Below are 144,179 nucleotides of genomic sequence, written 5' to 3' on the forward strand. Positions count from 1 at the left end.
CATTTTATTTATTTTTTGTGCGGCGCCCCATGCCGTCCCGGCAAGATACGATTAGCGTACCCGGATAACCATGAGATCATTCCTAGCACGACCGGGTCATGTTAGCAAAGGTAATCTCATCTAAACACAGCACATACGTGCAGAGTGGTGTGTTTGTGTGTGCACACTCTCTCTCACTGGCTGCTCACACATAAATGACTGCAAAAGGAGATTGGAGTGAAAGAAGAGTAGACAGCCTAGGTATGTTTATGGAAAGCTTTTCCTCTGCGAGGCAAGGGAATAGGGTATATGCTCTAACATATGTTTTAGAGAGAGGAAAAATGCCTAGACTCGAAGTGTGCCAACACTAGGCTCTGGGTTCGCTTAATAGAAGAATAGTACAATAGACTTGTGTTGGCACTCTCTCAGAGACCAAGGTTGAAGGGGAATTCATAATAAAAAGAGACAGAAAGGGAGATAAATTAAATGGATGACAACCCAACAGTAACAGGGCATGTATCTTTTCCAATTAATAATTTCCATTAATAGAGCTCAAATATGAAGTATTTTAGGTTACAGTTTTATCCATAAAACAACTACATAGCGTGCCTGAATCCAGTCCAGGAGAGTTCATAGGGTTCATTGGATCACCACAGGTTATACATGTAATGACAATACAGGACTACAACTGTGGCATCACATTGCAGTACTTATTAAACCACATCACCATTTAGATTTGGATAAATCTGCATGCAATCCCTTACTGAAATTCACCTGATTTCACATGTAAAGTCATGTGAAATTTTGTATTTGGAACACTTCATGTGTCACATTTTGAATGTGAAAACATACTTTTGGAACACTTCACATGCGACATTTCACATGTGAATTCATGTGTTTTTGGAACACTTCACGTGACAACAAAAATGTGTCGTTATGATACACACAGTGCTTTTCACATAGTGTTTTCAACTTACATTTAGTCAGTGATGTAAAGTACTTAAGTAAAAATACTTTAAAGTACTACTTAAGTCGTTTTATGGGGTATTTGTACTTTACTATTAATATTTTTGATGACTTTTACTTTTACTTAATTCCTAAAGAAAATAATCTACTTTTTACACCATACATTTTCCCTGACACCCAAAAGTACTCGTTACATTTTGAATGCTTAGCAGGAGAGGAAAATGGTATAATTCACTTTTCAAGAGAACATCCCTGGTTATCCCTACTGCCTCTGATCTGGCAGACTTACTAAACACATGCTTAGTTTGTAAATTATGTTTGAGAGTTGGAGCGTGCCCCTGGCTATCCGTAAATAAATAAAAAACTAGAAAATGTGTCCGTCTGGTTTGCTTAATATCAAGAATTTGAAATTATTTACAGTTGTACTTTTACTTTTGATACTTAAGTATATATTTAGCAATTACGTTTACTTGTGATACTTAAGTATATTTACAACCAAATACTTTTAGACTTTTACTCAAGTAGTGTTTTACTGGGTGACTTTCACTTTTACTTGAGTCATTTTCTTTGAAGGTATCTTTACTTTTACTCAAATATGACAATTGGGTACTTTTTCTACCACTGCTTATAAAACAAACAACTACATTGTGTATGTTTATTTGTGCAAGAATTATTATTATTCAATATGTCCTCACCGGGGTTTTGAACTCGCCATTACGAACTTCCTGCTATGCCACCATGTCTCTGTCAATGACTGATTTCACCTGTATTCCTATACTTTGGCCTTCAAAATAAATCTCAGCTTTGTTAAAAATACGCTCAAGAAAAATTATTATATTTATCCTAGTGATTCAGGAGTAACATTTGAAATAGATGAAAATGCCCTACCAACATTTGACAGTAATCCCAGAAAAAACTAAAATGGCTAAAATAGGTACATTAAATCAATGATGAGAGAATAGTCAGATTAACTGATGACTAAAATAGGAGTGCAGATGGCACTATTTTGCAAAGTGCAGAGTGGTATTATAGGTAATGTGTAGGGAACGGGGCACCTGTCTCTCCCCCGGGAGGCATCCCGGTTCTAAAACTAATACAATTACTTGGTACAAACTCCTTCCACCGGGGCAACCCGTGCCAGATAATCAAATCCCCTCAATATCTCACGTGAAGTGTTCCAAAAACCCCTGCTTGCACATGATTTCACATGTGAAATTTCCTAGCGGTTAGATCGTTGGGCTGATAACTGAAAGGTCGCTGGTTTGAACACCCAAATGGAAAAGGTGAAACATCGGTTGATGTGTCCTTGAGCAAGGCACTCCATCCTAATTTGCTCCAGGGTTGCTATACAACTATGACTGACCCTAAAACAACACATTTCACTGCACCCATCTGGTGTGAAAATATAACACTTAAAAATACAAATAAATACATTTTAAATTTCACAAATGTAAATTATTCCAAAAACCCCAATTCACCTGATTTCACATGTAAAATGGCACATGTGAAATGTTTCAAAAATAATATGTGAAATATCACGTGAAGTTTTCCAAAAACATATGATTTCAGTTCAATGGTATCACATGTTGAAGTGTTGCATCCCCAAGTTGTCACATTTCTTTAACATGAGATCATGTTGTCTTGTGTAGTTTCATGTTATCACATGTTGCTTCACACGAGATCACGTGTTCACATGTGTTTTTTCCATAAGTGATTACATGCATAATTGTTGTATAGGCCTACATCTGTAGGCAGCCTTCAGGGTTCCATTCAAACTGTAAAGGGTTTTAGTATAGGGTATGCTACACCGCTGCTGCTGAATGTGAAAGTCAATGATGTACAGTGCCTTGCGAATTTATTCGGCCCCCTTGAACTTTGCGACCTTTTGCCACATTTCAGGCTTCAAACATAAAGATATAAAACTGTATTTTTTTGTGAAGAATCAACAACAAGTGGGACACAATCATGAAGTGGAACGACATTTATTGGATATTTCAAACTTTTTTAACAAATCAAAAACAGAAAAATTGGGCGTGCAAAATTATTCAGCCCCTTTACTTTCAGTGCAGCAAACTCTCTCCAGAAGTTCAGTGAGGATCTCTGAATGATCCAATGTTGACCTAAATGACTAATGATGATAAATACAATCCACCTGTGTGTAATCAAGTCTCCGTATAAATGCACCTGCACTGTGATAGTCTCAGAGGTCCGTTAAAAGCGCAGAGAGCATCATGAAGAACAAGGAACACACCAGGAAGGTCCGGGATACTGTTGTGAAGAAGTTTAAAGCCGGATTTGGATACAAAAAGATTTCCCAAGCTTTAAACATCCCAAGGAGCACTGTGCAAGCGATAATATTTAAATGGAAGGAGTATCAGACCACTGCAAATCTACCAAGACCTGGACGTCCCTCTAAACTTTCAGCTCATACAAGGAGAAGGCTGATTAGAGATGCAGCCAAGAGGCCCATGATCACTCTGGATGAACTGCAGAGATCTACAGCTGAGGTGGGAGACTCTGTCCATAGGACAACAATCAGTCGTATATTGCACAAATCTGGCCTTTATGGAAGAGTGGCAAGAAGAAAGCCATTTCTTAAAGATATCCATAAAAAGTGTCGTTTAAAGTTTGCCACAAGCCACCTGGGAGACACACCAAACATGTGGAAGAAGGTGCTCTGGTCAGATGAAACCAAAATTGAACTTTTTGGCAACAATGCAAAACGTTATGTTTGGTGTAAAAGCAACACAGCTGAACACACCATCCCCACTGTCAAACATGGTGGTGGCAGCATCATGGTTTGGGCCTGCTTTTCTTCAGCAGGGACAGGGAAGATGGTTAAAATTGATGGGAAGATGGATGGAGCCAAATACAGGACCATTCTGAAAGAAAACCTGATGGAGTCTGCAAAAGACCTGAGACTGGGACGGAGATTTGTCTTCCAACAAGACAATGATCCAAAACATAAAGCAAAATCTACAATGGAATGGTTCAAAAATAAACATATCCAGGTGTTAGAATGGCCAAGTCAAAGTCCAGACCTGAAACCAATCGAGAATCTGTGGAAAGAACTGAAAACTGCTGTTCACAAATGCTCTCCATCCAACCTCACTGAGCTCGAGCTGTTTTGCAAGGAGGAATGGGAAAAAAATTCAGTCTCTCGATGTGCAAAACTGATAGAGACATACCCCAAGCGACTTACAGCTGTAATCGCAGCAAAAGGTGGCGCTACAAAGTATTAACTTAAGGGGGCTGAATAATTTTGCACGCCCAATTTTTCAGTTTTTGATTTGTTAAAAAAGTTTGAAATATCCAATAAATGTCGTTCCACTTCATGATTGTGTCCCACTTGTTGTTGATTCTTCACAAAAAAATACAGTTTTATATCTTTATGTTTGAAGCCTGAAATGTGGCAAAAGGTCGCAAAGTTCAAGGGGGCCGAATACTTTCGCAAGGCACTGTATCCCTATGGAGAGTGCAGCTGTTTAAAATTCCAGTCATGGTGGTTTTATGGTGCCACCTAGTGTACAAATAGCCATTAGACAGACAGACCATGATTACTGCACCACTAGTTTCATGAGAGCTCAAGGGCCTTCTCTATCTCGCCTCTCACTTTCTCTTTCTCCCCCGTTTTCTGTTCTCTCTATGTCTCAGCTCTCTCCCTCTCTTTCTTGTTCTCTTTCCCTTCTTTTGTTTCTTTCACTCTCTCCATCTCTCTTTCTCTCATCAATCAATCAAATGTATTTATATAGCCAGTATATATACATAAGCTGATATCTCAAAGTGCTGTACAGAAACCCAGCCTAAAACACCAAACAGCAAGCAATGCAGGTGTAGAAGCATGGTGGCTAGTCTTCTTCTGGCTGTGCCGGGTGGAGATTATAACAGAACATGGCCAAGATGTTCAAATTTTCATAAATGACCAGCATGGTCAAATAATAATAATCACAGTAGTTGTCGAGGGTGCAACAGGTCAGCATCTCAGGAGTAAATGTCAGTTGGCTTTTCATAGCCGATCATTGAGAGTATCTCTACCGCTCCTGCTGTCTCTAGAGAGTTGAAAACAGCAGGTCTGGGACAGGTAGCACGTATGGTGAACAGGTCAGGGTTCCATAGCCGAAGGCAGAACAGTTGAAACTGGAGCAGCAGTACAGCCAGGTGGACTGGGGACAGCAAGGAGTCATCATGCCAGGTAGTCCTGAGGCATGGTCCTAGAGCTCAGGTCCTTAGAGAGAGAGAGAAAGAAAGAAAGAAAGAAATAAAGAGAGAAAGAGAATTAGAGAGACCATATTTAAATTCACACAGGACACCGGATAAGACAGGAGAAATACTCCAGATAAAACAGACTGACCCTAGCCCCCCGACACTTAAACTACTGCAGCATAAATACTGGAGGCTGAGACAGGAGGGGCCAGGAGACACTGTGGCACCATCCGATGATACCCCCGGACAGGGCCAAACAGACAGGATATAACCCCACCAACTTTGCCAAAGCACAGCCCCCACACCACTAGAGGGATGTCTTCAACCACCAACTTACCATCCTGAGACAAGGCTGAGTATAGCCCACAAAGATCTCCGCCACGGCACAACCCAAGGGGGGCGCCAACCCAGACAGGAAGACCACGTCAGTGACTCAACCCACTCAAGTGACGCACCCCTCCTAGGGACGGCATGGAAGAGCACCAGTAAGCCAGTGACTCAGCCCCTGTAATAGGGTTAGAGGCAGAGAATCCCAGTGGAGAGAGGGGAACCGGCCAGGCAGAGACAGCAAGGGCTGTTCATTGCTCCAGAGCCTTTCCGTTCACATTCACATTCCATGGCCAGACTACACTCAATCATAGGACCTACTGAAGAGATGAGTCTTCAGTAAAGACTTAAAAGTTGAGTCTCTCACATGGGTAGGCAGACCATTCCATAAAAATGGAGCTCTATAGGAGAAAACACTGCTTCAGCTGTTTGCTTAGAAATTCTAGGAACAATTAGGAGGCCTGCGTCTTGTGACCGTAGCGTACGTGTAGGTATGTACGGCAGGACCAAATCGGAAAGATAGGTAGGAGCAAGCCCATGTAATGCTTTGTAGGTTAGCAGTAGAACCTTGAAATCAGCCCTGGCCTTTACAGGAAGCAAGTGTAGGGAGGCTAGCACTGGAGTAATATGATCACATTTTTGGGTTCTAGTCAGGATTCTAGCAGCCGTATTTAGCACTAACTGAAGTTTATCTAGTGCTTTATCCGGGTAGCCGGAAAGTAGAGCATTGCAGTAGTCTAGCCTAAAAGTGACAAAAGCATGGATTAATTTTTCTGCATCATTCTCTCTCTCCCCCTTTCCCACCAACATCTTTCTTTCTGTCCTCCCCCTTATCTAGCCCCCCCACACCCAATTGGGCATTTTTATATGACCCTAAGCATGATGGGATGTTAATTGCTTCATTAACTCAGGAACCACACCTGTGTGGAAGCACCTTCTTTCAATATACTTTGTATCCCTCATTTAGTCAAGTGTTTCTGGCAGTTACCTATATATTAAAAACAAAAAAACTATGATTTAAGTGAGAATAGGCATTGGTCTGAAGCCAAAAAATAAAGGAAGTTTACATGAGCACCATAATACCTATTCCACCCATGCTCTACCAAGGTTTTCCAGGACACAGCTATGACCTACTACAGTAGCTATATTGGTATTGTACTTAAAACTACTGTATATGTAGGCAGGTTGCGATGGATTCAAACCTTCTCAAACAGACTATTTCATACTCTTCAGAGGGATAATGGACTTTACATTAAACTAACAGATTTTGATGGGGATTTTTTTATCATGTTACTTAGATTTTAAGACAATCGATCAACCTCAGTACCCATGAACTATTTACATGAAAATGTACATAATAGTTTACTGAAGAAAGGCCTAGTAGTAAACTGCCTGTAAACAAAAGTGAGTTATAACTAAATATCAAATTTACCACCAAATGTAGATGCTTCAGATATAGTCAACTTTGTAAATACATTTCAGGGATGGCCACAATGTCTCTTGACAAGCTACAGGTTTATGTAGGCTTTTTTGGTCAAGCCCAGTTCTACCACACCTGATTCTACTATTCACGGTCTCGATGAACAGCTGAGGTCTTGATGAACAGATGAGTAGTAGAATCAGATGTGGTAGCACTGAGCTTGATCAGAAAAGCCTGCATAATGCTGTGGATCATCAAGAGCAATATTGATAACTCCTGTCATCATCAGAATGTCTAGTTAAATAGGCCAGACTGTCCATATAAAAATAGAGTGTCAAGCTGATGTGTTTATAACAAGGTTCCTGGTGTAATGGTTAGCGTCACCATCTTTGGAACTGAAGATTCTGGGTCCTCCTCTCGGAGGACACAGTTTGACCATTCTCTTTAGTGTATAAGTTTGACACACAGTGTTTATTTGCATTTATTAGGTGGCTCTTAAAAGAGTCTTTGGGTTCGTGGAGTGGCAGGCAAGTGGCAGTGAGTGGGGTGATATGTACTACTGCGTCCGTCTTGCTAGAACGGAGAAGAGACTAGCTCTCAGACTCTCAAGGAAGAAAGAGGTCGTTTCCCTCATCCGGCCTGGAAGCTTTCCTGCACAATGTTTTTGTTGTTCATTCACTCAGTACTGATTGAACATGTATTTATCTTGCTTGCTTAGAAATAAATAGTTTAAAACAGTTGATGTGTTGAAAACTGTATAATTTCAGTTAGGTAATATACCAAGTTAGCAAGCATGGCATTTTCTTTTAACTGCGTTCAGATTCGGTTACACTAGCCAGTTTTAACACACTGAAAAGTATTGATCAGTCAGTGTAAATTTGGATTACAATGACAGGAATACAATTGCATTGAGAAGAGGGAGCGTACTGAATCAGTGCAAAGGTCTAACGTTAGCTAACGTTAAATGAGCAAGCTAGCTAGCAGCTGTTATGTAATAAGTTGAAATCTGGTGGACATGTAATATTATATATATTATTGAAGCAATATATATATTGAAGCAACATCTCAAGACATCAGTCAGGAAGTTCAAGTTTGGTCACAAATGGGTCTTCCAAATGGACAATGACTCCAAACATGCTTCCAAAGTTGTGGCAAAATGGCTTAAGGACAACAAAGTCAAGGTATTGGAGTGGCCATCAATCCTATAGACAATTTGTGGGCAGAACTGAAAAAGCGTGTGCGAGCAAGGAGGCCTACAAACCTGACTCAATTACACCAGCTCTGTCAGGAGGAATGGGACAAAATTCACCCAACTTATTGTGGGAAGCTTGAGGAATGCTACCCAAAAAGTTTGACCCAAGTTAAACAATTTAAAGGCAATGCTACCAAATACTAATTGAGTGTATGTAAACTTCTGACCCACGTGATGAAAGAAATAAAAGCTGAAATAAATCACTCTCTACTATTATTCTGACATTTCACATTCTTAAAATAAAGTGCTGATCCTAACTGATCTAAGACAGGGAATTTGCACTATGATTAAATGTCGGATATTGTGAAAAACTGAGTTTAAATGTATTTGGCTATGGTGTATGTAAACTTCCGACATCAACTGTATGTAAAAAAAAAACTTCCCTGTCAAAATATATCTAGGTAGCTTTCCTCTCTTGTTGGTTAGCTAGCTAGCCAACATTAGTTCTCATCTGACTGGTAACTTATTCTGTGGTATAAAGTTACATTAGCTAGTTAGCTAAAGTTACAGCTGCTGGCTAGCTACCTACCTAACATTAGCTAATCAAAACAAAACCACATTCAGCTCACTAATAACAACCAACCCATTTTTCATGTTGGACAATTATCTGCATGCATTTATTGATTAACCTCAAATTGAATACCAACATAGTAGCCTAGGTTTGTCCTCAGCCACTTCTTATCATGACTGGCTGCCTGGCTGATAAAGGCGACGACCTGTTTGTCTCGTTTAATCCGACTTCTAGATTGAGGTAGGTAGCCACAAGAAAATACTCTTAAAACTCAATTGCTAATGACACTTAAAAAAAAAAATCTGCCATGTGGTTCTAGGTAATGGATGGACGGACCAGAACGAGTTGATTTGAGATTGGTGTCATATTGGCTTAGATATGATGATTGGGAGGTTTGAATTTAACAGTGAGCTTCAACCAATACCTATATAGACGAGACTATCATCACGTTTACAATACATTTTGGCAGTTACCTGTATATAAATAGGAACTACAATGATTCTTCAAACATATTGTAATCATGAATCCTATTCATAGTTGGAAATTGGGAACTATAGTTCTAGCTACTATCCTGCGCCTTGGTATGAATCTATTGTACGTGAACAGAAAGGTTATTAATAGTAGTCTGTGGGGAGATGGGAAGGTTATTTATTATTGACTAGTTCACTGCTTCAGCTCACATACCTGAGAGTTGTATGTGTTTGAGGTCACAGGAACATCTGCTAAATTGTTCTCTTTTGGTCTCTCTCTTTGATTGGGTCAAGGCCCCTATAGTTCCCCCAGTAATACATCTGAACCCTCATGCTGGGATAGCTCACACACGTGCGCACACACACACACCGATGCGCACACACACTATACTGGGTGTGAACATGAGCTCATGCTCATCAGATTATGAATGTTATAAAAATCACTAATTGAATCATTCCGGTTAACTTTGGCATTTGATTACAGTTTTTTACAATCACTTTGGCACTAATTTCGGAACCTTGATGTAATTTTTCAAAATTCTAGACACAAAACTCACAACCAATGATCAAAATGCAAATTTTTCAAAACTCTAACACTTTTTTCCAATTGCTTGGATACAATACACATAAAGCTAAGATAATTTGTTCACTGAACTAAAATCACCTGTTCAAAATGACGCAACATAACATCAAAGTATTACCATTTCAAAATGCAATTCACAGATTACATCTAAAATGACTGTCTACTCAATTCATTACAATGATCTAACTATCAATTGATACAACTGCTCAAAATGATAAGTAACTGTTGCATTACTCTTAATGCATAGTTTTGTGGAAACTGATGAACAATATTAAATTTTCAGATCATGAAAGTTTCAGGATAACGAGATCCATTGACACCAATTACAGTGGAACATGAACCAATTGGACTACATTATCTATGGATGTAGTATTTCATCATCATTCTTTATCACTGTCTCTATGGTCCCATGTACTACTTTTCCAGACCATGTTTTCAGATTTGACATTACTGTACACTCTGTACACACTTTATTAGGTACACCTATCTAGTACTGGGTAGGACCCCCTTTTGTCTCCACAACAGCCTGAATTATTCACGGTGTTGTACGTTAAGAAATGCCCTTCTGCACACCACTGTTTTAAACAGCTGTTATTTGAGCATTTGTGGCCTTTCTTTTAGCTTGAATGAGTCTGGACATTCTCCTCTGACCTCTTTCATTAACAAGGTGTTTTTGCCCACAGAACTGCTGCTCACTGAATGTGTTTTGTTTATCGCACCATTCTCTGTAAACTCTAGAGACTGTAGTGCGTAAAAATCCCAGGAGGGCAGCAGTTTCTGAGATGCTGGAATCACCATGTGTGGCATCAACAATCATATCACGGTCAAAGTTGCTTAGATTACCCATCTTGCCCATTCTAATGTTTGGTCAAACAACATCTAAAGCTCTCTACTCTATATACACTGTATATTGAGTTGCAGGCACCCACATGATTCGCTGTTCGAATGTAACCTTCCTTGATGAGCTAAATCAGGTCTGTAGAGCTGATGGCATGACCTATGTCATTGTGTGGGATAATGTCAGGTTCCACCATGCTCAAATGGTGCAAGCATGGTTTCAGGCCCATCCACAATTTAACACCCTGTACTTACCCCCAAACTCTCCTTTCCTTAACCCGATTGAGGGATTTTTCTCCACATGGAGGTGGAAGGTATATGATAGGCGCCCTCACGAACAAGCCACCCTTCTCCATGCCATGGATGACACATGCAATGACATCACGGCAGACCAGTGTCAGGCCTGGGTTCGCCCGAAAATTCTTCCCAGGATGTTTGGCTAATGAAAACATCCATTGTGATGTGATGAGAACCTGCGGCCAAATCCACAAGACAGGGTTGAGGGAAATCTAGAAGTACAGTAATCTCTTTTGTTTTGCTTTTTACAGTAAGCCAGGTGAGGAACACTGCAGTGATGTTTTACAGTAAGCCAGGTGAGGAACACTGCAGTGATGTTTTACAGTAAGCCAGGTGAGGAACACTGCAGTTAACCTTTAACTGTTTTTTCTTTTTTTGTTGCTAATTATTTTCGCTCTGATTCAAAGAAACCTATGTTGTGATTTTATTATCATTATTATTTTTTTTAAACCTAATATTCATTAGTGACCATACTTGTGTGACTAGCATCATACCAGTGTCTACATATTTGAAAATGGCGTGTTTCTATAATCTGTGGTTAAAAAGGTAAAGAAATGCTTCTCTGTGACATCACAGGGTAGGATTAAAAGTAGGAAAAACATATTTTCTAAACCTGCAACTAGTATCTAGCCAGAGGGACGGGTATTTTCTTGCTCCCCACATCACCCGAAACCCATAGTGTTTGACAATCACTATCTTTAAACTGTTTAACTTTTGATGATGTCATCGGGTAGAACTTTATATATTTTTCTACAAAATGTAGAAATGCACCATTTTCATGTAGACACTGGTATTGTGCTGGAGACAATGAAAATGGCCTTTTAAGGTCCTTACTTACACTACTAACCTATCTTTGTAAAGCTTAATTAGATGTATTTTTCCCGCCAGGTCACTAGTCGCTGCGCGTTCTATGTTGTTGAGTTGTTTATAGCTTTGACTTGATTAATAATTTACAATAGTCCTCTGAGCTCCAGTGTCAATTCCTCACACGATCTGTTGTGCTCCTCGCCCAGTTTCCTGTGAATTAGAACATCCACGCTGATACAGATAGGGGACTTTCGGGACTGTCGCCTTATGTTTCATAACGTATAAATAAATAGATTAAACATTTCAGCAAGTGGGAATACTTTGAGCGTCCGAATGTCTGGACAAAACATTGACCAGTTGCATCGCTCTACTTTGGGCATATATGTGGTGAGTGAGATTGGTTTGAACTCTTGGCAATTTTAGCATGGCCCTAGATATAAACTTAAACTGAAGGCCTAACTTGCAATGCACATTTGTTGTTTGTATGTATATACTGTTCAATTTGGTGCACTATACTTGTGAGCAGTACTGTATTCTATGAATAAATACAATATGACTTATGAACAGGGTGTATCTATACAGCTAACTGTCCAAGATAAGCACCACGCCTTTCAATGTCTCACTGTGTGTGTGTGTGTGTGTGTCTCTCTCCGTGTGTGTGCGTGTGCGTGTGTGTTAACAGAGCCTGATGGATCAGTTCAACCCAAGTCTACAGAAGCTAGTGTCTTTGGGAAACAGCTACATGCAGGCTTTCCAAGGTGAGCATGAGAAAGAAAGGAAGTGAAACGGATGACCTTTGTGGCATGCATTTGAATACGATGAAGTGTTCCAATAAAATAGAGTAAATGTGACAAAAGAGTCATTCTCAGCAGAGTCATACATACAGTATATGACTCTGATTTCTACTAGAGGTCCTTCTCAGATCTATACGATGCTTCCACATCGTTTCTATTAAATCCCATCAATGAGAGATCCTTGGCCGTGCCCCTCCTGGAAGCAAATTTATTTTCATTTTGTCAGAGTTCATAAGGTTTCCCTCGTAAAGTGCTGCCATATCACCTGGGAATATTTATTACCATGGACCTGTAGGCCATAATATAACCTACACATGTTTCTATTGGTTGAGCTGCTGAATGTAAATATGTTCTGTCTGCACCAGTCCTTTTCCACTCCAAAGCAATGAGATATGGAACATGTATATGTGATGGACCCAGCTATTTGAATGAATTCTAGATTAATCTGTTGATGCATATTAAACAACCTTTCTGCAAATTGTCTGCTTTCAGATGAATGTGTTCGTTGTGCTTTTACTGGCATGAGTCTAACTCTGGGATTGTCAGCTAAGTGAATCATATCAGCTGGATATGCAATTCAATTGCCTGCTTGTTTCTGTGTGTGTGTGTGTGTGTTTAGCCCTCTCTGTAACCAGTGAGGCTTACTTCAGCACCCTTGCTAAGATAGGGGAGCAGGCCTTCCACACCATGTCGTCTCGCTTGATTGGTAAGAACCTCTTCATTCCCTGTGTGTGTGTGTGCGCGTGCACATGACATGTGTGCGTGTGTCTGCCGTATGGTGTGCATCAGGTCAGTTAAAGAGTATGAGAAAGGTAGAGATGCAGGAACAAAGCTAGAGAAACATGTACTGTGTTGGTCCTTTGTGTTGTTTATGGTTGTGGTTATTACCCCAATCACTGCAGTGTCCTTCACCGAACCACACAGAGCAAAGTTTCTGACAGGCAGCACATTGGTATACTTCCTTTTACCGTCACAATAACTCTGGAGCTTTCTTAGACATTTGCGTGTGTGCATGTGTGTGTATGGGACAGAGGGTGGACACTGGGTTGAGTGGGGTTGAATAGCAGATGTGGTGTATGCGTGTGAGTTATTTTCTTTTTTTTGTTGCCATACACAGTCTGTTCCAGTTTGTATAGAGCAGAGGTACAGAGGGTGTAGGTGCGTAATATCTATGTTATTTTTTTTACCCCATAGTGGAATATGAATTAAAATGAACTTTGCCCACATCAATGTTGATGCATTTTGAGATAGCAAGACAACCTATGCGTGAGTCTAACCATAACACCTGGTCCAGAGTCAGTCTTCCCATTTCACTCATAATGCTAATAAGAGATATAATGCAACCGGAGCCCTTGTTGTCTGTACAATAGCAGTGGAATCCAGGGACAGACTGTGGGTCCTATTAAATTAATTTAATCCAGCCTGAACCTAGCCACTTACAGACACTGAGGCTAAAAGGCGTTGTAGGATTTTAATTTGATCACCCTGTTGCAGAAGAACTTTCCTGTAATGCCAGTTTGCTACATGTACATGTAAAACATGTACTGTATTTGAGGTTTAAAAAGGCTTCTGAAGTTTGCAATTTCCACTTAGAAATTTCAGACTTGATTTTACCTTATGGAAAATGTATCAACCCCAACAAAAAAGTTAACTAACTATACATAATAATTCACATTTCCTGTTGCTCCAGGATTATTTTCCTGCTGTAGCAAACTGGCTCAAATTAAGATCCTACATCTGTGTAAGGTTGGCTATGGAAGCCCACATAAACTGTTTCAGTCTAGTTGAGCATTCACTGATTGGACTTCTCCCACATTGTAAAAAATTTCCTGTAAAATATATAGTAAGGTATAGCCAAATCAGCCCCTGCTCATGGTTCTCACAGGGGAAGTGAGAAAAAATAAGAAACCAGCACACTGCTCTTGATAGTATCACTGACCTTTAATAAACTTTACTACGTATCGGCCTCACGGCTTTCTTCAGTGTTTTAAATGAGCACCGTTATGTAGGCATAGTCCCACCCACATCCATTCCACGCATCGAATGGGGTTGGAGTCGAAGAAAAACAAATAAATGTTACCAAATATAACAATATGCATTTCATAAATATTCGAATAAAGTGTGTACATAAACATATTAAACAGGTCTGTAAAACCACAATGGGGGACGTCGACCTACCAAGCAATTTTTCATTCATCATTGGGTACACCGCAAGAAAAATGTCAGAGTAATCTGAAACAGGGGCATAATTTAAATTCACATTTACAACATAATACACATAGGCATTTCATCATTAAGACCTTCAAGAAATAATGTCTGGAGGATGAAAATCCATAAACATTCTCTTTTGCTCAGAGTTATTTACATCACCTCCACTGTCTGATATATTAACTTTCTCTATGCCACAAAATCTAAAAAAGTAGAAATGTAATGTTGTAGGTCATTAAAATGTACTGCGACTGGATAATCCCTGTCGTTTCTCCTAGTTGAACTTTTGTGTTCACTGATTCTGTTTGAGAGAACAAGAGATTTTAGCACAGCCCACATGGGCATTTAATAATATAGATAACATGGGTGGTGGAGCACGTAATAATGTCATTAATTTGGAGCCGTTTTCCTATATGTGGGTGGAAGAAATATTCACACTTCATATTGTTGCACTGTGCGTAAACTCTGCATTTACAGCTACCATTCGGAAGAGGGCGTAAAATAGCCTGGTGGATTTTATTTTGTGGCTGGCATTTGGCATGGATCAATTTATCGCGTAAATTGCGACCTCTCCTATATACACAATACATAAGTGGTGGATTCTTAAATTCAGCTAGCAAAGCTGGGTCCGATGATAAAACATGCCAGTGTTTCTTGACAGCATCTCACACTTTTCACGAGTTCAAAGTATACCGTATGTGGTGGTGAACGTTACAGAGTGTTCTTTCGCTCTGAGTGAGTCTTTTTTTTGTTGTAGTTCATCTCGTGTTTTCCCCAATGCCAAATTAAGAGTGCCATCCGCGCATTGTGGAGATTAGCCTCTTTTTTAGAAACCTATTGTCCATCTCAGCTGCTTTTTACAGATAGCCCTCTGTGGAGGAGCATATACGGCGCAGTCTGAAAAACTGGCTTCTTAGAAATCCTCTTTTTAACTTAACGGCACAGGGTGGAAGCTGGCCCCCTGTAGTATAATGTTTCTGCCCGTTTCTTTTCTATACAGAGTTGAAAACAGGGTTCCATTTGATTTCTCAATCCACATAGAGATAATGAACACGTTTAGCGTCACATTTAATAGTGCATTTGAGATTAGGGTTAAATGTCATTGAGTAATGCCATTAAATCTGTCAGCTCTTTTCACGTTTCTCCCGATATGCAAAAAATAAAACCGTCATATCGATACCACTTCAGAACTTTATTCGAAAATTGATTTTCGTTTTCATTATTAACAAAACGTACTTCAAAAAGACCCACCTAAAGGTTAGCATAGCTCGGAGCGAACGTGGAGCCCATCGATGTTCCATGTTAGTAGTATTCATCATCAAACGTCCAAACATATTCAGCCGACTCTAGGATAAAGTTTTTTGGTGGGTATTAGTTAGTATTAGGACTTTTGGCACATTTGCAGCAAAGGTATTCATATTCAGATTTTGAGATATATATAGTTTCCGTTTCCCTATATCTCTTTGGAACACATGTGTGGGATCAACACTCAGTTTTCTATAGAAATGTTCATTTCTGAGTTGTCTCTAAGTCTCCTCTTTGTAATTTTCATAGTCTAAACTCAACCACAGCACCCCCCTTGTCTGCAGGTTTGACAACCAAAGATGAATCTTTCATTAGTTCATTAAGTGCCTTTTGTTCTGTCCTAGTGAGGTTCTTCTGAATGTGATTTGTTTTTCTTGTATATACTGGCATGGCTTCTTGTTCGACTAACCTACAATAGGTATTAATCGAGGAGATGTTAACTATAGGACATAATTTGCTTTTGGACTTAAAATGGGTACCAGTTCTTTGTTGGGTTTCTAGGCCCCAAACAGTGTTTGAGAAAACACGTGCTCATATTTAATCTTGCAATAGTATCAAATAGTTTGTCTGTACATGTTGGTACAAAGGAGAGGCCCTTAGATAAGACTGAGACTTGCACGTCAGTGAGCTCTTTTTTGGAGAGGTTCATGAAATACCACTTCCTACTGTAGCTCCGTGTCCACGGCCTGTGTTCCTGGTCCCCTCTTTGACCGCTTGTCTCTTTTATTTTCTTTCGTAGAGCCTTGTTGTGCTGCTTTCGGACAAAAAAAACTGTCTGTCTGCGATGGTAGCTGGCGTTGCTGTCTGTTGGGAAATCGCTCTCAGTGGATGTCTCTGTGTGTAGGTTTCCATGTCCTCCAGCTGCTGTATCTGCGTCCCCCGGACTCTCGGTGCTCCAGTCCTTGGGCCTTCCCATGCGTACACCTGGTTGAGCTGGTCGTCCTCTGTGTCTCGTTGATATTTCTTGATCTTTGTTGCTTGTAGGAAGTCTCTGTATTTGACTGATTGATTGAGTCATCTATGGCTGTGAAATTTGGGCCTAGAATCTCCATTATAACCTCATGTTCACTGATCTTAACTTCAACTTCTTTTACTTCCTTCGACACATGTTCAACAATTAATAGTATTACAGCTAAATAACATTTGTTTTGGATTTAACCCCATTTCTGAACAAAAGTTTTGTAGTTTTTCCCTATTGTAGGCTCCTTCTGTATTCTCAGTACTCTTGGAATGCGCTTGATGCGCCAATACTCACTAAGCGTGGAGACATGCAGGAACAAAGTAGTATCTTTCTCTGGAGCTGGATTTTAAGTTCTGCAGTAGAGTGCGGAGCTGGGTTGTCCATGTTGGAGGTAGGGAAATTGATCATTTCACTTCCCCATTTCACTTCTGAGAGACTAGATCATTGACCGAGAGACTAGATAATCATTGTCTTGTTTTAAATTATGTGTGCCTATGAGGAATGCTATCACGCCCATATATGGTCTGGATTGGTCTCCACAGAGGTTGCTGCTGGAAAGCATGAGTTTCATTTCGTGCATGCACACATGAACGCATGTTCACGCGCGACGCGGTCATCTTTTCCGAGCTGCAGTTTATAAACACAGTTTGCCCTTTGGCGTTTATCAAACGTAATAAATAGTTGTATTTCACTCTCACTTTTGTCAGGCACAAAGTCACAGAACACAGCCATGGAAGTGGCTGGCAAGCAAGCAAGACACAGACAGACCAAGAGATGCACTGCCCAGCTAGGTTAGCAAGACAAGACAGACAAGAGAGAGAGCACTGCAAGCTAGCACATCAACTTAACGTTACTGTTATTTGCTGACATAAAACTTGGAGAGGAGAGAACACAAGTTTACCTGATTGCTGTTCCCACAATTCACTCTCATTGTGTTTTTTCCTTCTCTTTTCGTGAAACATACCAGACGAACTGGCACAGAGAGACAGGAAACACAGGGATAAATACACTGGGGGAAATAAGCGACACCTTGCCTGACTAAAATATTCCCAGTCATGTGAAATCCATGGATTAGGTCCTAATTCATTCATTTCAATTGACTGATTTCCTTATAAGAACTGTAACTCAGTAAAATCTTTGAAAATGTTGCATTTTTGTACAGTTTGGATTTCTACGTGCTGTTTTTTTCTGTAGCCGACGCCGGCACACATAATAATGCTAGTTGTAACATTCATCTCACCATTGCTGTTTTTATAATGAGAAAGTGACTTAAAACCAGCTTCCTTTTTTAATCAAAGGATTTGTATGGAAAGCCAAGAAGCTAACATTAGATGTTGTCCTTCTCATAATAACCACAAAAGAGTTAATTTTGCACGCCCAATTTTTCAGTTTTTGATTTGTTAAAAAAGTTAATATCCAATAAATGTCGTTCAACTTCATGATTGTGTCCCACTTGTTGTTGATTCTTCACAAAAAAATACAGTTTTATATCTTTATGTTTGAAGCCTGAAATGTGGCAAAAGGTCGCAAAGTTCAAGAGGGCCGAATACTTTCGCAAGGCACTGTATATAAGAATCTATCAACTCTACAAGCAACACTAGACTCTATTATTATGGTGGGAGATTTTAATACGGTCTTAAATACCTCTATGGACCGGAAAGGAAATCACACTACAAACTATCACCCTCAGGCATTTAAGGAAATCATGAATGTCATGGATATAGTGGAATTAGTGGATATATGGAGACTTCAATACCCTGACCTAGTGAGATATACATGGCGGAGGCTTAATCAAGCTAGTCACCTTGACTACTTTCTTATACCATTCTCTCTGTCACCAAAAGTTTAAAAGTGTTGATAGGGGACAGAATGCGGTCGGATCATCACATAATTGGCATATATATTACTCTTACGGAATTTCCACGTGGGAGAGGATATTGGAAATTTAATCAAAGCCTACTAGATTATAAATTGTTTAGAACTAGGATAGAATAATTTATAACTGACTTTTCAGACATAACATAGGTACAGCAGATCCCCTTACTGTATGGGACACTTTTAAATGTGCCTTTAGAGGCAATGCAATTCAGTACTCATCTATAAAACAAAAGCAATTTAGATCAAAAGAGTCCATATTAACAAAGGAAATTGAAGGACTAACAGTACAGTTAGATAGCAATAAAAACGGTACTATAGAGGCACAGAATAAGTTAGAGGAGAAACAAAAAGAAATGGAGGAACTTATTCAAGAAAGATCTAGTGTAATATATTATAAAAATAAAGCGAACTGGATGGAATATGAGGAAAAATGCACCAAATTCGTTTTCAATCTTCAATATAGAAATGCTACCAAAACAAATGTATTAAAACTTGTTACAAATGATGGAGTCACGCATGATTCACCAAATGATATTTTGAAAGAGGAAGTAAAGTACTTTAAGAATATGTTCTCATTTCAGTCTCCTCCATCTCCACTAACTGAAACTAATTGTATGGATTTTTTTCCTAATAATAATGTAAAATTAATATCTGTACAGAAAGACTAATGTGAAGGCCAAATTACAGAGGAGGAACTGCTTGAGGCAATTGGGGCCTTTAAGGATGGGAAAACTCCAGGGCTGGATGGCATACCAGTGGAAGTATACAAAACTTATTTTGGTATACTCAAAGGACCATTGTTGGCTTTTTTTAACCACTCCTATATAAATGGTAGATTATCAGACACGCAACAAGAAGGTCTGATATCATTATTACTGAAACAGGACCCAAGTGGTATATATAAAGATCCAGTCCATTTAAAAAATTGGAGACCTCTTCAGTGTTGTGATGCAAAAATCCTAGCAAAATGCTTGGCACATAGAATCAAAAAAGTATTGTCAGATATTATTCATCCTAATCAGACAGGGTTTTTACATGGACGATACATTGGAGATAATATAAGACAAGTACTGGAAACAATAGAACACTATGAAATATCGGGGACACCAGGCCTGGTTTTCATAGCTGATTTTCAAAAGGCTTTTGATAAAGTACGACTGGAGTTTATATATAAATGCCTAGAATATTTCAATTTTGGGGAATCTCTTATAAAATGGGTTAAAGTTATGTATAGTAACCCTAGGTGTAAAATAGTAAATAATGGCTACATCTCAGAAAGTTTTAAAATATCTAGAGGAGTAAAACAAGGTTGTCCACTATCGGCATATCTATTTATTATTGCCATCGAAATGTTAGCTGCAAAGATTAGATCAAACGATAATATTAAGGGATTAGAAATTCGTGGCCTTAAAACGAAGGTCTCTTCTTCTTCGCTTTCTTTTCTTTTAAAACCACAATTGGAGTCTCTCCACGGCCTCTTAGAAGATCTAGATACTTTTGCTATCCTCTCTGGATTAAAACCAAATTATGATAAATGTACCATATTACGTATTGGATCACTAAAAAAATTCACATTTTACATTACCATGTAGTTTACCAATTAAATGGTCTGACGGAGATGTAGACATACTCGGTATACAAATCCCAAAGGAAAGAAATGATCTCACTCCAATACATTTTTATAGAAAGTTAGCAAAAATAGATAAGATCTTGCTACCATGGAAAGGAAAATACCTGTCTATTTGTGGAAAAAATCACCCTGATTAACTCTTTAGTCATATCACAGTTTACCTATTTGCGTATGGTTTTGCTTACACCTAGTGACCTGCTTTTTAAATTATATGAACAAAAAATATTCAATTTTATTTGGAATGGAAAACCAGATAAAATTAAAAGGGCATATTTATATAATGAATATGAATTCGGTGGGCAGAAATTATTAAATATTAAAGCATTAGACCTCTCACTAAAGGCATCAGTCATACAAAAGTTATACTTAAATCCAAACTGGTTCTCTAGTCAATTGATACGAATGTCTCATCCTATATTCAGGAAGGGCCTTTTCCCCTTTATTCAGATTACACCTGCTCACTTTCTTTTGTTTGAAAAGGAAATAATCTCCAAAATATCTGTATTTTTTAAACAAGCCTTAGAAGGTTGGTTGCAAGTTCAGTTTAATCCACCTGAAAGGACGGAACAAATAGTACGACAAATATTGCGGTTAAATTCAAATATACTAATTGATTAAAAAAAAACGGTATTTATCAAAGAAATTATTAAAAAAGGTATACATTTAGTGAATGATATCATAAATAGGACTGGTGGAGTTATGTCACACATGCAGCTAACACAGACATATGGAAATGTCTGCTCTACCCAAAATTACAACCAATTAATTGCAGCATTACCACAAAAATGGAAGAGGCAAGTAGAAGGGGGAAAAAGTAAGGAACTTGTATGTCGGCCCTTTATTAAAGAACATAAATGGTTAAAGAAAAGTGTGATAAATAAAAACATATACCAATTTCATTTAAGGACCAAAAAACTGACAGCTGTGCCATATAAATTGCAAAATAGTTGGGAAGAGATTTTCGATGTACCCATTCAATGGCACATGGTTTATAAATTGATACGCAAAACAACACCGGATTCAAAACTTCGAATTTTTCAATATAAATTACTATACAAAATTCTTGCAACTAATAGAATGTCATATATATGAGGGATACAATCTTCCCAGCTCTGCAGATTCTGCTGTGAGGAGGCAGTCATTAGATCATTTATTTTGGTATTGTCCATATGTAGCTCATTTTTGGTCACAGGTCCAGGAATGGCTGAAGAATTGCAACATTTGCCTAGAACTAACACTACAGATAGCAATACTGGGTAATTTGAAAAGCCATAGTCAATCAATCAATAATATAATAATTATTTTAGCAAAAATGTTTATTTTTTATTTACAATCTGTAGAAGCTATGAGAATAGGAAGGTTCAATTATTTTGTGAAGCATCACAGCACAGTTGAAAAATATATGGCAAGTAGAAATCCGAAATGGATGATGTTGAGAGAAGGATGGGAGGGGGTGAGTGGAGCTGAAGGGTGGGACTAATAACAAGATAAACAATGTAGGGCATACGGGATCTGTAGAATGTATATAGGTTCGGAGCTTTGTGAAATAGCATAGTTACAAATAGAAATCAAACTGGATGGACATCAGAAATAGAGGAAGGACTAAGAACAAACAAGAAAGAACTATTGTAAAGTAGACTGTGTCTGTAGAGTGTGTATAAGATGTATGAGTTGAGTTTGAGTTTATTTTTATTTTTACAGGGACAGTGCACATTAATCAACGTTTCAGTAAAAGTGCCGGTTTTAGCCAGCCGGCTAATTTTCAACCGCAGTCCCTGGGCAGGTTATTAAAAACAATTACAATATAGACAATAGCAACATAGAACAAGCAAGACATAGCAACATAGGACAAGCAAGACATAGCATACAGACAGAGCAACATAAAACAAAAAGCAGCAAGACAAAATTCATAAAAGTAACAAAGTGTTTCCACACCTCACAAGCTACAGACAACAGACAACATGGAAAGCGGCAACACACAGCTAGGGACCATGTTCACAAATCTGATTTACCTTTAGCCATGTCTTCAAGCATTTTATGAAATTGTGATATGTGGTGCAGTTTTGTGTCTGATGGCAGTGTATTCCAGACATGGGAAGCTCTCACAGAGAATGCAGATTTACTAAAGGTGCTTTTCCTTAGGGGAACTATACAGTCACCTCTCATGGCAGACCTTGTGGATCTGCTGCCATATGTCTGGGTTTTCTGTTTAACAAAAATATTGAGTGGAGGGGGAGCCAGGCCATTAAGGATCTTGAATACAAGACATGTGTCGGTGTATTGCACAAGATTTTCCCAACTCAAGAGCTCATGCTTTCTAAGGATGTGACAATGATGATGGCTATTGGGCTTCCTATCAAGCACTTTGAGAGCCTGTTTGTAGACAGACTGAATAGGTTTTAATGTTGTACAGCAAGCTTGGGTCCAACTAGTCAAGCAGTATGTTAAGTGGGGGAGTATCATAGATTTGAAGTACAGTTTTGCTACCTCTGTAGTCAAACAATTTCGTATAAATCGGAAATTAGCTAGGTTGAATTTGGTTATTTGAATGACCTTTTTCACATGCTTTTTAAAAGAGAGGTTGGAATCAAGTATGATGCCAAGGTACTTAAAATCGGATACCACCTGGAACTTCTCCCCTGACACATAGACATCTGGCTCAGTAGCATCTGTTGCCCTCTTTGTGAAGAACATGCAAACAGTTTTTTTCACATTGAGATGCAAACACGAGTCACTGAGCCACTTTGTAACCTGGACCATTACAGTAGTGAGTTCTTGTGCAGCTTGTTGTTTGCTCTTTGCATGCACATATATCACTGTATCATCTGCATACATTTGAACTTCAGACCCAGTACAGACAGAAGGCAGATCATTAATGTACAGGCTGAACAGGAGGGGCCCCAGTATTGACCCTTGGGGCACGCCCACATCATAGCTACGAGTGGGCGACAGCTCATTGCTCACTCTGACACACGGAGTTCTGCCTTCAAGGTATGATTTCATCCATCTCAAGGCATCAGGGGAAAAGCTGAACTTGGACAATTTTGTGATGAGAATCTCATGGTTAACAGTATCAAAAGCCTTCCTTAGGTCCAGAAACACAGCCCCAACAGCACCCCCTTTGTCCATCTTGGACTTCACATTTTCCAGAAAAAAGCAGTTGGCCGTTTCTGTGGAGTGTTTCGCTCTGAAGCCAAACTGCATGGAGTGTAATGTGAAGGGGCTGTTGTTGAGGTGGGCAATCAGTTGTTCTGCTACACACTTTTCAACAACCTTTGACACCACAGGTAGTATACTAATGGGCCTGTAGTTACTCACGTCAGCAGGGTCGCCTGATTTAAAGATGGCCGTTATTATGGCCGACTTCCATACCCTTGGAAACACACCGAGACCAATAGATGTGTTGGTGACCTTAGTAATGGGGCCAATGAGTGACTCTTTGTAGTTTTTAAGAAAGGTAGAGTCCATCCCAAACACATCTTTGGCTTTAGAGTTCTTTAGTGAGCTAATCACCTTGTTCACCTTTGACTCAGAAACCTCCCTTATGATGAAGACAGGTTGAGTGTCATTCACTAGCACTGAGCCCAAGAAACAAGTGGAGGGGTTCTGTGTCAGTACCCTGACAGAGTCAAAGTAGGAATTGAAGGATATTGCTATTTCGACTGCTTCCTGTGTTAGATTGTTATTCACCATGATTTCTAGTCTTTTTGCAGTGTTACTATGGTCTTTCCCTGTTAACTTTTTTAGATTCTCCCATATCAATTTAGAATTTCCCTTTGCTTCACCAATTATGTTAATAAAAAAGTTTGCCTTGGCCTGTCTGATTTCTTTCATCACCTTATTTCTCAACATGGTAAACCTACCTCTGTCATGCTCTAATTTAGATTTTAGGGCTATTTTTAGAGCGTAATCTCGTTCTTTCATCAATTTCCAGATTTCTCCATTTAGCCAAGGAAGAGTGCTCTTTTGGCCAGGTTTGGATTTGATTTTCTTTAGGAAGCCATTTATTGTAGTCTGGATTGTGGATAGAAAAACCTGACTATCAGCTTCCACGTCTGTATAGGACAAGAGATCATTCCAGTTTATTCCCTTAATTGCTTTTTCAAAATAATTTAATTCACTCTTAGGTATTCTGAGTTGATCCGGCTTTCTAACAGTAGAGAGGTTAAACCTGCTCTTAGACAGCTTTCTGGCTATAAGTGTCAGATTATGATCAGACAGCCCAGTAACCATATTGAATGATTTAGTCACTCTCTCTGGTTTATTACTGAACACCAAATCAATCTGTGTTTTAGAGCAACAAGTCACCCTGGTTGGCCCTTTAACTAGCTGTGTAAGGTCAAAGGTATTAGTGATCCGTTTGAGGGTTTTCCTACAACACTTGTCTTCATAATTAATGTTAAAATCTCCTATTAAGATGACCTCTTTCCCAAAATCACATTCCCTAAGCATGGTATTAAACTGATCAAAAAACACACTTTTGGTGGAAGGTGGCCTATACATTCCAATGAGGGTAAAATACATTTGGGGAGACAGTGTAACGTTCAGGCCGATACATTCTAGTTCATTATCACATGACCACTCAATTTGTTTACATCGGATATGTTCTTTAATGTACATCATCACACCCCCTCCTCTTCCTTCCATCCTGTCTCTCCTGAAAACATTGTAGCCAGGCACAATCAAAGCAGCATATGGAGAGTGTTTATGGAGCCATGTCTCTGAGAGGCAGAGAAAGTCAAGGCTGGAGTCTGTGAGTATATGTTGAATTTGATCACTTTTTGGAATTATTTTTATTTTATTTTACCTTTATTTAACCAGGCAAGTCAGTTAAGAACAAATTCTTATTTTCAATGACGGCCTGGGAACAGTGGGTTAACTGCCTGTTCAGGGGCAGAATGACAGATTTGGACCTTGTCAGCTCGGGGGTTTGAACTCGCAACCTTCCGGTTACTAGTCCAACGCTCTAACCACTAGGCTACCCTGCCGGAATGACACTACGAATGTTCAAGTGCCCCCCTATACTAGTCCCCTGGGCTTAGCTCGTGGGTCCCAGATGACTCGAGAGTGATTGACACATTGAAAAAAGTTAAATTTTCTGTGTTTTCTGACGGCTGGGTTTAGGCCGTTTTGATTAGGGGCAGTTCGGTAGCGCAAGTAACAATCCCTCCCGCCTGCACTGGATGCGGGGAACTAATTAAAATAGCTTGCGTACCAGACGCAGAGTCAGGGATCGCATATAGCGACTCTGGTATGTTTGAAGAGTCAAAATCTATCCTGGAGCCGGGTGAGTCGAGAGAAACCATAGGACCATAGCACTCACCCACCTCCACAGCGGCGACGACCAGTGGACGAGGCCATCCACCGCTCTCCACTCCGGTGCGTATCACTGGCTCGGTGATATTGGGCCCAGGATTGAGTTGTACATCCCCAGAGAGCAGGAGGGTAGTGAACAGGTAGTTTAACAGTTTCCGATAAATGTTAGACTTGTGTTTGTTACGCCTAAGCGGTTCAGTAGAATAAGGAGCGAGGTAGACTTGGCCATTATTCAGAACATTATGGTATGCTGTGTACTGTCCGCTCCCGTGGAACCGTGAACCAATGTGTTTGGTGTTGATATTCTCCGGTAGTAGACTGATTGTGTCATCCCAGCAAGGACGCACTGAGATTATCAGTAGAGCAGCTACATAACTGACAATCATGGCAGAGTACTGGAGATAAAACACATAATTACGCTTTAACTCTTTGCATGAGTTACTTAGCTGGGATCGGTGTACACCTGATGGTTTAGATAAAATTACAGCATTCGAATGAAAAGCGGCACCTGCCGCACCACCCTGTCTTCCGTCCGCCATTTTTTCCAAGAAGCCGATTTCCATTGTATGGATTGAAGGTAGAAGCAGAAGTGTTTATTAGTTTACTCCAATTGGGGGATCGGCGGAAGGGTTTCCGGGGTATAATAATAAAGGTATATTCTTTAAAAAAGTATGTATGTCTATATAGGCATGTGTATGTATATATGTGTATATATATGCATGCGTGTATGGATATATATATTTACCCCAAAAATATGGGGGATTGGAAATGATGCAGACAATTACATTGGAAGCAACATTCTTTCCGCAATATTAAGCTGATCCACCCTCTAGAAAAAAATAGAAAAAAAATGGCTGATTATTATCAATGACTTTAACTGTAACTTTAGTAGTAACACGTTTTACAGTGTGGGAAATCCTCACTGGTACCCTAGTTTGTAGAAAGACCCATATATACAGTGCATTCAGAAACTATTCAGAACCAGGAACATCACTAGACATTCAGAACATCCGGGGCTTAGCCCTGAAGACCTGGTGCTGACTCCGGGGGGAATTTGATCCCTGCCTGACCGAAATGAAGCGCCCCACATTCTTGCAGTGAACATTTTGCAAAAAACATAACGCTATGTTGCATATCTCACTGCGTTCTTCCTTGCTGTGCTTGCCTGACACCAAATAATCAACACTTCTTAATATGAATTCAAATAACTTTTGCAGATATGTAGAAATGCAGGTATCAAACAAGCTTGAAAATCATTATTTTATAATATTTGTTATAATAAATCACAGATTCCAAGGTCAATTAGCTACAGGACAATAATTCTACCTATTTAATGACACAAAAACAAATACACCCCCTCCAACCCCCCTCTAGTTACAACTCTTCACAATTTTACACATACCAGTGTTGTGTCTTTACTATCATTAAATTGAAGACTTATAGTTTTTATCAAAGATTCTCTGTAATTAGTATAACGCGATCAACTGATTAATCATGTAACTGTAATTAACTAGGAAGTCGGGGCACCAAGGAAAAATATTCAGATTACAAGGTTATAATTTCCTAATAAAACCTTTCAGATATTTTCATATCTGATCCATAGTCTTATGAATTATTTACTTTACCTCACGTTAGTCTCATTTAAAACGTCGTAAATTGTTGGTTATCTGCACGGACCCAGTCTTCACTATGAGTCATCCATACATCAAGTGTCTTAAATCATTTATTTATTACTAACTAAGTAATTCACAGAAATGCATAAACAAACAAACAAGGTAAATGTGGTTACAAGAAATGATAGGGGAATTTGCCCTAGTGGGCTAAACCGGCATGGCGGCTTGTTAGACAAAAGGGGAAGTGGGGGTCGACTAAGAAGTCACCACAGAGTGATAATTCTAACAATTGAAATGCTAATCCTTTGCACATGAACTAGTAATCAATGTCAAATTAGTGAATTACTGGCAGAAATGGACCAGTAAGTTACTGTAGATTTTAGGAACAAGGTTTGTAAAATTCCTGAAACATTGTACAGTATATTACTGTATTCTCAGGGTAGAGCATTCTCACTCACGGGTGCAAAAACGATAGCTTTTTACAAGGTATGCCTTAAAATATGTTAGTGGGCCAGAGACTCATTCCCCGCCCACAGCATTTTCTCACAATGCACCATCATTTATTCTGTAAAACACATTTAAGGTATTTTTCTGTGCCTTCTACAGTGTTTTACTGCCTTGTGCCATCAAACCCCTGCAACGTTACTAGAACGCTGTAGCCCGCCTGGTATTCAAAGTTCTCCCATGTCATCCCGCTCCTCCGCACACTCCACTGGCTTCCAGTCGAAGCGCGCATCCATTACAAGACCATGGTGCTTGCCTACGGAGAAGCAAGAGGAACTGCTCCTCACTATCTTCAGGCTATGCCTAAACCCTACAGCCCAAACCGAGCACTTTGTTCTGCCACCTCTGGTCTTCTGGCTTTCCCACCCATACGGGAGGGCAGCTCCCACTCAGCCCAGTCCAAGCTCTTCTCTGTCCTGGCACCGCAATTGGGGAACCAGCTTCCCCCTGAATCTAGTACAACAGAGTCCTTGCTCATCTTTCGAAAGCACCTGAAACCCTACCTCTTCAAACAGGTAGGGTTGCCCCACCTAGCTGGTTGCCCCACTTAGCTGTTTTAGGATGAATACACTACCTGTAAGTCTCTCTGGATAAGAGCATCTGCTAAATGACAAAAAAATATATGTAAAATTACAGATGTGCATGAAAACACATTTTCGATATTTTACAGTGAATTCTACAGTGTTTTACTGTTGAAATTACAGAAACGTCTTACAGTGTAGTGAGAGAGAGGAGCCTTGGTATGTTGTTGAAGATCATTCCGTATGTGTGTATGGGGGGGGGGGGGAGTATGTGTGTGTTTTGACTGTGTGTCTCTCTTTTTGGGATGTGTGTGTGCGCGCACATGTGTGTGTCTTAATGCCTACCTATGATAATAATTCCGCATTATGTCTCACAGGAGATGTCCTGATTCAGATTTCAGAGAACCAGAGGCGACTCACCGCTGAACTGGAAGCAATAGTAGGTTACTTTACTCTCCTCATCGAACAGTAGAACAGTAGCACTGCACGAGTCAATTTCCTATATTAGAATACAACATGAAGAATTAAGAGTGCATTGCAATTGGACCTTGGTTGTAGTTATTCACCTGTCATAAAAACTCACAACTAAGCAACCCACTTATTAAGATATTGTACTGTATATTTTACTAGATGGTGTCACAACACGGTTTGCTGTCAGTTTGAGATGTGATTGTTTGGCTTACCAGTGGTGTTTCAACTACTGCGATCATAATAACCGTTCTCTGTGTTTCTCTAGTTCCGCTGGTTCCACTCTGAGGTGCTGCAGGAGATGGACAACAATGTCAAACTGGATAAAGACTACATAGCAGTGAGTAGCCACTCTCCTGTACATACCCCTTTTCCACATACGGTACCCCCTTGTGTTGACAGTACAGAAGTAATGTAGTAAAGAGCATGGACTGGCGCACAGACAGAATCAGAAGGGAGTAGAGAAGTAGTGGGCAGTGCTCAAGAATGGTGGACCATACGGGATACTGTTGAGCGTGAAAAACCAAGCAGCGTTGCACCCTCAAACTGGTGCATCTAGCAAGGGCACTTACATCTTTTGTCTTGCCCATTCACCCTCTGAATGGCACACATACGCAATCCATCTCTCAACTGTCTTAACCTCTCTAGGGTACGTGGGACGGTAGCGTCCCACCTGACCAACATCTGGTGAAATTGCAGAGCGCGAAATTCAAAAATACTCAATTAGAATATAAACATTCTTGAAAATATATGTGTTGTACATCAAAAAAAGCTTAACTTCTTGTTAATCCAGTCGCTGTGTCAGATTTCAAAAAGGCTTTATGGCGAAAGCAAACCATGTGATTATCTGAGGACAGCACCCCGCATACAAAACCATGAAAAATATATTTCAACCAGGCAGGTCTGCCACAAAAGTCAGAAATAGCGATATACAGTGCCTTGCGAAAGTATTCGGCCCTCTTGAACTTTGCGACCTTTTGCCACATTTCAGGCTTCAAACATAAAGATATAAAACTGTATAAAACAACAAGTGGGACACAATCATGAAGTGGAACGACATTTATTGGATATTTCAAACTTTTTTAACAAATCAAAAACTGAAAAATTGGGCGTGCAAAATTATTCCGCCCCTTTACTTTCAGTGGAATCCATGGGAGCTGCAACCAGGTTCCTTATAAAAAGGGCTTCCCACAGAAAACTATTGGAAAATCCTATGACCTCAATTTATTTTTCCCTGGATGGCTTGTCGGGTTTCACCTGCCAAATCAGTTCTGTTATACTCACAGACATTATTTTAACAGTTTTAGAAACTTTAGAGTGTTGTATGCATATCCTAGCTTCTGGGCCTGAGTAACAAGCAGTTTACTTTGGGCACGCTTTTCATCCGGATGTCAAAATACTGCCCCCTACCCCAGAGAGGATTTAAGGCTTAAAAATCCTTCTTTAACCTGTCTCCTCCCCTTCATCTACACTGATTGAAGTGGATTGAACAGGTGAGATCCACAAGAGATCATAGCTTTCACCTGGATTCACCTGGTCAGTCTTTGTCATGGAAAGAGCAGGTGTTCCTATTGTTTTGTACACTCAGTGTAACCGTATCTGGCATTGGTGTAATGTGTCCTCCAGGGCAGCAGGAGGCGATATGAGATGGAGGTACGGACCCAGGCCACATCTTTAGAGAGGCAGCTGAGGGGAGGGGCTTACCAGGTCAGTCCTCTCTCTCTCTCTGTGTGTGTGTGTCAGAGGTTGGTGGCACCTTAATTGGGGAGTATGGCTCATGGTGATGGCTGGAGCGGAACAGGTGGAATGGTGTCGTGTTTGATGCCATTCCATTTTCGCCGTTATTATAACACTGGTGTGTGTGTGTGTCAGATAAAGAGTATGAGCAAAATAAAATAAAAAATAAAGATTAAGAGTGCACCATTGAGAACTCCATTGTCTTGCATTCCTGTAAAGTATTTCCACAGTGTGTGTGTCTGAGAAAGTTTTATATTTACATATTGCATGTGTGTGTGCGCCCACAGGATGAGTACATTCACTTCCTGAGGGATAGTCAGCGTGAGGCTCTGATGGAGGAGGAAAGGAGATACCGTTTCCTGGCTGAGAAACACTGTGGTCTCACTCAGTCCATCGTCTATCTCATGAACAAGGTAGTGTAGCTTACTACATTCTCATTTAATCATACACACACAATAATCTATGCCATTTAGCAGACGCTTTTATCCAAACCGACTTACAGTCAGGCATGCGTACATTTTACGGATGGTCCCGTGAAGCAAACCCGCTATCCTGGCATTTCAAGTGCCCTGCTCTACCAACTGAGCTACAGAGGACCGCCCTCTCCAATAGTGTCATAAACCACATTCATCACAGAAAGAACCTTGGCTGGTTTCCAATATGACAACCTGCTGCTGGCCTTTTTCTTGTTTTCTCCAAATTTGTGGATTTAAAGGGAATGAATAAGTAGGCTCCACCATTTCTAGTTTGATGCTTTCTGGGTTGTTGTTTTTTTTTGAGAGAGAGAGAGTCACCCAAGTAAGAGAGAAGAGAGTGAGTTTCCTGACTAGATTAAAGTCAATGAATAAACAAGGTCAATGAAAGTAATGAAATGTGTGTGTGTGTGTTTTCGATGGGCCAGACAGGGGCAGGGGGAGGCCTACAGCAGATAGCTGATGGATTGAGAGACCAGGTCAATGCCACCAGAGGACCTGGATCCCAGAACCCCTGTCGCCTGGACAACACGTCCAGAATGAGGGAGGAGGATAGGTGGAGCCAATGGTCAGGCAAAGAGGAGCAGCCTCTGGGAAGAGTGCCCTCCAGAGGTGGGGGCATGATATACTGTATATCTACACTACAGTATAAACCTATATAGTTAGATAAAGTACTCATCTTCGTGCCCAGTTGACTACTTTGGTGGAAGCCATCAATGGCAATGTCCATGATAAAACAAGTGACAGTATGTCCATCAGGAGTCCTCTGTCTGGCTCAAAAACCATACCATAAATAAATACTATGTATATACCATACCCAAAGTGTTCAGGTGTCTTTCCTCTCCTATGACCTGCCCTCCTGGCCCTCTGATGTTCACACATCCTCTCCTCTCTCCTCCCTCCTCTCTCACCCTTCACCCCCATCACCCCCCCTCCAGGCCCATCACCCCAAAACACCCTTTCCCGCTCCAGCTCAGTTGGTGAGTCCCTAGGTCTGGGTGGAGGTGGAGGAGGGAGACCTATGAGAGCTCTGGTGTCCCACCCCGCTAACTCCAACAGCCCCACCCTGCTGCCCTTCTCCAGAGGGGAGGTGGTGAGCGTGCTGGTGCAGGATCCCCGTAACGGCTGACTCTACGGCCTGGCAGAGAACAGCTCACGGTGAGGGAGAGGGAGGGAGGGAGAGAGAGAGAGAGAGAGATGCCCCTGCCTTCGTGGCAGAGCTGAACTCACAGAACAACATTGTATAAGGAAAACTTCAATCCGTTTGAGAGATACTCCACTAGAGACTGTAGTATTTGGGATATGTATCAGAAAATGTTAAATACCATTTTAATATATATATTTTTAGCTTACTTGCTTATGACTTGCTGAATGCTAGCCTGCCATAGCTCTCTGTCCTTCATAGAAACTCATAGAAATGTATTTCTTCTCTGTTTCCCCCCACAGTCAGGGCTGGTTTCCAGCTGCCTATGTGGGGCCACTGGAGGAGGCCCCTAAATCAACTGGCTCCAGGTGATCCACTAGCTCCACTCTTAAAGGGACAGTTCACCCAAATTTCCCCTCAAGGGAAATTATATGTGAATTATGAAACATTGCTAGTGAGTTGTGTTGATCGTGTTTTATATTCTAAAAATAGTTGTTAATGCTAATGCTGTTTTGACTTTTGGTGACCTTTGACCCTTCAGTAGCGCCACCCTTAGGAGCGGCCACAGTATGGACAACCTGCTGGACCAATCAGGAAGCAGCAGCCACGGCAGACCCCCGCCCCCGCCTCCGCCCAATAGACAGACAGAGCTGCATCCAATCACACCCATCGTGGAGAGAAGGGCAGAGTCTCACTCTGACAACAGGGTAGTGCTGCCTGGGTGAATGATCACTGAGGTTTGTTGGCCATGAAGGTCTTGTTAAAGTCTAGTGTTGAGAGTGTTTACACTATGGTGAGCCTGCTGTACTACACTAACGTAGTGGTTCTGGTAAATCAATGTTGGTTTGTTATTTTTAACATGATAGTCTGAGGAAAGTGTCTATTCAGGTTTTTGTGAGGCATAACAAGTAATGAAAAGCTAGTTATAGTTAAAGCTAGTTAGAATTTAGTTAAAGCGGTAAAGGTTTAATGAAAGCTTCAAATACAGAAATTAGTATTTAAAATCTGCTGCATGTTTGCCCTCCGGCCAGCAGGGGCACTGTGGCAATGTGTTGTTCTCTATGATGCCACAGCCCTCTTTCTGGGGTGAGGAGTGTGTGTGTGTGTGTGTGTGTGTGTGTGTGTGTGTGTGTGTGTGTGTGTGTGTGTTTGCATGGTGTTGGATCTTTGCATGGTGTGGATTACACACCCATAGATGCTCTGCCCCCCTCTCTGTGTTTCAGGTCAATATGTAAAAATGTTTGCATGGGTTGGAATAGATACCTTTAAAGTTGTGTTCTTTGCCCTCCATGCAGAGTTGAGAGCGCCATGGTGGACCTGGGCCAAACCTCTTCCCAAAGTAAGGAACAACCATTGCAGTTCTCATCAGTCCTATATGTGTTTATTCATTACTAAGAAGTGATATCTAGAGAGATTGTTCGAGATTGACGTTGAAATTGGATGTTTATCCATGTTCCGAGAACATTGGGAAATGCCATCAAAACCAGCAACAGTGAACACTATTACCATCGAGTAGGCTTGGGTTTTGCTAGGGCGTTATGGACAGGTAATCATGGGTGTAATCCCATGATTCTGGATCAGAAGACTGTGTGTTGGATCCCAGTTATGGACAGAAACAAATAGTTTAGAGTTCCTCTGTCCAGTGTCTGTGTTCTTTTGCCCATATTAATCTTTTATTTTTATTGGCCAGTCTGAGATATGGCTTTTTCTTTGCAACTCTGCATAGAAGGCAGCATCCCGGAGTCGCCTCTTCACAATTGACGTTGAGACTGTTGTTTTGCGTGTACTATTTAATGAAGCTGCCAGTTGAGGACTTGTGAGGTGTCTGTTTCTCAAACTAGTCACTCTAATGTACTTATCCTCTTGCTCAGTTGTGTACCGGCCTTCCACTCCTCTTTCTATCCTGGTTAGAGCCAGTTTGCGCTGTTCTGTGAAGGGAGTAGTACACAGCGTTGTACGAGATCTTCAGTTTCTTGGCAATTTCTCTCATGGAATAGCCTTAATTTCTCAGAACAAGAATAGACTGACGAGTTTCAGTTATTTGTTTCAAGTCATTTTGAGCCTGTAATCACACCCACAAATGCTTATGCTCCAGATACTCAACTAGTCTAAAGAATGCCAGTTTTATTGCTTCTTTAATCAGAACAACAGTTTTCAGCTGTGCAAACATAATTGCAAAAGGGTTTTCTAATGATCAATTAGCCTTTTAAAATGATAAACTTGGATTAGCTAACACAACGTGCCATTGGAACACAGGAGTGATGGTTGCTGATAATGGGACTATGTAGATATTCCATTAAAAAATCACCCGTTTCCAGCTACAATAGTAATTTACAATATTAACAATGTCTACACTGTTTCTGATCAATTTGGTGTTATTTTAATGGACCAAAAATGTGCTTTTATTTAAAAAACAAGGACATTTCTAAGCAATCCCAAACTTTTGAATGGTAGTATATACATACTGTATATATAACCTATCCAAAACCTTAAACCTTACCTTAAAGTGGAAATCAGCAGTAAAAACAATAACAAAGCAGACTACCCACCCCTGGTTCGATAAAAAGCAAAGTGATGGGGCTGGATAAATGAATTCACTCTCAAATTCATAGACAGAGCTATGAATACAGACTGGCCATCCATTCTATCAAAATTATAGTTTTAACATTTGTTAACATTTTCTTTGTTTACAAATGTTGAGGCAAAATAAGCTTACATTTTAAGTTCTATTGGGGTACGACAGTTAAACTAAGCTCATGAGGCATTTCTAAATTATATTCTTCAAGAATCAATGGGTACATATCATGAATTTATAAGTCCAAAAGGTTATTGATTGCCCCTTTAACCATTGGAATGAGTGCCTGAACTTCGTGTTTTAAACATATCACAAACAATAACCCTTACCTTAACTATTGATATGAGTGCCTAAACTTAACCCTTAACTTCAAAATTTGATGTTTGGAGAAACGGAACGATACAGAGGAGCAGGAGTCAACCCAGGCTGTCAAAAGTATTTGGAGCGACTTCGAAATTAGACAGGGGCTCCTGAGTGGTGCAGCTGTCTAAGGCACTGCATCTCAGTGCTTGAGGTGTCACTACAGACACCCTGGTTCGATTCCAGGTCACATCACAACCGGCTGTGATTGGGAGTTCCATAGGCCGGCGCTCAATTGGCCCAGCGTTGTCTGGGTTTGGCTGGTGTAGGCTGTCATTGTAGATAATAATTTTTTTCTTAACTGACTTGCCTAGTTAAATAAAGGTCTTAATAAATGTTTTAAAATAATATTGTTACAATATCATGTGTGAACTGAAATATCTCTGATCTCTCAATCTGTCTTTATTGTATAGGGGCACTAACCCTTTCGCCACTGTCAAGCTGAAGCCCACATCCACAGATGACCGATCTGCTCCACGGCTCCGTCGGTGAAGAGGCCACGCCCTGGAGAGGTACTGGGCGCATTCCAGGTTGACTACATTTCAGTCGTTGGATTGCATCAAAAAATTGTTTCATGCCACTTTATTGACTGTGCAGCCGACCGCTATATCATATGATTCACTGATCTGTTAAATAAATATTTATCCAGGCGGGTATGAAATGTAGTCAGCCTGAAACGCGTCCACTACCATGCAGCAGGGGTTTTAGGATTGATGCCCTAAAACTGCCCCAAACCTTCCCAAATGGTTGAAAACTGTCTTAAAACTTCCCCAAATTTTCCCTAAGCAGCCCCTAATACCAATCTTGTACAGTAGGTTATTTATATCCATATTATGGAGTTTATCGGATGACTACAGTGATAAAGGAAGTTCAGGGGGCAATGTAAGATGCCAGAATCCCTAATATATGCTTGGTGCACTGATTGACCTGAAAGGTGCATTAATAATTTTTATTTCATTAGTGAGACAAATCTTTGAGAGCTCTCATTTATGCACTTTTCTTCAGAATCAGGGATATACATGTCAGGTACAGGAAATATCATGGTAGAAGAAGTTGTTTTTATCAAAGCTTTTTGCATTGTTGTCTTCAAGTAGCTCTTTTATTTAGCTTTGCTTGTACAGTAACAATATGGCAGTTTAAACCAATACATAACTTTGATACTAAACTACAGTGAACCACAGTGAGCTAATCTTTCTCTTCGGAATGCCATGTAGATAGATTGTTATGACAGACAGAGCTGCATCCAATCACACCCATCGTGGAGAGAAGGGCAGAGTCTCACTCTGACAACAGGGTAGTGCTGCCTGGGTGAATGATCACTGAGGTTTGTTGGCCATGAAGGTCTTGTTAAAGTCTAGTGTTGAGAGTGTTTACACTATGGTGAGCCTGCTGTACTACACTAACGTAGTGGTTCTGGTAAATCAATGTTGGTTTGTTATTTTTAACATGATAGTCTGAGGAAAGTGTCTATTCAGGTTTTTGTGAGGCATAACAAGTAATGAAAAGCTAGTTATAGTTAAAGCTAGTTAGAATTTAGTTAAAGCGGTAAAGGTTTAATGAAAGCTTCAAATACAGAAATTAGTATTTAAAATCTGCTGCATGTTTGCCCTCCGGCCAGCAGGGGCACTGTGGCAATGTGTTGTTCTCTATGATGCCACAGCCCTCTTTCTGGGGTGAGGAGTGTGTGTGTGTGTGTGTGTGTGTGTGTGTGTGTGTGTGTGTGTGTGTTTGCATGGTGTTGGATCTTTGCATGGTGTGGATTACACACCCATAGATGCTCTGCCCCCCTCTCTGTGTTTCAGGTCAATATGTAAAAATGTTTGCATGGGTTGGAATAGATACCTTTAAAGTTGTGTTCTTTGCCCTCCATGCAGAGTTGAGAGCGCCATGGTGGACCTGGGCCAAACCTCTTCCCAAAGTAAGGAACAACCATTGCAGTTCTCATCAGTCCTATATGTGTTTATTCATTACTAAGAAGTGATATCTAGAGAGATTGTTCGAGATTGACGTTGAAATTGGATGTTTATCCATGTTCCGAGAACATTGGGAAATGCCATCAAAACCAGCAACAGTGAACACTATTACCATCGAGTAGGCTTGGGTTTTGCTAGGGCGTTATGGACAGGTAATCATGGGTGTAATCCCATGATTCTGGATCAGAAGACTGTGTGTTGGATCCCAGTTATGGACAGAAACAAATAGTTTAGAGTTCCTCTGTCCAGTGTCTGTGTTCTTTTGCCCATATTAATCTTTTATTTTTATTGGCCAGTCTGAGATATGGCTTTTTCTTTGCAACTCTGCATAGAAGGCAGCATCCCGGAGTCGCCTCTTCACAATTGACGTTGAGACTGTTGTTTTGCGTGTACTATTTAATGAAGCTGCCAGTTGAGGACTTGTGAGGTGTCTGTTTCTCAAACTAGTCACTCTAATGTACTTATCCTCTTGCTCAGTTGTGTACCGGCCTTCCACTCCTCTTTCTATCCTGGTTAGAGCCAGTTTGCGCTGTTCTGTGAAGGGAGTAGTACACAGCGTTGTACGAGATCTTCAGTTTCTTGGCAATTTCTCTCATGGAATAGCCTTAATTTCTCAGAACAAGAATAGACTGACGAGTTTCAGTTATTTGTTTCAAGTCATTTTGAGCCTGTAATCACACCCACAAATGCTTATGCTCCAGATACTCAACTAGTCTAAAGAATGCCAGTTTTATTGCTTCTTTAATCAGAACAACAGTTTTCAGCTGTGCAAACATAATTGCAAAAGGGTTTTCTAATGATCAATTAGCCTTTTAAAATGATAAACTTGGATTAGCTAACACAACGTGCCATTGGAACACAGGAGTGATGGTTGCTGATAATGGGACTATGTAGATATTCCATTAAAAAATCACCCGTTTCCAGCTACAATAGTAATTTACAATATTAACAATGTCTACACTGTTTCTGATCAATTTGGTGTTATTTTAATGGACCAAAAATGTGCTTTTATTTAAAAAACAAGGTCATTTCTAAGCAATCCCAAACTTTTGAATGGTAGTATATACATACTGTATATATAACCTATCCAAAACCTTAAACCTTACCTTAAAGTGGAAATCAGCAGTAAAAACAATAACAAAGCAGACTACCCACCCCTGGTTCGATAAAAAGCAAAGTGATGGGGCTGGATAAATGAATTCACTCTCAAATTCATAGACAGAGCTATGAATACAGACTGGCCATGTTACGGTGCGTGAATGAGGACCCAAAAGCGAATCAACTTAAACAGAGCTTCTTTAATTACCAAACATAGGTAGGCTCAGATGGACCGGCAGATTCCGACAGGACAGGACAAGGTTACAGCAAACATGACGGCAGTCTGGTTCAGGCATGAATGACACAAACAAACAAGAATCCGACAAGGACAGGAGCAGAAACAGAGAGAGATATAGGGACCTAATCAGAGGGAAAAAGGGAACAGGTGGGGAACGGGGTGAATGGGTAGTTAGAGGAGACAAGGGACAGCTGGGGGAAAGCGGGGGAGAAAAGGTAACCTAACACGACCAGCAGAGGGAGACAGGGTGAAGGGAAAGGACAGAGACAAGACAACATGACAGTACATGACAGTACCCCCCCACTCACCGAGCGCCTCCTGGCGCACTCGAGGAGGAAACCTGGCGGCAACGGAGGAAATCATCAATCAGCGCACGGTCCAGCACGTCCCGAGAGGGAACCCAACTCCTCTCCTCAGGACCGTACCCCTCCCAGTCAACTAGGTACTGATGACCACGGCCCCGAGGACGCATGTCCAAGATTTTACGGACCCTGTAGATAGGTGCGCCCTCGACAAGGATGGGGGGGGGGGGGGGGGAAGACGAGCGGGGGCGCGAAGAACGGGCTTAACACAGGAGACATGGAAGACCGGGTGGACGCGACGAAGATATCGCGGAAGAAGAAGTCGCACTGCGACAGGATTAATGACCTGAGAGATACGGAATGGACCAATGAACCGCGGGGTCAACTTGCGAGAAGCCGTCTTAAGGGGAAGGTTCTGAGTGGAGAGCCAAACTCTCTGACCGCGACAATATCTAGGGCTCTTCGTTCTACGCTTATTAGCAGCTCTCACAGTCTGCGCCCTATAACGGCAAAGTGCAGACCTGACCCTCTTCCAGGTGCGCTCGCAACGTTGGACAAAAGCCTGAGCGGAGGGGACGCTGGACTCGGCGAACTGAGATGAGAACAACGGAGGCTGGTACCCGAGGCTACTCTGAAAAGGAGATAGCCCGGTCGCAGACGAAGGAAGCGAGTTGTGGGCGTATTCTGCCCAGGGGAGCTGTTCTGACCAAGACGCAGGGTTGCGAAAAGAAAGACTGCGTAAGATGCGACCAATAGTCTGATTGGCCCGTTCTGCTTGACCGTTAGACTGGGGGTGAAAGCCGGAAGAGAGACTGACGGAAGCCCCAATCAAACGGCAAAACTCCCTCCAAAATTGAGACGTGAATTGCGGACCTCTGTCCGAAACGACGTCTGACGGAAGGCCATGAATTCTGAAAACATTCTCGATGATGATTTGTGCCGTCTCTTTAGCAGAAGGAAGCTTAGCAAGGGGAATGAAATGAGCCGCCTTAGAGAACCTATCGACAACCGTAAGAATAACAGTCTTCCCCGCTGACGAAGGCAGTCCGGTGACAAAATCTAAGGCGATGTGAGACCACGGTCGAGAGGGAATAGGAAGCGGCCTGAGACGGCCGGCAGGAGGAGAGTTACCGGACTTAGTCTGCGCGCAGACCGAACAAGCAGCCACGAAACGACGCGTGTCATGCTCCCGGGTGGGCCACCAGAAACGCTGGCGAATGGAAGCAAGCGTACCCCGAACGCCAGGGTGGCCGGCTAACTTGGCAGAGTGAGCCCACTGAAGAACGGCCAGACGAGTAGGAACGGGAACGAAAAGAAGGTTCCTAGGACAAGCGCGCGGCGACGGAGTTTGAGTGAGTGCTTGCTTTACCTGCCTCTCAATTCCCCAGACAGTCAACCCGACAACACGCCCCTCAGGGAGAATCCCCTCGGGGTCAGTGGAGGCTACTGAAGAACTGAAGAGACGAGACAAAGCATCAGGCTTGGTGTTCTTAGAGCCCGGACGATAAGAAATCACGAACTCGAAACGAGCGAAAAACAGCGCCCAACGCGCCTGACGCGCATTAAGTCGTTTGGCAGAACGGATGTACTCAAGGTTCCTATGGTCAGTCCAAACGACAAAAGGAACGGTCGCCCCCTCCAACCACTGTCGCCATTCGCCTAGGGCTAACCGGATGGCGAGCAGTTCGCGGTTACCCACATCATAGTTACGTTCCGACGGCGACAGGCGATGAGAAAAATACGCGCATGGGTGGACCTTGTCGTCAGAGAGGGAGCGCTGAGAAAGGATGGCTCCCACTCCCACCTCTGACGCGTCAACCTCGACAACGAACTGTCTAGAGACGTCAGGTGTAACAAGGATAGGAGCGGATGTAAAACGATTCTTGAGGAGATCAAAAGCTCCCTGGGCGGAAACGGACCACTTAAAGCACGTCTTGACAGAAGTAAGGGCTGTGAGAGGAGCTGCCACCTGACCGAAATTACGGATGAAACGACGATAGAAGTTCGCGAAGCCGAGAAAGCGCTGCAGCTCGACGCGTGACTTAGGGGCGGGCCAATCAATGACAGCTTGGACCTTAGCGGGATCCATCTTAATGCCTTCAGCGGAAATAACAGAACCGAGAAATGTGACGGAGGAGGCATGAAAAGTGCACTTCTCAGCCTTCACAAAAAGACAATTCTCTAAAAGGCGCTGGAGGACACGTCGAACGTGCTGAACATGAATCTGGAGTGACGGTGAAAAAATCAGGATATCGTCAAGGTAAACGAAAACAAAGATGTTCAGCATGTCTCTCAGGACATCATTGACTAATGCCTGAAAGACAGCTGGAGCGTTAGCGAGGCCGAAAGGAAGAACCCGGTATTCAAAGTGCCCTAACGGAGTGTTAAACGCCGTCTTCCACTCGTCCCCCTCCCTGATGCGCACGAGATGGTAAGCGTTACGAAGGTCCAACTTAGTGAAAAACCTGGCTCCCTGCAGGATCTCGAAGGCTGAAGACATAAGAGGAAGCGGATAACGATTCTTCACTGTTATGTCATTCAGCCCTCGATAATCTATGCAGGGGCGCAGAGACCCGTCCTTCTTCTTGACAAAAAAAAACCCCGCTCCGGCGGGAGAGGAGGAGGGGACTATGGTACCGGCGTCAAGAGCTACAGACAAATAATCTTCGAGAGCCTTACGTTCGGGAGCCGACAGAGAGTATAGTCTACCCCGGGGGGGGGTGGTTCCCGGAAGGAGATCAATACTACAATCATACGACCGGTGTGGAGGAAGAGAGGTGGCCCTGGACCGACTGAACACCGTGCGCAGATCGTGATATTCCTCCGGCACCCCTGTCAAATCACCAGGCTCCTCCTGTGAAGAAGAGACAGAGGAAACAGGAGGGATAGCAGACATTAAACATTTCACATGACAAGAGACGTTCCAGGAGAGGATAGAATTACTAGACCAATTAATGGAAGGATTATGACAAACTAGCCAGGGATGGCCCAAAACAACAGGTGTAAAAGGTGAACGAAAAATTAAAAAAGAAATGGTTTCACTATGATTACCAGAAACAGTGAGGGTTAAAGGTAGCGTCTCACGCTGAATCCTGGGGAGAGGACTACCATCCAGGGCGAACAAGGCCGTGGGCTCCTTTAACTGTCTGAGAGGAATGTCATGTTCCCGAGCCCAGGTCTCGTCCATAAAACAGCCCTCCGCCCCAGAGTCTATTAAGGCACTGCAGGAAGCTGACGAACCGGTCCAGCGTAGATGGACCGACAAGGTAGTGCAGGATCTTGAAGGAGAGACAGGAGTAGTAGCGCTCACCAGTAGCCCTCCGCTTACTGACGAGCTCTGGCCTTTTACTGGACATGAAGTGACAAAATGACCAGCGGAACCGCAATAGAGACAGAGGCGGTTGGTGATTCTCCGTTCCCTCTCCTTAGTCGAGATGCGGATACCTCCCAGCTGCATGGGCTCAGCACCCGAGCCGGCAGAGGAAGATGGTAGTGATGCGGAGAGGGAGGCGACGGAGAGCGCGAGCTCCTTTCCACGAGCTCGGTGACGAAGATCAACCCGTCGCTCAATGCGAATAGCGAGTTCAATCAAGGAATCCACGCTGGAAGGAACCTCCCGGGAGAGAATCTCATCCTTTACCTCTGCGCGGAAACCCTCCAGAAGACGAGCGAGCAAGGCCGGCTCGTTCCAGCCACTGGAGACAGCAAGAGTGCGAAACTCAATAGAGTAGTCTGTTATGGATCGATTGCCTTGACATAGGGAAGACAGGGCCCTGGAAGCCTCCTCCCCAAAAACAGATCGATCAAAAACCCGTATCATCTCCTCCTTAAAGTCTTGATACTGGTTAGTACACTCAGCCCTTGCCTCCCAGATTGCCGTGCCCCACTCACGAGCCCGTCCAATAAGGAGAGATATGACGTAGGCGACACGAGCAGTGCTCCTGGAGTAAGTGTTGGGCTGGAGAGAAAACACAATATCACACTGGGTGAGGAACGAGCGGCATTCAGTGGGCTCCCCAGAGTAACACGGCGGGTTATTGATTCTGGGCTCCGGAGATTCGAAAGCCCTGGAAGTGGCCGGTGGATCGAGGCGGAGATGGTGAACCTGTTCTGTGAGGTTGGAGACTTGGGTGGCCAGGGTCTCAACGGCATGTCGAGCAGCAGACAATTCCTGCTTGTGTCTGCCTAGCATCGCTCCCTGGATCTCGACGGCTGAGTGGAGAGGATCCGAAGTCGCTGGGTCCATTCTTGGTCGGATTCTTCTGTTACGGTGCGTGAATGAGGACCCAAAAGCGAATCAACTTAAACAGAGCTTCTTTAATTACCAAACATAGGTAGGCTCAGATGGACCGGCAGATTCCGACAGGACAGGACAAGGTTACAGCAAACATGACGGCAGTCTGGTTCAGGCATGAATGACACAAACAAACAAGAATCCGACAAGGACAGGAGCAGAAACAGAGAGAGATATAGGGACCTAATCAGAGGGAAAAAGGGAACAGGTGGGGAACGGGGTGAATGGGTAGTTAGAGGAGACAAGGGACAGCTGGGGGAAAGCGGGGGAGAAAAGGTAACCTAACACGACCAGCAGAGGGAGACAGGGTGAAGGGAAAGGACAGAGACAAGACAACATGACAGTACATGACAGGCCATCCATTCTATCAAAATTATAGTTTTAACATTTGTTAACATTTTCTTTGTTTACAAATGTTGAGGCAAAATAAGCTTACATTTTAAGTTCTATTGGGGTACGACAGTTAAACTAAGCTCATGAGGCATTTCTAAATTATATTCTTCAAGAATCAATGGGTACATATCATGAATTTATAAGTCCAAAAAGTTATTGATTGCCCCTTTAACCATTGGAATGAGTGCCTGAACTTCGTGTTTTAAACATATCACAAACAATAACCCTTACCTTAACTATTGATATGAGTGCCTAAACTTAACCCTTAACTTCAAAATTTGATGTTTGGAGAAACGGAACGATACAGAGGAGCAGGAGTCAACCCAGGCTGTCAAAAGTATTTGGAGCGACTTCGAAATTAGACAGGGGCTCCTGAGTGGTGCAGCTGTCTAAGGCACTGCATCTCAGTGCTTGAGGTGTCACTACAGACACCCTGGTTCGATTCCAGGTCACATCACAACCGGCTGTGATTGGGAGTTCCATAGGCCGGCGCTCAATTGGCCCAGCGTTGTCTGGGTTTGGCTGGTGTAGGCTGTCATTGTAGATAATAATTTTTTTCTTAACTGACTTGCCTAGTTAAATAAAGGTCTTAATAAATGTTTTAAAATAATATTGTTACAATATCATGTGTGAACTGAAATATCTCTGATCTCTCAATCTGTCTTTATTGTATAGGGGCACTAACCCTTTCGCCACTGTCAAGCTGAAGCCCACATCCACAGATGACCGATCTGCTCCACGGCTCCGTCGGTGAAGAGGCCACGCCCTGGAGAGGTACTGGGCGCATTCCAGGTTGACTACATTTCAGTCGTTGGATTGCATCAAAAAATTGTTTCATGCCACTTTATTGACTGTGCAGCCGACCGCTATATCATATGATTCACTGATCTGTTAAATAAATATTTATCCAGGCGGGTATGAAATGTAGTCAGCCTGAAACGCGTCCACTACCATGCAGCAGGGGTTTTAGGATTGATGCCCTAAAACTGCCCCAAACCTTCCCAAATGGTTGAAAACTGTCTTAAAACTTCCCCAAATTTTCCCTAAGCAGCCCCTAATACCAATCTTGTACAGTAGGTTATTTATATCCATATTATGGAGTTTATCGGATGACTACAGTGATAAAGGAAGTTCAGGGGGCAATGTAAGATGCCAGAATCCCTAATATATGCTTGGTGCACTGATTGACCTGAAAGGTGCATTAATAATTTTTATTTCATTAGTGAGACAAATCTTTGAGAGCTCTCATTTATGCACTTTTCTTCAGAATCAGGGATATACATGTCAGGTACAGGAAATATCATGGTAGAAGAAGTTGTTTTTATCAAAGCTTTTTGCATTGTTGTCTTCAAGTAGCTCTTTTATTTAGCTTTGCTTGTACAGTAACAATATGGCAGTTTAAACCAATACATAACTTTGATACTAAACTACAGTGAACCACAGTGAGCTAATCTTTCTCTTCGGAATGCCATGTAGATAGATTGTTATGACAAGTGAGTTTGAGCTACTAACTTAACAGTGCTATTTTGTCCAGTGCCTTTAGTAAATGTACTATACGATTTGTATGTGTTTGTTTGTTCATGCAGGCAGTAGGGTGGCCTACTACTCTAGTGAAGAACCCGGGGTTGTCAATTCTAATCCACTAATGGGATACTTAACCTAAATTACCCTTAGTGTGTACCCAGTATGTAAATGGCTGACGTGAGAGTGTTGAGCTAATGTTATAGCTGTAACTAAACAAATTATTTTTACTTTACTGCTAGAATAAAAATGGCAGCTGCTTTTCACATGGTTTCAAATTCCTTTAATCAGACAGAAATACATCCCCTGATTCTTACGTTTTTTTAGTTGCTGGCGATATTTTACACATTTATTTTCTAGTTATTGAGGGCCACTCGGTAGTGCTGAGCGATTAACCAGGGGGGGGGGGGGGGGGGGGGTTATTGAACAACCAATTGACCAACATTAGTTAATTTATCTGAATTCCATATAGTTATTTTGTGAGCCCAACGTGCCGTTTCTGTAAAGAGAAATCAAATAATTCACAAGAGAAAGTAAGTCAAGAACTATGTGGTTACTCTTGGCTGTAGCATTAAGCCAATAATTAAACCTAATTCAGCACAGAAATTTGGTAATTAACTACATTGTTAGATACCCCCAACCAAACAGACCGCATGAGCGGAATGTACACAACACAACGACGAGAGAGGTAGAGACAATACGTGAAAGTGTTCCTTATCTCCTTTGAAGAACTAGTCAAATTATTTCAGCAGACTGCCCTGCAGCATTATTACACAGGCTAGCCTAGCTAAACAGGACGACAAAAGACAGTACAGTATGGGGAGCACAGAGATAATGTAACGTTAGATGGTCAGGCTGACTGGCTGCTACTACTTGAGCAGAGATGAGATGATGACTTTAAGAACTGAATAATGATAAAGTCATCAGATAAAACAAAGTAATACCCAATGTGGACCTGACAGAGACATTGTAATATTTGTAATGTTTTGGCAATTGAATGTTCACTATTTTTGTTTTGTAATTTCCATTAAAAAGTTTTAAAATCATTTAAATGGTTTTATTTTGTAATGTGTACCCCTTTCCTGCATTCAAATGACCAAATTGCTCTCTAGTGGCCTCATTGGTGGAATGTTATGAATAGTTTACATAATTTATAAACATACGTTTTAAAAAGCCGCCAGAAATCTATCAAACTATTTTGATATATTTCCGTCTTCTATGATGTAATATTGGGATGCAAACTCAAAACGTAATACATTTCATAAACATGTGAATGAGAGGTATACTTTTGTTTCAAAATAGATTTGTTTAAGGCTACCAACACTCTGTGTGACTCTGATTTAGTCCACTGCAGTAAAAGGCAAAATATATTATCGAAACCAAAATCGAAAAAAACGTGATTGCTTTTTTGTAATCAAACTGAAACCGAACCGACCTCAAAAAAGCACTAATCGCTCAGCACTACCAATTGGAGAAGAGAAGGAGACAAACAGAGGAGACATTAAAGGAAGCGTCGGAGTGAGTCAGTTGTTCTTGAGGCATTTTTATATTTTATTTTATTTTGTTCTTTCACAGTTTCATCTTTTGGTGCGTTTTTACAACAGCTCATTACCAAAGGAGAGAGGGACGGAGGGATGGGGAGGAAAGGAAAGGAGGAGAGCAGTGCCAGAAAGTTGAAAGAGAGATAGAAAGAGACAGAAACAAGGGACAGAGAAAGAGAAAGAGTGGGAGGAGAGAGAACAAGGGGGATGAAGTAAAATCAACTCAAAGGAGATGTGACTTTCTCTCATTTTGAAATATCTACATTATTATTTTAACTTGAGGTTATTGGCCTTCCAGGCGGTCTGATAACTATACACAAACAGAAACACATACGTTTGTATAAAAAGGAAAAAATAAATAGGATGGGGTTGTGGGTGGGAGTGGGGGAGAGGGGTAAGTTAGCGGGGTGGGGGCGGAAGCCACGACACCCTTCCTCCAGTGCAGTAGTAGCCGTGCGCTTGAGTGGGAGAGAGCTGGGTGTCAGTGAGGGCAGGTGGAGGGATGAGGTGGGGGAGGAAGGGGCACGTGTGAGGGTCGGCTGCAGACTGGAAGAGGGGGAGTATCGGGGCTGGGTGGTGGAGCGCTAGTCGGTTTAGGAAGGTGTCTATTACTCGTGCACCAGGGCAACGAACTCTGAAAGAGAGCAAGAAGAGACAAGAGGTTAGAGCACTCTGTAGACTCTGTGGAAAATCTGATCACACTATGATGATACAGGTGAGTACATGTGTCCGTCGGTCAGAGAAATAGTTTATTTACCATCGATGCCGATCATGCCGTCTCCATCCTTGTCAGCTTCGTTTAAGAATGCTTTGGTTTCTTTGTCGGTCAGGTCCCTGCCGTCTGAGGCAAATCCCTTCAGTACGAACCTATGGGCAACAGGGAGAGGGCAGAGAGACTTGAGACCAGACAGTACAACTACTAGGAATGCTCTGGTGCCTAAACAGTTAACCATGAGTGTTTGTGTGTGTATATAGGATGGGAATGCATGTCCATGTGGTCACTGGTCGGTCACCATGCACTGTATATTGTTTAATAAATCACGGAGTGTGTAGTCAGTCAAAGTGTTGATGTGTTTCTCTCTCTGTCTGTGTCTTTCTCTGTGTGTGTCTCCCTGTGTGTGTCTCCCTGTGTGTGTGTGCGTCTCTTACTTGAGCTCCTCCTCCTCTATGAATCCGCTGGCGTCAGCGTCCAGCACCAGGAAGGCTTTCTTCACATCCTCAGCTGACTTGGCCTTCAGACCCACCATCTCAAAGAATTTCTTATGGTCAAAAGAGTCAGCCGCTGCATGGCATAACACACACACAGTTTAAGTGAACACACACACACAGAGTACAAACACAAATGGAGGCAGACACACACACACAGACTTACATACAAACACACACAGACAGGCACGCATGCACGCAGACAGACAGGCACGCACGGATGCTTTCACTCACACACAAAGGACAAAAAACAGCATGGGTGACTGCCTGGATGCAACACTCCAGAGGCTAAACGTTAATGCCAAACAATCATTAAGAAATGACTATTTTTACACTATGATACAGAGTTTGTCTGAGTGTATGTGCGTGTGTGGATTCAGAGCATGTGTTGTGCCAGTGGACATATCAATTCTATAGGTTAGAGGACTGTGCGAACCCCAGGACTAGCTGGCATCCTCTGGCATATATCTTACACAATATCAGTTCTTACACTTTCTGAATTATGTCAGATATGATGTGCTATTACAGTGTCATAATTATGTAAAAATGTGTTGATCCCAAATGGCAACCTATTTGCTACATAGTGTACTACTTTTGACCAGGACACATGAGGTTCTGGTCAAAAAGGAGGGCACTATAGGGAAGAGGGTGCCTTTTGGGACGTATCAGATGTGTATTTTTGGAACCAAGGGGCTCCTCCTGTTAACACAATAGTAGAGAGAACACATATTCGCCACTAACGTTCAATACAAAAAGTGAATTATACCTTTACTAAGTATTATTAGCCATTTATTTGGCCTCTATTCAGTGTTTTCTTGTTTACACATTATGGGACCGTTTCCCATACACAGATTAAGCCTAGTCCTGCACAACAACATGAAAACTTTCAATGGAGAATCTTTGTTGGGAGTGCTTCTTAGTCCTGGACTAGGTTTAATGGATGTCTGGGAAACTGTTCCTAAATGTGATGTCAGAAAATGAAATGGAGTAAAGGGTGTTTGGTCACCTGCGAATGCCTCTAGGGCTTTCTTGATGTCGGCAGCGTTGAGAATGCTGTTCATCGCCATCTCAGCAGCTGGAATGTCAGGAAAGAGGGGGGAGGGGGGAATGGAAGGATGAGAAGAAAAGGGGGGAACAAAGTTAAACATGAGAGCAAAGGGAACAGAGAGAGATATTCTCATATTACACTGCTGAGACTTGTGTACTGGAGCAAGAAATCAGCGAGATATTGAGAGAACGAATTAGAAAGGAGGGAGAGGAGGGAGGAGGAGAAAATGGAGGAGGGGGTGGGGGGTGCTCAGTTCTCCATTTAGTTTATGTGTGTTTTTTTGGGAGCGGGTTGAGGTTGGGGGTATTATAAGAGAAACGTGGCTGGTCTCCAGGCGTCTACTCAGCAGGGTTAGCGCCATAGGATCTGTGCCTTGTGCTGTGTCTGACATACCATAGAACAAGAACGAGAGCTGTGGAGCTAGGAGGCCATTGGACACACCACAGAGTTAGAGCTGTGTAGAGTAATAGTGTGGACAGGGGGCTCCTTATGTCTCACACTTTGAAAGGCGAGCTGTCCAAACCTCTTGGCCCTGTGTGTCCAACCCTGTGTGCCATTGAAGCCAATTGCTTCTCACTTACACCCCCCCCTCCCAGCTCCCATCTGTCTCCCAAAAGAGGAGAGGAGGAGGAGAGGAAAGGAGGAGGAGAGTTATGGTGAGTGGTGTTGACTAAGGGGTTATTGAGTAATGGATTAGTAGGTTGAGGTGTGGTTGCCATGTGGTGGCCATCCTATGATATCGTGCGAGGGCAATTTTTAAGTCTATTTTTGGATTAGTTTATGTCTGTAATGGCCCCCGAGGGGTGGCCCTGCTCCAGGGCGACAGGACCGCAGGGCCAAGTAGGGTGCTCTAAGATATTTCCCTAAGACACCGCTGCAGCAAAGGCTCATGGGATAAGTGAGCGAAAAGGCCCAGCTCGACAGCCTCTGGCTCGTTCGGACGTTCCTATGGGGGAAATTAATAGGGAAAGAATGGGGTTTTGGGGTAAACGCCTAAAATAACGTCTGAGTTTATCACAGACTTAGGAGATCTTATACGTTTTGTTCTATAAAATAATATCAGCTAGTTAAGATGACCTTTATGAATTATGAAGCCTTTCCCTTACAGAAAAACACCATTTCACATGAGAAATCATGTGAAAACGTGTTTTTGGAATACTTCACATTTGGAACACTTCACGTGAAATCATGTGTTTTTTTTCCTTATAATGGGGATGCCAGCAATCTGAATTTCCTGCTACACAACCAAATCTGTGGCCACAGATTATTAGGCAAGAATACAAGGTGTAAGGTAAGGTACTTTCAGGGCCGGCTTAATGCAGGGGCTTACCCAAAAAATACACAGTATATATTATATATATAATATTCTGCAACCACCAACCCCAGGAGGATTCAGGAGCCAACTGTCAATGAGTATAGCCTGCTGCTGCCTGGTGCTACTCTGCTAATCGTTAGATCGGGGGAGGAGATACATGTGACTGGTCAATTGTGTGAGTCAGGGGCATGGCCCAAGCCCATAACGGACCCAAGAGGCAAAAACAATTATTGTTTATAGCTCTTTTTTTATCCATCCACAGGAGCCCGTCCTCAATGTTCAAAATACACCAGAGAGCATCATTTTGACAGATTTCTTAATCTGGCCCTGGGTACTGGCCAATATCTTTTAGGGTACATGTGCAGATAATCTAGTATAACGTACATTTTTTTCTGGGTACAATTACTACTGCACTTAAAAAAAAACTGCTGGGTTAAAAGCAACCCATAGTGGACACGTGTTGTGTTATTTTTGACCCAGCCAGTTGGGTCACTTAGGGACATTGAACTATGAACCATCAGGTCAGATCAGAATACTGGAGGCGTGGCGTTCAGTTCTTTTTGGCCACCTGTGAAAGTAAATGTCGTTCCGGTTCATCTAGTTAGTGCCTACAAAAATATGCCATTACTATTGCTCTCTATAGGAGCCTACAAGATCCTATTTAGTAGTTAGCCTCTTTCCACAGTTTGTCCTATGCGAATGCCTCAACAGTCAGCCTCATCTTAGTGAGATCTAGCACTTCCTTTCACCCACCATTTTTCTAACACTCCTAAGTTTGACTTACCCTTTGGCTCCAATGAAAAGTATAAATATGAAACCTTTATACTTTTTTCCTGCGCGAGAGCCGGCTGTGCCCTTCTTCTCACCCAGAGGTGAGGGAAACCCAACCGTGCCTCAGGAGACCGACTCCTAGCCATCATTACAACAGCTGCATGGTGTGTGTGTATGTTTGTGTGTGCGTGTGTGTGTGTGTGTGTGTGTGTGTGAGTGTGTGTGAGTGTGCGTGTGTGTTTGGAAGAGGGGGTCTGGGGGTTCTGGGTCTGGGCAGGCCGGATGTGGGTAAGGAGATCGAGGTATCAAGGGAGAATGTACTAGGCTCTCAAGAAACTCGAGCCCCTTAAGTTAAGCCCCCTCGATCTCAGTTTACTATAGCATGTGTATGTTCGTATGCGGTCCTTTGTAGTGTCAGTGTGTGAGTGAGGTTGTGTGTTTGTATGTACGAATGAGTGGCTTGCTGATATGTCTGTGACATGTGTGAACTTAGATTTGATCTGTGGTCATGTTTAGTTTTTGTGTGTGTGTGTATGTGTGTGTGTGTGTGTGTGTGTGTGTGTGTGTGTGTGTGTGTGTGTGTGTGCTCGCGCTCATGGGGCGGGGATGAGTTTGTGTGTGTGTTTATGTACATGCATATACATGTATGTACTGTACGTCTGTGTGCTGTTGAGATAATGTTTTGCAACTTTGTGTGTCTGGATTCATATACCTTGTAGGGCTCTTACTTACAATTGATTTTACATTTAAATACCCACTATGTAAGTGAATCAGAATGATTGAAACACAACAGATTGGGGACTGTGCTTGTTTTAGCATTCTGTACAGCAGAAACATTTCATTGGAGGATTTTGATTCAGAATGATAGCCAACTTATAACTGAATAGTTGAAATTGTGTACAGAACAGCTCAACTGGGTGGCTACAACAAATGGTATTGATTCTGCAAGTCATTGATTTCATCATAAAAAGTGGAGTCAGCCTCTCTTGTCATGGTAACAATACCAATACCCAAAGAGCAGTGGTCCGTGCGGCACGACCATAAAAACAACACCCAGATGGATTATGGGGGATTATCTTTGGACATAACACCAAAGTCCATTATGTTATCTGACAGCGTGGTGCGGAAAATAACTGCTGAGCTGCCTACCTACTGTACCGCCACAGTACAACTGAACAATCAGACCTAGGTTCAAATACTTTCAAAACTATTTTATCTAAATTTGACTAGATAAATTTGACTGTAGCAATGGAACCAATAGAGCGGTCCCAGTGCAACCTTGCCCACCTGGCTATCCAGGTAGGGTAATGCAAAAAAATATTTAATATAGTATCTGAACCCAGGTCTAGCTTCCAAATGACCAAGTTACCCAATTCAATGATTGAGCAGCCACAACAATAGGCCTTGCGTAGTAGTAGGGACTCTCCTGGATGGCACACAAAGGTACCTCTATGACTCGCAGAATAATAATGACATCTTATCTAATCAACGAATCACATCGTCTTGTAAATCTATCTGGAACAATTGGACAATCAATCATCTACATGCAAATGCCAAACATGTCAATAACTAAACCACGTCACGAGACATTTACATGAAACACAAACAGAGTAATATAGTATTATTAAATAAATAAAAATGTGTCAATCGCTTAAGCTATCCGTTAGCATTTAAAGCAACATCTGAAGTCTTGAGGTCATATTTCATCATGACACACAAACAACACATTGTATTCATAGCAAATGGCACCCTATCCCTTATATAGTGCGCTACTTTTGACCAGAGCTCTATTGGGCCTAGGCCAAAAGTAGTGCACTATAGGGAATAGGGTGCCATTTGGGATGCATTCAATTATTTGTCTCTGTTTAATTAACAGAGGCTATAGCCACTAAAACAGTTCACTGACTCCATGAATATGCATTAACATGGAGATATCAGCACATGAGTATCATGCAAATGCACTAATCATACTCAACATAATCACATACAGAATGTTAATGAGGGAAGGTTATGGTCCCGAGAGGCATCTTTGCTGAAAAATGTAATAACTAAATACTATTTCACAGTGTCAGCAATTTGCACCATACTTAGTTAATGTCCTCTATATAATTGTTGAAAGGTTTGGTCGTTTGGTTCATATTCTCTATACAGTAGCCATTCCCATTACACAACTAACTAACACCACAAATTGCACCTGCTCATGCTATTTTCCAACACGTAACTACCTACATACTTAAACAAGATCTTACCCTTACAACTTTGCATATCATTTTTGTATTTGTTTCCCCCCAAAGTAGCTGTTAGTAAGTGTACTGCAAAATTATTCTCTACTGTGGTGACCAATTTATGAAGCCTTTTCCATGTCATTACTAGGTCAATTCCATTTCAATTCAATCATTTCAGGAAGTAAACTGAAATCCCAATGTTCACTTCCTGAATTGGCTGAATTAAAATGGAATTGACCCCAATCCTGGTTGTTGACCAAAGCACGCAGCCTTACCTGAGTTAAGGTGAGGAGTAGTATGGACGAGATGGAGAAAGGGGCCAGAGAGATAGGGTGGAGGTTTGATAAAGAGACAAGGGTCCACTCCTTTCTTTTTTATACCCCTCCCCTCCGCCTATTTTAGGAGGGAAAGATGGAAACCCTATCGCTTCCCTTAACCACACTTAACTAATCAAAACCCTGCTATTAATAATCACCTGCTCAGTCTCCAGCACCCATTCCACCTGACACCTTTTTCTTTACTCTCTCTCTTTCTCGCCTTCCCTCCACGCATCTGGTTTTCTTACCTCTTTTTCTCACACCTCCCACTCAGTGGGCTCTGTCCTTAGATCCTCTTTTGATATTTATCTTTCTCACGAACTCTCTCTTTCTGTGTTTATATATATATATATATATCTTTCCTCCTCTCTGTCAATTTCTTCATCTCCTAAGCTCTCCTTTTACTCCAATTTCCCCTGTCTCTCACACTTAACCATTCTCAAAGCAGAGATGGGTAGTAGTTCTGTTACATGTATTTGAAATACGTACAGTATTTGAATTACTTCTGAGTATTTCGTATGTTGTATTACACTGGTCTGAACTACAGTCAAATGTATTTTGTAACAAGATATTTTCAAAAGCTGTAATTTTCAAAATACAAAATTATTTTCTTTACCATTTCCTTATAGAAGTTAAACATTTTGTGGCCCCCTTGCACCCTACATTGTTTTTAAAAAGTATGATGGCACTATGGTGTGATAAGACTATCTGCTAAATAAACGTATACTGTAAATGTACAGTATATGTAAAAATGAACAATTGCAAGACATGCTGAGTATTATTCTAATGAGCGCCGCCCCGAAACAAGGCCAATGACAATACCCAGTGTGCTTTGCAGTTGTTCATTTTCACATATACATTTACAGTACATTTTGGTCATTTAGCAGACGCTCTTATCCAGAGTGTCAATGCATTCAACTAAGGTAGATAAACAACAGCATATGACAGTCATAGCAAGTAAGATGTTTCTGTAACCATTACTGAGAATGTTGTTTCTATTCGACCGTTTAGTAGCAATGTAATTTTATACTTTATAATACAAAATACATACATTTCAATGAACTACAATACTTTACAAAAGTATCTTATATTTTATTTTGATACATTGGTCTTTAGGGTATTTTAAAGTTGTATTTTCTAATTGTAATTTCTTATTTATGCCCATCCCTATCTCAAAGTCTCTCTCATTTACCTTTCCTGCTCATGGGGGATTAAAACCATCAGCCAATTTCCTTAATCCATCCCTTTATATCCACCTCCATTATCCATTATCTTATTCCTTTCTTTGTCTGACCCTAATGAATCTATATATAGCAGACACAAGTCAAAGCAAATCTGAAAGTAGATCCTGAACGTCCATGATCAGAACTGTGACATCTGATATCCGTGGGCTGCCTTATGCTCTGTGTTCATATGAGTTTGTCCCAAATGACACCCTATTTCCTATATGCAGGTGTAGCATCTTCATTTGACCACTGCTGTCGTAGCAAAATAATTATGCAGCAACAGGATTTGAACGTTGCTTGATCGTCGGTTAGGCTATTAGCTGGTCAAAATTAGGCTATAAGTGCAATACTGTTAATATAACCGTGTTTTAATCTGAATTCTCAGCAACAAAAGGGGGATCAAATTAAGATCCTATAGATGTACAGTGTAGTGTGGTCAAAAGTAGTGCACTGTATAGGGGACAGGGTGTCATTTGGGACACAAGCTACATTATTTTGTGGGGAAAGAATCCAAACAGGCTCTCGGCATCAATTAACCATAAAACATGGAGGCTTGGTGGGTTAGGTCACTCTGGCGCAGGCAGCACCCCCCCAGGAATCGCCAAAGCCTGTCATGTATGATGTAGATGTCTTACTGAATATGGCTGTACCAGTGGACTGCACACATCAGCTGTTTCCATGTCTGAGGTATTATTGAAGTGTGTGTGTTTGGGGGTTGTTGTGTCTGTACTGTGTGTGTGTGTGTGTGTGTGTGTGTGTGTGTGTGTGTGTGTGTGTGTGTGTGTGTGTGTGTGTGTGTGTGTGCATGCGTGTGTGTACTCGTTGACCTTTGTAAAGGTGGGTTTGAAGGCAGAGATGGGGCCTGCGATGTGGGCTGTGGTGCTACTGTATTGTACTTAAAGAGAGCAATAAACAGGTTTACTATAGGATAGGATGGGGAGGCAATGGTGGTGGTTGTGGTGGTGGTGTGGGTCACTGAGTTCCCATGTATAAATGTACTGGGATGTACAGGGATGAGGAGGGATTTGCTGCTCTGTAGGGGACCTCAGTGACTGCTGCTATTTAACCTTATTACCATATCTCATTGGGACTGTTTTCTGGAGCAGATGCGGTACTTTTCTAAAAACCTGATAAAGTTTTGTTTCTGGAATGACATGCATTTCTCAAATTAGGTTAATCATGCAGTTTGATTCGCCGTTGAGTCATCGTGACATATTTCCAATCAATGAATTTGATATGGAACACCTCCCCATCTGTACATCTCTGCAATTTGCCACTCTATAATTTATCCCTCTTTTTCTCCTACCCCTTATTCCCTCTGGTACCACTCATGGGAATGTTATTTCCCTGTCCAATTCTAATACGCTCAAGCACTTTATCTTTTTAACTCTTTCTCTCCTCTCTTTCCTTTCAACATATCATCCCATCTGCCTTCTGTTCACTGCACGAAGAGGTATATGAAGCACCCTCCTTTTAAGGGGCCTCTTTCTTCCACTAAACTTGTGTGTTCTCCAGCCTTCCTTAGACTAAATGTATCATCCTCCTCTCTCTGCCTTTCAGGGCCATGCAACCAAAAGCCACCAAGAGGCTTGACTTAACCCCACAGAGTGCTTGGTTGTTGTCTGGGGCTCTCCCAAGGAGGGATGACAGTGGTGCTCAGTGGTGGAGCCTGAGTGGTGGCAGAAACGGACTGGCCACAAGGCAATTCGGGAAAATACCAGATGGGCTGGTCCATCTTTAGCTCAGTGAGTCGGTGACACATTTTTTAGGGGTTAATATTGAGGGTCTGCAAAGAGAAAATGGACTGGTGTGGGGTCTCAAAGAAATGCCAGGCCGGTTTGTGGTCACTGGGGGGTTTTTCACCCCAAGGGCCTGGAGGGTGGAGGGTGAAATGACATCTGTTCTCTTCCAAATCTCAACCTCCATCCCAATGCCCTAGCTGTCATTAAACAGGCATGGCACCTGACTCCATCAAACATCTTTTGAGTAGTTTTGTAAGGGAATTGATGGAAGTTCATGGAATTCTCTGCTCCTTTGATTCAAAAGGGCTTTTTGTTTAGATTTCTGTTGGTTCGTTTGAAAGGTTTTTGCTGAGGTTGACTATTTGAACATGGATGCATCAATAAATTGTGTTCTGATTAGCATGTTAATAGGGAAATCAAAAGTTCCTTGTCGGTTTCTTGACAGGTTGTGTGTTTGTGTTGTTTATCCCCAACAAATCACACAAAGTACATCGACGGGGCTGTTGTGGAACAGGTCAAGAGCTGGTATCTCTGTTTTATATTTGTAGTAAATGTCCAAAAATGTTTTTAAAAAACTGTTTTTAGCTTTCTCATTATGGAGTATTGTGTGTAGATTGACGAGGATTTTTATTTATTTAATCCATTTTAGAATGAGGCTTTAACGTAACAAAAAGTGGAAAAAGAGAAAGGGCTGAATACTTGCCAGATGCACTGTATATGTACATATCTACCTCAATTACCTCGTACCCCTACACATCGACTCGGTACTGGTACCCTGTGTATATAGCTAGGTTATCGTTACTCATTGTGTACTTATTCCTTGTGTTATTATTTTTTATATTTATTTATTTCCTGTGTTGTTATTTTTCAGAAATGTGCTACTATTTCTCTTTTTTTTTATCTCTGTATTGTTGGGCAGGGCCCGTAAGGAAGCATTTCACTGTTAGTCTACACCTGTTGTTTACGAAGCATGTGACAAATAACATTTGATTTGATTTGAAACTGTAATGAGTTCAGTTGTAAGTCATTTCCAGTAAAGGTCTTTGAGTGTTTGATTTCAGTTCGTTTCGGTCTGTTTGTTGAACACACTGACATTTTCACACTAGGCCTACTCTGAAACAAAGTTATAATATGAAACAAAATGTCAAATATGGCAATAAAACTTTCCAAACCACATATTTAATTTGTACGTTTCTGGTGGGCGACTGTCGTTCGAAGGCCTCCTCTTTATAACATACTTCCTAGCGAGATCCAATTCCTGTGGCTGAAGAAAGCACAAATATGTTTACATATTTCCATGTTTCCCTGCCTGGAATAACAAAGACAGAGTTATTCTAAGGAAGACAAAGTGAGAGGATAAAACTGAATACGTTTTAGAGGAAGCCGAATTCCAGGGAGAGAAAGAGAGCGGGGGGGAAGGGGGGAACAGGGGGTGGGGGATGGAGGGAAGCTTTGAAAAAGTCCTAAAAAAGCTCAGCTAAAACAGACAAAATCTCAGTCCCTTTGAAACTGACAGCTTTTGAAGAGGCAGAAGTCGGGGCTGTGCGGCTGGTCCAGGGTGAGATGAGAGGTAGTGTGATCTCCAAATGTCATCTTTGCAGAACAGTGTGGGTCTGGATGAAAAGTTGGACGATATGAAGGCTTGAAACAACCGCGGTTTACATAAATGCGTCAGCATTTTACTTTCAAACGAGCTTTGAAAAAAAAACTATATTTTTTTCTTCTTCTTTTATGTACATTTTGTCGCCTGGTTTATTTACTGCATCATCAGTGTCCAGTGAAACAGTGGGGAAGTCTGTTTCAGCAAACCACTGAAAGCAATGCATTGTTTACTTGTTTAGCTGTGCTGCGCCTCCCCTTGCCACCTGGCAGTAGGTGTGGGTATGTAGGGGCATTACTGTTGCCGTCTGTCTGGCCTGCTGTGGGACATCACATGATAGACCCATTACTGAGAATCATCGTCCTCCCTTCAACTATTACATTACTCTGTTTCAGCATTTTCTCCAAAGGAGACACAGAGCGAAAAATGACACTTAGAGTGATGAAGGGAACAAGGGATGAAGGGAACATGAAAGCTGTAAAGAAAGAGAGAAAGACCAAGGGTAGGAAATGGAGAGGCAATAGATTGAGATACTGTCCAAGGGGAGGTAGAGAGAGACAGAGAGAGGGAGAGAGGCAGAAAGAGAGAGACAACGAGAGATAGAGAGAGAGAGAAAGGACAAGATGGACAAGGACATCCATGGGTCCTGACAGAGGGAATGATAGGAGAATGAGAGCTGGACGGCCATGGGACAGAAATGAATGAGTTGTTTAATAAAGGAGCTACTGGGTCGTCCATCTGCAGGGATCCTCCCTTAGCCTTAACAAATGGGAGTCTGCATTTGAAACATTAAGACGGATGGGCCTCTTCTCTCTCGCCGTGTGATCAGCCATTCCGTTGCAATGACGTAACGATTTTTCGTGCCGCGAGCATCTTCTGATGCAAGAAAAGACAGGGCTGAGGAAGACACACCCAAAAGAGAATACTAAGAGATGCACAGATATAGTAAGAATGATGGGCCAGTCAGGAGGCTAGGAGAGAAATAGTGTGCAGAAGATATAGAGGAAAGAGACAGTAAGAAAGAGAAAGGAGAGGCAGGGAGAGAAAGAGGTCAAATAGAGTTTTGGTCAGATGTGGTGAAGGAAGGTTGCTCAATCTATAGGGAAAAACATAAGATGGACGACAGTGTCTTGTCGTCAACATCAAAGGACAACCATACAGTCAGGCTGAAAGTTAACTATCCCAATCATCAACGATGGACAGTGTAATGGAGGTGATTTGGTGAACTGTGCTCGCATGATTAGTAGCCTAACCTTTTCTTAGACCTGAAGACTTGTGTTAGCTCCTCAAGTTAATGCCTAGGCTTTAGCTTAGCATGCTAACAGACCCAGTTGGTCACACCAGTATAGACAACCAATGTGAATTTTGCCAACAAATCTGAACTAAATCATTTCAATAAATCTTGAAAGCCCCTTGTGATGACGGTGGCCGCAATAGAAAAGCTGAACCTAAACAGAGACGATGGGGTGGGTTATTCACACCGTGTACCCTAGTCCTATATGCAATGTACTCCTTTTGACCAGGTTCCTATGGGCTCTGGTCAAAAGTAGTGAACCATAGAGGGAATAAGGTGCCACTTGGGACGCAGGCAGAGTATCCGAGCTGGTCTGTACTGGACTTGGCACAGGAAGGTGTGTAATCCCTTCAACAGGTGCCTTGGGACCAGGGAGACAGGCTTTGGGAGAATAGGAGGTTGTGAAGGGGAGATATGAGGAAAGAAGGAGAACACGGGGAAAGCGATACGAGGAGAGGGAAGAGAGGGAGAGTAGAAAGGTGTGGGGATTTGAGGAGGGAGGTCTAAGCGAAAGGAAGGTAAAGAAACATGAGTTTGAGGAAGGAGAGCGGGGGGGAGAGGGAGTAAAGGGGTGAGGAGACTCCTCAGGAGCGTCTGTCGGCTTACAACTCAAGAGATAGGTTTTGAGTTGCACCCGGCGATGCTACAAATGTAATATGGGGAGACGCTGTATCCCTGGCAATGTCATCATAACTAATGTTGGAAGCTGGCAAGTTTGCATTTGCGGAACGATGTGTGTGAATATGTCATCACAGTATGGGTAATGGATGGAAACAAAACAATTTTTCTAAAAGATTCATCCTTTCTCTTTTTGAGTTATTATTAGTGTGTTGACCGTTTTTTTGTCATACATTTTCTAGCTCTCCTTGGGTTCTGATGTCAGTGTGTTCCTGTTTGTTTTAGGAAGCATGTCAGCGGGTCAGTGATACCATCTCTTCCTCTGTAGGCTAACCAACAAAATGACATTTAGAACTGTGTCACTTGAGAATCACACCACCAAGCAAGCGCAAAAATGCAAGCATGCATGTCAACACACACGCACAGACACACACACAGGCACAGACACACACACACACACACACCAAGATCGGTTTGACCTTGACGTTGTAGGCTACATGTGTCAGATGTGTGTAGTGTGAATGAACTGTGATAAGATTCTAAATAGTAGCTCTTATATATATAGCGAGCACTACACCAGATCAAGGCCTGAAGCAGAGAGAGCACTAATGTTCATTCGACTAAAGAAGCAGTCAGGCTTAAACTGCAGCTCCAAATGGCCGCATCACAGCATTAAAATAACTACTACAATGATCATTATTCCCCTAAATGTATACTGAACAAAAATATAAACGCAACATGCAACAATTTAAACTAATTTACTGTTGATGTTCATATAAGGAAATCAGTTTATTAGGCCCTAATCTATGGATTTCACTTGACTGGCCAGGGGCGCAGCCATTGGTGGGCATGGGAGGGCATAGCCCCACCCTCTTGGGAGCCAGGCTTCAATCAGAATAAGTTCTTCCTCACAAAAGGGCTTTATTACAGGCGGAAATACTCCTCAGTTTCATCAGCTGTCCGGGTGGCTGGTCTCAGACAAACCCGCAGGTGAAGAAGCCGGATGTGTAGTTCTGGCGTGGTTACACGGGGTATGCGCTTGTGAGGCCAGTTGGATGTACTGCCAAAATCTCTAAAATGATGTTGAAGGTGGCTTATGGTAGAGAAATTAACATTCAATTCTCTGGCAACAGCTCTGGTGGACATTCCTGCAGTCTGCATGCCAATTCCACGCTATTTCAAAACTTGAGACATCTGTGTTATTGTGTGGTGTGACAAAACTGCACATTTTAGAATGGACTTTTATTGTTCCCAGCACAAGGTGCAGCTGTGTAATGATCATGCTGTTTAATCAGCTTCTTGATATGCCACACCTGTCAGGTGGATGGATTATCTTGGCAAAGGAGAAATGCTCACTAACAGGGATGTAAACAAATTTGTGCACAATATTTGTGAGAAATATGTTTTATGTGCATACGGAAATGTCTTTACATGTTGTGTTTATATTTCTGTTCAGTACTAGTTACTGTTGAACAGATTTAAAAGACGGCCGCTGGTTTATGGCTCGTGTCCATTTAGAGCAGGGGTGGGCAATTCCAGTCCTCGGGGGCCTGATTGGTGTCACACTCTTTCTCCATCCCTAGCAAACACAGCTGATTAATCAAATTTGCATTCTAAACTGAAGATCATGATTAGGTGATTATTGGAGTCAAGTGTGTTAGCTGGGGCAGGGGCAAAACTGTGACAACAATCAGGCCCCCAAGGACTGTAATTGCACACCCCTGATTTAGGGGGATATGCTATCTCTGTCTGTGTTGCCAAATGTACTACATTATAAAAACATTCAAGAGACAGCAGTGCTTACAAAGACGGAACACACACCCCTGAAATTAAAACATCAACACCGACCGGCTGGCCTGGACATCCATTCAGTCAGGGGTGCATCCATTTAGGAGGGAGTGGAGTGTATTCACATATTAACAAATACAATAGGTTCTTGAAGGGCCCATTAACAAACCACTGCCATTAACTCTACGCTCCCTGTTCTGCTCCGAGACCCAGCCGCATTGCAGTTAAAATGGAAGTCTGTTCACAGGTGAAGGATGCCTTAAGTTGCTTGGTTGGAAAGGCCTGTATTATTACATCACACAATCAATTAGCTGTTACATGGGCTGCGAGGGTGGTGTGTGTGTCTTTGTGTGCGCGCGTCTCTCTCTCTGTGTGTGTGTCTTTGTGTGTCTTTGTGTGTGCGTGTCTCTCTCTCTCTCTCTCTGTGTGTGTGTGTGTGTGTGTGTGTGTGTGTGTGTGTAGGCAGCGTGTGGGAGTCAGGGGGTGGCCACCATAGAGCAATTAAGACAAGCTAATGCACCGTCGCCCGTGCACATCGATCCACTATACTCTAATATCCCTCAGCAGTCCCAGTCATTAGAATGTGTCCAAAATGGCACTATATAGGGTGTACCCATTAGATTTATTAAAGGTGATCCAATAGCCAACCGCACCATAGTGTAATTACCTAAAGAAGCATCAATCGTTTATGGATATTTATTTAGTAGTGTATAGGTGGTGTTAGGTTTAAAAGTGTGTAGCAGATTTTTAAGTGGGGGGGGGGGGGGGGGGGTCTTATTCAGATGCGCTCAATATAGAGAATGAGCTTAATGACAGTAATTGTTGCCATCTCTCTCAGAAGAGATAGCAACATTCACAAAATATCAAATATCAACATTTTAAACTAACTAAAATGATGGTTCATTTTATTCAGACTTATTTGGGGGATTCCAGTCGACACAATTCCAACTTAATAGGCGACACACACACACACACACACACACACACACACACACACACACACACAAGCCATTGTCTTCTAATTGGGGTGTCAGGGGATTTGTCTCATAGTCTTTGAACAACTCTCTTCAGAATCATTCATGATTTGTGTGAACAAACAGAAACAATGAATCTTTTACCAAAAAGATAGAATAACCAACCCTTGATGTTACAACTAAGAAAAGCCATATAGAGGGATCGCTGGTTAAAAAAGATAAAATCATTTTGAAACTCACATAAAAGTTAATACTCCCAGTTTCAATTTAATTTAAAAAAAAATAGAAAAGTAGCTGACATCGCTCCAGTGACCTAATGTATCAGTCATGCATAGGCACAAATCTGTGCGTAAAACAGGCGTGAGATAATTTCCACGCAAAGTGTGAGATGTATCAATATAAACGTTTACTTGAGAGTGTGCGTAAATTGACATTCCGCGCCCCCGAGGAAACGAATTAGCAGAATAAAAAATTCCCCTAAAGATCTGTACCGCACTTCCGCATCCGAAGTGAAAGGTGACAGAACTAGAGCTGTTTGTCAGACCATCAAACATCCCGGAAACCGTTATTCGAACAAAAGCCTCTGTGGCTTCCGAACGGTTTGGCCTACGTGGAAAGATGACACTCTTACGAGCACGATGATGTTCTCCGCTATTCCTCTATGACTGTCACAAGTGTCAGGAGACTGAAGTCGGTTCAGCGGTATCTGTCAGCTTCTGTCTGTATCGTCCGAAACGTTTGGGCTACCCCCTCCCCCTTGACATTTTCACACGTACCAAAAAACATAAAAAAATTGTATTAAATAAAAAATTACAAAAAAAATAAGTGTGATCATTCTACAGTGGTCCCTGCAGCATACGCTCAAACCTGTGTGATTAGAACGCTTATTTAGAACGTCCAGTGTCGATTGACGCAAGTCAGCATTTGAGCTAGCCACATTGGTTTTTCAAATAAACATTTTTCAAAATCACAGTTCTTACAAAGTTATGAGTCCAGTTTATTTTTGGATGCAATGTTCAGACATTCACAGAAGTAGCTACCACACACAATCACCCAAACCGGAAAATGTAGACTACATTAGTTCTAGCGCTAACTGAGGGAAGATTAAAGTAACACAAGCTGTCATATTTAAGAATTCAAGCGGTTATATTTAGAGAATTCTGGGCTGACAGAAACCACAACATGAATTAGCTAATAGCAATTACTACTTATAATTAATCACATCACAGGTGTGCTCAACATTGATCGTAATGACTAAGTAAAACACTTTCTAGAAATCAAAAGTATGCCGACGATGGGTAGTTTGTGCGCTCCGCCATGTTTGTTTTTTCACGTCAACCAAAGATAATAAGAGAAGATGAGTTTGATCTGTTTGCAGTATGCATGTTGAAGGGTGTGTGTCGTCTACGATCATTCACTTCCCTTCATTCACTTCCGGAAGTTTATGCGGAAGTTTATGCGAAAGATGAGTGAACCATTCCTTCCCCCCATTTTAACATCTTTGGTCTGATAGAATTCAGTATACAGTATAATGTCAACCAGACCAGAAATCTTGCTTGTTTGTAGGTGACCAAATACTTATTTTTCACCATCATTTGAAAATAAATTAATTAAAAATCCTACAATGTGATTTTCTGGATTTTTTTTTCTCATTTTGTCTGTCATAGTTGAAGTGTACCTATGATGAAATTTACTACAGGCCTCTCTCATCTTTTTAAGTGGGAGAACTTGCACAATTGGTGGCTGACTAAATACTTTTTTGCCCCACTGTATTTGCCATAGCTAAAGCAACTTGAATTGTCCCAATGGTCCTTCTCTTAGAACTTAAATGTTTTACTGGTCAGCCACAACTGAGCGACCCAAATAAAACCTTTTGGTCATACTCAACTTCAACCTATATTTCAGTTTGTTTTTCATAGCTTTTTTAGGTTGTGCCATTGAATTTAATGGTATGGTGTTGTATATTCCTTGCAGGCTTTAATGGGGTGATTTTGACCATATACAGTGCATTCGGAAACTATTCTGAACTTTTAACTTTTTCCACATTAAATTGTTCTGTTTTTTAACTTCATCAATCTACACACAGTACCCCAAAATGACAAAGAGAAGAAAATGGTTTTTAGAACATTTTAGAAATGTATAAATTTACACATTTACTTAAGTATTCGAACCCTTTACTCAGTACTTTGGCAGCAATTTGTGGGAATGAAGATACAAGCTTGACACACCTTTATTTGAGGAGTTTCTTCCATTCTTCTCTGCAGATCCTCTCAAGCTCTGTCAGGCTGGTTGGGGATCAGCGCTGCACAGCTATTTTCAAGTCTCCGGAGATGTTCGATTGGGTTCAAGTCCGGGCACTGGCTGGGCCACTCAAAGACATTCAAGGACTTGCCCCGAAGCCACTCCTGTGTTGTCTTGGCTGTGTGCTTAGGGTCACTTCCTGTTGGAAGGTGAACCTTCGCCCCAGTCTGAGGGAACTGAGTGCTCTGGAGCAGGTTTTCATCAAGAATCTCTCTGTACTTTTCTCCGTTCATCTTTCCCTCGATCCTGACTAGTCTCCCAGTCCCTGCCGCTGAAAAACATCCCCATAGCATGATGCTGCCACCACCATGCTTCAACGTAGGGATGGTGCCAGGTTACCTCCAGACGTGACGCTTGGCATTCAGGCCAAAGAGCTCAATCTTGGTTTCATCAGACCAGATAATCTTGTTTCTCATGGTCTGAGAGTCTTTAGGTGCCTTTTGGCAAACTCCAAGCGGGCTGTCATGTGCCTTTTACTGAGGAGTGGCTTCCGCCTGGCCACTCTACCATAAAGGCCTGATTGGTGGAGTGCTGCAGAGATGGTTGTCTTTCTGGAAGTTTCTCCCATCTCCATAAAGGAACTCTGGAGCTCTGTCAGAGTGACCATCATGTTCTTGGTCACCTCCCTGACCAAGGCCTTCCCCCCGATTGCTCAGTTTGGCCAGGCGGTCAACTCTAGGAAGAGTCTTGGTGGTTCCAAACTTCTTCCATTTAATAATGATGGAGGCCACTGTGTTCTTGGGGACCTTCAATGCGGAAGACATTTTTTGGTACCTTTCCCCAGATCTGTGCCTTGACACAATCCTGTCTCGGAGCTCTACGGACAATTCCTTCGACCACATGGCTTGGTTTTTGCTCTGACATACAATGTCAACTGTTGGACCTTAAATAGACAGGTGTGTACCTTTCCAAATCATGTCCAATCACTTGAATTTACCACATGTGGACTCCAATCAAGTTGTAGAAACATCTCAAAGATGATCAATGGAAACAGGATGCACCTGAGCTCAATGTCAAGTCTCATAGCATAGGGTCTGAATACTTATGTAATTAAGTTATGTTTATTTTTTATTAATTTGCAAGAATTTCAAAAAACCTGTTTTCACTTTGTCATTATGAGGTATTGTGTATAGATTGATGAGGACAGTTTTTATTTAATCAATTTTAGAACAAGGCTGTGAAGTACATTTTGGGGGGAAAAAGTCTGAATAATTCCCAAACGTGCTGTATATGGTTAAAATATTTGGTATCTCTCCAACTTTCTCTTTCACACACTCTCCCTTTCTCACAACCTCCATCTCACTCTCTTTTGTTCTTTCTCTCTGCCATCTTCTTATGTTCTTAAACTATGCGTACTATTACTCATTCTTTGTTCTCGGAAATAACAGATTAAACATTGCACAACATACGTGCACACGCGCGTGCGTGCGCGCGCGCGCACACACACACACACACACACACACACACACACACACACACACACACACACACACACACTCTCTCTCTCTCTCTTTTTGGAAGTCGAGAACATTGACATTGTCCCAGGAGAGTAACAGATACTATTCAGCCAAATCGACCCAAAGGTCGAGCTATTGATCAAGCTTTAAACACACTCACACCCTCTCGTGCTTTTCAGAGCCTGACGGTCAGAGGAAGGACTAGGGTTTGATATTACGCCTATACTGTCAGCAGCTAGCGAGTAAGGACCCGATAGTGCTCGCTCTTAGATTATCGTGCCACTGTAGGCTATTTATTGTGCCTGCCGTGTATATCTCTCTCTGTGCCTGTCCATTGTGTTTTCTTCTGCTATCTCTCTGCCTACACAGAGAGATGGAGGCATAGAGAAGACACATTTCTGTTCACATTATAGGCCTGCCTGTATAATGAGGAGGGTTCATGACCCTGTTGGTTCCCCTCGCGTCAGTAGTCCCTGAGTCGATGTAGGATGAGGATCACTGTTGTGTTAAGATGTAGGGTGGGTCCACGTAGCCTAGGGATGAAAAGAGAGGAGCTGAGAGAAGAGGAAAAGTGTAGTGTAGGGTCGGGAGGTTAATTCCAGGGTTGGGGTCAATTCCATATCAATTACAGTCAATTCCAAAAAGTGAACCAAATTCAGATGTTTCCTAACTGAAAAGCATTGAAGATAATTTAAATGTCATTGTACTTCCTGAATTGACTGGAAATTAAATGGAATTCACCCCATCCCTGGTTAATATTGACGCATAATAAATAACTGAGTCGTAAACTCTATCGTGACTCTTTCCACACAATTACAGGTTGGTGAAAGGAAAAGAGTTGTCTAGGAGGTCATACTAACTGGCCAAAAGGCAAGCCAGTGGAGCGACAACAATGCATTTGAAGGAGCCTACTTTTTAAAGACATCACGCTAGAGCAGAGAGCCACGAGAGCTCAGTTCAGTTACTCACATACTATGTTGCCTGTTTCTCCAGAGGCATTTAGATGCCCACACTTTCACACGAGCTGTCTCTCTCTCATATCCTTCCACTGGCTCGCTCTCCCTCTCTTTTTTTTCATGTCTTCCACTATTTCTCTCTATATATCTTAGTCTCACACATATGGGCAGAGGGGTTTGAATGTGAACATAAAGAGGGGACTAGTTCATCTGTAGCCAGGCTTCGCTAGAAGCTCTTCTACTAGTGAAAGACACACATGATAAAGACTATCCGACTGAGGGAAAAATAAGCATAATTGTGTTGGGTTGTAAGGACATTTGATGCAGCTAAACTTTTTAACCAGTACTTTCTCTTTGTCTCGTTCCTCTTATAGAGCATAGGCAGTGGGTAAGTGGACAGAACATAGACAAGGAACACCTGGCATTGAAAAATGGCATTTGTTCTCAGCCTCATTGCTCGTGCACGACCTTGGCTATTTGCATTTCGAAACGCCCCTACTTAAACAAGGTAATCCCAAGGAACTGACCAGGGATCAGAACAATGACAATATTTTGAAGTTGGCCACTGTTGTTACCATTCTGCTACCAACCTCTATTTACTGTTGCTGTGACCATAATGGAATCTGCTCAGAATGCCAGCATTGGTTTTGAACCTGAAGTGGCCCTGCCAATAAACCACCTGAACTAAAATTGTATTTGACAAGATGAGAGGGGGTAGAGAGGGGAGGAAGGGGGGTGGAGGCTTGGAGACAGACAGGGGGCATAATTAGGAGAGGCGTGTGAGGCTTGTAAGGTGGCAGCGCCCCGGAGGGAGGAATGGAAGTGAGGGAGGCCTCGGAGGAGAGGAGCTGATAAGCTAAACTGCTTCAGTAACGGACGGCCCAGTTAATGCTGCTCTGAGCAGAGATAGATACAGTGTGATTGAGGTGCCATGCTGCTGGCACGGCTGAGTTCATTGCTCTGCTCCTCCACATACAACCAGAGCCAAATAAAATGCAAGAGTGCCACCTCCTCTTCTTTCCTCTCTTCTCCTCTCCTCCTCTGCCCCCTGTATTTCTGTCAATTGTACAACTGGAGTGGAAATCTGAGGAGCTGAGTAGTATTCTACAATACATTACAGACAGGAGGCACCTCCTTTCCCCTCTGCTCCTTCTCCAAATAGTTATTGGTTTGTTGTACGCAACTCTCCTGTCCTTGGTTCCCTCTCTCTGATTTATGTGACACATTTCCTCTCTCTCTTTAGCATTGTATATTTATTGCTCTTTATCTAATTGTCAAATGTCTTCTCAGGAGTTTCTCTTGAGCCTCTTGAAACAGCAGAGATTAAGATATTAAAAAATGATGTGACTGTCTGCCAGCCATGTTGGCAATCAATTCTCTCTCTCACTCTACTCTTTCTCTCGCTCTCTCTGTATCTCTCACTCAATCCATTATCATGACTGTATCATTTGGCTCCTGCCCCCTCTGTTCCAGGTGGGTTAGATATAGGACCAGATGCACCTTGGCAGGGAGCCGCTGGCTTTACATTAAATAACATCTGGGTCGTATTCATTATTGCACTTCGTTTTGCAACTAAAAAACGAGCGTTCCTTATAAACTCAGGCAGTCCCTCCCCATTTCCAACTGTTTTCTTCAGTTTGGTATCTAGTGAATATGACCCTGGTTTTTATGTTACATTGTCTCTGCTTTAGCTGTGTTTTTCTTTACTGGCCTCGTCATCCCCCTCTTGGTGTCCTGTCTTGGTGGTAGCCAGTCAGTCGGGTGACAAATGTGAATTCCTCGTGAACAGTTCCAGGTTTCCTGACAAGTCATGACTAGATACATTATTTCCGAATGCTCCCTCTCTCCGGTATCTCGTCTCTTTCCTTTGAAATGGAGAAATTCGTATTTTCTATTAATAACCCCTGTTTTAAGATGGTCATACCATGGCTCAATTAGCTAATTGATTTGGAATTGTAGGACCCTATCAGTATATACAGTACCAGTCAAAAGTTTGGACACACCTACTCATTCAAGGGTTTTTCTTTACTTTTACTATTTTCTACATTGTACAATTATAGTGAAGACATCAACACTATGAAAAAACACACATGGAATGATGTAGTAACAAACACAAAAAGATATGTTATATTTTAGATTCTTCAAAGTAGCCACCCTTTGCCTTGATGGCAGCTTTGCACACTGTTGGAATTATCTTAACCAGCTTCACCTGGAATGCTTTTCCAACAGTCTTGGAGTTCCCACACATGCTGAGCACTTGTTGGCTACCTTTCCTTCCCTCTGCAGTCCAACTCATCCCAAACCATCTCAATTGGGTTGAGGTGAGGTGATTGTGGAGGCCAGGTCATCCGATGCAGCACTCCATCACCCTCATTCTTGGTCAAATAGCCCTTAGACAGCCTGGAGGTGTGTTGGGTCATTGTCCTGTTGAAAAACAAATGATAGTCCCACTAAGCGCAAAACAAATGGGATGATGTATTGCTGCAGAATGCTGTGGTAGCCATGCTGGTTAACTGTTCCTTGAATTCTAAATAAATCACAGACAGTGTCACTAGCAAAGAACCCCCACACCATCACACCTCCTCCTCAATGCTTCACAGTGGGAACCACACGTGCGGAGATCATTCGTTCATCCGTGAAGCATTGAGGAGGAGGTGTGACGGTGCTCTGCTAGTGACACTCTCCCAAAGACACGTCGGTTGGAACCAAAAATCTCAAATTTGGACTCATCAGTACAAAGGACAGATTTCCACCGGTCTAATGTCCATTGCTCGTGTTCCTTGGCCCAAGCAAGTCTCTTCTTATTGGTGTCCTTTAGTAGTGGTTTCTTTGCAGCAATTCGACCATGAAGGCCTGATTCACGCAGTGTCCTCTGAACAGTTGATGTTGATATGTGTCTGTTACTTGAACTCTGTGAAGCATTTATTTGGGCTGCAATTTCTGAGGTTGGTAACTCTAATGAACGTATCCTCTGCAGCAGAAGTAACTCTGGGTCTGCCTTTCCTGTGGCGGTCCACGAGAGCCAGTTTCATCATAGCGCTTGATGGATTTTGCGACTGCACTTCAAGAAACTTTGAAAGTTCTTGAAATGTTCCGCATTGACTGACCTTCATGTCTTAAAGTAATGATGGACTGTCTTTTCTCTTTGCTTATTTGAGCTGTTCTTGCCATAATATGGACTTGGTCTTTTAATAGGGCTATCTTCTGTATACCACCCCTACCTGATTGACTCAAATGCATTAAGAAGGAAATCAATTCCACAAATTAACTTTTAACAAGGCACACCTGTTAATTGAAATGCATTCCAGGTGACTGGAGCTGGTTGAGAGAATGCCAACAGTGTGCAAAGCTGCCATCAAGGCAAAGGTTGGCTACTTTGAAGAATCTTAAAAAAAAAAAAAACTTTTTGGGTTACTACATGATTTCATGTTTTATGTCATAGTTTTGATGTCTACACTATTATTCTACAATGCAAAAAATAGTAAAAATGAAGAAAAACCTTGGACTGAGTAGGTGTGTCCAAACCTTTGACTGGTAGTGTAAATAAATTGGCCTTTACTGCTATAGCCCATAGAAATGCATTGAATAACATTGGATAAATGGCAAAACAGACAGTCGAAAAATAAATCATACGGTTCTGAAGTGCCTTAGAAGTTGGCACATTGGCGGCACTGACTTCAGACGAGTCCTATGGGGCTTGTGGGTGTCATTGAACAAAACGTAGAACACCACGTGTATTAGTTCTGACGCTACAGACATTTTCGTGAGAGGATCGATTTTTGGGACGTCTCCTGGTCTGACAAACAGAGCCGTAGTTCTGCCACTTTCCACCGTAGATGTGGAAGGCAGACATCGGTGGATGTGGTGGATTGAGACGCAGCCCATACAAAAAAAAACAGATATCTCTCGCTTAAACAGAAGGGTGTTGGTGGGGATGTTTTTTATTATGTTAATTACTCCATTTTATTTTAAGAGCCAGTATTTCCTATAACACTCAGACCATTCCATCACTGTCATGCAGTGCTTGACTTGGATTTAAATAGGTTTCGGTATTAATTCTGGGTGCCAGTATTGTTTATATTTTGGTGCTCCTGTTATGTTATTCCACTGCTATTTGATTTGATTTGGTGGGTCTTGAGATGGGACGTTTGATTTGCCTTCATTGGTAATGACATCATGACATGTGATCCCTATAAACATACATAATCTGGGATTATGGGTAAAAAGTTTAAACGATAAGGTCTTTCCAGTTTATCGTAATCCCCTGGCAGTGAAGGATTTATGACAGTCAGTAGTGCTCTTCCTCTCTCCATCCTCCCTTCACCCCACTATCTTTCTTCCTCTCTCATCCCTTCATCTCTCGTACATCCTCCCTCCATCTCTCTTCCTTCATTGCATCCCTCCATCCACCCTCCATCTCTCTTGCTTCCTCCCTCCGTCTCCCTCCATCCCTCCCTTCATCCTTCCATCTCTCTTTGCTGCTTGGGCATGTTTTTCCTCCTCCTGGATGACTGACTGAGAGCTTGGGGGCATGCCAATGCAGAGTAGTAGTATTAGTGGGTGAAGGAGTAGGTAGGCAACGCAGCACACTGCTGACTGACCTGTTGCAGCCTTGTACTCTCAGGGCCTAACACCCAATATATGAGACAAACCTCATATCAGCAGCGGGGCAGGAGTACTCTGAACAACTCTGAACTCAGCATCCATTCACCGCATGGGAACAACTCCCAACAATTGTTTTTGATTCCATTCCATTTTTTTCCCATTCCAACCATTACAATGAGCCTATCCTCCCATTTATTTGTCCACCAGCCTCCTATGGTTCAAATTGCCCCCCCCCTCCCCCCACACACACACAAATATTCTAAGATTGTTTGATTGAGTCTCGAGTTAACTCTTGTACCTTTATGTACAGTTTGAATATGACTGCATTCCACTAGTCAATGCGTGTTTGTCTATGTGTATGAAGAGGATTCCTGTTTCCTTTAGTATAATGTGAGTGGCAGCCAGGCCTGTCCAGGATGAGTCTGATGGGTTTTGATGGCCGCTGAGGCTTGAGTCCACACAGCCCTGTGTGCGGAGTAGAGGAGGATAGAGGATCCTGGGGGGAGGGGTGAGAGAGAAAGAGAGAGAATGAGACTATGGGGAGGGGCTGGATATCAGGGTCCTCTGTATCACTTAGCCAACTAGCATGGTGCTGAGGCTGAGGCTTCATACATCCGCAGAACACTGCCTGTCCATCCATCACACACGCCTTTATCTTCCTTTATTTTCTTGTCTTTTATCCCTCGCTACTCTGGCTCCTCTCCTTTGTGTCTGGTTTGCGTTTTCCTTTTCTTCTCTGTTTCTTTCTTCCTCTCTTTCTTACTTTCTTTCTTCCCCGCGTACCCTCCAGCACCTCCCTTTTGACGGTCCTCCTTCTTCCCATTTTCTCCCGCTCTTTTATTCTCTGTTTCTCTCGCCTTTCTCCTCCTCCTCTCAGCTTGTTGTCTGCATCAGGACGGTCTACCCCGCTCTATTGTGCTGGATCCTTTCTTTTTCTTCCTGGGACAGATTCACTTCTATTCCCCATTCTCCTCATGCCTTCGGTTTACGGTACCAAAAAACTAAAGCGCAACACAATTTATATTCTGCACTAGTCTTTGATGGGGGGGGGGGGGGGGACAAGGGTGTAGAAGAGTGATGAAGGAGGGGGGAGACAAGGTTTAAAATCCCAGTCATAGGTAGGCGGCTTAAAATCCTTGAACATACAGTTTGGGCTTTACATTGTCAGCACATTCTCTGTTTGTCTGCGATTTAACCCATGGTCCTGCAGGCTGCAAACACAAAAGCCCCAAGCCCTATAATTATGCTGTTATCGCAATAACTCGTAATTCATTCTTTCGCTTGTACGACTCTCAAAATCGGGATGACGGGATTATCGATAAAGAAGCAATACATTACATAAGTGGCCTATCCGTCAGAACTTTGACATGACATCACGTTACTTAACTATGCTTTGTTGTGTGTGGTTGTTTGCATCAGACTAAATATAAACCAGATATTGAGTGTGTGTTCATGTATTTGCATTAGCTCTTGATGTGTTTCCTGGTGCAGTGTGGGTGACTGGGTGGGTGACCACCATCCACGCATAACTGCACATTCCTCTGCTCATGTTTTTACTGAGTGTGTGAGTGAGTCAGGGTGTGTGTGCGTGTGTATGTATTTCAATGTAGATTGTCGGAGCGTGTGTATTCAGAGAGAGAGAGGCTAAAGCCCCTGTCCCATTGGCAGTGGCTTGCCTTGTCAGCAGTATTGGCAGCAGAAACTCTGCCGCCTGACAACTCCTCTTGTCTTGCAGAAGTGTATGCGTGTGTGCTCTCGGCTACATAAACCCTCCATTGACCTTGCATTATAATAGCCAGTCCAGCACTGGGCTTCCACTCCTCCTCTACTGCTCTCCTCTTCTCTTACTCTGACACAATCTTCACACTCTGCTGGTGGGAGCCGGGGCGGAGCCCCGTGGCAAGCTGAGTTGACTGTGTCCAGCCAGCGCCCACAGCTCCACATAAAAAAGAGGGAGGGAGGAGGAGGAGGAGGAGGAGAGAGATGGAGAGGAAAGAGGGGGGGGGGGGGGTGGAGAAGGAGAGGAAAGAGGGAGAAGGGGGATGCACACATTCATAGTCCTACAAAGGAACGATATGTGCAGTTATTCATAAAGATAGAAAAGATGGTGCACTACTTCCCTGGTCAGAAGTAGTGCACTATCTAGAGAATAGGGTGCCATTTTGAATGCAATCATAATGTCAGTGTGAGTAAGGGGCTTGCAGTATAGCCAACGCTAAACGTCTCTGTTTGTCGCGTATTACACTGATGACCTTCATTCACTTGAATGTCATTCTCTATTTGGGAGTGTTAGGTTGAAGCCCCATCAGTGAATGGGCTTTGGACATTATACTATAGTACTGTAGATTCTCACTCACTCTCTCTCTCTCACACACACACACACACACACACACACACACACACACACACACACACACACACACACACACACACACACACACACACACACACACACACACACACACACACACACACGTGTGAGAGTCTACAGTACTACAGTATAATGTCCAAAGCCCATTCACTGATAAGGCTTCAACCTAACACTCCCAAATAGAGAATGACATTCAAGTGAATGAAGGTCATCAGTGTAATACGCGACAAACAGAGACGTTTAGCGTTGGCTATACTGCAAGCCCCTTACTCACACTGATATAACGATTGCATCCAAAATGGCACCATATTCTCTAGATAGTGCACTATTTCCCTGGTCAGAAGTACAGATGAGGTTGCATGTTTCCTGCATTCAGATGATCTCTATGATCAGGGGCCAGTCCAAAATGCTCCCAGCTCCCATCTAAAATAGGGTGACCAGACCCCGTTTTTGGTGACCTGTCCCCGGCTGGAGCTGTCCCCGGAAATGTCCCAGTTTTTAACTGTGCGTTAAAAACAGACTGCAAAGTGAAATAATATTTTACATGGCAAGAAAGACCGGGCAGCAGAGCCTACCGGTTGACATCTCAATCGCATTGTACTTGTTTTGTCCAGCAGAGGGGGCTGCTCACTATATCAGCTTCACTCACTCTTCTTCTTCTACTAACTACTTGCTCGTGCTAGTTTTAGTGAAAACCGCCATGGAAAACTCGGCCAGAAGCTAGCAAGTGTCAAGTGAATCCACAACATCACCACAAACGTCTTTTCAGGCCAGGTAAGTTACAATTGTTTGAGATACTAGCTAATGATGTTATAATGTCACAATTTATTATATACATAGAGGATCTGCTTTATAAGGGTTTAAATAGGTTATGCTAGCTAACATTAGCTATGTCGACTAAGTTATCTAGCTAGGTTAGCTAGCTACTTTCATGGTAGCTAGGTTAAAAAACGTTCACATGTAAACATGCAGTGGACGGGCTATTTTGAAAAAATTATTACATTAAATTAATGCACAATTAATTCTAAGAATATTTATTTGTAGGTTACCATTTTAATGATTTGGCATTATAATAAGTAGTGTGAAAATATATTTTGACATTTTCATGGATAACGTTAGCATAATGTTTTCTGTTAGAGTGGAGAGGACGAAGACTGAATAGGAGGAAGAGTGAAAGAGATAGAGGAGGAAAGGTAAATATATGACTACAGAGACTGCATATGTATTATTCCAAACAATGTTTTTGAGATAAAATACAAAAATGAGGCAAGCAATGGGAATCTGTTAACCAAAGTATTTTATCTAATAGTGTACTATTTATTATTAAAGATTGGAGAGGAAGGAGAAGGGAAAATGAAGGGAGTAAAAATAGTGATGTGAGGAGAGTGTGGAAGAGTGAGGTGGAAAGGTAAAGAGAAGGAAAGGAAGAAAGAGCAGGAAGACGAGTGAAGAAAAGAGGAGAAGAAGAAAAAGAAGAAAAAGAGTAAGAAGAGTGACACAAGGAGAGTGAAGAAGAGCAGACAGAGGAGGTACAATGACTCTTTCCAAGACACGGAAATGCCATTTTAAGGACAACATGATGAGAGAATTGCCATGTATACGCTCAGGTCAAGACGATAGAACGGACCCTTTGTAATTCCTCTTTTTCAATTGGCAGCCGGAGAAGAACGGCAGTGGTAGAACATCAACAGACAAAAAAGCATAAAGCCTCTCTGATTGCCCGGTGTTAGAATGCCCTCTGTCACCACATTCTTCAAGAAGGTAGTGCCTTCCCAAGAAGAATATGATTTAGCTGTGCAGGAGGGTGTCTTTGCATGCGACACAATCATAGTTACACATCTATGGACTGCACAGCACAGCCCAACTCACACGAAAGCTTTATGAGCCGAAGTTTACATGTGCTAGGACAAAATGTGAAGCCATAGTGAGTAACGTGTTAGCAACATGGGCAACTACTTTGTAACACAGGACCTAGACCAGGTTGAATTTGTGTCCCTGTCCATTGATGTGTCCGTTCATGGACATGTAAAGCTGCTGCCAATAGTAGTCAGATATTGTAAGATATATGATGGCAACACATCTGTGGAAGCAAAACTGCTTGAGTTTGTTGAATTGAAAGGAGAAACAGCAGAGGAAATTGCAGCTGAGGTCCTGGTGGTCATCCAAAAATGTAACCTGGAAAACAAAGTCGTGGCATTCTCTGCCGACAACACAAATACCAACTTTGGAGGAATGAATAGGCTGGGGAGGGTCAATGTCCATACCAAAGTTAAAAATGCTCTGCAGCGGGACGAGATTGGTTTAGGTTGTCCTGCCCACATTATTCATAACACGGTCAGAACAGCTTTGGATATGATGCCCCTTGATGTTGAGTACCTGCTCACAAAGATATTTGGATATTTTCACCGTCAGAGTAGAAAGGCTGAAGAGCTTTTGTGAGACCAGGAGTACCATAACATTTTCGGACACAGCAATGTTCGCTGACTGTCCATGCTCCCTGCTCCAGAAAGAGTGATGAAAATGTATGTGCCATTGAAATCCTGTTTTCTTTCTGAAGACAAATGCCCTGTTGTCCTGCGAACAATGTTCGAAGCTCCACTGACTGAACTTTGGCTGGCCCTTGTCCATGGAAACCTGACCGTATTCAGTGACACTATCAAGATTCTTGAAGGCCAGGACCACTGGGCTGTGGAGTCAGCTGCAATTCTGAGAAACGTTGAGGCAAAATTGACTGCAAGACGTGATGACAACTTCATTCCAGTTTTGGTCAGAGGACTTCTGAGAGAGCTAGAGGGAAATGGAGCCATGTCTAAAGAGGGCTTCCTCAAAACATCACAATCAGTCTTCACTACGGCTGTGAACTACTTGCAAGCATGGGGAAAGCACACAGATAATCTAAAAGATTTACATGGTCTCCTTTTAAAAAGGCAACCTCAGCGTGAAGAGATCTAGAAGGCAGCAGCCACACTGCAGAAGAAATGCCCCAATGTGACCATCAATGAGGATGCATTGTTTGACGAGGTTACTGGCCTGCAAGAGTTCCTAAAGGGGGGATCGCTTGAAGAATGGAAAACATCTGAGACACCGCTCAGTCAGAGATGGAGCACGGTGGTTACCCACTTCAAAGAGAACGACATCCCACACACTAGCCTGGCTAGATTAGCGTCTGTTGTCATGTGCTTACCTGGAGGTAATACACCAGTCGAGAGAGTGTTCTCCCAAATGAATGATATACTGTATGGACAGCAGAAAGAAATAGGTACACTGTTCCTACCATCAAGGCCACGCTTATTGTGAAGACAAACTTCAACCTCCCCTTGCCAGGAGTTCACGGAGAAGCTGGCCAAAGACAGAGCAATCCAGAAGAAAATACATTCTTCTGAGAAATATACAGATTAGGTTGGTATAAGTATATTATGTAGTTACCAATCACATCATCGTCTTATTTCCTTATTATGTTGTTAAGTATTTCACATATACTATTGTGTGTTTTTTCAATATTGCTCATGTTCTCTTCTACTCTTATTCTACCCAGACTACCAGGACCACTGAATGACTGTTCAGATCTGACAGTTCTGTCTTGTCTATAGTGTTTCTGTAGTATAGTTGTTTTCTCTATCACAGTGGGCCCGTTAGACTAAATACATGAAACCGGAATTGGCCCCCTTCTTTATTTCATAGACAACATTGGATATTTTAATGATATATTAACCACCGAACTGGAAATGTCCCCGGTTTTCATTTCAGAAATCTGGTCACCTTCATCTAAAATATAGTAACAGGCCGGCAAAGCAATGGGAGAGGAGTGGAGGAAACTTCTATTTTCAGCAGTATATAGGACAGCTGATATTCCACAGCAGATGTGGAATATGATGTGTATTGGTCACAACGACCGCTATTCCAAGTCATGCTTATCTCTTGTATCACGCGGATAATGCAATGATATCTGGTCATTGTAGTCATTGCTAGCAACATACTAGAATACGTTGGAACGGAATAGAATTGAGATGGTAAATCCAGCACTTTGCCCACTAAATTGGCCATTCTGGGCATATATTCTCTATGCAGGGAGTAGAGAACAGTAGTTCTAAGATTGAACTGTTCAGCCAGGGACCAGGCAGCAGTCTTCTGTAAGGGGCTAATTATGTAGCCGGTAAGTGGCAGGTTCATGAGAAACCTCAGGAGGAGATGGAGCAGAAGTTTGAGCCCCCATATAGGGAATGCAGCAGTATCTCCATCTACTCATCCACTTGCCTGTGAAACAGTGCCCCCTGTCTCACTTAGATGAACTGTGGTGCAGAGGGATGCTGTTTTAAGGTCACAGAGTAGGAGTACACCTTTACAAACGATGTTGGGTAAGAAGCGTAGTGTGTGTGTGTGTGTGTGTGTGTGTGTGTGTGTGTGTGTGTGTGTGTGTGTGTGTGTGTGTGTGTGTGTGTGTGTGTGTGTGCGTGCGCGTGTGTGTCCATCTGTGTCTATATATCATCCACATCCACTGACTCTCCCAAAAGAGTAAGGACTTTAAGTCACACCGCATCAAAATAGGTCACAATGTTACATTATCATCCCATTCATTTAACCAAAAACTCCCTCTCTCAGTGACCCATAAAAATACATCTCAATCCTCTTTCGTCTCCCTTGCCTCTTCCCAGATGACTTCCATCCATCCCAGCACACTAATGATCTCATTTAGGAGTTTGTGGATGTTTTAATTGCTAGGCCTGACTCCTGCAGCGCTGCGGTGACCTCTGTGTCACTACTAAAGTTAGATTCGCTCTCAGCGACCTCTGTTGCTCGGGCGGTTTAAAAATACGTTGGCCTTAAAAAAATACATGGCCAAATCTCTAAAATAGATCGACTGAACTTTGGCACAAAGTGGGAAGTGTTCCCTTTTCACACCTTCATTTGGATAGGGAGAGCGCTGGTGATAGAGAGAAAGAAACAAAACGTGAGCAAGTAAAATAGTGAGGAAGAGAGAGAGAGAGTAAAATAAGATGCAAGAAAGTGAGTGTATTGCAGGTGTGGTGGCAATTAAATCAGCACCTGGATATTCAACAACAGAAAAATGCCTCATCCATCAAAACAATACAACAATTTTCCCCTCCACACGTTAATATGCTTACTGCACGATAACACAGGTAGTTTGTAAAACTAGAATGTCTGAAATCATATAATCTAGAGGCAAATGTAGATGGTACAACAGCTGAAGTTCCAGCACCATGCACCATTAGCACTAGCATGGGTGCCAGTCTGTTTCTGCTCTCTTGCCAACTCCTTATGGAATGCCAATGGAGTAGGGAAAAGCACAAACAGATCTGGGACCAGGCTACATTACACCACAGCCATAATTCTCTATTAGCAGGTGGTTCAAAGTTATGGCTCCCTTCCAGCTTCTGGCTTCCAACTTCCAGTCCTGTAATGCCACTTGTTCAAACGTGCTTTCATCTGATCAGTAACACACACGTACACACACACACATACGCACACACACATACGCGCGCACACACACACACACACACACACACACACACACATACGCACACACACATACGCGCGCACACATACGCGCGCACACACACACACACACACACACACACACACACACACACACACACACACACACACACACACACACACACACACACACACACACACACACACACACACACACACACACAGTCTTGTATTACTAACCTTGTGGGACACACACAATTCAGTCCCAGTCAACATCCTTTCTCTAACCCCTAACCATGAACATAACCCTAACGACAGGGGCAACAGGAAGCCTAGTGGTTAAAAAGTTGGGCCAGTAATCGAAAAGTTGCTGGATCGACTCCCCGAGCTGACAAGGTCAAAATCTGTCATTCTTCCCCTGAGCAACTCAGTTAATCCACTGTTCCCCGGGCTGTGGATGTTGATTAAGGCAGAACCTCTCTGTTTCAGATGGGTTGGGTTAAATGTGGAAGACACAGTTCAGTTGAAGGCGTTCAGTTGTACAATTGACTAGGTATCCCCCTTAACCCCGAAGCATTATGAGTTGGAGGATGATGGGAGGTCCAAGTGGATTTTGTTGGCCAAAGTTCAAGAGATGAATGCAGGTAACCTGACCGTGGGGCTTTATGTAGTTGGAGATGGTCTTCTGCTGTTCTGCTGGGCAATGGAAAAACTAAATGTCCTCCTCTGGAACGGTGTGTAACATCTCACTATGTGTGCATCTAGGTGAAGGGGTTTATAAGTGAGTGTTTGTGCGTGCGCATGTGCGCGCATGCGCGAACGAATGGTGGTTGATGCAAGAGTGTGTCTCATAATTAATGTGTGTCTCACAATAATGAGTTGATATGAGTGTCAAACTACAATGGGATCAATCCCCATGATACTGACAGGCAGGCAGCAGCCTCTGAGTTTCCCACTCCTCACAGCAGTGGACCATCCTCTTCAGTGAATTTCATTTTTTTTGTTTTAAATAAAACATTTTAAAAGTTTTCCTTTTCAGATCAAACTCTACTAAATATATTCACATGTCACCAAATAATTTATTAAAACACACTGTTTTGCAATGAAGGTCTACAGTAGCCTCAACAGTACTCTGCAGGGTAGCATCATGATGTAGCCGGAGGACAGCTAGCTTCAGTCCTCCTCTGGGTACATTGAATTCAATACAAAACTTAGGAGGCTCGTGGTTCTCATGCCCTTCCATAGACTTACACAGTAATTATGACAACTTCCGGAGGACGTTCTCCAGCCTATCAGAGCTCCTGCAGCATGAACTGACGTTGTCCACCCAATCAAATGATCAGAGAATGAATCTAGTACTGAAAGCATAAGCTACAGCTAGCTAGCACTGCAGTGCATAAAATGTGGTGAGTAGTTGACTAAAAGAAAGCGAAAGACAATAGTTGAACAATTTTGAACAAATTAATTTCTTCCAAAATGTAGGACAAGCAAGAGAGAGATTGAGAGATTTCATATATTTTTTAAACATTTAGTTTCACTTACTGAGCTAATAAATGCAGCTAGCTAGTTTAGACGACTCAAACACCCTGCTCAAACAGAGGGATGCTATGTTAGCTAGCTGGCTATGAATTTCCAACACAACACGGGAACTCTTCCAAGTCAAGGTGAGCTTTTTGTTTTACTAATTTATTGTTCTAAACTGCTTACTGAGTGTACACTGTAACTTTACTGCATGATTGTAGCGGGTTTACTGACACATTAGTTCTATTAGCTATGTTGACAATGACGTTACTTTAGCTAATATGGTGACAGCGTTGTAGGCTGTGTGTAGCGGTTATGATATGGTTTGGCTTGGAGTTTTTTTTTGGTCTGGCCACATACAGCAGAAGTCCACAAACTAAGGGGAAAGGTGAGAAGAGGAGAGTGTAAAGAGGTGAGAAGGAATACAATGTGGCTGCTATGAAAGTGAACTGTGTTTACGATTGATCAGGGGTGTATTCATTCAGCTGATTCTGTTAGCAAACGTTTGCAAATGTTGGACTAATGATTACACCCTAGATCAGCTAGATGCAGGCAAGAGTGTGCAAGGCAGTATTGAATGTGTCACTTTCTGTTGGCTAATGATTGCTAATTGCAGGTAACCTTTTAAGTGGGGGAAGATACATATTTTCATCACATCTCTGTTACACTCTTAGAAAAAAGGTTCTATCTAGAACTTAAAAGGGTTCTTCACCTGCCCCCATAGGAGAACCCTTTGAAGAACCCATTTGGGTTCCATGTAGAACCCTTTCCGCAGAGGATTCTACATGGATCTTAAAAGGGTTCTACCTGGAACCAAAAAGGGTTCTCATATGGGGACAGCCAAAGAACCCTTTTGGAATCCTTTTTTCTAAGCGTGTGTGTGTGTACACGTGTGTGTGTGTGTGTGTGTGTGTGTGTGTGTGTGTGTGTGTGTGTGTGTGCGTGTGTGTGTGTGCGTGTGCGTGTGCGTGTGCGCGTGCGCGTGTGTGTGTGTGTGTGTGAGGTAGTTTTTGAATTGCGAGTGATGCCTTTCGGACTGTAGAATGCAGCTGTGCTTTAGTTTCCTACAGCTCAGTTTAAAAGACTGCCCACGTAAAAATTCAAACATGCACTCTGGATCCGTCCGCACACAATTAGCTGGTCCCATCTAACATCTAACAACCTCTCACCTACACAATCCCACACAAACAAATACTCTTCTTCCAAGTAATCATGACATTTTCCTATTCTTCCACCCACTGGCACACAGCTAGCTACCCACTCACTCAAACTCACTCAAACATACGTGCACTGCACACACAGAAATTTCACCCACACACATCTATGTGGAATTGTAGAAAATATATACAGTAGATAATAAGTATAACTGTAGTTTGATGTATGTGGGGCTGCTACACTGGTACTGGTACACTGGTATTAGCTGGCTAGATTGATCATCTCTGTTGGATTGGTACTCTAATCCCATCCATGTTCCATGGTCATTAATCTGCCCGTGCCCGAGTCAGGGATTGGGGATGAAATATGCTTCATTAACTGCGGTGCTACATCGCTCTGTAGAGGCCTGCTCTGGTGTGATCTGGTTTGGTTGCAGGCAAACACACACAATAACATGCTTGTACTACTCCACCATTATAGACAGGGTTTGTGGAGAGACACCTCAAGAAGAAGGAGGACGAAAGTTACTCTATCACACACTGCAGCAGCAAACCAAACCAGAGGCAGAACCCTTGAACACATAGCTACCGCCAAGTGGAAGGTGTACCACACAAGAACTCAGTTACCTGCACTGACACATCCCTTAAATCTCCCCACAGCCCACCCTTCCACCACGCTCCTGTGCACATCCCCATCACTCCTGTGCTGTACTGGGTATCCCAGTCGATCCCAGCTGCAAAAAATACGACGGTATATTTCACAAGGCTGTATTTCACACTCCAAAATCAGTGAATTCCTAGAAAATCCTGATGTGATACAGTCTAGAGTCATGCATCACACCCCTCACATTCACTTCTAATGAAAGAGGAGTGATGGGGTGTGAGATACTCTATGTAGTGAAAAGGAGATGGGCACCGATGTCAATTCAACATCTATTCCAGGTCTTTTTTGTGAATGGGATTTTACGGTTTTCTGCAGCCGCACAGTTGATACTCATGACGCTCTCTCTGTCCCCTCATCCCTCTCTCTTTCAATCCCTATCTCTCTCTCTCTCTCTACATTTCTGCAATTCTGCCTGCTGCATGCATCAACCTGTTCTCTCTTTCAATGTTCTCAGACAGTTTCCTCAAGACACACCATTTCAATCTACACATCTCTTTCTATATTCCTCTGCTCACAAGTAACAGTGCACTGCATTACCGCCTCTCCTTCTCTTTCTCGTTCCGTCTCGCTCTCTTTCTCTCTCCCTCCTCTCTCTCTACTTCTGTCCCTCACTTCATCGCTACCCCCCCCCTCTCTCTACTCCTTTTATTCTGGATGCCCAACCCTCCTCTTTTTCTCCTGCCAACTCATTATTCCCCTCATTCCCTCCATATGTCAGTTTATGCTTTCTCTCTTCACTCTCGCGTGCTCTCTTTCTCCCTCTCCTCTCTGTCCCATTAACTCCCTTGTGGTTGCTGAAGTTCTCCCCATCCCTCTATCCCTCTCTCTCCATCCCTCTCTCTCCCCCATATATACTTCAGGCTGCCCGTACTTTGCAGCACCAACGACAGTTTCCCAGAAATATAACGTCACTCTTACAGGCTGCTGTTTGCATGCCAGGAGTGCAGCTCTGTTTCTACAGATGTTATCAAAGGGGAGCAATCTGGAGTGAGAGATGAGGCAATCAGGGAGTAGTGGAGAAGGGGAAAGGAAGGGTAGGGAGGCAGGTTGGAGGGAAGTGTCCCAAAGTCTGTCGTAAAGTCACACTGATCGTCTCTGTATCTAAAGCCTGCATTATGACAAGTATACCCACCCGCACAGCCAACATCACTGATTATTTCCATTTGGACCCCCCTCCACACATTGCATCTCGTATTAAAGCGTACACTCAAACTCAATTCAGCTTTCTCTCTCTCTCTCTGTTAGCCTGCATGGTGTGTGCTGCTGGAGCAGCCGCTCAAGCACAGCATTAGCACCAGACCCACAGAAGAGCTATCTAATAGACGTTCTATACCCCTCCTCGCACCCCCCCTCCCTTCCCATTTCCCTCCTTCCCTCTCACCCTCTCTCAATCTCTTTCTCTAAATACAGTGCACACACACATTGAATCAAACATACACCATTTCGGGGACCAATCAGAGTTCAGGTCTTATTTGTGAATGGGATTTTACGGAGAGGCAGAGCTGCCGCTGCTTTATGCTTTCTGTAGCCGCACAGCTGATACACCAACATTTTCCTGATATTTTCTCTATCCATCTCCATCCCTCTCTCCCTTTTTGCAATTCTGCCCACTGCATGCATCAATCTCTTTCTCTATTCTCAGACAGTTTCTTCAAGACACACCATTTCAAACTAAATCTCTTTCTATATTCCTCTCTTCTCACAAGTCACAGTGCACTGCATTACCGTCTCTCCTCTCCACTCCTCTCTCCCTCTTCTTTTTCCACTTCATCTCTTCTCATTTCGGATTCTCCCCACTCCCTCTCTCTTCCTTTCCCTCGTCCTGTCTGCCTCCAGAATCAGTGATAGTTGAGGGAAGCAGAGCCCCTCTCTCCTCTCCTCTTCCCCTATTTCTTACCTTTGTGAGAGTCTGTGTCCCGGTTGGTGCTAGGGCTTCAGGGGGATTGTCGGACGGGCAGAGGGACAGACGGACGGACCAGGAGCCTGGGAACCTTCTGTGAGCCAAAGAAAGGAGGAGAGAAAAAAAAGAGAGACAGAGAGAGAAATAAAGAAAGGTAGAAAGAGAAAGAGAGCGGGCAGTGCTGCTGAAGAGGGAGAGAGAGCACTGAGTGGCTAGAGGTGAGATGAAGGGGAGAGAGAGAGGGAGGGAAAGATAAATGGAGAGGGAGGGAGAGAGGGAGAGAGGGCTGGATTGGGATAGGAGGGGATTTTGTGATGTTTAAGAGGAGGGAGGGATTGCAGCAGAGTGGAGGGAGAGAGTGGAAGAAGGGATGGGGAGAGGAAGGGTGGCTAGGGAGATGGAGAAGAGTTGAGGGAGGAGGGAGGGGAATAGAGGATAAGAACTTGAGGCAGGAAAGAAATGAAAAAGTGATGGAAGAGGGAAGAGTGTGGAGAAGGAGCACAAAGTGGAGCGAGGGATGAACCTCCTACAGATGAAGTTCTGATGAGAGATGGAGAGATGGTGATGATAGACAAGAGAACATGTCAGTTTGGCCTGGGGCTGGGGGTGAGTGCACTTAGGAGTGAAAGGTTACGTGAAGGAGATCAGAGGAAAAAAAGAACACAAATAAATAGAGAGAAAGATTACATTGAAATTCCCCTTCTTTCTCTGTCATCTGTCGTATGGTTATTTAGAAGGATATTTTGAGGCTATTTTATACAAGATGCCTCTAGACAGTAGAAACTGATCTTGGGTCAGGTGTGTGTTTTCACCCTCATGGTTTAAGTTAGGCTTTGGGGGAGGCTGAGTTGGTTCTAGATCAGTGCCCGAGGATAACTTATATCCTTACCATATGCATTACAGAATGAGAAATATCCCCATATCAACCTGCTGTTCCAACCTGGACTCAGGGGTAGACATAACATAGTAAATGTAAATCTGGGACACCCCATTTCGTATGATATGTTCCATATTACAATTCTAATGATATGTTATAAATTGCAACTCATACAATATGTTACGAATTGCAATACGTAGAATTTGTTTCCGATACATATGTTATGAATTCCAATTTATTGTGGCTAACGTTAGCTAGGTGGCGAGGTGGCTAATACTAACATTAGCTAGGTGGCTAACGTTAGCTAGGCTAGGGCTTAGGGGTTAAGGTTACGGCTAAGGTTAGGAGTTGGGTTAAAGAGTTAAGGTTTAGGGTTAGGGGAAAGGTTAGCTAACATGCTAAGTAGTTGAAAGTAGCTAAAAAGTAGTAAGTAGTTGCTAATTAGCTAAAATGCTAAAGTTTTCTGTGATGAGATTCAAACACGTTCGCATTATATGCCTTCCCATCCAGTTTGACCATCTGTTTTTTGCAACCATAACAAATGTAACATATCATACTAATTTGAGTGTCCCAGATTTACATGTATTATGTTATGTCTAGTCTATTAGACTTGGCTGGCTGTTCTAGACCTTGGCTCAGTGTTAGTTCTGGAATTCACAAAGTGTCTCTGACAGGAGTGCTGATCTAGGATGAACTTAGAGTTTTAGATCAAAATTATTTTGATCAGGAGGACCTGATCCTTGATTAGCATCCCTACTATAAGTTGCTTTGTGAATAGGTGAAGGGGTCCCAGTTGATTTGCAGTGTTTGAGATGTTGAGAAGTCAGAGTGGACTTCTGCCTTAGTGATTGGAAAGGCTTTAGGTCCAGGGGTCCAGCATAGGGATTTTGACTTGACTTGAAAGCTGGGATACAGTGCTGCTCGCTACAACAGTATAGGACATAAAAGAGACAGAATTGTCTATGAAAAGCTAGTTTATGAAAGCTACATTCAGCCACTGCCCGAGCATTGGAAAGTGTGATTGCATCATCATCCTTCCTCAACTACATGTCATTAGCTGTGTGTGTGTATGTGTGTGTGTGTGTGGGGGATAGAGATGGGGCTGCTTTAAGACTAAGCCAACACAATGTGCTGTGGATGCGCACCCCCCCCCCCCCCCCCTCTATATATCTCATTCAAAGGCAGTTTTAGAGAGTTCTCCTCTGCTCTGCCAGCCCACTGCCATATCTCCCCAATCTCCCCAAAGCAATTCACTTAGATTAAAACCACAGGTGCCTTATAATTACAATAATGTATCTATAAAGGGGAGGCCGAACTTAACAGCTCCCTCCCATCCATCCCTCTCTATCTATTGGTCTAAATGGTCCTATACAGTTACATTATGATCTCATTATCCGTACAGAAAGACATCATTTAAAATGTTTCCACTTCTGAATAATAACCTGCTATAAAACATATCGGAATAGAATAGGGTGAATCAATCAGACGCTACTTTGTGTGTCATGCTGTGGGATCAGAGGAGGCTGGTGGGTTGAGCTATAGGTGGACGGGCTCATTGTAATGGCTGGAATAGAAACCACATGCTTGACTCCGTTCCATTAACTCCATTCCAGCCGTTACAAGGAGCCCTTCTTCATATAGCTCCTCCCACCAGCTTCCTCTGTGTGGGATGCTATTGGCTCTAATATTTCATAATGATGACACACTAAGGTAATCACACATTAGTGCAAGTCCTTAATGTGACCTAGTAGCTGGAAAGGATGCATGATGAAATGTCTATCAGTAACAAAAAGAAGAAGCCCTTGAGAAAAGCCATTTTATGAGATGTGTATAATTATCTCCTGAAAATAAAGGATTCTTCTGAAAATCTGTTTCTGAGAAGAATGCCTATTAGGAAAACAGTCCATATGATTGTGAACTCACTATGGAATGGTTTTCTAAAAAGAAACATTGCATTGAAAATCAACTGAAAATTAGGATTCCTTTTCTGATCAAGTGAATGAGAGTAACATGTTGTTGTCACTAGATGGGAGTGGTGAGGTTAATATGAATTGCGTTTTCCTAGGGGCATTTAGAGGTTTATTAAATAAAGGTTAAATAAAAAATACATATTTGTTTTCTTTCCTGGATCAGCTGATGATGGTCGACAATATCACTAGACAACTAGCCTACAGCTAGACACCAATGCGCATCCAACATACGATAATAACAGTAGTTCTATAGTTGACTCTTTCGGTTAGAAGCATTACATTTTGCAACGGCATAGCTCTACACTATTTTAGATTTGTGTTACCATGAAAACTGTTTTCACAGTGAAACGTAAGGAAACGTCACGTAGGCATAGTTACACTTAGACCTGCAGTGCATTTTTGCTGATCTCCAAGATCTTTGATTCGTACAGGGTTTAAGTTCAGTGTTCTAATTCAATTGTTGAATGCTTAATGACAAATAGCACTGTCATAAATGTCATTAGTGTAAGGAAAGAAAGGTGTGTTTCACGATTTGTGAAGACTCCAAGCATTAACACATGAACTATGGGCAACTCATGAACTAGGGTGTAAAACGTGTTTTGATTCAACTCGTATTACTATATATTGAATGTAGGATACCTATTCTGGGTGTGTTCATGTGGCAGTAGTGTAGACCTAGTGCAAGGTAAACACACGCAAACACTGTTAACCGCCTTTTTTATGCGTTTAAGGTATAAGCAGTATTACTTTTTTTCACCGCAACCGGCAGTCAGAGTTTACGCACATATCACTGGCTACTGGTAAACGTTTTTGAAGTTCATGGTAATATACATTGTAGCCTAGTCTAGTAAGTTGACCATCCTGTATTTCCCGGGACAGTTTCAGCCCCATTTCAGGTGTCCCGACTTTTCAGGCTACAAAAAAATGTAAATTTGTCAGTAAGAGCATCAATTAATGTAGGCCTAATCAATATAGAACTAATTAATGTAGGCCTAACCAATATAGAACTAATTAATGTAGGCCTAATCAATTGCAATCTGCAGATGTCCCTAGGCATACTTTTTGGTGTTTTGTAACAGATGTCTATTTCCATTCATCAAATGGCACTGGTAAACAGGCAGTTTGGATGCTGGAATTATTTTGGAGTGGACGAACATGCCTACTTTTTGAAGTGATTTGTTTGACAATCAGATGAAAATATCATGACTGCTTATGTTCATGCCACATTAAAAGGTAATGCATTTTTTATTATTAGGCTCATAAAAAGGTTTCAATACAGAGACCCCGAATGTCATGGTGTATTTTCGCACTGCATAATGGTGATATAGAAGTAGGCTTACTTATGCAGAGTGCGGATTACAATCATACACATATCACTAATATAATCAAGGATGGGAAGGGCATTTGTGAACTTGTGTTGAGAACAGTAAGGACTTGCTCATTAGTTACTGTATGTATACATTTCTCTCAACACTATAACGTGTGAAAGTGCAAACCAACAACTAATATTAGATGATAGAATAAAATCTCCATCAAATACCCACAAAACAATTCTAAGAGCACATTTTTCAGAGAAAGAAAAGAGGAACTACTTGGTTTGACACTTGCTTACAGGAAGTTAAAGAAAGTGAGACAACAACACATTCAAACACTTCAGAGGGGTATACTACAAAGCAGAATCTAGCCAGCTAACTTTTATAAATAACCAGAAATAACTATTGATGTTCTAGTTAATTAAGAAAGATAAACTTAGATGTGTGTTTTTGGTTGTTGAGCCAATAAGACCATGCCCATGTCAAGATTATCTTGAATTTAAAAACATGTTTTTTAATGAAAACTTGCTTAAACAATCTGGCTAACTCCTTGATCCTCCTTAGTCCTGCCAGTCCTGTCAGTTGTCACAATGCTTTACAGTAACCCGGCCTAGTCCTCAAAGACCAAGAAAAGCAGAAGCGAGAGCACAGTGGCCAGAAAAAAACTCAGTCGAGGGAAGAAACATAGAAAGGAGACCCGGGTCAGATGTGTAGCCCGACCTCTTCTCACTGGACTGAGTAGAGATTAAGAGTATGTCAGATTGTTTTAACCTAAACAACAAGGTCCAACATAGTATACTTGATAAGCCACAGAAAGGGATGCTTTTGTGAAAAGTCAGGTGTTCTCTCAACTGGTGTTTTCTCAAATGCAGAACAGCAAACACACCTGACTGACTAGAGGAGTGTTTCTGGGTACGTGACCAGGTGGACTCTGGTGCGAGTGAAGTGAACAGCGTTGCTGAGAGAATCTGATTTGAGCTCAGGGACTCAGGGGTTAATTGTATGTGTGACTTTGACACAGACATGCCAGGTTTGTCATTAGAAGGGCACTGTATGACTGCTGCTCATGAGGGATAGGGGTGAGAGGCCCTAAGGAAATATAATAGAATCAAATTGAATAGAAATGAATAGAATCAAATATAATAACTTTATTTGAATACAACAGTAGATGTTCAGAGAGCTTACAGCCAGGAACAGATGGCAAAGGGATGGTTTATTTGTGGTAGTTATGGAAGTGAAGTAAAAACAACATAATAAGGCCTTGTTGCATCCCAAATGGAAACCTATTACATAGAGTGCACTCATTTTCTGGGTGAAAGTAGTGCATAATGTAGGGAATAAGGTCCCATTTGTGACGCAGACCCTGACTTGATCACAGGCCAGACACTAGAATATGGAATATGACACCCAGTGCCATAATTGAAATTGCGAAATTATGGCACTGCGTTTCGTTTTATTTCAATGTCAATTTCCTACCGTCACTAGTGGCAACGCGAGCGCCTATTACCATCTAGTACGATCGATCTTCAAGGCATTCCTAGACGATCACCAAGTATTTTATTGTGGAAAAACCAACGAACGATAAAGGCTTGCGCTCCTTTTTTAAAACCGTGTTGATCTGTTGCAAGTAGATGCACTTGATTAAAAAGTCCTGCGCACCGGTTAGCAAAGTGTTCCCATGAAACAAACTCCGCCAACCCGGCGGACCGGCAAATCTGTGACTAAATCGAGTGCAACTACTGTGCTGCCCAATCGGATAGCTCAAATCACCGTGCCTACAGAGTCAAGGTTAATAGGCTACTAGCCTACGTAAGATTGAATAACTTTTCAATTCATGTCCACAGAGAGACTGTTTACGAATACAGCAAATAACTGTTGTTTTTATGAGTGAGTTCATGTTTAAGTTTATATTCAGCACTGTTTCGCTCGAGTTTCGCCATCAGGTGGAAGACGGTGTCCCCTCGCTCTGGTCAGTCTCACCGGAGGAAAGGAAGGAGAGAGCGGGGACCGTGAGAGGCGGTTGGGAAAAATCGTTTTAAACCGTCATCCAACTCGGAATTCCAAGTCGGAGCTCGGGCATCTTTCTAGAGCTCCGACTTTTCGACCTGAAGATCACTGATGTCGTAATTTGATCTCGTTGACGATCAGATGCAGGTACCATCAGTCCAGTAAAATAAAAAAGCAAATTATTTAAATTCATGCTCAGTGCCTCACAAGTGCTAAACCAACTGATCTATTTTGTTATCAAAGCTCGAGTTTTGAAATATAATATGGTCTGATTAATAATATTGGCAGGCCAATCATATAGCCAATATGCTCTGATAATGTATTAGGCCTACAGCGCAAACCTCATTCCTACAAAACTGCATGTGTGAGGTTAATGTACAAATAAATCATCTGAGCAGTAGATCTCAGCTTGCTTTTTGACTGCGAAAGTGATCTTGACTTAGAAAAGTTTGGTGACCACTGATCTACAGCACGCATTTAGCAAAATAGTTCTCAGTTTAATCGGACTATTCTCTCAACATTGATTTAATTTACTTATCTCGGCAATCTGTCGGTTTTCTGTATAGTTGTCTAATGTTGGTGGGTCATATTATTATGTTTTAATGTTTGCCCTGAATCACTATGATAAACACAGTAGTATAGTTTTTCTTGAGTATATAAGTCCAAAGTGTAGCAGTACAGGTGTGGTGGCATAGCAGAAATATCATAATGCCGTGAACCAAGCAGTTGTGATTTCAAATCCCAGATGATGACATATTGAATAATAATTATTGTATAAATAACATACACAATGTAGTCAAGTGTGTCAAATATGTAAGATGAAAACACCGTTAAAAGCACTGTGTGTGTATCATAGACACTGTTTTTGTTGTCCAAAAACACGTTTTCACATGTGAAGTGTTCTAAAAACACGTAAATTCACATGTGAAATGTCACGTGAAGTTTTCCAAAACCACATATTTTTTCCATGTTTGTGTGTGTGTGTGTGAGTGAATGTTGGACATGTTCTCTCAGAGTCACAGTTGTGACAGTGGTATGGTAGTCCTGGGATACAGGCTTGGTGGGCCCATCATTTGCATCCCCAGCACCCAGACCTCCTGAGGTTTGTTCCAACTAACCGTGACCCTTGCAGCTATTAGCTATCTTCAATTTTAGCTACGTTCAAACTTTAGCACTGCTAACCTACATCAAATATATCTACACACACTGGTTATAAACCTGATATATATTTTGTGAATCGAACGACAAGGCAGATGATGCCAATGTAAATTTGGTCCAAAAAAATGTATTTCTTACCGCAAAATCATATTTTTTCTGTGTTGTGTCACAGTAATGATGTTCGATTGTTGGTTTTGGCCTTTTGAGTCCGCTTATAAACCTCATCAGTGGTCTATGTGAGTATCATACACCTAACAGAGTCAAATCATCACCCTGCTAGGGACTAGACATGAGTTCTTCTACAGATATTGTGCCTTTCCCTTCACGCCACAGGGAGCAGGATAAGCTACTCTAGCAGCCCAGCACCGTTTCCAGTCACCATCCCAAATGGCACCCCATAGGCCTCTGTTCATAAGTTGTGCAATACAGTATGTAGGGAATAGGGTGCCATTTTTTACACAGCATTCAGACTCAGGCATTTCCCTGTCTGTCTGTGCGTTAGCTAAGGATCGGTGTATTATACGGTGGATTTGCTCTGCTACTGAAGTGCAGTCCTGGCATGCCAAAGGGACCTAAATGACATCAATTGTTTGCATCCCAAATGGCACCATATTCCCTATTTAGTGCACTACTTTTGACCAGGAATCATAGGGTTCTGGTCAAAAGTAGTGTACTATATAGGGAATAGAGTGCCATTTGTGATGCAGGCAATTGCTGTAGTGACATGCCACTGCCTCAACCAACTAAGATACTTCATTGATCAATTTTCACACTGTTTAGTAGCACCTCGTTGGAAATCCCCATCACTCATAAAATACCTGGGCTAGAGTCTCACCCTTGTGTAACAACAAGACAATTATAAGATGACAGAAAAGGAAGAATAAGTTAGTTTGAAATAAATTGTGTGAAAGTGATATTCATAATTCATGCATACTATACCTACTATGCTACTTATACTACCCTCAGGGCAGCATTTCCTTTCCATACTATAGCACAAGATGTGAAAAGATGTTGCAACTTTTGAAAAGACACCTTTTTGGTTGAAAAGATGTTGAAAAGAAGCCTTTTTGGTTGAAAAGATGTTGAAAAGATGTATTTCTGGTTGAAAAGATGTTGAAAAGATGTATTTCTGGTTGAAAAGTGTTTTTTTTTCAATGTGTTCTGCTCACCAGGAGCACACTGATCACACTGTGATGGAGCTGAATGCTGATTAAGTGTCATTTATGACCACATGGTAAACAGCCGCATGAAAAGAGGAAGCAGATAAAGTTGAGGCTACAGACAGAACAGATCTGGCTTGAGTCTTGACATTTCCTCACACACCATAACTTCTTGGAAATAGGACTACCGAATTCACTGAAAACTTAAGAGGAGACTAGGTGAGAATAACTTAAGTTGTAGAAATAAACTTACATATAAGTGATCATTTTTTGGGATTCTTACCATCTCTTTTGTATTTTAACCTCTATCCCACAATGTATTCTTAGAATGCTTATCATTAAATGCATGCACAGACACAGAGACACAGACACACACACACACTGTATCTGAGGGGGATTTCTCAACACCACTACAGTCACAACTGTCTGTCACTTCGTTTTAATTCTTCTCTTCCAAAGTGTCTGTGCCTGATAAAATGACATTACAATGAAGACAATACTACTGTCATAAGAGACAGAGGCGACGTCCAAAATACCACCATAATCCCTATAAAGTGCATTACTTTTGACCAGGTCCCTTAGGGTAGTGTGCACTATATATAGGGAATAGAGGGGCATTTGGAACACATACAGACAGAGAAAGCTAACAAGGGTGAGAAGAACGGATGTGTGGTCACAGTGGATGGTGTGAGGAACATCAGAGTCACTTAGTGAAGAATATACTGTAAGGGAAGTGAGTGGTAATGGTGTAATTTTGAGAATTATGATATTAGTGTGCGCATGAGAGAGAGAGACTTTTTGTATCTGAGCCATTTTTCTCTGAACCCTGACAGATATAGCAGTCAGTCCACATAATGCGGGCCCAGGATGGTCTAGATCTGGAAGGTTAATTACTGAGACCCACCTGCTGACCCTTGCCCATGTTCTTCTGCTCCAGGGGACCTGTCCTCCTGCGCTCCCCAGGAAACATGCTTATCTTCTGGATGTCTTGTGGATCACTTCTCCCTCTCCTGGTCCTCTGCTATAATGGAAAAGACCACTGCACAATCCAGGAGAACAAACAATATCATGGTAGGGTTTAAGTCTAAAAGTCTCTTTTTTTTTTAGCAGATATCGATGACAACAAAATGTGTAATGTGGACATATGGTTAAATGTTTAATTGTGGACATTATGGAAAGTGTTATTAATACTGAGACAATATCACAACACTGCCACCCACTTGGAAATGTATTTTTATGCCCTATAGAGAGAACTGTACACTACATCATACAGCACAATGCGGTCCAATTCTATGTATATATCCTTCTTCCCACTCCCTCTCTCCTTAGTGTCCCCTGTGCTTGAGTCCCTGCGCTGCTACAATGACTATAGCTCCTACGTCCGCTGCAGCTGGGAAGAGAGTCCACACGCTTCCTCACAAGCCCTGTTAGCCCTATACTACTGGGACGACACTGAGAACCGGTAAGGATAGAAGTGATGAGAGGACAGAAAGAGGGAGGGAGGGAGGGGATAAGGAAAATGTGGACACCGAGAAACAATGTACTCAATTAACTCATGCCTCTCTCTATCTCTTTCTCTCGCTTTCTCTCCCCTCTCTTTCTCTGTCCCTCCAGTGAGTCCCTGTGTAAACCCTATGGTCAGCCAGCATTGAATGCCAACAACGGCAAGCTCACCGCCCAGTGTCAGTACAACACTCGTGACTTTGGCATCAATACCAACCATGTCTTCTTCTTCAACACCTCCTGTCCCCCTGCCCTGCTTCTGTCTAAGAATTGTGAGTTTAAACATTACAGGACCCCTGTCATAAATCATTGCTTCTCAATCATTTTACATCTACATGTTTAATTTTAGTTACAAGTTAGCTAGCAGATGACCAAATATATAGGATCCTGTATCTATATTTGACTATTAATTTATGTGTTGATTTGTTTTTGACAGTGTGTGCCTCTGTGTATTACAGTGAGGGTGCGTCCACCAGTCCATTTATCACAGCAGCCTGTAGAGAGAGGGGGCCGTTTGCTCAGCTGGGAAAGCCCCTATCCCCCAACGTCCCTCCTGACCCCCACTCTCAACTATCAGGTCAACTACAGGAGGTCTAACCAGGATGACTGGACAGTATGTACTTGAGTAACAAACAATTAGCTTGAGTGCCATATCTTGTTTGTGCTATATATTGCCAATTCCCTATCACTCATTGTCACGGATAGCAGGCAAGAGCACAAACAAATCTGGGACCAGGTTAACATACAATGTGCTCTCAAAGACTCCTGTTCATCTAAGACATGTGCTTCTGAATATTCATAAATACAATACAAACTCTTAGAAACATGGGTTCCAAAAGGGTTCTTTGGCTGTCCCCACAGGAGAACCCTTTTTGGTTCCAGTTAGAACTCTTTTGGGTTCCAGTTAGATTTATTTGGGGTTTCATGTAGAAGGTTCTTCCAGGTTCTACCTGGAACCCAAAATGGTTCTCCTATGGGGACAGCTGAAGGACCCTTTTAGGTTCTGGATATCACCTTTTTTTCTAAGAGTGTAGGAGGACTGTTAGTTAACATATTGCTTATGTTTTCCGACCCTCTTGTAAAAAGACATGCTAACTCTCATGGTTATTCATCATGGCATGAGATATCCCACGCAAAACAATCACAAGCATAGGGTAGTTTTGCTCATTAATCACTTCTTTAGAATCCTTCATTTACAACCCCTCTGCTTCCTGCCCGGTGGTGTCACCAGAGTTTCATAACATTTGGGGGCTCAGTCCTGAACACCAGGGGCTGAGGGGTTTGTGTGAGAAAATAAGGAATTTTCTGAAATCATTTCCTGTAATTCTAATGATAATTCTATAATTTTACATGACTGGAGACATTCCAATAATATATTTTTTTTATACCACACAAATGATCAAAATGTCAAGCTACTCTGTTTTTGTGATCTCAATATGTAAATGTCAAACAACCCATATCTTAAATGCAACACATAGCATAGGCCAATGAAAAGAGTGGATACACAGATCTTAGGCCTACAATATGAGTAGGAAACTATAGCACACCCACTTTTCAGTGGCACTCACGTATTTAAACAGAATTTCCCCGCAATTGTTATTGTATAGGAAGGCCTACTGTTAGAGTAATATTTAAAGTAATATATCAGCTAGTAGCCTAGCCTAAAATGACATTAGCATAAATTCAGTAAGTCAATGAAGCCAATAGTGGTTTCAGCTATATTGTTATTAAAACAATGTAGTCCTTACTGCATGGCCTTTTTTAAACAAGATCAAAAAATATGTCAAATGACTTGAATAGTGTACAATGTGTATTCACATCAGTAGGCTAAGTGACTGAAATGCATCAGAAAAGTCTTGGAAAGTTGAGGAAAATATCAGCGTAGCTCAACAAGTAGGCTATAGGTCTAGTGTATGTGTGTAGAGAACATCTGCAATGCTTTTAAATGCTAGACTAATGACCATGAGCACTCACCGCAACTTAGCTAACATTACCCAGCATAATTGTAACCTAACATCCAAACGGAGATTCGGTGAAAACAAAAAATCTGACATTGATTGATTTATCAAGATGAGTTCCCATGCTTGTCCCAAAACAGCACAAGGAACCTGTCCCAATCAAAACGGTGTTGGGGGGGGATCAGTTGACCACACATGGCAATTGCTTCACGTTTATAATAACCAGTGCTATTTTTTTTAGGTAGCCTCCTGGAGCACCATTTTATAAATGATTATTAAGCCATTTCTGAATGAAAGTTGGTACCAACATGAAACCTTTCATTCAGAAAATCCTAAAACACCAAATTAGACTTACCTTATTATAAATTAGGCCATCATCACTGTCAATCGTAAACTTATAATTCTTCTGTTACGGTGCGTGAATGAGGACCCAAAAGCGAATTAACTTAAACAGAGCTTCTTTAATTACCAAACATAGGTAGGCTCAGACGGACCGGCAGATTCCGACAGGACAGGACAAGGTTGCAGCAAACATGACGATAGTCTGGTTCAGGCATGACTAACACAAACAAACAAGAATCCGACAAGGACAGGAACAAAAACAGAGAGAGATATAGGGACCTAATCAGAGGGAAAAAGGGAACAGGTGGGAAACGGGGTGACGAGGTGGTTAGGAGGAGACAAGGCACAGCTGGTGGAAATTGGGGGAGAAAAGGTAACCTAACAACGACCAGCAGAGGGAGACAGGGTGAAGGGAAAGGACAGAGACAAGACACAACATGACAGTACATGACAGTACCCCCCCACTCACCGAGCGCCTCCTGGCGCACTCGAGGAGGAAACCTGGCGGCAACGGAGGAAATCCTCGATCAGCGCACGGTCCAGCACGTCCCGAGAGGGAACCCAACTCCTCTCCTCAGGACCGTACCCCTCCCAATCTACGAGGTACTGGTGACCACGGCCCCGAGGACGCATGTCCAAAATTCTACGGACCCTGTAGATGGGTGCGCCCTCGACAAGGATGGGGGGGGGGGGGGGGGAAGACGAGCGGGGGCGCGAAGGACGGGCTTGATGCAGGAGACATGGAAGACCGGGTGGACGCGACGAAGGTATCGCGGAAGAAGAAGTCGAACTGCGACAGGATTAATGACCCGAGAAATACGGAACGGACCAATGAACCGCGGGGTCAACTTGCGAGAAGCCGTCTTAAGGGGAAGGTTCTGAGTGGAGAGCCAAACTCTCTGACCGCGACAATATCTAGGACTCTTAGTTCTACGCTTATTAGCAGCCCTCACAGTCTGCGTCCTATAACGGCAAAGTGCAGACCTGACCCTCTTCCAGGTGCGCTCGCAACGTTGGACAAAAGCCTGAGCGGAGGGGACGCTGGACTCGGCGAACTGAGATGAGAACAGCGGAGGCTGGTACCCGAGGCTACTCTGAAAAGGAGATAGCCCGGTCGCAGACGAAGGAAGCGAGTTGTGGGCGTATTCTGCCCAGGGGAGCTGTTCTGACCAAGACGCAGGGTTGCGAAAAGAAAGACTGCGTAAGATGCGACCAATAGTCTGATTGGCCCGTTCTGCTTGACCGTTAGACTGGGGGTGAAAGCCGGAAGAGAGACTGACGGAAGCCCCAATCAAACGGCAAAACTCCCTCCAAAATTGAGACGTGAATTGCGGACCTCTGTCCGAAACGACGTCTGACGGAAGGCCATGAATTCTGAAAACATTCTCGATGATGATTTGTGCCGTCTCTTTAGCAGAAGGAAGCTTAGCAAGGGGAATGAAATGAGCCGCCTTAGAGAACCTATCGACAACCGTAAGAATAACAGTCTTCCCCGCTGACGAAGGCAGTCCGGTGACAAAATCTAAGGCGATGTGAGACCACGGTCGAGAGGGAATGGGAAGCGGCCTGAGACGGCCGGCAGGAGGAGAGTTACCGGACTTAGTCTGCGCGCAGACCGAACAAGCAGCCACGAAACGACGCGTGTCATGCTCCCGGGTGGGCCACCAAAAACGCTGGCGAATGGAAGCAAGCGTACCCCGAACGCCAGGGTGGCCGGCTAACTTGGCAGAGTGAGCCCACTGAAGAACGGCCAGACGAGTAGGAACGGGAACGAAAAGAAGGTTCCTAGGACAAGCGCGCGGCGACGGAGTGTGAGTGAGCGCTTGTTTTACCTGCCTCTCAATTCCCCAGACAGTCAACCCGACAACACGCCCCTCAGGGAGAATCCCCTCGGGGTCAGTGGAGGCTACTGAAGAACTGAAGAGACGAGACAAAGCATCAGGCTTGGTGTTCTTAGAGCCCGGACGATAAGAAATCACGAACTCGAAACGAGCGAAAAACAGCGCCCAACGCGCCTGACGCGCATTAAGTCGTTTGGCAGAACGGATGTACTCAAGGTTCCTATGGTCAGTCCAAACGACAAAAGGAACGGTCGCCCCCTCCAACCACTGTCGCCATTCGCCTAGGGCTAACCGGATGGCGAGCAGTTCGCGGTTACCCACATCATAGTTACGTTCCGACGGCGACAGGCGATGAGAAAAATACGCGCATGGGTGGACCTTGTCGTCAGAGAGGGAGCGCTGAGAAAGAATGGCTCCCACGCCCACCTCTGACGCGTCAACCTCGACAACAAACTGTCTAGAGACGTCAGGTGTAACAAGGATAGGAGCGGATGTAAAACGATTCTTGAGGAGATCAAAAGCTCCCTGGGCGGAAACGGACCACTCAAAGCACGTCTTGACAGAAGTAAGGGCTGTGAGAGGAGCTGCCACCTGACCGAAATTACGGATGAAACGACGATAGAAGTTCGCGAAGCCGAGAAAGCGCTGCAGCTCGACGCGTGACTTAGGGACGGGCCAATCAATGACAGCTTGGACTTTAGCGGGATCCATCTTAATGCCTTCAGCGGAAATAACAGAACCGAGAAATGTGACGGAGGAGGCATGAAAAGTGCACTTCTCAGCCTTCACAAAAAGACAATTCTCTAAAAGGCGCTGGAGGACACGTCGAACGTGCTGAACATGAATCTGGAGTGACGGTGAAAAAATCAGGATATCGTCAAGGTAAACGAAAACAAAGATGTTCAGCATGTCTCTCAGGACATCATTGACTAATGCCTGAAAGACAGCTGGAGCGTTAGCGAGGCCGAAAGGAAGAACCCGGTATTCAAAGTGCCCTAACGGAGTGTTAAACGCCGTCTTCCACTCGTCCCCCTCCCTGATGCGCACGAGATGGTAAGCGTTACGAAGGTCCAACTTAGTGAAAAACCTGGCTCCCTGCAGGATCTCGAAGGCTGAAGACATAAGAGGAAGCGGATAACGATTCTTCACTGTTATGTCATTCAGCCCTCGATAATCTATGCAGGGACGCAGAGACCCGTCCTTCTTCTTGACAAAAAAAAAACCCCGCTCCGGCGGGAGAGGAGGAGGGGACTATGGTACCGGCGTCAAGAGCTACAGACAAATAATCTTCGAGAGCCTTACGTTCGGGAGCCGACAGAGAGTATAGTCTACCCCGGGGGGGAGTGGTTCCCGGAAGGAGATCAATACTACAATCATACGACCGGTGTGGAGGAAGAGAGGTGGCCCTGGACCGACTGAACACCGTGCGCAGATCGTGATATTCCTCCGGCACCCCTGTCAAATCACCAGGCTCCTCCTGTGAAGAAGAGACAGAGGAAACAGGAGGGATAGCAGACATTAAACATTTCACATGACAAGAGACGTTCCAGGAGAGGATAGAATTACTAGACCAATTAATGGAAGGATTATGACAAACTAGCCAGGGATGGCCCAAAACAACAGGTGTAAAAGGTGAACGAAAAATTAAAAAAGAAATGGTTTCACTATGATTACCAGAAACAGTGAGGGTTAAAGGTAGCGTCTCACGCTGAATCCTGGGGAGAGGACTACCATCCAGGGCGAACAAGGCCGTGGGCTCCTTTAACTGTCTGAGAGGAATGTCATGTTCCCGAGCCCAGGTCTCGTCCATAAAACAGCCCTCCGCCCCAGAGTCTATTAAGGCACTGCAGGAAGCTGACGAACCGGTCCAGCGTAGATGGACCGACAAGGTAGTGCAGGATCTTGAAGGAGAGACAGGAGTAGTAGCGCTCACCAGTAGCCCTCCGCTTACTGACGAGCTCTGGCCTTTTACTGGACATGAAGTGACAAAATGACCAGCGGAACCGCAATAGAGACAGAGGCGGTTGGTGATTCTCCGTTCCCTCTCCTTAGTCGAGATGCGGATACCTCCCAGCTGCATGGGCTCAGCACCCGAGCCGGCAGAGGAAGATGGTAGTGATGCGGAGAGGGGGGCGACGGAGAGCGCGAGCTCCTTTCCACGAGCTCGGTGACGAAGATCAACCCGTCGCTCAATGCGAATAGCGAGTTCAATCAAGGAATCCACGCTGGAAGGAACCTCCCGGGAGAGAATCTCATCCTTTACCTCTGCGCGGAGACCCTCCAGAAGACGAGCGAGCAAGGCCGGCTCGTTCCAGCCACTGGAGACAGCATGAGTGCGAAACTCAATAGAGTAGTCTGTTATGGATCGATTGCCTTGACATAGGGAAGACAGGGCCCTGGAAGCCTCCTCCCCAAAAACAGATCGATCAAAAACCCGTATCATCTCCTCCTTAAAGTCCTGATACTGGTTAGTACACTCAGCCCTTGCCTCCCAGATTGCCGTGCCCCACTCACGAGCCCGTCCAATAAGGAGAGATATGACGTAGGCGACACGAGCAGTGCTCCTGGAGTAAGTGTTGGGCTGGAGAGAAAACACAATATCACACTGGGTGAGGAACGAGCGGCATTCAGTGGGCTCCCCAGAGTAACACGGCGGGTTATTGATTCTGGGCTCCGGAGATTCGAAAGCCCTGGAAGTGGCCGGTGGATCGAGGCGGAGATGGTGAACCTGTTCTGTGAGGTTGGAGACTTGGGTGGCCAGGGTCTCAACGGCATGTCGAGCAGCAGACACTTCCTGCTCGTGTCTGCCTAGCATCGCTCCCTGGATCCCGACGGCTGAGTGGAGAGGATCCGAAGTCGCTGGGTCCATTCTTGGTCGGATTCTTCTGTTACGGTGCGTGAATGAGGACCCAAAAGCGAATTAACTTAAACAGAGCTTCTTTAATTACCAAACATAGGTAGGCTCAGACGGACCGGCAGATTCCGACAGGACAGGACAAGGTTGCAGCAAACATGACGATAGTCTGGTTCAGGCATGACTAACACAAACAAACAAGAATCCGACAAGGACAGGAACAAAAACAGAGAGAGATATAGGGACCTAATCAGAGGGAAAAAGGGAACAGGTGGGAAACGGGGTGACGAGGTGGTTAGGAGGAGACAAGGCACAGCTGGTGGAAATTGGGGGAGAAAAGGTAACCTAACAACGACCAGCAGAGGGAGACAGGGTGAAGGGAAAGGACAGAGACAAGACACAACATGACAGTACATGACATCTTCGCGTTTTACAGGTTAAACGTCCATGCTGCATGCATGCCAACCATTTAATCCCAATCAGTTTCATGGGAATATGGATTTTGATCTTCTTGAATGTTGTAAGTAAGTGTGGCTAACTGGCCGAGCTAATCCAATTTTAGAGAAGATCGAGTTAAACACAGCCAGAAAAATTTAATGTTAAGTTTTCTACTATTTCTACTATAAGCCGCCTCCAACATAATTTTAGAGAATTTGACAGTACGTCCAACCGGCCTCACAACCGCAGACCACGTGTAACCATGCCAGCCCAGGACCTCCACAACCGGCTTCTTCACCTGAGGCATTGTCTGAGACCAGCCACCCGGACAGCTGATGAAACTGAGGAGTATTTCTGTCTGTAATAAAGCCCTTTTGTGGGGGGAAAATCTTTCTGATTGGCTGGGCCTGGCTCCCCAGTGGGTAGGCTTATGCCCTCCCAGGCTCACCCATGGCTGCGCCCCTGCCCAGTCATGTGAAATCTATAGATTAGGGCCTAATGAATTTATTATAATTGACTGATTTCCTTATACTACCATTGTTTTTCACCATTGCAGTAGCGCGAAAGATTCGGGGCTGACCGAAAATCATTCGGGGCTAGGTCCTGGTGACGTCCATGTTCCTGCTTCGCTCATCTTGTACATCAAAATCCTCACCAAAGTTTACCGTGCCACTATCTGAGACTGAGAGGATGTCACACGGCGGAAGTACAGAAAACAATACCACCAAGTCAGATAAAGATCAGGGCTCTGTCTCAATAGTCTGAAGTGGTTTCCACCCTTTCATCTGCACTGATTTGAAACTACAGGACAGGTGAAAGCAATTTAAAGATTATGTCAGGAAGTCTACTTTAAACTGTCCAGACCAGGGGACTCACACTAGTACTTATGTAGGGAATGAGACAAAGAAAGGAACCCACTGGGCACACACGGGTTTAATCAATGCTGTTTCAATGGAATTATGTTGAACCAACGTGGAATAGACGTTGAGTTGATGTATGTGCCCAATGGAGAGCTACTTTTACTTTTGGGACTCAACCACAGTCTTTGTCTGTTTCTCTCTGTGCAGGCAGTGGAGGTTCAAGACACCCAGCTGAGTTTGGAGCCTGAAGCTCAGGTGCCTGGCTGCCAGTATGAGGCCAAGGTTAGGGCAAAGGGGAAGACGGGACTGTGGAGTGAGTGGAGCTCTCTAGTGACCTGGATGACTGAGGACGGTGAGTGGCAATCCTACTGTACATAAAGTTATTTCGGAAAGTATTCAGACCCCTTGACTTTTTCCACACTTTGTTACGTTTATAGCCTTATTCTAAAACTGATTAAATATTTTTTCCCCCTCATTAACCTGTCTACGATACTGGTTCCCAATTGGGAATCAACCCTCCCACGTTCAGCTGAAACGGTGGCGCATGGAACGCAAAAATATTCTTAAAAATATTTAACCTCCACACATTAACAAGTCCAATAGCTCAAATGAAAGATAAACACCTTGTTCATCTAGCCAGCAAGTCAGATTTCTAAAATGTTTTACGGCGAAAACATAGCACATATATATGTAAAACCACCACCAGACACAGCTCATTTGAATAGCCAAAACATGCAATCAACAAACGCAGGATTAAAAAATAAATCGCTCACTAACCTTTTGAAAATCTTCATCAGATGACAGTAATATGACATGTTACACAGTACATATTTTTTTTTTTCAATAATATGCCATTTATATCCATAAATGTCCATTTACAGTGAGTTCACGTTCAGAAATTACTCAAAAATGCCCGCAGGAAATCTATGTAGCGCGGCAAGATAACGTAAATAGACATCATAAACTTTGACTAAATATACATGTTCTACATATAGTTAGAAAGATACACTGCTTCTTTATGCAACCGCTGTGTTAGATTTATTTTTAACGTTACAGAAATCGCACACTATTCCATATGCTGAGACAGCGCTCAGTTCCAAGCTACATTTCTACGTAATGTTGGAGTCAACAGAAACACAGATTTAAGCATAAATATTCCCTTACCTTCGATGGTCTTCGTTCAGAATGTTCTGGAAGGCTTCATACTTACCCAATACATTGTTTGGTTTCAAGTCTTGCGTCTTTGTATTAGCTACTGCTAATAACATCAGCTGAAATGCACCCAAAACGTCCTCTGGTCCGGAAAAGTTGTGCATCAAAACTTCAAAATTACATATTATATGTCGACTAAACAGGTCAAACTAAGTGCAGAAGCAAGCTTTATGATGTTTTAGACACGCAAAACAAACTTCAATTCAATCGGCCATCGTCTGCCCTTCTCTTGAGTGCTGGAACAAAGGAATGGCTGGGACCAATTCGCGCCCATACGCACAGCCTATTCTCTCGTGGCACGCACTAATTTCACTCCCATAGGGTCAATTCTCGCGGGATTTGAACGATTCAAAGCTCTACTGAAAGAGGACATCTAGCGGAAGAGATAGAAAGTGTCCCCAGAATCATAAATGGTTGGGAAGGGTGGGGGCCATGACGTCAAAGTTGCTCCAACTTTCATGGCCACAAAAACTAGTTTGGAAGAATGCCTGCCCTGTGAGTTCTGCTATACTTACAGACATAATTCCAACGGTTTTAGAATCTTTAGAGTGTTTTCTATCCAATAATAATTGAAATTTTATTTGCATATATTAGCAATTTTTGACAGATTTTTTTTCCAGTTTACTAGGGGTACCCAATCTCTCCAAAGGGGGCGTATGTCTGCCATATCCTTAACAGGTTTTAATCTACACAAAATACCCCATAACGACAAAGTGAAAACAGTAATAAAAAAATAAAAATAATAATTACCTTAATTACATAAGTATTCAGACCCTTTTCTATGAGACTCGAAATTGAGCTCAGGTGCATCAAGTTTCCATTGATCATCCTTGAAATGTTTAAATTCATTGGAGTCCACCTGTGGTAAATTCAATTGATTGGACATTATTTGGAAAGACCTGTCTATATAAGGTCCAACAGTTGACAGTGCATGTCAGAGCAAAAACCAAGCCATGAGGTTGAAGGAATTGTCTGCAGAGCTCTGAGACAGGATTGTGTCGAGGCACAGATCTGGGGAAGGGTACCAAAAAATGTATTCCGCATTGAAGGTCCCCAAGAACACAGTGGCCTCCATCATTCTTAATTGGAAGAAGTTTGGAACCACCAAGACTCTTCCTAGAGCTGGCCCCCAGGCCAAACTGAGCAATCGGGGGAGAAGGGCCTTGGTCAGGGAGGTGACCAAGAACCCGATGGTCACTCTGACAGAGCTTCAGATTTCCTGTGTGGAGATGGGTGAGACTTCCAGAAGGACAACCATCTCTGCAGCACTCTACCAATCAGACCTTTATGGTAGAGTGGCCAGACGGAAGCCACTCCTCAGTAAAAGGCACAAGACAGCCCGCTAAAGGACTCTCAGATGATGAGAAACAAAAGTCTCTGGTCTGATGAAACCAAGATTGAACTCTTTAGCCTGAATGCCAAGCGTCATGTCTGGAGGAAACCTGGCACCATCCCTACGGTGAAGCATGGTGGTGGCAGCATTATGCTGTGGGATGTTTTTCAGCGGCAGGGAAAGGGAGACTAGTCAGGATCGAGGGAAATATGAAGCCCTGCTCGAGAGCACTCAGGACCACCGACTGGGATGAAGATTCACCTTGAAACAAGGCAACACAGCCAATACAACGCAGGAGTGGCTTCCCTACAAGTCTCTGAACGTCCTTGAGCCTGGACTTGAACCCAATCGAACATCTCTGGAGAGACCTGAAAATAGCTGTGCCCATCCAACCTGACAGAGCTTGAGAGGATCTGCAGAGAAGAAAGGGAGAAACTCCTCAAATACAGGTGTGTCAAGCTTGTAGCGTCATACACAAGAAGATATGATATTTCATTAAAAAAAAAAAAAAATGTTGTCTGCAAAAATGTCTAAACCTGTTTTTGCTTTGTCATTATGGGGTATTGTGTGTTGATTGAGGAGAAAGAAACTATTTAATGAATTTTAGAATAAGGCTGTAACGTAACAAAATGTGGAAAAAGTAATGGTGTCTAAATACTTTCCGAATTAATTGTACATAAACATACTTCATCCTAATGTATTAGTTTTATAGGATTGTAATGAGTTTGTAATTAAATTCTTATGAGTGACTTTATAGCATTGTGTGTGATTTACGTGGAGGTGTCAGGGCATTGTGATCTCATCATGTCATGTGTTTGGAACAGCATTGCTCAGTCGTGCATCAATGTCTTCTTCCATTTTGTTCACTCACGTCCTCCCTAATTGACTCTCTCTCTGTCTCTCTCTTCTCCCTCCCTCCCTCTTTCCCTCACCTCCCTTCCCTCCCTCACGCAGACCCTGTGCCAGGCCCCTCCAGTGCGCAGTGTGTGGTGGATGACGAGAAAGTGGTGACATGCAGCTGGGAGGTGAAGAGAGACCTGGCTCAGTTCCTTACCTTCCATCTGTCCTGCAAACGCAACCACACTGCACCGTGAGTTAGGATCTGCTGCCAAAGCACTGTGTGTGTGTGCGTTTGTGCATGCGTTCACGTGTGGGTGCCCATGGATGAGAGACAAAATAGTTCACTTCAGTCTCAAGGATGTCTACTCTCCTTCACAGCATTGTCCTCCCTCTTCTCTATCTATCCCTTTCGCCATCTCTCCAGAGCCCAGAAATGCTGTGTTAACACCATGGTCAGCGCTCCGTCCAGGGGTCCAATACTCAAATACAGCTGCTCCTTCCCTGTCCCAGACTCAGAACAGCTAGAGGTGGAGATCATCCCCACATGCAACAGCAAAACGTTTAAAACACATAAAAACAGTGAGTAATTTTCACTCCGACACAGGGGTGATATTTTAAGGATAATAAAATTTCATAGCTGATACTCAATTAATGATGATATATATACTGCCTCAGTGATTGTGTATCAGTGCTGCCACCTGGAGTTTGTATTGTGGTATCACAGGCACAATTTTCTGCTGATTCCGGTTGTGGGCGCTGCAGTTACCGTACCAGGCGGTGATACAGCCTGACAGGATGCTCTCAATTGTGCATCTTTAGGTGACAAGCCAATTTTTTTCAGCCTCCTGAGGTTGAAGAGGTGATGTCGTGCCTTCTTCACCACACTATCTGTGTGGGTGGACCATGTCAGTTTGCCTTCTTCACCACACTATCTGTGTGGGTGGACCATGTCAGTTTGCCTTCTTCACCACACTATCTGTGTGGGTGGACCATGTCAGTTTCCCTTCTTCACCACACTATATGTGTGGGTGGACCATGTCAGTTTGTCAGTGATGTGTACGCCAAGGAACTTGAAACTTTCCACCTTCTCCACTGCTGTCCCGTCGATGTGGATAGGGAGGTGCTCCCTCAGCTGTGTCCTGAAGTCCACGATCATCTTCTTTGTTTTGTTGATGTTGAGTGAGAGGTAATTTTCCTGACACCACACTCCCAGAGCCCTCACCTCCTCCCTGTAGGATGTCTCGTCATTGTTGGTAATCAAGCCTACTACTGTTGTATCGTCTGCAAACTTGATGATTGAGTTTGAGGCGCACATGGCCACGCAGTCATGGGTGAACAGGGAGTACAGGAGGGGACTGAGCACGCGCCCTTGTGGGGCCCCAGTGTTGAGTTGTTGTTTTCTACCTTCACCACCTAGGGGCAGCCCGTCAGGAAGTCCAGGATCCAATTGCACAGGGGGGCGGGGTTCAGACCCAGGGCCTCAAGCTTAATGATGAGCTTGGATTATACTATGGTGTTGAATGCTGAGCAGCATTCTTGCATAGGTATTCCTCTTGTCCAGATGGGATAGGGCAGTGTGCAGTGTGATGGCGATTGCATCGTCTGTGGACCTATTGGGGTGGTAAGCAAATTGAAGTGGATCTAGGGTGACAAGTAAGGTGGAGGTGATATGATCCTTAACTAGTCTCTCAAAGCACTTCATGATGACAGAAGTGAGCACTACTGGGCGATAGTCATTTAGTTCCGTTACCTTTACATTCTTGGGTATAGGGACAATGGTGGCTATCTTGAAGCATGTGGGAACAGCAGACTGGGATAGAGAGAGATTGAATATAATCACACCAGCCTGTTTAAGATCAAGTTCAATCTCTTTAAAGTTTCTTGATGTCTGATTTTTGATGTATCTCTCTATACAGTTCGTCCAAACCGTCCACTCCACGTGCAGATAGAAGCGAGAGATGGGGACTGGATTCTAAAATGGAATCCGCCAAAATCAAATTTTGAATTCACCTATCAGGTGCACTACTGGAGTAATGACACTCAGGTAGGATAAGTATTTGATCTATTTTTGTGCTATAATTTCACAGGAAGTGGGATGATCCAAAAGCAATGTCTTTTCATGTTCAGTATTACATTTGATAATCTCTAGGTCATCATCTAAAGAACGCTCATCAAGCGAGATAGACTTGCTTTTTTAAGCATCTCATGAACAGATCATTTGATGATGACTGATGTCTCACTTGGTTCTGTCCAACCTTTTCTTTTTCAGGAGGATACTAGGTTCCTCAATGTCTCCCAGGGGTCCCTCTCACTCTCCATCCTGGGGGGGTCCCTGCGCCCCTCTGAGTGCTACCTGGTTAAGGTGAGAGCTCTGGTGGTCCCGGGAAGGGGTGATACTTTCGAAGGACCCCCCTCAGAATGGACCGACCCAGTGGAGTGGACCTCACAACCAGGTAATGGACCTAGATTGTATCTCCTAGTTGAAGCATGTTTTTAATAATATTCTATTATTCTATTCTAGCCTGATTTTTTGCCATCATGCCAACTCCAATTCATTGTCATGTCATTTGCTATATATGGCTTGATAATGACAGCAATGGAGTTGGCAAGAGCACAAACTTGGACCAAGCTATTTCTATTATTTTTTGGCCTATAACTCTGAAAACATATTTTATCATCAGAGATAACCAGTCTGAACAAAACAAGTACAAATGAGGGGATGTGATCCATATCAAAAGCGTGGAGCTCAAAAAACTATAATGTGATGCTGAATGAAAAAGCACCAAAGTTCAAATCCCTTGAAGAAGGTTTTCAAAAACAGAGACTTTCATTATGTATTGAAGAGCGTTTTCTTTGCTTCCATGTGTTAGTCTAATCTGAAGTCATGATATTTGCTTTCATGTGAACAATGAGCTTGGATGAATTTGATGTTTTATCATTAAACTACCATAATACTGAAATGTGTGTAACACCCTGTTTGGAGGGTTCAGAGAGTGAAACGAGAAGAAATTAAGACTAGACTTGATGAAGGCAGCATACAGGAGCTGACAAAATGTGACTTTGTTCTCTTGAAGCAACCGCCATCTCAATCAGTTCACGTGACAGACAGGAATTTCCAGACACTACTAATCAATTACTCATCAATCATCATCAACTACATTTTCCACTCTTACATATGCATGTTTTGTCCCATGTCTCCTGGTAGCTTCCTGGTCCATCACCACCTTCCTCTACGTCTTCATCAGTGTACTGGTGGCCATTGTCTTCATCACTCTCTATGTTACCATACCAGCCTGTCACAGGTGATTACTCAGACTTCTCCAACTGTTTTTATTGTTTTTCTATCATTTGAATTCACCCTTGTGTTATTACTAGTGTTAAACTACAGGTAACTGCCAAAACAATGGAAACACTTGAGTAAATGAGGAATACAAAGTAGTGTATATTGGTGTTTCCACACAAGTGTGGTTTCTGAGTTAATTAAGCAATTAACATCCCATCATGCTTATGGTCATGTATAAAAATGCTGGGCAGACCATTATTTTGGCTACATAGGATGACAATAACCCATCCACAGGCCACGAGTGGTCACGATGAGAATGAAAACAACGTAAACCATGAAATCAATGTAAACCATGAAATCAATGTAAACCATATGCCATTGCCTTCTCAGTCACCAGATCTCAACCCAATTGAACACTTATGGGAGATTCTGGGGCGGCGCCTGAGACAGCATTTTCCACCAACATCAACAAAATGCCAAATTATGTAGTTTCTCGTGGAAGAATGGCGTCGCATCCCTCCAATATAATTCCAGAAACTTGTAGAATCTATGCCAAGGTGCATTGAAGCTGTTCTGGCTCATGGTGGTCCAATCCAAGGATTGGTCCAATCCTTTATTTTGGCAGTTACCTGTCATTCTATTCGTTCATTTTCCCATCCATTCCATCCATTCGTTTTCTGTCTGTAGGAGGCTAGTCTTGTGGGAGGTGTCTGTCCCGTCGCCCCTCAAGAGCAAGGCACTGGGAGAGGTCATTAAGGTCAGTCTGAATACATCTGAATGGCTGAGTATTCATCCAGCATTATTCGCAAAGCATCTCACTGTGGACTATTCAGCCATATGACAACTGCACTCAATAATAATAAAAAATTGTCTTAGACTGTGAACAAAAAATATTTTTCATAACCACTATAAATGACAATGTATGTATCCAGGGCTGTGCACAGACCTTTCAGGGGGCTGGTGCTCCAAATGAAAAAAGGGGCAATTCATATCTCAAAATTCATAACCTACTAACAGCCTCTGTAGTGAAAATGTAAACATGTTTTAGCATTGGCCTATTTACACTCATTTACAAAATTGTAAGCAAGCTAGTTATAGTGCCTCTGAATGTCGATTGATGTACATCTGCTAGCTAGTGAACTTGACGATGTCACGACGACTTGGGGGCAATGGGTTCAGAACAACAACGACAAACGGTATACAAAAAATATACCGCCACCCAAAAGGGCGAGTGTGAGGGAAAACGGGTGTGGAAGGGCAAAGGCGCAGGTGCTCGGGCTCAGGTAGACCTCTATCTGTGCACGTGCCTCCATGCATCCATCTTTCATAGTTCATCATTCACAGATAATGGTATGTCCTCTCTTTCCCAGAAGTCTCCTGATAGGTTGTTATTTCCCGAGAGTGAGAGAAGTGAAAATACCTACATCTGCAGCGTACAGACACTGGAGAGCTTTAGCTGGTAAAATGAGCTCATATCTTTATGCTTCTAACCTACACTATCCAACACTTCTAAAATAATACTCGTACACACGGTGACCTGGCTCAACCCTAAGCCGTAACTCACTCTTGTGTTGCAGCTCTTCAGATAATCCATTGTGGTTGACCCCAGATGTAAAGGCCAATGGACTGTTCCATTCCATTACCAAGGAGGAGTGGAAGAAGTATGACCAAAACTATTCCTCAATACTTCTGTTGTCTGTGGACAGATCTTGCCCTCCTGCTCTAGACTCATCCGGATTCAGCTTCAGTGGCCCTTACATCTTGTGTGGTGACAGTTCACCGGCGCCGAGTGAGTTTCTGAGTCTGGAGCCTCCCTGTGAGGAGTCCGACAACACTCTCTCTAACTCTGACCCCTCTTCTCCCTCCTCCTCGGAGAGGTCTGCCCCATCCCCCTTGGAGTCGAGTGAGGGCTATGTGGCGATGCCTCAGATCAGTGCTGGCCTGTCCAGATCAACAACGAACGACAGTAAGAACATTGGTAACAACAACGGCAACAATGTCGTCATCATGGCATGGCCCAAGTCAGAGCTCCTCCCACCCCAACCTAGCTCTATGTCCACCTGCTCACCACCCAGTGAGAATGAAGACCCTCCTCCAGCGTACAGGCCCACCACCACCACCCCCTTCACCTTGCCCCCAGTGGACCCTACCCTACATACCTCTGGGTACTGCTTCCTCCCGGCTCTACAGGCACTTGGGGGCTGGGGCCATGTGCAGTCTTCTGGGCCACCTAAAGGGGGCAGTCAAGAGCAGCAGGCAGGGAGGAGAGAGAGGAGGCAGGAAGAGCAGTGCAAGGAGGATCCCTATGTCAGACTGTCCCAGCTAGCCACTTAGCTAACCCCATCTAATGCTGGAATACATGCTCAGGACATGAGGGCCTCTATAGGCCACTGTTCTCAATATTTGATCCATTCTAACACTAACACACCTGACTCAACTAATCACAAGAGCTTGATTATTAGTTGGGCTAGTTCAATCAGGTGTGTTAGTGTTGGAATGGACCACGTGTAAAACTAGTGATTTGTGGTCACCGAAGACTGGGTTGAGATTGAGAAACACTTCTATTTCTAGGAGGGAAAACTGTTGGCGCCTCATACATTAGCCTCCCTTGATTACTCACAATGCCCAGCAGATGGCAGCACTGTACTTACTGTGTATCTGTTGAACTCAGAGGTGGCCTATGGATTCTACTGTAAGGACTAACTACAAACACAGAAGCATAGTGCAGTAAGCCATTCCTCTCTGGGTGGTAAGGTGACTCAGGGCCAGAATCCCAGGTTTCCACCACATCACATGGATGGTACATGTGTAACAGGGTGGCACTGTTGAGTTGGTGAGCGCAGCCTTATGCCTCTGTCAGTGCCGGTGGCTGTTCCTGTCGTTCTACAGCAGGGGTCGGCCCACGGGCTGCAAAGTGTTGTGTTACAGAATCAAATCAAATGTAATTTGTCACAAGCTCCGTAAACAACAGGTGTAGACTTACAGTGAAATGCTTAATTTACAGGCCCTTCCCAACAATGCAGAGAGAAAAATATAGAAAGAAAATAACACGAGTAATAAATACACAATGAGTAATGATAACTTGACTATATACACAGGGTACCAGCACTGAGTTGATGTGCAAGGGTATGAGGTAATTGAGGTAGATATGTACATATATGTAGGGGTAAAGTGACAAGGCAACAGGATAGATAATAAATAGTAGCAACAGTGTTAGTGCAAAGAGGGTGAATGCAGATAGTCTGGTTAGCTATTTGGTTAACTATTTAGTAGTCTTATGGCTTGGGGGTAGAAGCTGTTCAGGGTCCTGTTGGTTCCAGACCTGGTGCATTGGTACCGCTTGCCATGCGGTAGCAGAGAGAACAGTCTGTGACTTGGGTGGATGGTGTCTTTGACAAATGTTTTCCTCTAACACCGCCTGGTATAGAAGTCCTGGGTGGCAGGACCATACACACTACCCTCTGTAGCGCCTTGCAGTCGGATGCCAAGCATTTGCCATACCAAGCAGTGATGCTACCAGTCAAGATGCCTTTAATGGTGCATCTGTAGAACATTGAGGATCTGATTTTTGAAATTTTCAGCCTCCTGAGGGGGAAGAGGCATTGTCGTACCTTCTTCACAAATGTCTGGGTGGACAATGTTTATTCCTTAGTGATGTGGAACTAAGGAACGTGAAGCTCTCATCGCGCTCCACTACAGCCCCATCGATGTGGATAGGGGTGTGCTCGGCCCTCCGTATCCTGTAGTCCACGATCAGCTCCTTTGTCTTGTTGATGTTAAGAGAGAGGTTGTTGTCCTGGCACCACACTGCTAGATCACTGACCTCCTCTCTATAGGTGGTCTAAGCAGCCTTAATGATGGCGTTGGACTTGTGCGCAGCCAAGCAGTCGTGGGTGAACAGGGAGTACAGGAGGGGACTAAGCATGCACCCCTGAGGGGCTCACATGTTGAGGGTCAGCGTGGCAAACTTTTTGCTTCCTTGGTTAAACGTGAGGACACATTTAAAAAATCGAGGGGAAAGATATGACAGGGTGGAACTGTTGAGTTGATGAATGCAGCCTTGTGCCTCTGTTGATTGTAATTACGGGTGTGGCTTTCAGTATTTAACATGGCTGTTCTTGTTGTTCTACATAGTCGCATTACCATGAGAAGGTTGGTATGCGCAGGGAGGATGGGAGTGGCAACATTGGGCTAGTCCACATTCTGAAGTATATCCGGGGATTTTGTAAGTGTGTATGGCAAGAGTACCCATATGCCAATTTGACCCACTCTCCTTCTCCCCTTGGCATTCCCTCGTGAGAGTATTGTGCAACATGTTCTGTGAACACGAGTAATTGATCTGATCTGTGTTATGCCATAGCTCAGGCATATATTGAATAGAATTGAGGAGTTGTCTGTCCCCTAAAGTTTTTTTTATGTCCTGTGATAGGGAATCAGTACGAGCTAGAGCTTCCAAGGAACATGTATGCCTGGAGCTGAAGATGAAATTATGGTGTCAAATATTTGTGGGTTGTTCACTATACCTCTGCCTATTATTCCCATGCTCCACTCCCTGATGTTAGAGAACCTGTGTGTTTCAGATTAGTCCCGAGGACCTCCCCTCGCGTATAGAAATGTGCCGTACTATCGACTACAGGAATAGGTAGATATATGTAAATCCCCTGTGTTACACATCAGAAAAGGGCACACAGTAGTGAAGGCTGAGTCCCAAATGCCTCCTTATTCACTATGTAGGGAATAGGGTGCCATTTGGGACTCAGACTTAGTGTATACTCCTCTGAAAGGTTATCATAGCGGGGATAGTTAGGAGAGACCGCGGATGGTTGTAACACAGGACAGTTGTAACACTCTCAATATCTCTAATCAGGAACAAGCTAGAATCATGTGACTCACTGTGCACTATTTATTGTGAAGAAGCAAGACCCTGTGATAGACTGCCGATTTTATTGAAAAAAATATGATTTTGAGGTAAGAAATTAAACAAATTGACCAAATGTATTTTGCAGATAGCATCACCTGCTTTGTCGTTCACCAAACTTATCAGGTTTATAACCAGTGTGTAGATATATTATATGTACGCTATCAATGCTAAAGTTTGATCATGTGGCTAAAAATTGAAGATAGCTCATGGCTGCAAGGGTCAGGGTTAGCCTAAGGAGGTCTGGGTGCTGGGCATGCAAATTGCCACAGGAGGAATGCTGCCAGACATGTTGGTGCTGCAGGAAGATCAGCACACCTCAAATCCAGTGGTTATACGGTCAAATCCCAGGTGGAGTTATATTTTAGATGAACAGTTTACCACTTACTTTAAAACCACCATACCATTACTTTATTATAATGGTTTGGGATCATCTGGGACCATCGTGACGTCCTGACGACTGATAGAACAAGTGTCTTGAGAACATCCACTTGCTTAATCTATAGTATGTCACTTTTGTTTTGAGCCAACTTCGCCGTGGGCGTTGAGCGGGGCACCTGGTTCACGCCCGGGAGGCAGCCCGGTTCCAAACCAAATGCAATTACTTTTTACCCAGGGCAAACTCCTGCCGTGGCAACCTGTGTCAGATAATCAAATGTCCCTTCAATGTCTCACATGCTCACGTTGTCACATTTTATCACATTAACTTCACAGAAAATGACACGTGTTCACTTGTGGAATTCATGAGGTTTTTTTTACATAAGGGACACCACATTCAGTTGTTTAGTCCAGATGTTGTTGTTTAGTCCAGATGTTGTTGTAGTGGTTGAGAAGGGCCAGTTAATGGAACGTAAAAAAATAATACACATTTTATGATTTTCATTATTATTTTATTATTTCTGCTGCACAAAATGTTACCCTCTATGGTATCGGTGTCCCCCCCCACAGGACGGTTGAGCTAATGTGCGCTAATGTGATTAGCATGACATTTTAAGTAGCAAGAACAAGAAAGTTTTAATTATTGTTAATCTAACTGCACTGTTCAATTTACAGTAGCTGTTACAGTGAAATGTTTTTTTCATTGTATTATCTTTTACCAGATCTAATGTGTTATATTCTCATACATTAATTTCACATTTCCACAAACTTCAAAGTGTTTCGTTTCAAATGGTATCAAGAATATACATATCTTGCTTCAGGTCCTGAGCTACAGGCAGTTAGATTTGGGTAAGTAATTTTAGGTGAAAATTGAAAAAAAAGGGTCCTATCCTTAAGGGGACGTGGCAATGTTGTTCTCATGGTCTCAGTAAGGCTTTCAATATTTCGTTGCATATCATGATTTTTGCATTTTTTTAACTGTTACATTTCACCCCAGGCCCTGTTACAACTGACCTGGGAGGTGACATAAATTGTAGCATTTTACTCCTTGTCTGTTTGATTTAGAGAGATAACACCTATACCTATTGGTAGCAGACAGATGGAAGCCGTTCCTATCACATTTTGAATGTAGCAGCTCAATACAATCTCTGAGAAATTGACAAAAATGCTAAAAGTGTTAGAACCATCCCGTCTCTCCAAAGTTATGAATTCTTCACCAGCACAGAGCAAATGTTAAGTCTTTGGCACACTATATATGCCCTGTTGGATCATCTGGTGCCCTTAACTTTGTGTTAACGATTTGTCAGTCCTATTTATTTCTGAAATATTCAATATAATATACATTTTATATTATGCTTTATATGATAAGTAGTTTGATATATGAAAAATTGTGCCAATTGTTTTCCTGTATTTGTGCTGTAGGCCTATTTCTAGGCGATCATACAAATAGATTATGTTGTGAAACAAGCTTTCTGTCACACTTTCCTTCCCCAAATGCTCCATTCAGGTAAAGGAAAATGTCACCAGATGGATGTGCTATGATGACCCCCCCCCCCCCCCCCCCCCCGCAGGGACTGGGAGACAAGTCAGGATTGCTGCCAAAGATGCTTCAACAAAGTACTGAGCAAAGGTTCTGAATACTAATGTAAATGTGATATTTCCATTTTTAATTGTTTATACATTTTCAAAAATGTATTAAAAACCTGTTTTTGCTTTGTCATTATGGGGTACTCTGTATAGATTGAGGGGGAAAATAACTAGCGGAGGATGGATCATAATAATGGCCAAAATGCATTGAATGGAATGGTACCAAACACATGGGTATCATCCATTCCAGTGGAGCAGCCTCCACTGCTACAGACACATATTATAGAAAATATACATAACGTACAGTACATGCTCGGATAATTCAAGCCTCTTGTGTACCCTTGTCTCTGTGGCCCCTCTCCCTGACATACATCTGGAGTGAGAGAGAAACAGCTGTTCATACACCCCATCAGAGATGTATAATCCCTCTAGTCAGGGCACTCAGCACGACCTCTTTCCTCCCTTCCCCTTTTTTTTCCCCCTTTCTTTTTCAACCATTTACTTATGTTTTATGATGTGCTTGACCCACCTTCACGCTAGAGTAAGAGTATCTAACTTTCACTCACTCTCTTGTCACCTTGCTTTCTCTGAATTATGCAGTCTCTTTAGAACCTTGCTCTTTTGGGAACTTGATCCTACCCATTACACCTTATATCATGGCTGGATTCGAGCCTAACCAATAAAGTTGGCACCTTACTTTACTTCTTCCTTTTAGCTCCTATTGAAGCAAAGGGCCTCAACAATGCTACTCGATTGGACCGTTTTTTTTTTGCTTTTCTTGGCATCATTCCAGAAAGCCTGAGTAGAGATGAGGGCTACATCACGTAGTTTACAGAACATCGAAAAAATTGATCACTATAGGGAATAGGGTTCAATTTCGGCCGCACTTTGAAGATAGGTTTTCCGTCCAATTTGCGACAGAATTTCATGCACATATTCTAAAATCTGGATAAAATAATATGCTCATTTTCCCACCAGAGATGTTTCCATCAAACGGACTTATTGCAGATAAAAGTAGTGCACGTCAAAATAACGTTTACGTTTTAATTCCCATGTACCGCCAAATGAAAAATTCAAGTTAAACGGTTCCCATCACATGTTCATCTCTACTGATGGTTTCGTCACAAAAGCTGTTGAGCGATATTCTCTTTATTTGTCAAATGGTAGCCACATCGATCATCATGTCACCAGAATAGGACCCTCGATATCTATTGGAAAGGAGCATCAAGCTCATCACGTGCACTTTCACCAATCTGTAGCCTAATAAACTGCATTTCCCGAGTCGTGGAGGGAGGGCCACACATATCATCCCATGACTCCCAAGTTTAGCCTACTTCGATATAGGTATTATATCAATATTTTGCGCATAAATGCGTTTCCACCGCAACTTCCCGCATAATACATAATACAATACCGACACAAATAGATCTCAATGTCCAACGAAAAAATTGTCTGTCGGCATTTATAACAGCCCGTCGTCACTTTTTTCATGCGTCGGGCAGCGTGTATTAATGTCTGTCAAGGGAAATCTGTGTTTCATAATTTCCCTTTAACTCGCAAAAGGATATGTGTATTTTACTGGAGAACGCATGCGAGCCCTTGACAACAAAAAAAATAATAAAAAAAGTTGTCAATCAGCGTTGACAGAAAAACTTGAATTGTTGTCCGCCGGTGGCTAGCTAGCTAGCTAAAAGTGGCCCTTTCCGAAATTTAACATAGATGGAAATAGGGTTTTGAACTTTTTTTATTTTTTAAAACTTAATTCTCAGTGCTGGCCAATGATTATAATGGCGATTCTGATCAAACCATTAATTCATACATTGTTGTGCCCCCTGGCCCGAGAGGATGTAGAAGGCTAATGTTAACTAGCTAACGTTGCCCATGAATGGAAGTTAGGCTAGCGAGATAACATTTTAGCCAGGTAGCCAAGGACAACAACAAATAAAAGTGTGTACTGTATGACAGAGTGACAGACCGTTTCGTCAACATGGAAGGGAGGAGGATGGCATTGGCGTTTCTCTACAAGTTGGGTGAGTCAACATGTTTGCCTACTTGCACGACTGTGCAGGCACACACATGCACACATAAATCAGAACCATGGACAGCCTCATCACATTCAGTTGACTTTGATTGGACTAAATAGTTGTTTGTATGTTTTAATTGTCCCTGTATTAGACTAAGCAGAAGAGATCTGATGATGTTGAAATGGTGATGGAATGGTGGAGGCAGCTCCTGTTTTCTTTGCGACTCTCTGTGGTCCTAAAGCAATAGTTGTTAATAAGTGCTCCGAAAATGTCGAAATCATTAACTTGGCTGACCATGTTGTAGGTCATGTAACTTTTATGATGTTACTGTACATGCAATATGCTTTGTGGACTTCACTGGACATTCATTGGTTGCTATCAGTCAGGAAATTAATCCGCATTAAATGGTTGGATGTAATACTGGTTATAGAGAATTCATTTTACTGAAGTAGTTGAATTGAAATTGGGCAGTGTCACTTACTCGGTTTTGCGAGAAGTTATGAAAAACATATTGGTATGTTCATATTTAGATTTTTTTTTTTAATGTAAATCTTGGTTGCTCTCCAGCCCGTGCCTGTTTCTGCTTATAAGTGCTATGTCTCCAGTTTTTTGAATATTGTAATTTGGCTGACTGTCTGTTGGCAGCTAAAGCCTGGCTCGTGGGAAATATTCCTGTCTGCAGTTCTAAATTACTTATCATCAAATGTATGACCGTGTGTATCTGCTCATCCAACTAACCACCTTTGGAACTGTTGTCAGTATATGAGAATTACTCTACCATGTATTCATGGTTAATATTTCAGTGGCCTTTAGTGTGGGTGTCGTTCGTCATTTGTGTTGTGTGTGTGTGTGTACTTGTGCGTGTCTTGGTCTGCGCAGAGAACACAATGCAAGAATTTCAGGCATGATGATACGAACTTCCTGTGTTTTCAACCCATCACAAGGTACTACTTCCTGTTTGCAAGGTACAGCATCCTGTCTTCTGGGGTTTAGTTTAGAGACGTTTGTGTATGTGTGTGTGCATGCGTGTCGGTCAAACTGCCCCCAAACGTGCTCATGTAGTGTATTTTTTTTTAGTATTGAGATAACGGCCTTGACAGTGGCTTGGAGGTAAAGAGGTGATTCATTTTTTCCAAACATTCCAGACTGGTTCAGATGCTGAAATGAAACTGCCCCAAAACACTCACATTCCTCCGTCCCACATTCCTCTGTCACCACCACAGTTCTATTGTTTGCAGAGAGAGAGGGGGGGGGGGGGGGGGGGGGGGGGATAAAGGGAAATAGACAGAGAGAGAGAGAGAGAGAAGGCGGCTTGGGTTGACGTAGAGTCGGTGATGTCTGGGGTGGGGATTTGGGGGCTTTTCTGTGTACAGTCTGTCCCCATCCTTTGTCGTAAATAAGAACAGGAAAATAAAAAGTGAAGAAGGTGTAGGGGGTGCGTGGCGCCACACAGATACTTATGCAAGGGCTTGATCAAAATCTTTTGTTCTATTTTCGACAGGATCAATTCGTCTAGGTCACCCTCACCGCTGACAGGCGGGAGCCACCAGGTAGTGCCACAGAGGACACCCCCCACCCCCTCGAAGACTTTATACAAATTAAAAAAGGATCACAATTGAGGAGCGTTAGGCTTGAATATTCCAAACAACACTTTCAAGTTCCAAAGCCAACCAAAAACATAAAACGAGAAGAGCCAAGACCGGACATGTTTTCAACACATAATTTACCCACCATAGCAACTACAGGAAAACCGAAGCACAGTATGCTATCTCTGTCTTTAGATCAGTTCTGAAGCGTAGGCCTACACATACCTACACTGCAGTGGCGGTCAGTGCTGTTCAAGATTATTTTTTCATGAGCATGACCTTATTTTTATTACAGCATATTGGATGATTTTTATTTATTTTCCATTCACCAAGCTCAATGGAACATCAATAGGTTTAGGCTACTACATGATACTCAAATGTTCCCTATACCCATCATGAGGTTGCTACCACCTAGCCTACAAATGAACATTTACAACATAGGTCGAGAGAAACATTTGAGTAATCGAGGTGACAGACACAGACACATTCAATACTGCCTTGCACGCTCTTGCCTGCATCTAGCTGATCTAGGGTATAATCATTAGTCCAAACAGTTGCAAATGAGAGTTTCTATTGGACAAATTCAGGTATGTTCATCCCCGTTTCATTCCATTTGCTTCTGTTTAAGAAACAATTTTCAACAGAATCAGAGGAATGAATACACCCCTGATCATCCCCAAATATAGTTCACTTTCATAGCAGCCACATACAAACAGCATGATCACTCTGCTCATTTTCGGATTACTTCTCGCATCTGTGAGCTATTTTGCGACCTGGCGAAAAAACCAAAGCCAAAATGTTATACCATAACCGCTAACCGCTAGACAAAGCAGGGCACCTGCTCATCGAGAATCTCATTCCAAAATCATAGGCTTTAATTTGGAGTTGGTCCCCCTTTTGCTGTTATAACAGCCTCCACTCTTCTGGGAAGACTTTCCACTAGATGTTGGAATATTGAGACTTGCTTCCATTCAGCCACAAGAGCATTAGTCAGGCACTGATGTTGGGCGATTAGGCCTGGCTCGCAGTTGGCATTCCAATTCATCGCAAAGGTGTTCGATGGGGTTGAGGTCAGGGTTCTGTGCAAGCCAGCCAAGTTCTTCCACACCGATCTCGACAAACCATTTCTGTATGGACCTCGCTTTGTGCACGGGGGCATTGTCATGTTGAAACAGGTAAGGGCCTTCCCCAAACTGTTGGCACAAAGTTGAAGGCACAGAATCATCTAGAATGTAATTGTATGATGTAGTGTTAAGATTACCCTTCAATGGAACTAAGGGGCCTAGCCCAAACCATGAAAAACAACCCTGGACGTTTATTCCTCCTCCACCGAACTATACAGTTGCCACTAAGTATTCGGGCATGTAACGTTCTCCTGGCATCTGTTAAACCAGATTCGTCCGCCGGACTGCCAGATGTTGAAGCGTGATTCATCCCTCCAGAGAATGATTTCCAAAGGCAGTTTGGTATTCGGTAGTGAGTGTTGCAACCGAAACCAGACGATTTTTACTCGCTACCCGCTTCTACCCTCGGCGATCCTGTTCTGTAAGCTTCTATAGCCTATCACTTCACGGCTGAGCCGTTGTTCCTCATAGATGTTTCCACTTCACAATAACAGCACTTACAGTTGATCGGGGCAGCTCTAGCAGGGCAGACATTTTACATCCTACTGTTTCATGTTGAAAGTCACTGAGCTCTTCAGTAAGGCCATTCTACTGCCAATGTTTGTCTATGGAGATTTCATGGCTGTGTGCTCAATTTTATACTCCTGTTACCTGTAATAGCCAAATCCAGTAATTTGAAAAAGTGTACACATACTTTTGTAAAAATATTGTAGCTACTAGAACTAATGTGTGTACAGCAAACAGTGTACAACAAGCAGTTTAGCAGTTACATTGGAGGGCCCCGGTGGCAATAAATTAATAAAACCTTACCTTGACTTGGAAGAGCCATATCTAGCTAGCTATCGTAGCATCCCTCTCTGTTTGAGCTGGGTGTTGAGTAGGCTAAACTAGCTAGCTGCAATCGCTATCTCGCTGCAATATGTAACTTTCACCTGCTTGTTTTGTCACATAAACTGAAATTAAGCAAACTATTAGAATTTTAGCAACCAGGAAATGGCGGAGCGATTTCTGCATAGTGTATTTTTAAGTGAAAGTGCATGTTATAGCTCTGTCAATATCATTAAAAACAAGTCTAAGGAGCGGTAGATCTGTTCTAGGTGCGCTATTTCTATGCTTCCCGTTCTTATGTTTTGTTTTTGCGTCTTTTACTTTTGATTTGTACACCAGCTTCAACCAGTTGAAAATACAATATTTTTGATTTAGAAGGTACAATGATTCTCTTTACTATACCTGCATGTTTTGTCACATAAACTGAATTTATGCAAACTATTAGAATTTTAGCAACCAGGAAATGGCGGAGCGATTTCTGCATAGTGTATTTTTAAGTGAAAGTGTAAAAAATATGAAATATAGCTAGCTTTCTAGCTGCAGTCCAAACACGTTGTTTTTTTCCCCTCAGCCCTTGCGCTAGACACTTTCCCTAATCGGAGGTCCAATTTACTAACGTTGTCCCTAATTTAGTCTAAGGGTTAAGAACTTTGATCACTTGTGGGGTTGATATGACCCACAATTCAATGCAAACTGTACTCACGTGTCATACTCCAGTGGCTGCGAAGTGTCAAATTGAATCAACACGACTGCCTTATCGGCATGTCAGATTATGAAGCTAGCTTGCAAAAAATATATATAGATGACATTGATTTTAGTGTTGGCAAATTGGCTTAATCTAGTAGTGAGGACCCTATAAAACATAGCTAGCTTCAAAACTAGTAAAATAAAAAATACATTTAAAAAACATATATTGGCTAATTCTGAAACATATTGGAAAACATGACCAAACTATAAAACTATCTAGTCAGCTGTAGCTGGCTAGGTACCTGACAGGAGTGCTAGCTAGCTACGTTAGCTTGCAGGGTACATTAATAACTGAGGTTGATTGTTTTTAAGCTCAATTTCAAGATTTCCACCAAGGATGTTGCGCCTCTGATCATCACTCTCCCTTGCTTGCGCAAAGGACATTTAAGCTACACTCGGATGTGACAATGTAAAATGTAATTCAAGGGCTGAGGGTTTAGGCCCGAGGGCTGTCGACTTTGAATTAGGAATGCAGCCTCTCTCACTCTTGCTTCTCCTTCATTTTTTAAGAAATGTATTTGTTCAAAACTGTTTAACTATTGTCTTTCTCTACTCACCACATTTTATGCAGTGCAGTGCTATCTAGCTGTAGCTTATGCTTTCAGTATGATATTCATTCTCTGATCCTTTGATTGGGTGTACAGTTCATGCTGCAAGAGCTCTGATAGGTTGGAGGGCGTCCTTCGGAAGTTGTCATGATTACTGTGTAAGTCTATGGAAGGTGGTGAGAACCATGAGCCTCCTAGGTTTTGACACAAGCTTTGTCAATGAGACATTGGGGACTCTCCCAATTAAGTAAGCAACAGTAACAGGTCATCTGTAGTCTTCATTTAGTACTGGGACACACGACTCACACAGTCGCACAGGGGCAGACACACCCACACAATGGATGTGATCTTTATCTTTCCCTGCAGCACAAGGGCTCTCCCTGTTATCTTATTCAGGCATGATTTCTTCCTCGTGTGTGTGTGCAGGGAAACAACTTTCACTGGGGACGGGGGAAACATGACCCCTCCCCCACACACACACATTCTGAAATTGCATTTTTGTCCCCCCCAGTTTTATAATTGCACTGTGATACAAAAAGAGGCATTGGTGTGATGTAGGACATGCGGACGCCTCAGAGCGATCGGGTGGGCTGTTTGGTGGTACCAGCCGGCTGGATTTAGGACCGTACAGACACCACAGAGCGTGTGAATAGAGGCAGCTGTTTGTGTGTGCTTTTTCTCTGAGTTGTAAAAGCAAGCAGAGCAGAAACTGGCTACTCTTTATTTGATTGCTGTAGCTGGCAAGGTAACTGCTACTTGACTTGACAGAATATATTTATATATTTTCACAGTGCTGAGTTTGTAGTGTGACTGACATGAAACATTAAGTAATGCATTAGCTACATGTTTCATCCCCCCTCGAATGAAGTTATCTCTGAAGTGAATGAACTAGCTAGCTAGCTAGTACTGCAGCTACCACAGCCAGTTCAGCTCTAGCCTCTAGCTATCTGTCAGGAAGCAATATCTAACAGCTGTTATGGGTTTGGAAATGTTTTGTAGCCCTTGTTTTGTCCTGTTTCAACATAAGTAAATTAACTTGGCTAGTTTCTGCCAGTTGATATACCATTAGAGCTAGCAAAAAGTTGGCTAACGTTAGCTAGGTAGCTAGCTCACTAACTGTAGCTATTATTTTTGCCTCAATCACACTAGTCTAGACCTGAATCAAATGATGAAACCAGCGGCCAAATGATTGAAGACTGATATTCTGATGTTTTTTGACAGCGCAATGTGATTTTTGTTGTTGTTGTCAGTATAGCAATGTAATGTTATTGATATGTCCGTTCCCCTAGCTAATTCCCTACTTTTCATAGTAACATGGTATAAACAGCTCTACATTGTCATGGTGTACAGTCGGTACACAACACTATGCTCATCATGTCTTAGCAGGATCAGATGATGATAGGTGTCCCAGCAGGGTCAGACAGCCAGGTAAGACCAGTCTTCGAAGCTCAGGTGAATGTTGCAGTATATTATAACAACCAGTGAATGGGATACAAAGTTTTATCTTGAGTTGATGGGTGGGCTACTGTCTGGGATCTGGGAATAATGGTAATTTCGATTATTGAAGCAGTTATTCTATTCTTGAATAATTTCATGTATAAATGTACACCAAGGTAATTCTTTGTCATGCCTCATCTGAGAATGATCAGATGGTGACTGGAGTCTCAGCAGGGTCAGGCAACCAGGGAAGTCCAGTCTGTGATGGAGCTGAGATTAACTTTTGCAGATGCAACACTTTATTCACTTTGTGCAGCAAACACTGGCAAAGCCAGAAGCTTCAAATATTGAAACTATATTAAGGCAGTCTGACAAACCTCTAAAGTTGATTTCCAAACTGTATGAAGGGTTGATAGAGGCCTTTTCCGATGACACAGAACATGTAAAACAAAACTGTGTGGAAGACCTGGGAGACACTCTTGATGAAGATGAATGGATACAGATGTGTTTGAATGCCCAGTCATGTTCATATAATCTCAGTCATAAATTACTGCAGTTTAAGACCATCCATAGAACGTACTAGATGCCAGTGAAACGGAATATCATGGACTCTGAAATGTAATGTCTCTGCTGGAGGTGTAAAACACAAGAGGACATATTTGCATAAATCATGCTCTTGTGAAGGTTGGCTGTAATTCTGGCAAAGAGTATGTTCTTTTATCTCAGCATTTTTACAGATTCTTCCTTGACTGTTTTTGTTTGCTTGGAAATGTTGATCCTGGAGACTTATCTGAAGAAACTGTGTAGCCTAGCATTTATAGTGGCTAAGAAATGCATTGCCATTAATTGTAATGTTGGTTAGCCTTCCACTATGTCACAAATGTGGATGTCAGAAATGTCAAGTTATGTATCACTAGATTTGATTTAATTACAGATTAAAGGTATACAGTGTAACTTTCATAAGGTCTGGATGCGTTACATGGGATACTGTACGACAAAAGGATTCTGTATTGCAAACATGCCCACGTCAGGGGAGATACCTATTTAGGCAATTCCTAGCTGCTGGGCTGCCCAGTCCCGGCCCTGGGGTTCTGCTGTACTAGTTGTCACTCTAGACAGAGGCCTAACACACCTGAAACCAATAATGAATGTTTCACTAAAATCCTAAAGCTGAGTGAGGTGTGTTGGGGGGCTGCAGGGTGGTGGAACCTTAGGGGCAGGACGGGTTGATCCAGCTATATTGTGTGCAAGTAACAAGAGCTCTACATTATGATAGAGCTCTAGGCCTATGATATGAATTACAGTGCCCTCCGTAGTTATTGGGACTGTGAAGCATTTTTTTCTTCTTTTGGCTCTATACACCAAAAGTGTGGATTTTAAACCAAACAATGACTATGAGGTTAAAGTGCAGACTTTCAGCTTTAATTTGAGCGTATTTTCATCCATATCGGGTGGACATTTTAGAAATTAGACCACTTTTTGTACATTGTCCCCTCATTTTAGGGGAGCAGAAGTATTTGGACAAATTCACTTGAATGTGTAGTAACAAGTATTTGGTCCCACATTCATAGCACACAATGACTACATCAAGCTTGTGACTCTACAAATTTGTTGGATGCGTTTTAGATTGTGTTTTAGATTATTTTGTGCCAAATAGAAATTACATATTGTCATTTTGGAGTCACTTTTATTGTAAATAAGAATAGAATGTTTCTAAACACTTCTACATTAATGTGGATGCTACCATGATTACGGATAATCCTGAATGAATCGTGAATAATGATGAGTGAGAAAGTTAGACGCACAAATACCATACCCCCAAGACATGCTAACCTCTCACCATTACAATTACAATAACAGGGGAAGCTAGCATTTTTTGGGGGGTATGATATGTGTCTAACTTTCTCACTCATCATTATTCACGATTCATTCAGGATTATCCAGAATCATGGTAGCATCCACATTCATGTAGAAGTGTTTAGAAACATATTATATTCTTATTTACAATAAAAGTGACCCCAAAAGGGTTTAGCTTTAGGGAGGACACCCAGGCCGCAAGGTTATGTCCCTCACACTTCTAAAAACCAATGTTGCGCCCCTGTGTGTGTGTTTGCTTGCAGAGTACTGTATATATCATGCCCAAACATAGAAAACTGTGAAGACACCAGGAGATGTCTAAGAATGCTATCACCAGCAGAACCATGGGATCTATCACCTATCCTGTCTATGCCACAATCACCTGCTCCACTCAAGTCACCATTGAATAGCAATTGAGAAAGGGCAGAAGAGAAACAGAGTTAGAAGGTTGAACCGTCCCCACAAACTGAGAAAGAGGATAAGATATCTCACATGGCACAGGAAGTGAATGTTCAGAGTTGGGATGGTTGTTGCTCTGATCCGATGACCCAGATCAGTGTAGTCATCTGCGAACCATGTCTCCTTAGTCATGGTCCCTGGTCCCACACAGACACCCATTGCCATGGTGGATGAACCCAATCTACTGGGGGACTATGGGGGCAGTCAACAGGCCCACCTCTGTGCTATCCCCATTGTTGTTTGATGTTTGTGGGGGGTTGGACAACTTCACCATCCTTTCCTTGAATATATCCTCCTCCCACCTCTGTGCTGAATGTTGAGATGGTGTGCTGTTTAAAAGTAGTATGGGGATGTGAGGTTGATGGTAGGGCCATGGGCCTTGTGCAAAGGATTCTGGGGCCTGCTGTATGATGTCTTGAGAAGAACATAAAGCTATGTTTTGTGTGCCCAAGCCCAATATACAAGAGGGACAGCTGTTGTGTTCAAATGCCATAATCAGTCACGATGAAGTGGAACATTTTGAGATAATATGAAAAATGAGTTTTGTATTATCATGGGGACCATTCTCTAATTGAATTGATAGCTTAGACTACTTGACAGCTATGGAATTGTTGTCCACATGCATGTGTTTGCAGGGGCAGCAATAGTTTATGTGCTATGTGCCAATGCAGGCCTGCACTGCTGCATGTGGCAGAGGCTGAGATGCAGTTTTACAGCTGAGTTTGTGAGGTCTAGAAGTCGAGCATAGGGTAAGTGTGCAGAGTAAACCACAGAATGAAGAGGTGTCCCAGAGTTCATGTGTGTCCCCACCGCAGTTGCTTGGAATGAGCACCTGCTGTGTTTTCGCCTCAGCACTGCATCAGCGAGAGACTCCCGCGCCAAAACACTGTCAAGAGAATCAAAGTGCAGTTTACATAGCGTGCTGCTCGTCATGTGTAAATCCTTGTAGCAGTTTTCCCCCAACTGGTTCAAACTCACCTGTTGTTGATGACTCGCTGTGAGAAAAAACACGAGTTGCTTCTCGAATCCGTAAGTCTGTTTTTCTCTCACTTCTCTGTAAGACATTCTGATCGCTCTGCCTCACCTTGTTCGCCCTATTGTTGGCTCACAGGCAAAAATGTCTTGTTTCGTTTAAGGGAACTCTCGTCAACTCTCAAAAACAGAAGTTCTAAAAAAATGTATGGAACTGATCGGTTTAGAATGTGACAGTAGAAAATTGGAGTTCTGGCCTATCAGCTTGTTCTATTCTATTTTGGAAACGGATAGATATGACTTCACAAAATTACTTAAAGTATCCTACAGCGCAATAACTGGTTAAATCAATTTTGTTTCCATGTCATTTCAACCCAAAAGATCTATGTGATGACATTGAATCAACATGGAAAACGAATGGGATTTGCGAAAAATCATCAAACAAAGAGACAATCGTAGACTACAGGAAATGGGGGGGAGGGGCATGCCCCCCCCCATCCACATCAACAGGGCTGCAGTGGAACGGGTCGAGATCACTAAGGACTTAAAATGGTCCATGCGCACAGTCGCGAAGAAGGCGCAACAGAGCCTCTTCCCCCTCAGGAAGTTGAAAAGTTTTTTTCATTGGCCCTCAAATCCTCAAAAGGTTATTAAGCAGCTGCACCATTGAAAGCATCTTGACTGGATGCATCACTGCTTGGTATGACAACAGCACCACTCTTGATCGCATGGCACTACAGAGGGTTATGCAGATAGCCCAGCACATCACTGGGGCTGAGGTTCCTGCCATCCAGGACATCTATATCAGACAATGTGAAAGGGAGGCCCAGAAAGCCACCCAAGCCACAGACTGTTGTCTTTGCTTCTGCATGGCAAGCGGTACCGGTGCATCAAGTCTGACACCGACAAACTTCTGGACAGCTTCTATCCCCAACATTAGCGGTGCGTGGGTAAAATCACTGGGAAACCAGAAAGAAAAGCCATATTACATATATGTTTAGTCCCAGCTAAGGACCCTGGGACTAAACACCTCCCTCTGCAACTAGATACTGGACTTTCTGACGGGCCGCCCTCAGGTGGTAAGGGTAGGTAACAACACATCTGCCACGCTGATCCTCAACACAGGGGCCCCTCAGGGGTGCGTGCTCAGTCCCCTCCTGTACTCCCTGTTAACTCATGACTGCACGGCCAGGCACGACTCCAACCCCATCATTAAGTTTGACGATGACACAACAGTGATCCCCGACAACGACGAGACAGCCTATAGGGAGGAGGTCAGAGACATGACCGTGTGGTGCAAGGACAACAACCTCTCCCTCAATGTGATCAAGACAAAGGAGATGATTGGGGACTACAGGAAAAGGAGGACCGAGCACACCCTCAATCTCATCGACGGGGCTGTAGTGGAGCAGGTTGAGAGCTTCAAGTTCCTTGGTGTCCATATAATCAACAAACTAACATGGTCCAAGCACACCAAGACAGTCGTGAAGAGGGCACAACAAAACCTATTCCCCCTCAGGAGACTGAAAAGATTTGTCATGGATTGTCAGATCCTCAAAAGGTTCTACAGCTGCACCATTGAGAGCATCCTGACGGATTGCATCACTGCCTGGTATGGTGACTCAGCTTCCGACAGCAAGGCACTACAGAGGGTACTGTGTACGACCAAGTACATCACCGGGGACAAGCTTCCTGCCATCCAGGACCTTTATACCAGGCGGTGTCAGAGGAAGGCCCTAAAAATTGTCAGACTCCAGCCACTCTAGTCATTGACTGTTCTCTTTGCTACCGCACGGCAAGCGGTACCGGAGAGCCAAGTCTTGGTCCAAGAGGCTTCTAAACAGCATCTACCCTCAAGCCATAAGACTCCTGAACATCTAATCAAATGGCTACCCAGTCTGTTTGCACTGCCCCCACCCCCATTTATGCTGCTGCTACTCTCTGTTAATATCTATGCATAGTCACAACATTTACATATTACCTCAATAACCTCGACTAACCGGTGCCGCCGCACATTGACTCTGTACCGGCACCCCCTGTATATAGCCTCGCTATTGTTATTTTACCACTGCTCTTTAATTAATTGTTACTTTGATTGCTTTTTTCGGGGTATTTTTCTTAAAACTGCATTGTTGGTTAAGGGCTTGTAAGTAAGCATTTCACAGTAAGGTCTGTTGTATTCGGCGCATTTGACAAATACATTTGATAATTGTGTTTTCTCTATAACCTGTTAATTCATATGCCTTGCGACCGTGATATATGCCTAAGGCTGAGACAAGAAGAGGACACAGTGGCAGTATAAATTCAACCACACCTTTGTTTCACAAAACCGGAGAACAACCTTTTTTTCCCTCAATTTGTTGGGGGGAAGCCTGGCTTCCCTGAATACACAGCGCTGAGCCCCAAGCCATAAGACTGCTAAATAGCTAACAGAATGGCTACACAGACTATCTGTGTTGACCCTTATATTAAAAAATTAAAAAACATTTGTCTCTATGCATACTCACAGGACTCTACACACTCACGTACACTCCAACACACATGTAAAATGCACACACTGTTGTACTGACTCCACACACAGGCACACACACTCACATACAATCATAATTTACACTAATGCTACTTTGTTTATTATATATCCTGATCCCTAGTCCCCTTACCCCTTTACATATGTACCTCTGTCACTCCAGTATCCCTGCACATTGTAAATATGGTATTGGAACTGACCCTGTAAATAGCTTCTTATCTTATTTCTTATTCTTATTTCTTCTGTGTTTTTGTTCTACTTTATGTTATTTTTAGTGCTACGCTAACCACGTTTCCATCCATAGTTTCTATATGAGTAAAGTGGTGGTTTCTATATTAGGAGCTATAGGAGGACGAGCTCATTGTAATGTCTGGAATGGAATATGGTATCTATATTTTTTTCCTGATTTAAACTTTATTTAACTAGGCAAGTCAGTTAAGAACACATTCTTATTTACAATGATATGTGTGATGTGTTTGATATGCCTTCCATTTATTCCATTCCAGCCACACAATGAGCCCATCCTCCTATAGCTCCTCCCACCAGTCTCCTCTGGAGTAAAGTCATACCATATAAAAAAAAATAATCATGACAGCTGTGATGGAAACAGGTCGTTTTGGTACAGTTTTATAAATATCGACATATCATTTGTCCGTTCGATAGTGTGGGATATTTTTTGTGTCGGTAAAATTAATTATTTGAGAAATGGTGGTGGAAACGCCTTAACACACTAATATTAATCAAATAACCATCATATCGAAGTGAACTTGGAGTCACGCGATGATATGGTGTGTGGTCCTCCCAATACGACTTGGGAAACCATGCAGTTTATTAGGCTTCAGATGAAACAAGTTATGATAAACTTCACAGGGTGGTGAAAGTGTACAGTGATTTTGATGCTCCTTTCCAATAAATATCGACGGTCTTATTCTGGTGACATGGGGATTGATGCTTGACTGCCGTTTAAAAATGTTTAATTAGTCTCGCTCATATCCATAATAACCTCATCATGTAGACTAGCACAGCCTACCCACATTGTATCTGCAAGTTGTTAGCTAGAGCGCATGTGCCAAGACCCGATTGCACACATTTGCTATTTTAACCCAACAGTTTTTGTGACAAAACTATCGGGCGAGTTGAAATGTGATGGAAACACATTGAACTTTACATTTTTATTCAGTACATGAAAGTCGCCAAATTGAATGGAAACCTAGCTATTGTAACGATGTGCGCTGAGCGTCGGGAAGCAAGTTCATGGAGTGAATACATATAATAAATAAATGAACAAAACAAGAAACACGAACAGCGCACCGACATGAAATAGGAACAATGACTACTGGGGAAGAAACCAAAGGGATTGACATACAGTTGAAGTCGGAAGTTTACATACACTTATGTTGTGTTATTCAACCACCCCACAAATGTCTTGTTAACAAACTATAGTTTTGGCAAGTCGGTTAGGACATCAACTTTGTGCCTGACGCTAGTCATTTTTCCAACAATTGTTTACAGACAGATTATTTCACTTATTGTATTTCTGTATCACAATTGTATCACTGTATCTCAATTCCAGTGGTTCAGAAGTTTATATACAATTAGTTGACTGTGCCTTTAAACAGTTTTAAACAGCTTGGAAAAGCTCTAGAAGCTTCTGATAGGCTAATTGACATCATTTGAGTCACTTGGAGGTGTATCTATGGATGTATTTCAAGGCCTACCTTCAACCTCAGTGCCTCTTTGCTTGACATCATGAGAAAATCAAAAGAAATCAGCCAAGACCTCAGATTTTTTTTTGTAGAACTCCACAAGTGTAATTCATCTTTGGGAGCAATTTCCAAACGCCTGAAGGTACCACGTTCATCTGTACAAACAATAGTACGCAAGTATAAACACCATGGGACCACACAGCCGTCATACCTCTCAGGAAGGAGACGCGTTCGATCTCCTAGAGATGAACATACTTTGATGCGAAAAGTGCAAATCAGTCCCAGAAAAAGAGCAAAGGATCTTGTGAAGATGCTGGAGGAAACAGGTACAAAAGTGTCTAAATCGACAGTAAAATGAGTGTTATATCGACATAACCTGAAAGGCCGCTCAGCAAGGAAGAAGCCACTGCTCCAAAACCGCCATATCCTTTTGGAGAAATGTCCTCTGGTTTGATGAAACAAAAATAGAACTGTTTGGCCATAATGACCATCATGTTTGGAGGAAAAAGGAGGAGGCTTGCAAGCCGAAGAACACCATCCCAACCGTGAAGCACGGAGGTGGCAGCATCATGTTGTGGGGATGCTTTGCTGCAGGAGGGACTGGTGCACTTTACAAAATAGATGGCATAATGAGGAGGGAAAATGATGTGGATATATTGAAGCAACATCTCAAGACATCAGTCAGGAAGTTAAAGCTTGGTCGCAAATGGGTCTTCCAAATGGACAATGACCCCAAGCATACCTCCAAAGTTGTTGCAAAATGGCTTAAGGATAACAAAGTCAAGGTATTGGAATGGCCATCACAAAGCCCTGACCTCAACCAGATAGAAAATGTGTGGGTAGAATTGAAAAAGCGTGTGCGAGCAAGGAGGCCTACAAACCTGACTCAGTTACACCCGCTCTGTCAGCAGGAATGGGCTAAAATTCACCCAACTTATTGTGGGAAGCTTATGGAATGCCACCCAAAAAGTTTGACCCAAGTTAAAACATTTAAAGGCAATGCTACCAAATACCAATTGAGTGTATGTAAACTTCTGACCCACTGGGAATAAAATATTAAATAAATCATTCTCTCTACTATTGTTCTGACATTTCACATTCTTAAAATGAAGTGGTGATCCTAACTGACCTAAAACAGGGAATATTTACTAGGATTAAATGTCAGGAATTTTGAAACTGAGTTTAAATGTATTTGGCTAAGGTGTATGTAAACTTCTGTATATAGGGCAGGTTATCAAGGACGTGATGGAGTCCAGGTGAGTGTCATTATGCACGTAACAATGATGACAGGTGTGCGCCATAACGAGCAGCCTGGTGACCTAGAGGCCGGAGAGGGAGCACACGTGACAGCTATGGATATTGATTACTGCATTGTTGGGCTTGGAGCTTGCAAGAGATGCATTTCACTGAACTTGTGCACGTGACATTAAACATGTTAACTTGAATTCACCTTAGTGGACAACTCAACCAAAATGTAAATCCAAACTAGACGTTGAACTGACGTCTGTGCCCAGTGGGTGGGTAGCTTCTCTTACTTCACAACACAAAAAGCAGGATATAAGCTCACAGCCAAGTACACTTTCTCACATGTGTTTTTTTTATAATCATATCAAAATAGAATTAAGTGGCAATTTTCACAACATTCATTTTTTGATAACTCAAAACAAAACAGACAATAACTAATTACAGTTGAAAGAAGGCATTCTGGAATATGCCACTTTTTCTATATTTGGCTGGTAGTTAGGTTATTTGAAGTGAGCAAACTATACCAGAAAGGTGACCTGCAGTGGCCCACACACAAGCACTGAGCTTCTTTGCTTGACACATCTAACCCATGCTGATTTTATTATCTGAAACTTTTATCAGGGCACTTCTTCTCTTCAAATTGTAGTGTTAGATTGTTCACCAAATAGTTTTACTAAACTTCCCTGTAAAATCCATAGGATACTAATAAACAAAGCTCAAACCCTTTTTTTTTTAGGACAACTTACTGTTAATCGATATTAAATGTCAACATTTTGTAGCAAAGGGGTGTTAAAACTAGGATTACTGTCACACTGTATGATTTCTCCACAATCCCTGCTTTAGCTGGGTCACGATACTGCGGTCTCAGTCTGGGGCGTGTTTGTGTGTGCTGTCACAAACTGACAGAGAGAGTGCATAGTGCATAATTATCTGTGTTAAAAATGACAATGGCGCCTATTCCAGTACCCTTGCTGTGTCTGTCTGCCTTTATTAAATAAAGCAACACACAGACTCAGGATACACAAGGTCTGATTCTCTACTGTTCACTAAGCAGACAAGGACTGGTTAGCAATGAGCATTGTGAATAAGGGACTACCTGACTTATGGATTCATGAGTGTTAGTGATCAAACACATAAATATGATTCTGTTCACATACTTACAATTACTCTAACACTCAAACGGGCATACACACTCAAATTCTACACACGCTTGAGCACAGACATGCACATACACATGCACACCCACATTGACACACAAAGTTATACAACGACACAAAGTCATTACCATAACTTGTCTATCATACAGACAGTGAATGGCAGGCAACAGACAACACCTTTTCCCTTTTCAAAGCTTTTCATTGTAGTTACATTGGGCTCAATTCAATCAGATCCGTGTTCGCGTTAGCCTGTTGTTTTGGCGATTTAGGGCTGTCAAATCCGTAAGTGGCTCCCGGCATTATACCTAAAGTCTCATTAACAGAAATGCTTTGCAGCCTTGTTTACAAGTTGGAACACTGAGTTGTAATCTACACCTTGATTAGGATGATAGAAATCCTAATGTTTAATTCGTTTTTAATTTGAGTGTAATTATTTCCCCATAGACTACACTTTATTTTCTGACTTTGAGCCAATTTGACGGCGCCAATCCTCCTCTAAAACCGCCAAAACATCCGGCTGTCTGCTATCGTCAGATAATGCTTGATCTGATTGAATCTAGACTATGGCCTGTGTGCACAAAGGCTGACAGCTCAAATTATATTGAGACCGGAAGAGGGGTCGATATTTCAACCCCCAAAATGCTTCATATGTAGTAATCCTATTGATAATGAACACAGGAGACCTATGTGATATAAGGAATAAATAATGTTAAAGACAGACATAAAGGTGTAATGCAACCCCTGCATAGCACCTTGCATCTTTAACCACACTCTCCGAAACAAGTGCGGAAGCCTCAGCTGAACATGAGAATGGTAACCTGTGCATTAATTGTTGATGGAGTTCCAGTGTTTCAGATCAAATTAAATACAATTAAATATCTTGATAGAAAATGAGATTCGACATTGACGAGATGTGTAGTTCTATAGCCCTCCCTTAGTGTGGGAATGGAACATATAGAGAAGCTTAAGTACAATGTAGGGATACTGCTCGCATCAGTCAAGACGACCAGTCATTCCAACAGTCCTAGCTCATATTAATGTCATCATTTCTTTCCCATTGTCCCTGTAATATCTGCTCGTCATGGTATTTTCCTGGTCCTCTTCCAGTGTATCCTTTCTAGTCGGAAAAAGAAAATGTATTCTTCCATGTCGGAACCCAGTGAGCAACATTTTTAAAATATGTACTTTTGAAATATATTTTCAATCAAAAACACATATTTTCAGCATCTCCTGCTCATAGAAAAATGGGAGATTTGGACGGACATATAAAAAAAAATGCTCTCTCTCCTCTCGTTGACAAGCGTGATCAGTCCACTTCTTGTGAGTTATAATGAACCCATGCCTCAGAAGAGCATACAAAGAGTTTTTAACCGACTTGCTCTCTACGGACAGGAGTGGTTTTACTACGCCGTTGAAAAGTCATGAGGGAGGTCCAATAGCGCTGTCCAGCAACAGTCCAACATCCTTGTGAATGTTCCAACGTTCTTCCAGTGTTCCAATGATATCTCCCAAAGTCCTAATGTTGTTTGAATGTTCTGTTCCAACGTTCCACTGTTCTTGATCCGACTGGAGGAACATCTTGTTGTTAAAAGGAGATCATTTTTTGACGGATCAGACAAATGTTGATGGATCACCTCAGCCTCGTATGCATTTACATCCCATTCTTCTTGTCCCATATTTCTTTCTGTCCAAGGGTTGTTTTGGGTTCACCAGACAATCATTAGTACTATTAGGGAATACCTCACGGTCACAGGATGCGCAGGTTACTGACACATGAATATAAACTCATAAGAAAGGAATTAGCTGCTCGGTGTCGCCACTGGATTGTCCAGAACAAAGACCGAGCGCCTCACTCCCTGGATGAGAAGGAGAAACAGATATATATTTTTAAATGGTTACATTCTAGACCAGGCTCGTAGTTTTTGTATATGAATATACACTTTTCTTTGGAAAGGATTTGAAAGGATTAGGAAAGTATTTGAAAACTGTGTGTAAATACTTTCCCCCAAAAAGTATTTTAAAGTGTTGGTATTTGAAAGTACTTGGAAAGTATTTGAATGGGTTTGGAAGTATTTATGTTAGAACGGATAGAAACTCTCTTACCTGCAGAGAGATTGTAGGTTCTACATTAGCATTGCTCTCATTGCAGCCTTGCTGATGCGCTTGCGGTTGTTCTTCCTCATTCTCTTCCTAGGTGGGCCGGGCCGAGCAGGTGGCCGGGGACCAGCCAGGTCTGAGGGCGCTCGCGTTGAAGTGGGCGACACTGTGTCTGGGAGAACAAGAATGCAGTTTGGAATACAATTTAAACTGAGAAACATAAGTCCAAAACACATGCTAGCTCACAATGTTCTCTGTCTACCTGTTCTTTGTGTGGTGGTTTGAGTTTGATGATGTTTATGATTAGGCCGAGGGTACTTCTGCTCCTCTTCTTCTTGCTGTTGTTTCTGTTGCTCCCGTCTCAGGTGCAGTCTCACCTTCTCATCGTCCAGTCTCCTGTGGAGTAACAACAGCTCCTTCCTCTCCTCCTCCAGCTTCTCCTGTTCCAGTTGGAGAGCGTGCTGGAGCCTCCTCTCTGAATCGGGGGTCTCATTGTCTTTACGTCTTTGATCGGCTTCCTCAAGGGGAGGGAATCTGCTCTCGGGCCTCTGATTGGTTTCCTCCGTAGGATAGAATCTCTGTTCCATTCTTTGATTGGCTCCCTCTCTGCTTTTGGTTTCTTCTGAGGAGGAGTTGGTCCCATGTCGCTGTTGCTTTGATGTGTTGGTGCGTAGCGAGGGACTCTGTGTTTGTGTGGGTTGTCTATGTGTCTCCTGGTCTCCCCCCTCACTGAGACTCAGACTTCCCTGCTGCCTATCTCCCCTACTGACATTACCCTCAGTGATGTTAAATAGTGTGTCCCCTCGTGTCTCGACCCCGTCTCTCTTCTCGTGGTCAAGTTGTGCCATGTCGATGTCCATTGCGGTTGTAGTGCCGCTGACACCACTACTGTCTCTCCCCTCCTCCATGTCATCGTGATGTCGACGTTCGGTCCACTCCTTAGCTCCCAGCTGGCTGGTGGCGTTAAGTACCCACTGAGGATCCATCTTGTCATGGTCTAGCCCATAGCCCCCTTTCCCCGCCCCTGCGTCTGAGGAGGTGTCCTTGGGGTTCCAGTGCTGGTCCAGCAGGTCTTCCAGCTGGATCCTCTGGTTGTGCTTCAGCTCATCTCTGCGGTGCAGTTCCTCCTTGGATCTGGCCTTGGCTGGATGCCCCTCTCCTTTGTTGTCTTTCTGCTGTCTGCGGGGCGTGGACTTCTTCTTGGGGACGGCCGGGGGGCGAGGGGCGGGCTGGCAGCGACACTCCACATGGTCGTGGACCGAGACGACGGCCTTGGAGTAGTTGGGCCGCTTCTCCACGTACTGGATCTTCATCACCTAGTGAGGAGGAGGTGGAGGAGATTAGCTCCGCGGAAGTGCAGAATTCAAAATGACTAAACCGCTTAAAAAATAAAAAAAACATGTAATGACTAACCTGTTATTTGACCAGGTAGGCCTAAGTTAGCTGTGAATATTCTCTACAGAAACAACCTGGGCAAAAGTTTCAGGGTAGGGGACATGGGTTGAGATGGGGGGTGGTGAATATGTACCTGTAGGTGCCTGGTGTGCGTCAGCACGGGAACACACTGCAGGCTCTTGGTGTTGCAGCAGCCGGAGCATCGCTGTACTTCTACACAGGGAGGCCACAACATGAAGTTGGCGTTGCTGCGGTCCAACATGGCACGGGTCACCTCCATCACCTCTGTCCTCACCTTACATAACGCCTGCTGAGCCGGCTGGGCGTCTGAGACAACAAAGACAAACAGACCATTTAAAACGTTTTTTTTTTTAAAGTCACATATAACTTAAAGGTTTCATAAGATGGGACAGTGTACATTAATCAACATATCAGACACATAATTGTAAATGTGCTGGAGTTAGCCTCAGGCTTAATGTTAAAAGCATACCCTCTACACTGCTCAGTGCCTACAAAACAGCCAGCACATAGGCCTCAAAATGTAGAAAACATTTAGTTTACACTAATTATACTTACACTGTTTATATTACTTATGCTGTTTAAAGAAATCACATGCTATTGAAACAGTGAAACAGTGTATGCATGAGTCTCCATACTGTACTTGCTGCAGGTGAACTATTTGGAGTGTAACTTGGAGTTGCACGTCGTATTTGTGTTTGTTCAGCAAATAACTAATGAATCGGTGACATACTTTAGATGTTTCTTTACCAAAACATGCATTGCGCAACTCAGTTTGGATTAGATACAGCTGTCCAAAACCACCCAAGTCAACATGAGTGACGGAAATATATATTATAGCCTAGTGTCAGAGAAATATGAGGAAGGTGCAAACTCACCCAGACTCCTTGGTAGTCGGTTGCTAGTGTTGTTGGAGTGTTGTCCACTGGGCAAAAAATCTTCCGAAATATCCTCATCTGAGAAAAAAAACAATACACTCCAATATTAGTTTACAGATCGAATCAACTCATTACTTCAATTGTTTATTGTTATGACTTTTACTCCGTGTGTGCGTGTGTGTGCTCGCACGCGTCTGTGTATGGTGCGTTTATGAGAGATTTTGAAGCATTGTTTATGTTTAACTTCCCTGTAATATATGTCTGTGTGGGAATTTGTTTCTGTCATAACCTCATTGTTTGTATGTTTTTGTACCTTGAGACGTTGAATACTTCACTCTTTGTTTCTCTTATCTCGTTGAGTTTGTATATACTGTTTACTGTGTGTGATGTTCGCTATTCAATGATGGGAATCAAATCTGGGCAATATGTGTGTCTATTTAAGAAGTCTTTCTGCCCTCTGTGCCCCTGTGGGTCTGACGGTTTGTCTGTTAGTCAGTCTGTGAGATTCTGTTTGTAGTATTTTACTGTGTGTGATTTTCGCCTGTCCCTGTTGGGAATGAAATCTGGGCATCATGTGACAACGTTTTCATTATTTTTCCCTCAGTCTCTGTTGGTCGGGTTAGTTAGTCTGAGAGAGCCTCCATCTCTTGGCGTGACCAGTGTGTCTGGTTTGCTTGTGATCCTGTACAGCGCAGTTGATAGAGTATTAGGCTTCGGAAACCAGGATGTGGGTTTGAATCCCGGGGCAACCTGTACGTTAAAATATATGCATCTATGACAGTAGGTCTCTTTGTAAGCAAATTCTGCTAAATGGCATAGGCATGTTGATGAGTATCAGTATAGTACAACGTTAGAGATATTTACCTATGGAGTCACTGAGCAGCAGCAGCTGTAGGTCCTCTATGGAAGAGATAGGGTTGCTCCTAACCAGCTCCACCAAACCTGGAGGGAGAGGATCCCCCTGAGAGAAAGAGATAAGACAGGAATAAAATTAGATTCTCCCAAATCTGATATTTTCTCAGCTTCCCAATTTATTGTGTAGATACGGAATCAAAGGGACAACAGCAGTGGTACATGAAAGCTCCCAAGTGGCGCAGCGGTCTAAAGCACTGCATCTAAGTGCTAAAGGCGTCACTACAGACACCCTGGTTTGAATATAGGCTTTATCACAACCGGCCGTGATTGGGAGTCCCATAGTCGTCTGGGTTTGGCCGGTGTAGGCTGTCATTGTAAATAAGAATTTGTTCTTAACTGACTTGCCTAGTTAAATAAGTACTTTTTTTTATTTCAATTTTTTTTTAAAGTAAAAATACTTTAAAGTACTACTTAAGTAATTTGTGGGGGTATCTGTATTTTACTTTACCATTTCTGAAATGATTTACTTTTACTTCACTACATTCCTAAAGAAAATAATGTGTTTTTTACCCCATACATTTTCTCTGGTTAGGGGGTAACCCGACTTACCCCCCCTAATCATAAATTAAACAAGAGGATGAAGGAAATGGCTGCTTGGATTCACAATGGCCACTAAGAGGGGGTGAATGACTATTGGCCTTGTGTCACCTCATCTGCTAATACTTAGGGGTCACAGGAGTCAGGAAGGGTTCAGGAAGTAGTGGGGGATGGAGTGATTGAGAGGAGGAGGAGGAGAGGTGGATCAGAACAGAGAGATGGACATCAGGGGGAATAATGGAGGGGTGAATGAAGAAAGGAGAAGAAGTTGCATCGATGGAGATATTAACTCTTGCTAGCTGGGTCTACTGTTTGACCTATTGGGTTCGAATCCTGGGTCTCCTGCACACCACAAAACTGGGTTAGCCTGTTGAGCTAGTGTCTAGGCATTAATTCAGGGAGCTAACACAAGCCGAACGAGCTCTGTCTGTTGCATTAATTCATTCAGTTTCTTGTGAGAATAAGCCGAAGCCCTTTGGGGAGCGCTTTGAGGAGGAAGAAGCCATCTGTGAACGGCATTCACACACTATTCATGTACATACGATTGACTTTTCCCCATTGTTGTTGGGCATTGCACAAAGTCAAGTCATACCAAAGGAAAATGCCATGAGTTAAATTAACATCTCTATTTATGTAGTGATGCCCCTGAGGAGCCATCCCAGTGATTTCCTCTCCTTGGCCCCAGTCTAAGGCTGAGGCCCTAAAAGCACCTACTTCCTTAATGCACTACTTTTGACCAGAGCCATATGGGCCCTGGTCAAAAGTAGTGCCCTCTAAAGTGAATAGGGTGGCATTTGGGGCGCATTCAAATTGTGCTGGCTGCACACTATGGTCTGGGCCTTTGTTCATAGGGTGGCCACTGTCATGGCGATTTGTGTCTGAGCAGGAAAAATTAAATAAACACTTTACCCCGTGCAACTGCTAAACAAACCTGGCGTAAACAGAAAATCATAACATTTACCCTATAATACCAAAGGAGTCCAGGAGTTACTCTAAATCAAAACTCTAAATCACATGCACGCTCACACACACACACACACACACACACACACACACACACACACACACACACACACACACACACACACACACACACACACACACACAAATAAGCATCTGACTGAGTCACATGTGGAAGTTCTGGAACAGTCAGTGTCTTCTAAAATCTACGGTCATTCTGCTGATCACACAGGCTGAGACAGGCACTTATTTTAGAGCGTTCATACAGTAGATCTCCATCTCTGAACAGAGACAGGCCCAGGTTGCATCTCAACTGGTATCATACATACTGTAGTGCACTAATTTTGACCAGACCCCTATCGGACTTAAGTAGTGCACTAAACAGAGAATACAGTGCCATCTGGGAAAAGCCCTAGTGATGTTTCATGGGAAGTGGGTTGAGCTGAGGAATGCCAGGTACAGGCTATAGGAGTAGAGAGGTAAGGAGTAATGATACATAATTATGGGTCTAGTTTTTCTGCCTGCCAGCATGCAAGTGTATATACACACACACACATACAAATGCACAAACGCATGCACACACACACACATATGGGTGAACATGTGCACACTGCACATTCTCACATGCAATCCCTAAAACCATGCCTATGAGCACATGGTTTATACATATGTTTATAGGAACACACACAAACATATTCAGACATTACATTATACAGCTAGACTCCATTCTGTGGGATATATATAAATGACTGAGCGGTTTCCTTTCTCTCCGGCAAGTGAGTTAGGACACATGAATCTATTTCATTTCCGGGACACACTTGTGGACTTGTTTACGTGCTGCTATGCGGTTAGTTGTTTTTACTTTTTAATAATAGTTTAATATATATATTTTTTCCCTAGCTGGACATTTTTCAATCAACTTTTTCCCCCCGGATGCTTTATCTGGACATGGTTCTATACGACCTCCACCTGCCAAAGCTAAGTAGTAACATTAACATTATGCCTTCTAATTGTAGTCGCTGTGCTCATAATATACAGGATAACTATCGCCTTATGGTGAGGATAGCCGTGCTCCAAGCCCAGCTTCAGACGCAATCGTTAGGCAAGGGTAATTTAAGTGTAGGAAAGGATGAAACAGCATCTGTGCCACCAATAAGTACAGATAGTAGTATAAATCCCCTCACACAGTCCCTGCAGCTGGACAATTATCTCATGGCTTCTGGAGGGAAATGCTGTAGGAATGCTTAACCGGTGTCGCTCATTCAGCCGACAGAAACTTTCAACCGGTTCTCTATTAAGCAACGATCCGGAGTCATAGGCCGAGCCTTCTCTGGTCTCTCCTCCACCTGTTACAGGGTCTGAGACGCCAAAGCATCCCACCATTTAGCTCTGACAAATTGAAAACCCTAGTCATTGGAGACTCCATTATTACCTGCAGTATTAGACTTAAAAATAATCATCTAGTACACTGTTTACCAGGGGGCAGAGCTACCAACGTTAAGGCTAATCTGAAGATGGTGCTGGCTAAGGCTAAAACTGGTGTGTAGAGTGTAGAGAGTATAGGGATATTGTTATTCACGTCGGCACCAACGATGTTAGGATGAAACAGTCAGAGGTCACCAAGAGCAACATAGCTTCAGCGTGTAAATCAGCTAGAAAGATGTGTTGGCATCGAGTAATTGTCTCAGGCCCCCTCCCAGTTAGGGGAAGTGATGCGCTCTACAGCAGTCTCACAACTCAATCGTTGGTTGAAAACGTTTCTGCCCCTCCCAAAATATAGAATTTGTAGATAATTGTCCCTCTTTCTGGGACTCACCCACAAACAGGACCAAGCCTGGCCTGCTGAGGAGTGACGGACTCCATCCTAGCTGGAGGGGTGCTCTCATCTTATCTATGAACATAGAAAGGGCTCTAACTCCTCAAGCTCCACAATGAGAGAGTGCAGGTCAGGCTGTTAGCCAGCCTGCCAGCTTAGTGGAGTCTGCCACTAGCACAGTCAGTGTAGTCAGCTCAGCTATCCCTATTGAGACTGTGTCTGTGCCTCAATCTAGGATGGGCAAAACTAAACATGGCGGTGTTCGCTCTAGCAATCTCACTGGAACAAAGACCTCCTCCATTCCTCTCATTATTGAAAGAGATTGTGATATCTCACATCTCAAAATAGGGCTACTTAATGTTAGATCCCTCACTTCCAAGGCAGTTATAGTCAATGAACTAATCACTGATCATAATCTTGATGTGATTGGCCTGACTGAAACATGGCTTAAGACTGATGAATTTACTGTGTTTAAATGAGGCCTCTCCTCCTGGTTACACTAGTGACC

General features: G+C 42.7%; 4 protein-coding genes across 6 annotated transcripts in view; 2 read left to right on the forward strand and 2 right to left on the reverse strand.

Annotated features, from left to right (window-relative positions):
- The first annotated feature begins 12,340 nt into the window (after positions 1 to 12,340).
- LOC110486119 (brain-specific angiogenesis inhibitor 1-associated protein 2-like protein 2) lies at positions 12,341 to 45,353 on the forward strand. The gene is made up of 14 exons (XM_036939735.1): positions 12,341 to 12,410; positions 13,066 to 13,152; positions 28,760 to 28,821; positions 29,119 to 29,190; positions 30,477 to 30,557; positions 30,875 to 31,000; positions 31,489 to 31,672; positions 31,999 to 32,218; positions 32,507 to 32,572; positions 32,746 to 32,941; positions 33,500 to 33,543; positions 35,553 to 36,463; positions 37,014 to 37,057; positions 44,113 to 45,353. Exons 1-8 carry the CDS (start codon positions 12,341 to 12,343, stop codon positions 32,187 to 32,189), a joined length of 873 nt encoding a protein of 290 aa, XP_036795630.1. The 3' UTR covers positions 32,190 to 32,218; positions 32,507 to 32,572; positions 32,746 to 32,941; positions 33,500 to 33,543; positions 35,553 to 36,463; positions 37,014 to 37,057; positions 44,113 to 45,353.
- A 1,138-nt stretch (positions 45,354 to 46,491) lies between these two features.
- Positions 46,492 to 85,231, reverse strand: LOC110486120 (parvalbumin-7). 2 transcript variants are annotated; one of them, XM_021557490.2, is made up of 5 exons: positions 85,004 to 85,231; positions 48,712 to 48,780; positions 47,649 to 47,781; positions 47,257 to 47,366; positions 46,492 to 47,133 (listed from the first exon to the last, which is right to left on the reverse strand). In XM_021557490.2, exons 2-5 carry the CDS (start codon positions 48,770 to 48,772, stop codon positions 47,108 to 47,110), a joined length of 330 nt encoding a protein of 109 aa, XP_021413165.1. In that variant the 5' UTR covers positions 48,773 to 48,780; positions 85,004 to 85,231; the 3' UTR covers positions 46,492 to 47,107. The 2 variants fall into 2 exon arrangements, with proteins under 2 accessions (XP_021413165.1, XP_021413166.1); XM_021557491.2 differs by lacking the exon at positions 85,004 to 85,231 and adding an exon at positions 53,340 to 53,451.
- Positions 85,232 to 93,031: 7,800 nt separating this feature from the next.
- LOC110486123 (interleukin-3 receptor class 2 subunit beta) lies at positions 93,032 to 114,944 on the forward strand. Of its 2 annotated transcripts, XM_021557492.2 has the most exons (14): positions 93,032 to 93,710; positions 94,429 to 94,562; positions 94,821 to 94,953; positions 95,106 to 95,266; positions 95,453 to 95,607; positions 103,495 to 103,639; positions 106,787 to 106,922; positions 107,097 to 107,251; positions 108,589 to 108,716; positions 108,942 to 109,125; positions 109,878 to 109,974; positions 110,643 to 110,712; positions 111,326 to 111,414; positions 111,533 to 114,944. In XM_021557492.2, exons 2-14 carry the CDS (start codon positions 94,460 to 94,462, stop codon positions 112,287 to 112,289), a joined length of 2,313 nt encoding a protein of 770 aa, XP_021413167.2. In that variant the 5' UTR covers positions 93,032 to 93,710; positions 94,429 to 94,459; the 3' UTR covers positions 112,290 to 114,944. The 2 variants fall into 2 exon arrangements, with proteins under 2 accessions (XP_021413167.2, XP_036796661.1); XM_036940766.1 differs by lacking the exon at positions 93,032 to 93,710 and having other exon boundaries at positions 94,310 to 94,562.
- A 19,283-nt stretch (positions 114,945 to 134,227) lies between these two features.
- Positions 134,228 to 144,179, reverse strand: part of LOC110486124 (putative uncharacterized protein DDB_G0291608) — a 17,228-nt gene continuing 7,276 nt past the window's right edge. Inside the window, exons 2-7 of the mRNA XM_021557493.2 lie at positions 140,308 to 140,404; positions 139,444 to 139,521; positions 138,681 to 138,874; positions 137,415 to 138,468; positions 137,159 to 137,324; positions 134,228 to 136,911 (exon numbers count right to left, since the gene is read on the reverse strand). Coding sequence (XP_021413168.1) covers positions 137,179 to 137,324; positions 137,415 to 138,468; positions 138,681 to 138,874; positions 139,444 to 139,521; positions 140,308 to 140,404 — 1,569 coding nt within the window. The 3' untranslated portion in view covers positions 134,228 to 136,911; positions 137,159 to 137,178. The remainder of the gene's footprint in view (positions 136,912 to 137,158; positions 137,325 to 137,414; positions 138,469 to 138,680; positions 138,875 to 139,443; positions 139,522 to 140,307; positions 140,405 to 144,179) is intronic.

The sequence above is a fragment of the Oncorhynchus mykiss genome, chromosome 13, assembly GCF_013265735.2.
Source record: "Oncorhynchus mykiss isolate Arlee chromosome 13, USDA_OmykA_1.1, whole genome shotgun sequence".
NCBI lineage: Eukaryota > Metazoa > Chordata > Actinopteri > Salmoniformes > Salmonidae > Oncorhynchus > Oncorhynchus mykiss.

What these genes read in the sequence shown, in the direction of transcription:
- LOC110486119 (XM_036939735.1), top strand. Translation starts at nt 12,341, where the DNA reads ATGGATCAGTTCAACCCAAGTCTACAGAAGCTAGTGTCTTTGGGAAAC. An exon ending in TGGATAAAGACTACATAGCA is followed by an intron (nt 29,191 to 30,476) that starts GTGAGTAGCCAC and finishes TGTGTCCTCCAG; the next exon opens with GGCAGCAGGAGGCGATATGA. An exon ending in TGAGGGGAGGGGCTTACCAG is followed by an intron (nt 30,558 to 30,874) that starts GTCAGTCCTCTC and finishes GTGCGCCCACAG; the next exon opens with GATGAGTACATTCACTTCCT.
- LOC110486123 (XM_036940766.1), top strand. Translation starts at nt 94,412, where the DNA reads ATGTTCTTCTGCTCCAGGGGACCTGTCCTCCTGCGCTCCCCAGGAAAC. An exon ending in ACTGGAGTAATGACACTCAG is followed by an intron (nt 108,717 to 108,941) that starts GTAGGATAAGTA and finishes TTTCTTTTTCAG; the next exon opens with GAGGATACTAGGTTCCTCAA. An exon ending in GGAGTGGACCTCACAACCAG is followed by an intron (nt 109,126 to 109,877) that starts GTAATGGACCTA and finishes GTCTCCTGGTAG; the next exon opens with CTTCCTGGTCCATCACCACC.
- LOC110486120 (XM_021557490.2), bottom strand. Translation starts at nt 48,772, where the DNA reads ATGGCGATGAACAGCATTCTCAACGCTGCCGACATCAAGAAAGCCCTA. An exon ending in AGCCCTAGAGGCATTCGCAG is followed by an intron (nt 47,782 to 48,711) that starts GTGACCAAACAC and finishes TATGCCATGCAG; the next exon opens with CGGCTGACTCTTTTGACCAT. An exon ending in CGGCATGATCGGCATCGATG is followed by an intron (nt 47,134 to 47,256) that starts GTAAATAAACTA and finishes GCTCTCTTTCAG; the next exon opens with AGTTCGTTGCCCTGGTGCAC.